General features: G+C 43.0%; 2 protein-coding genes across 6 annotated transcripts; one reads left to right on the plus strand and one right to left on the minus strand.

The window, feature by feature from the left end:
- Positions 1-12,062: 12,062 nt before the first annotated feature.
- On the minus strand, positions 12,063-16,054 carry LOC110260970 (small ribosomal subunit protein uS2B). The gene is given in 8 exon segments (XM_084960349.1): positions 12,063-15,255; positions 15,258-15,373; positions 15,375-15,422; positions 15,424-15,524; positions 15,526-15,587; positions 15,590-15,769; positions 15,840-15,901; positions 15,903-16,054. Coding segments are annotated over 8 exon segments (855 nt in total). The 3' UTR covers positions 12,063-15,121.
- Positions 16,055-33,225: 17,171 nt separating this feature from the next.
- On the plus strand, positions 33,226-106,347 carry MYLK3 (myosin light chain kinase 3). 5 transcript variants are annotated; one of them, XM_084960347.1, is made up of 14 exons: positions 33,252-33,520; positions 38,365-40,159; positions 53,767-53,857; positions 55,668-56,040; positions 65,235-65,689; positions 67,451-67,556; positions 68,071-68,164; positions 68,583-68,692; positions 70,116-70,257; positions 79,499-79,569; positions 97,955-98,083; positions 99,462-99,614; positions 101,479-101,611; positions 103,048-106,347. In XM_084960347.1, the coding sequence occupies exons 2-14, from the start codon at positions 40,073-40,075 to the stop codon at positions 103,105-103,107; spliced, it is 2,004 nt and encodes a 667-aa protein (XP_084816473.1). In that variant the 5' UTR covers positions 33,252-33,520; positions 38,365-40,072; the 3' UTR covers positions 103,108-106,347. The 5 variants fall into 5 exon arrangements, with proteins under 5 accessions (XP_020949903.2, XP_084816473.1, XP_020949902.2 ...); XM_021094243.2 differs by having other exon boundaries at positions 33,297-33,524; XM_021094244.2 differs by lacking the exon at positions 38,365-40,159 and having other exon boundaries at positions 33,226-33,524.
- The last annotated feature ends 6,553 nt before the right edge of the window (positions 106,348-112,900 follow it).

Raw genomic sequence — 112,900 nt, forward strand, 5'->3', positions numbered from 1 at the left:
AATTTCAACAACTTCATTATCAGCTTCAGTCTGCTTCTCTTGCATAACCTCTCCCAGAAGACATTTACATTTTTTCTACTTTATTTAAATGGTAGCCAGCAGAGGGAGCTTAAGAGGTACTCCATCTAGGTAGGATGTAGGGTTTTCCTAAAAATTCCCTTTTCCCTCAATCATACTTACCTCCAGGTACTACTAAAATTACCTTGTATGTATTTTAAAGCCCTAGTAATAAAAGTTTATTCCCAGGAATGTCAATGTGATCATATCTATGAAATATAAGAAAACTTTTCATTTTGAGGGGAAAAAAAGTATTACCTAAAAATGCTCATGAACTTACACAGGCATACCTGGAGATATTGTGGGTTCAGATCTAGATCCCTGCAATAAGGCAAGTGTCAAAATAAAGCAAGTCACAAGAATTTTTTGGTTTCCCAGTGTATATAAATGTTATGTTTATATTATAATTTATTAAATGGATAATAGCATTATGTCTAAAAAAATGTACATACCTTAATTTAAAAATGCTTAATTGCTAAAAAGTGCTAACCATTATCTGAGCCTTCAGCAAGTCATAATCTTTGCTGGTGAAGGGTCTTACCTTAATGTTGATGGATGCTGACTGAGCAGGGTGGTGGTTGCTGAATTTGGGTTGACTGTGGCAAATTTTTTTTTTTTTTCTTTCGTCTGTGTCTGTGACATATGGAAGTTCCTGGGCCAGAGATCAGACCTGTGCTGTAGCAATGAACCAAGCCGCTGCAGTGACAATACTGGATCTCCAGCCTGTTATGCCAACTCTGACTGGCAAATTCTTAAGATAAAACAACAATGAAGTCTTGATGCTTCCTTTCATGAGTGATTTCTCAGCGTGCAATGCTATTTGATACCATTTACTCAGAACTTCTTTGAATGGAGTTTTTTTTTTTTTTTTTTTTTTTGTCCTTTTGAGGCTGCACCTGCAGCATACGGAGGTTCCCAAGCTAAGGGTCTAATTGGAGCTGTAGCCACCAGCCTATGCCACAGAAATGCCAGATCCAAGCCGCGTCTGCGACCTATGCTACAGCTCATGGCAACGATGGATCCTTAACCCACTGAGAGAGGCCAGGGATCAAACCTGCAACCTCATGGTTCCTAGTCAGATTTGTTAACCACTGAGCCACGACAGGAACTCCTTGAATGGTGTTCTTGTTGTGGCGCAGCGGAACCATGAGATCACTAATTGCAGATCACCATAACAAATATAATAAGTACAAGATACTGTGAGAATTACCAAAATGACACAGAGGTACAAAGTGAGCAAATGCTGTAATAAAAATGGCACTGATAGGCGTTCCTGTTCATGGCTCAGTGGTTAACAAAACTGACTAGCATCCACAAGGACGAAGGTTCAGTCCCTGGCCTCGCTCAGTGGGTTAAGGATCTGGTGTTGCTGTAAACTGTGGTGTAGGTCGCAGACGTGGCTTGGGTCCCCATTTGCTTTGGCTGTGGCTCAGATTCGACCCCTAGCGTGGGAACCTCCATATGTCGTGGGTGTGGCCCTAAATAGGCAAAAGACCAAAAAAAAAAAAGCACTGATACCCTTGCTTGATGTAGTATTGGTTGTTATGGCATGACATCTGTGTTTTCTTCCTGAAAGTACTATTAGAAGTCTTTTTTTGAAAAAAAAAAAAAAAAGAAGAAGAAACTGCACTGAATCTACAAACCAAATAGGAGGAGAATCAGCACTTTTTCTGATAGTGACCCTTCCAAAGTGTGAATACAATGAATGTTTCTGTTTACTTATCTTTCAGTAAAGCTTACAACTTTCTCCATAGGGAAAAAAAAAAGAAGTCTTTTTTCTGAGATAAGAATTCCACTGGAAAAATACTTGACTTTCTAAACTCTGGTTTTGATTTTCCAATTCTGACTGTAGAAATGTCTTAGCAATGTATTTAATTTTTACTTTCCTCTCAACCTGCATGTTTGTCCTTTAGATTGGGAGAAATTAAGTTCTTTACATACTTCATACAAAAGTATTAATCAGATTTGATTCTATATGTGAAAATATGCTTAAGAATACTCACTCACACTGCCAAATTTAATGTATTCTTCCCTAAAAATTATGTCTATCATTCTTTGAAATACTTTTAAAATTATTTCCATATTACCTTTTGGTTTTAGTGTGATGCCTTACTTCCTTGAAATTTTACTAGCATTTTCTATCTTTTTAGCATTTTAAAATACATTTTTTTAATAATGAATCTCATTTCAATTTAAAAAATTTTGTGTGTAGCTGGTGGCTTTGTTTTTCTTTTACTAATATGCCTTGTTTTCATCTTTGGATATATATATCTATAGTATATTTTGTATATATGCATGTACATGTTTATATATTTTACTTTTTAAAGTTATTCTTTTGTGCTATTCAAACCACTTACTTTAGCTAATTAGCAGTATTTATTGCTCCAAGATTACAATTATAATAATGACTATCCTAACATTCAAAGCAAACTCTCTGAATGAAAAGTATGAGGCACATAATAGAAGCTCTGGACTGAACTGAAATAATTCTTTTTACCATGGTAAAATATTTTCCTTTTGTATTTTTTTTTTTTTTCTTTTTTGACTGCCCCAGGGCATATGGAGTTTCCAGACCAGGGATCAGATCCAAGCCACAGTTGCAACCTAAGCAGTGGCTGCGGCAATGCTTGGTCCTTAACCCACTGTGCTGGGCCAGGGACTGAACCTGTGTGCTCCCAAGACACTATTATTGTTCCTGTTGCACAGCAGCGGGAACTCCTTTTTGTGCTATTAAGGAATCTATTTTATCCTCATTGTTGAGGGGTCCTCCCCTGCCACTCTATAATATTTTATTAGTTTACAATCTGTGCCCTTTATTTCTTTTCCTTGCCTTATTGCATGTGCAAGGACTTAGTACCATGTTGAAGAAGAATGCTGAAGAAGATGCTTGCCTTGATTCCAATCTGCCCGTGGGGTGGCAGTGGGGGCAGGGCGGGGGGGTGGGGGATATTCAGTCTTATACCATTAAGTATGATGTTAACTGTTGGTTTTTGTTGTAGAATACTCCTTATCAAATTAAGTAAATTCTCATCTATTGCTGTTTGCTGAGAGTTTTTAATGAACAGAATGAATTTTGTTGAACTCATCTGAATTTTGTCAGATGAGTTTTCCACATAAATTGATATTTTTTCCCCTTTAGACTGTTAATATGGTGGATCACATTGATTGATCTTTTGATTGTTGAGCCCTGCATTTCTGACATAAGCCTTAGTTGGTTATGTTTTTTTATTATTTTTATGTATTGATGGGTTTCACTTGCTGATATTTTCTTGAGGATTTTTATTTCTGTGTTCGTTTCATGAAGGATATTGAACAGTAGTATTTTTGTATTGTCTTTATCTGGCTTTGGAATCGGGATACTGGTTTTACATAACGAGTTAGTAAGTATTCCATTGTTTTCTGTTTCATGGAAGAGATTGTGTGGAATTAAAGTTACTCTTTAAATGCTTGTTAGAATTTGCCATTGAAACCCTCAGGGCCTAGAGATTTCTATTTCAAAAGGATTTTTACTATCAATTCAGTTTCTTTAATAGTTCTTGAACAATTCCAATTATCTGTTTCTGTTTGGGGGAGTTTTGGTAGTTTGTGATTTTTAAGGAGTGAGTCCATTTTATCTAAGTTGTTGAATTTATGTGTATAGAATTGTTTATAGTATTCCGTTTCTTTTTTTGTTTTTGTTTTGTTTTGTTTTTGCTTTTTAGGGCCGCACAGGCAGCATATGGAAGTCTCAGGCTAGGGGTTGAATCAGAGCTACAGCTACTGGCCCATGCCAAAGCCATAGGGGTCCAAGCCATGTCTGCAACCTACACCACAGCTCACAGCAATACCGGATCCCCAACCCACTGAGCAAGGCTGGGGATCGAACCTGTATTCTCATACATGCTAGTAGGATTTGTTTCCACTACGCCACATAGAAACTCCTTTTTTTTTTTTAATGTTTTGTGGTCAGTGGTATTCCCCCCATTGTTTTCATGTTAGTAATTTGTGTCTTCTTTCTCTCATGTGTCAATCTTATTAGAAGTTTATTAATTGTATTGCTTTTGTAAAGAATCAGCTTGTGGTTTATTGGTATTTTCTGTTTTCTGTTTTAAGTTTTATTAATTTCTGCTTTTTGTTATTTTTGTTTTCATTTTTTATTTTTTTGGTCTTTTTGCCATTTCTTGGGCTGCTCCCGTGGCATATGGAGGTTCCTAGGCTAGGGGTCTAATCAGAGCTATAGCTGCCGGCCTACACCAGAGCCACAGCAACGCAGGATCTGAGCCACATCTGCGACCTACACCACAGCTCATGGCAACGCTGGATCCTTAACCCACTGAGCAAGGGCAGGGATTGAACTCACAACCTCATGGTTCCTAGTTGGATGCGTTAACCACTGCTCCATGACGGGAACTCCTGCTTTTTGTTATTTATTTCTGCTTGATTTCAGTTTATGTACTTCTCTTTTTTGTTTTCTTATTGTTGATTTAAGACTTTTCTAGCAGAAACATATAATGCTATAAATATGCCTTTAATCTTCATATTTGCTTTATACTCCAAACTTTATTGTGTTGTATTTTCACTTTTGTTCAGTTCAGAGCTATTTCTAATTTTCTTTGGTATTTCTTCTTTAATTTTTAAATGTTTGGAGGCTTTTCCAGTTATTTTTTTGTTACTGATTTTTAGTTTATTTCATTATCATTGGAAAACATATTTTGTATGATTTCAGGTCTTTGAAAATTGTTAATTTATTAGAACCTAAATATGATCAGTCTTTGCTAAATGTTCCATGTACACTTGAAAATAATGTGGATTCTGTTAATATCCACAGTTTTGTATCCTTGCTGATTTTCTATTACTGTTATCTATTACTGAGAGAGTGTTGAAATCTCCCGCTATAATTATGGATCTGTCTATTTCTCCTTTTAGTTCTGTCAGTTTTTGCTTCGTGTATTTTGAAGCTCTGTTGTTATATTGTCTTGGTGAATTGACTCTTTTATCATTAAATAATGCCTGTCTTTATTTTTGGTAATTTTCTTTACTCTGTAGTACTTGGTTTGATATTAATACCTTATAACCCATCTGCTTTGCTTTTTTTTTTTTTTAGTAACTTTTATTGGGGTATAATTGACTTCTTTTATTTAGTGTTTCCATGGTACACCTTTTACTTTTAATTTACCTCTGCAGTTATATTTGAAATGAATTTCTAATAGAGGGCATATAGTGGTTTATGTTTTAATTATTCTGACAGTCTCTGTTTTAATTGGTTTATTTAGACCATTTTTTATTTATATGTTTGGATTTAGATCTACCATTTTATTGTTTTTGTTATGAGTTCTTTCTTCTGTATCCCTTTTCCTGTTCTTTTTTGGATTTCTTGAAGGTTTTTAGTATTATGTTTATTTATTGCATTTTTTAGTAGTTGATATAGAGACTACCCTAAAATATACTTAATAACCTTTTTCAGTTTACTTAAAATCAACATTTTGCTAGTTCAAGTGGAATGTAGAAAACGTATCACCATTTATATCCCTGAGAGTAGCACAGCAGAAGTGTGCTGGGTCCATTTTTATCCCTTTACCCTTACCTCTTTCTGTTGTAGATGTCTTATAAATTGTAAAACTTGCAAGATAATGTTGTATATTTTGCTCATTATGGTACATATTTTTAAGAACTAAAGAGGAGAACAGTATATTTACTAGGATAAAAGAGTCAATTTGTTGGCAATTCTTATAGTTTACCTTCATCTGAGAATGTTGTTTTAATTCATGAAAGATATTTTCACAGGATATAAAATTCTAGGTTGGTAGTTCTTTCAGCACATTAAAAACCACATCACTTCCTTCTGGCCTCCATGGTTTCTGATGAGAATTTCATAATTTTTCATTTATATGAAATGTTACTTTTCTCTGGCTGCTTTCAGGAGTTTTGTCCTTCTATTTATCAATTCGATTGTGATGTGAGTGTGGACTTCTTTGAATTTATCCAAATTGGGATTTGTTGAGTTTGAATATGTCAGTACATATTTTTCACCAAGTGTAAAGTTTTCAACTATGCAACTGTATTTTCTATTCCATCTCCTTTCTGTACTTATTCTTTGGAATTGGAACCCACGGCCTTTTAATTTAAGGAAGAGCATTCTGTCACACAGTGTGTTTTAGAGTTCTTCCCATGTCTCAAACGCTCTCTCTCTCTCTTTTTTTTTCTTTTGGCTGCACCTATGAGATGTGGATCCTGGGCCAGAGACTAATCCTGGAATGCAGTGCCACAGCTGGGTGACAACACTGCTGTACCACAGGGAACTTCCTCAAAAGTTCTTTGAGGAAGAACCGTCATGGCTCAGTGGTAATGAACCTGAGCTAGGGCCTCACTCAGTGGGTTAAAAGTCCAGTGTTGCCATGAGCTGTGGTGTAGGTCACAGATGTGGCTCAGATCCTGCATTGCTGTGGCTGTGGTGTAGGCCAGCAGCTGTAGCTCCAATTTGACCCCTAGCCTGGGAACTTCCATATGCTGCAAGTACAGACCTAAGGGAAAAAGAAAAAAGGTCTTTATTTTGGAACTATATGAAGGTAATGAAAGGTTTTGTGAAGTTAACCAGACTCATCTGCATGGATAAGTATAGCCAAAGGATAACAGCAGATTTATGAACCAATTTCCAATTCTTCCTCAGCAAGGAGTTAATGGTAATTTTTCACTCTTGTAGAAATACTTATTCTGCCTCAGCCTAGAATCTCTATTATGTAACTCAAACCTTTTCATTCTAGAGTGTTTTGTATGTTAAGATACTCATTATTGTAGTTGTGATCTTTGAGCAATGGACAAAATTACTGCTTTCCAATTTGCTTTACAAAATAGTACTTCTGTGATGCTTCGTTTCTAACCTGAGTGCTTAGTGCATCCATTTGGTGGGGGTGTTCCCTATGGCAGTGGTCTTCAATCTGGGAAATGAAAAGGCTTTCTAGGACAATACATAGGTACTGATATAATTTTTTAAACACATACTATACAGACCATAGAGCATAATGAATTAGAGTACATCTTTCAGTTGTTTTTGGTATACTAAGAAAATATGATGAAATATGCAGAACTAAATTTGCTATTTAACCATTTTTAAGTGTATAATTCAGTGGCATTAATTATATTCACAGTGACAATCTTTATCACTATCTATTTTTGAAAATTTTTTATCACTCCAAACAGAAACTATGTAACTATTAGGCAATAACTTCCCATTCTCCCTTTCCCTAGCCCATGGTAAGTCTTAATCTACTTTGTCTCTGTGATTTTTTATTCTAGGTATTTCATATGAGTAAAAAAATACAATATCTGTCCTTTTGACAAAGTACAATATTCTTTTGTGATAAAAATGTTCAACAAATTGGGTATAGAAGGAACAGAGCTCAAAATAGTAAAGGCCATACATGGCAAACCCACAACCAACATTATACTCTGGTGAAAGATGTGAAAGCTTTTCTTTTAAACATAGGAACAAGGGAAGGTTGCCAACTCTCACCATTCCTATTGAATATATTGCTGAAAGTCCTTGTCAAAGTAATCAAGGAAGGAGAAAAAAGGCATCCAAACAAGAAAGGAAGAAGTAAAATTGTCTTTGTTTCCAGATGATATGATCTTACATATAGAAAATCCGAAGGGTGCCACAAAAAAACCCTACTAGAACTAATCATTGAGTCCTGTAAAGGTTCAGGATATGAAATTGATATACAGAAAACAGTGTTTCTATACCTTAACAATAGAGTACCTGAAAAAGAAAATCTCATTCACAGTAACATCAAAAACAATAAAAAATACACTTAGGAATAAATTCAAAGAGGTGAAAGATCTGTACACTGAAAGCTAAGAGACTTTGAGGAAATAAGTTGAGGAAGGCACAAAAAAATGGAAAGATATCTGTGTTCATGTATTGGAAGAATTCATATTTTTAAAGTGTATATAATACCCAAGGCCATCTATTGATTCCATGCAACCAATGGAATTTCAAAATTCCAATGGCATTTAAAAAATTATTTTAATTAATTGATTTATTTATTGCTTTTTAAGGCCACACCTGCAGCATATGGAGATTCTCAAGCTAGGGGTCTAATTAGAGCTACAGCTGCCAGCCTCTGCCACAGCCACAGCAGTGCCAGGTCCAAGCCATGTCTGCAACCTACACCACAGCTCATGGCAAGGCCAGATCCTAAACCCACTGAGCAAGGCCAGGGATTGAACCTGCAACCTCATGGTTTCCCCTGCAGCACGATGGGAACTCCCCAATGGCATTTTTATGGAAATAGAAAAAATATAAAATTTGCGTGGAGTTGCAAAAGACCTTGAACTGCCAAAGCAATGCTGAGAACAAAGTCACCATATTTGCTGACTTCAAACTATATTACAGTGCTATAGTAATCAAAAATGGTGTTTGCCCCAGTGTTCCCCATGCAGAAGTATGAAGTTGAACCCTTTATATCACTCACAAATCTCCTAGAACAAAGCATAGGCTGTAAGGTCCTTGACATCAGTCTTGGTGATGATTTGGATTTGACACCAAAATCAAAGGCAACAAAAGCAAAAATGACTACAACAAACAACTTAGGAGTTTCTGAATAGCAAAGGAAACCATCAACAAAATTAAAGGACAATTTATTGAACAGGAGCAAACATTTGCATATCATCTATTTTATAAGGTGCTAATATCAAAAACATGTGAAGAACTCATACAACTCAATAGCAAAAAAAACCCTAATAAATTCATTTAAAAACGAGCAGAGGAGAGTTCCTTTGTAGCACAGTGGGTTAAGGATCCATCATTTGTTTGGGTTGCTGCTGTGGTGTAGGTTCAGTCCCTGACCTGGGAACTTCTACATGCTACAGGCTTGGCCAAAGAATAATAATAGTAATAATCAGAGGAACTGAATAGAAAGTTTGCCAAAGAAGACATACAGATCGCCAACAGATACCTAAGAATGTGCTAAACATCAGGGAAATGTAAATCAAAACCATAATTAGATACTACCTCACATCAAAAAGAATGGCTGTTATCAAAAAAATTGTGGCAATTGTGTGGATAAAAGGCTATCCTGATGCACTTTTGCTGGGAATGCAAATTGGTATAGCTACTATGGAAAACTGTGGAGATTGCTCAAAAATTAAAAACAAAACTATCATATAATCCAGGAATCCTAATTCTGAGTATGTATCCAAAGAAATTGAAATCAGAATTTTGTAGATGTGTCTGCATTTCCATTTCATTGCAGCATTACTCAGAATAGCTAAGATAAAAAAAAAAAACCCTCAAATTTCCATTAATGGCTAAGTGGATAAAGAAGATATGGTACATATAATCAATGGGATTTATTTTGCCACGAGAAACAAAGAAATCCTGCCACTTGTGACAACATGGAAGGACTTGAGGGCATTAAGATAAGTGAATAAGTCAGATTAAAAATAAATACTCTATATGATCTCATATGAGGAATATTTTAAATAAAATGAACTCGATAAAAAAACAGATTGTTGGTTGCCAGAGATGGGGGATGGAGGGTGGGTGAAATGGGTGAAGGAGATCAAAAGGCAGAAACTTCTAGGGAGCTCCTGTTGTGGCTCAGTGGGTTAAGAACCCGACTAGTATCCATGAGGATACCAGTTCTACTATCCCTTGCTCAGTGGACTAAGGATCCGACGTTGCCTGTGAGTTGTGGTGTAGGTCACATATGTGGCTTGGATCCTGCGTCGCTGTGGCTGTGGCTGTGGCTGTGGCTGTGGCCGGCAGCTACAGCTCCAATTCACCTACTACCTTAGGAACTTCCATATGCTGCATGTGCGGCCCTAAAAAACAAAACAAAGAAACAAAAAAGGCAGAAATTTCTAGTTGTAAAATAAGTCATAGGATGTAATGTACAGCATGTGATTGTACTTTATAATACTATATTGCAGTACTGAAATTTGCCAAGAGAATACATCTTAAAGGTTCTCATCACAAGAAAGGAATGGTAACTGTGTGGAGGTGGGTATTAACTAGACTATGGAGAGATGATCATTTCACAATATTCAAATCATATTTTACACCTAAAATTAATGTCATGTTGGTTGTATCTCAATAGAAAATAAAGAATTAGTACCAATCCTCAACAACTTCACAAAAATAGAAGGGGGAACACATCCTAACTTATTTACAAGGCTAGCATTAAACCCTGATGCTAAAAGTCAGATGAAGACAAAAGAAAAAAATTACAAACTAATATGCCTAAAGCATCAGCAAAATACTAGCAGACTGAATCCAGTAGCACATTGAAAGGATTTTATAACACGATCAAGTGGGATATTTTCCAGGAATTCAAAACTGGTTCAAAATATAGAAATCAATAAATGTAATGTGTCTCATTAATGGAGCAATAGAAAAAAAACCCACATTGTCATTTCTATGCACAAAAGGAATTTGACATAATTCCACACCTTTTCATGATAAAAAATGCATTGAAAACGAGAGCATCCTCAATATGGTGAAGACCATTTATGAAAAAGCCACAGCTGACATACTCAATGGTGAAAGACAAAGTTTTCCCCCTGAGTTCGAGAATGAGATAAGAATTCCCACTTTTACTGCTGCTCTTCAGCATTCTCCTAGCCTGGGAACCTCCATGTGCTTCAGGTGTGGCACTAAAAAGTCAAAAAAAGAAAAGAAACTTTAAAAAATTTCTTTTTTGGAGTTCCCGTCGTGGCGCAGTGGTTAACGAATCCGACTAGGAACCATGAGGTTGTGGGTTCGGTCCCTGCGCTTGCTCAGTGGGTTAAGGATCCGGCGTTGCTGTGGTTCTGGTGTAGGCCAGTGGCTACAGCTCCGATTCGACCCCTAGCCTGGGAACCTCCATATGCCGCGGGAGCGGCCCAAGAAATAGCAAAAAGACAAAAAAAAAAAAATTTCTTTTTTTACCCATTGGTTGTTCAGGAAAATGTTTTTAATTTCCTTGTGTTCATGAATTTCCCAGTTTCCTCTTGTTAATGATTCCTGGTTTCACACCATTGTTGTCAGAGAAGATATTTGGTATGATTTCAATCTTCTCTAATTTGCTAAGGCTTGTTTTCCAGCCTAATTTGTGGTCTGTCCTAGGAAATGTTCCATGTGCATATCAGCAGAGTGCTGATCAGTATTCTGTGGTTGGATAGAATGTACTGTATATGTCTATTAGGTCCATTTGTATAGTGCTCAAATCTGCTGTTTCCTTATTGATTCTCAGGATGATCTATCCTTGTTAAGAGTGTGGTGTTAAAGTCTCCAACCATTACTGTAAGACTAGTTATTTCTCTTTTTTATTTTGCTCTGTTAGTTTTTGCTTTATTCATTCAGGTGCTCCAATTTTGGGAACATAAATACTTGACAACTGTTATGTCTTCTTGATGGTTGACCCCCTTTGTCATTATGTAATGACCTTCTTTGTCTCTTTTTACCATTTTATTTTATTTTATTTTTGCTTCTTAGGGCTGCACCTGCAGCATATGGAGGTTCTCAGGCTAGGGGTCTAATCAGAGCTACAGCTGCCAGCCTACACCACAGACACCACAGCCACAGCAATGCAGGATCAGAGCTGTGTCTGCAAGCCACACCATAGCTCACGGCAATGCCGGATGCTTAACCCACTGAGCGGGGCCAGGGATCAAACCCACAACCTCGTGGTTCTTAGATCCTTTTCCGCTGTGCCGTGACAGGAACTCCTCTTTTTACCGTGTTTTTGGGTTTGTTTGTTTCTTTTTTAGGGACATACCTGTGGCATATGGAAGTTCCCAGACTAGGAGTTGGATTGGAGCTGGAGCTGCTGTCCTTTGCCACAGCCACAGCAATACCAGATTCCAGCCACATCTGCAACATATGCTGCAGCTTGTAGCAATGCCAGATTCTTAACCCACTGAGTGAGACCAGGGATCAAACCCACATCCTCATGGCTACTAATCAAGTACTTAACGTGCTGAGCCACAACAAGAGCTCCTCTTTTTACTTTTTTTTTTTTTTTTTTTTTTTTGTATTTCGAGGGCTGCACCCTTGGCATGTGGAAGTCTCCAGGCTAGGAGTTGAATTGAAGCTGTAGTTGCAGTCTGCCATAGCCACAGCCACAGCAGTGCCAGATCTGAGCTGTGTTTGTGACCTACACTGCAGCTTAAAGCAATGCCAGATCCTTAGCTCACTGAGCAGGGCCAGGAATTGAACCTGGTACTAGTCAGGTTCATTACCACTGCACCATCATGGGCACGCCCCTCTTTTTACCATTTTAAAATTAAAGTCTATTTTGTATAAGTGTAGCTGTCCTTGCTTTAAAAAAAAAATCTTTTTAGCCATTCTGTATCTTTTGATTGAAGGATTTAATCTATTTATGTTTAATTATTGATAAGTAAGGACTTGCTTATGACATTTTGTTAATTGTTTTCTGATTCTTTTATAGATTAATTGTGCCTTATTTGTTATCCTGCTATCTTTTTTGGTGTGTGTTGATGTCTTTTTGCATTGGTATGCTTTGACTTATCATGTTCCTTTGTGCGATTGCTACAAATTTTCCCTTGTGGTTACCATGAGACTTACATAAAACATCTTAGAATTATAGCCTATTTTAAGCTGATAACTTAACTTCAGTAGAATTTCTGAACTTAACACTTTTTTCTCCTCCCTGACATTCTAGGTTATTGCTATTAAATTTACATTTTCTTTTTGGCTGCACCCATGGCATGTGAAATTTCCCGGGCCAGGGATCAAACACATGCCACAGCAGTGACCCAAGAATCTGCAGTAACATCACCCACTGTACCACATGAAAACTCCTAAATTTACATGTTTTTATATTATGTAACTAATAACAGCTTGTTGTAGTTATGGTTTTTTTTTTTTAAGAAATCAGTTTTTAACTTTTAAACTAGAGTTGTAAGTGAATTATGCACCATCATTACCAAACTATAGAACCTAACTTTGACAGTATATTTACCATTAGCAGTGAGTATTACACTACCTTTTAATGGTGTTAATTCATGTCCTTTACTTCTGCTCAGGGGACTCCCTTTAGCAATCTTGTAAGAGTAGGTCTAAAGGTAATGAATTCTCTCATTTTGTTTGTTCAAGAAAGTCTCTATCCTTCCTTCATTTCTGAAGGACAGCTTCAGTGGTTATAGTATTCTTGGTTGATATTTTTTTTTTCTTTGAATATTTTGAATGTGTTGTTCCTTTCTCTCCTGGCCTGAAATATTTCTGTTGAGAAATCTGCCTATATTCTTATGTGGATTCCCCTGTATATAACTTCTCTCTCTTCTCTTGCTGTTTTATTTATTTATTATTATTTTTTTATTTTTTTGTCTTTTTGCCTTTTCTAGGGCTGCTCCTGTGGCATATGGAGGTTCCAAGGCTAGGGGTCTAATTGGAGCTGTAGCTGCCGGCTTACACCACAGCCACAGCAATGTGGGATTTGAGCCGCATCTGTGACCTACACCACAGCTCACGGCATTGCCGGATCCTTAACCCACTGAGCAAGGCCAAGGATTGAACCTGCAACCTCGTGGTTCCTAGTCAGATTTGTTAACCACTGCACCATGACGGGAACTGCTTTACTGTTTTATTTTTTAATTTATTTTGGCTATGCCTGCAAGATGTGAAAGTTCCTAGGCCAGGGATTAAACCTGTGCCACAGCACTGATCCAAGCCACAGTGATGACAATGCCAGATCCTTAACCCACTAAATCACCAGGGACTACTACTCTCACTGTTTTAAAAATTCTTTGTTTGTCTTTGATTTATGAAAATTTAATTATAATGTTGCTGAAACTTGGCCTCTGTTCACCAATACCTGATAGAAATGCAGAGACACAGTTTTGGGTAACATAGAAAACGGTGGCTTTTCTTACTTTGCCAGGCAAAGGAGGCCACAGCAGGCTAATGCCCTCAAGACTATGCCCTCAGGAATTCCCTGGTGGCTTGCCAGGTTAAGGATCTGGTGTTGTCACAGTTGTGGCTCAGGTTGCTGCTGTGTCATGGGTTCAGTACCTGGCCTGGGGACTTTCATATGCCATGGGTGTGGCCAAAAAAATTAAAACAATAAAATAAAATAAAAAGAGAACACATCATTAAAAAAAAAAAAACCTATATCCTCATTTGAGAGAGAATAGGAAGGGGTCTTATAGTTTAAGAATGGAAAATTAGGATGCGGATAAATGTCAGGGTTCTTCACTTCTGGAAATTTAAAAAATTGTCAAAGCTGGTGTCAGATGGTCCCGGGATGGGTTCTGGCAGTCCTTGACTTTTTTGGAATGAAAAGTGCTTCATCAGAGTTCCCGTTGTGGCTGAGCAGGTTAAGAAGCCTACATGTGTTGTGTTCATGAGGATGAGGGTTCAGTCGCTGACTTCACTCAGTGGGTTAAGGATCCAGCATTACTGCAAGCTTCAGCATAGGTCACAGATGCAGCTCATATCTGGTGTTGCCATGGCTGTGGTGTAGGCCAGCAACTGCCGCTCCAGTTCAATCCCCAGCCGGGGAACTTCCATATGCCACAGGTGTGGCATAAAAAGGAAAAAAAAAAAAAAAAAGGAAGAAAAATGCTTCATCAATCAGTTAACATCTTCTGTTTGTTGGTTTTTTAGTTCTGCAGAAGAGCTCAAAGACGTTGTTATTTATATTCCTTGAGGGGGAACCAGGACCTTGCCCCAAGGCTACACTATTATTTCTTTTTCTTTTCTTTTTTGTCTTTTGTCTTTTTAGGGAAGCATCAGCAGCATATGGAGATTCCCAGGCTAGGGGTCTAATCGGGGCCACAGCTGCCGGCCTACACCACAGCCACAGCAATGCCAGATCTGAGCCACATCTGTGACCTACACCACAGCTCATGGCAACACCAGATCCTTAACCCACTGAGTGAGGCCGGGGATCGAACCCACAACCTCATGGTTCCTAGTTGGATTTGTTAGCCACTGAGCCATGACGGGAACTCCAAGCATTCCTCCTTAATTAGAATCTGTACCTTGCTGTTCTTTCAGTTATAATCCAGTGTGATTTTTTTTTTAATTTTAGAAACAGTTTTTCCATCAACCAATTTCCATTTTAAGAGTTTGTCGAAGAACAACTTAAGACCACTCAGTGGTTGTTCTTACCCATTCAGTGGCCCGAGCAGTGGGAGCTTCAGTGGCAGGCTGAGCATTCCAGTCTTCAGTAGGTAACTGCTGGATGGGCACAGAGGGGACCTGCATACCTTCAGACTGGTTGCCACCTTAGGTTGAGTAGGAGTGATCTCAGGACCTGGAGCAGTCCATTCACCCTGAAATTTCTCCTTGGTTACAGCCTTCTCAGCTGCTGCCTGCTCTTCCTTTTTAATCTCCAGGATCTCTGTAGAATTAGAGATCAAGCATGACTTCCCATGGGTGTTCACATGTGAAGAACTTCCCAGGTGAGCATCCATATCCTACTCAGACCCACTGAGCAGGCTCCCTTTTCGTTGCACAGGATGGCAGTGTCCACATAACTCAGAAGAAAGAGGGTCTGCGTCACACAGAGCAATGGTAGGCAGGTTAATGTAAGGGGCTTCCGTGAGAGCTGGTAGTCAGCCCTGGGCTCAGTAACCATCAGAAGTCTTGGCTCCCAGAAGGCTGCCTGGATCTGGTTACTTAAGGTTCCAGGAGTGAAGCGGCCAGCAATAGGAGTGGCTCCAGTGGTAGCAGCAAAGTTCAGCACGGATCACTGGCCAGTATTCCTGGAGGATATGACACTGACATCAGCTGGCTTTTCTTCTTCTTTTTCTTTAGGTTTTTAGTTTTTCTATGATGGACAATTTCTGCTGTCCATCACCAGCTGGGTTTTCAGTGGCAACAATGGCACAAGCCGCCAAAGGAGGTTTCTCCCAGGTTCTTCAGATTTATGATGTAGATTCCATCACTCTTCCTTTTGTTGATGTACTGTGCCATTTGGAAGTCAAGGTCGGTGCCACCTAGGTGGGTTCCTGATACAAGGAACTTGAGGACATCCTCCTCTTTCATTTGCAGGACCTCAAGGGCTCCAGACATTGTGAAGGTTTCCCTTTAAGTTACAGTGGGACTCGGGAACAATGCCATATGGACCCCTGTCTGGGTAGCACGGAAAGGCATAATCCAGTGATTATTATAGTGCTGATAAGAAAGCAATCTTTAACCTTTTGATTACATCTCAGTCCTTAGTAGTGAGACAATGTCCCTGGGTTTTTACCTTCCCAAGTGTTTCTTAGCTTTTATTTTCCCCCTTAAGAGAGGCAGGAAGGCTAGAAGAGGGGAGGAGTTAGATAAATGTTCTTCTCGCTAGGTGAATAAGCCTCTGGAAAAGGTTTTTTTTTTTTTTTTTTTTTTTTTTCTGGAGGGTGTGTCTTTGTTATGGGGAACAATCTAGGTGTATTTCAAGATGGGTTTCTTCCCTTCCCCTGCCAGGGCTCTGAGGGGATTCCCTTGTTTCTTTCTTTTCTTCTCTTTTTTTTCTTTTTTTGTCTTTTTAGGGCTGCACCTGGGGCAGATGGAAGTTCCCAGGCTAGAGGTCGAATTGGAGCTGCTGGTTTACACCAGAGCCACAGCAATACCAGACCCAAATCACATCTGTGACCTACACCATAGCTCACAGCAATGCTGGATCCTTAACCCACTGAGCAAGGCCAGGGATCTAAGCCACGTCCTCATGTATAGTAGTTGGCTTCGTTACTGGTGAGCCACAACGAGAACTCCTCCCTTGTTTCTTAACCATGAGAACCTGGTAGGATTCTTGGAGTACCTATGACAGCGTGCGCCTCTCCCTCTCTGCCAAGACTGTAGCCCCAAGAGTTTTTCACTTTCACACTAGTCTATACAATTTCTAGCATTCACCAGAATTTTTGCATAAGCCTTCCTTTCTGCTTATGGTTTCTGCTACAGGTAAGCAGATGATTACTGATACTTTCTGTATCTGTCCAGACTTCTCCACAACCTCAGTTCTCTCTGGTCCAAGAAAAGTCATTGATTTTTCAGTTCAGTAAGCTCTTTTCTTTTAAAGATGAGAGCGATGATGACTCCCAAGCTCTTTACATGTCAGTGCTGAAACTAGAAGTCTGATCATGGACTTTAATTACATCCACAAAATACCTTTATAACAATACTTAGACTAATATTTGAGCAATGAGAGATTGTGGCTTAGTCAACTTGACAAAGAGAGTACAGCCTACCCCTTGTCAACTTGCTATCCTTACATATCTCCTCAAGCCTTGCTTAATCTCAAATAAAGGCAAAAACAAAGTCATACTTCCACCTAACATGATACAACTGCCCTTCGTATAACTGAAAGCCTACTAACCCTTACCACACAAGCATGCAAGAGAATTTATTTTCTCCTTTGATCCTGTAACTTAAATTCTGTTACGTAAAGTTAACTCTTATGAATACATCTTATTGTAGAGGTGATGAAGGGAATAAGCGTGGTTAGAAAACAGTATCTCTAGGCCTTTATATACCAAGGCAAGTTTCAACTTCATTTAGTGTAGTCAAAACCTATTAGGGAGTTCCCATTGTGGTGCAGTGGTTAATGAGTCCGACTAGGAGCCATGAGGTTGTGGGTTCGATCCCTGCCCTTGCTCAGTGGGTTGACGATCTGGTGTTGCCGTTAGCTGTGGTGTGGGTCGCAGACGCGGCTGGGATCCTGCGTTGCTGTGGCTCTGGCGTAGGCTGGCAGCTACAGCTCCAATTGGACCCCTAGCCTGGGAAACTCCATATGCCGTGGGAGCGGCCCAAGAAATGGCAAAAAGACAAAAAAAAAAAAAAACCAACCCCAAAAACCTATTATATCCCTTTCTAGCCCCATTGGGTTAAAAGATTGCATTCAGAATCTCTGCTTAGTGGGCCCGTATCAATATATTCAGCTTGATCCAACTTTATATTCCTTATACCATGATCCCACAGTCTTAAGATCCATTCCCACACGTGTTCCCTATATTTTACATCTTTATTAATTGGAAAAATCTTTTGGTATAGTGCATCTTTTGTTGTGTGAGTGACATTTTACAATTCACCCTTTGGATTGTGCTGGGGCTTACATCAAATTATAGGTCTAGAAGTAAAGAAGGGTTGGTAGGAGCAGATCCTGAGAAGAGTCAACAGTTCCTTGTGAGACAGCTTCTTCAGGAAAAGAAGCGCTAACCTTAAGCAACAGTGGAAGAGCTGTTTCTATTTGCAGAGAAGACCCAGGAAAATGTCCCCAGGTTCACATCCCATTGTCATTTTCAGGATTCCATTCTTTCCCAATAAATGTCCTTACTTTAACAGGAAACACCCTGTTAGGTTGGCAGTTCAGTTTGTATTGTAATTCAGCCCCTTGCCAGAGGCGCCCCTGGGCTATAGGAGATAAGGCTTTCTTAGGTTTCAGGTCAATGTGAAGGTTGAGCTGTGAATTTGAAGCCCTCAGCACATCCCCCCCCCGCCCCCAGCTTTCTCCAGCAGAGTTAGGACAATCCACCAAACCCACTGCATTCCTTATTTTGAATAAAATATGCTCTTGTAAAGAATACACAGTCACCTAGAATCTCACTTTCTATAGGTATTTGATTAGGAGTATCCAATATTTTGTATATCTCTTGCCACATCATGTCATAAACTGCTAAATCCTCTTTACCATTGGAAATTGAATCATTTGTGCCTTTAATGAGATTAGAGAACCAATTTCAGAAAATCCAGAATCTATTTAAAAAATTAATCCTTAAGATTCTATTCTTCTAGAACTACTTCTGGTACCAAAGTCTTTATTAATCAGGATCTAACCAGATAAACAGAAACAGAAGTAGATATATATAAAAGATTTATTGCAAAGAATTGGCTTACAGGATTGAGGGGGCAGGCTAGGCAAGTCTGAAATCCACAGGAAAGCCCATCATGAAGGACAGGTCGGAACTTGGGCAAAGGATGACGAGTCTATCCACAAGTGGAATTTATTTGGGGAAGCAGTGTGTCTTGCATATGCCTGGAAGTTGCTCAAAAAATAACACCTGTAATTATTACATAAAAGAAGGAAGAGTAGGGGAGCAAAAAACAGGTTTTTAGAGTCATAGAGTTGATCTTTCCACCAGTCTGCCTTCATTATATCTGGTTTTTTTTTTTTTTTTAATTTTTTTGGTCTTTTTGCTATTTCTTGGGCCACTCTCATGGCACATGGAGGTTCCCAGGTTAGGGGTCTAATTGGAGCTGTAGCTGCCAGCCTACGCCAGAGCCACAGCAACGCGGGATCCGAGCCTCGCCTGAGACCCACACCACAGCTCATGGCAACACCGGATCCTTAACCCATTGAGCAAGGGCAGGGATCGAACCCACAACCTCATGGTTCCTAGTCGGATTCATTAACCACTGAGCCATGACGGGAACTCCCCTATCTGGTATTGATATATTCCTTTTTAAGTAGGAAAGAGAACATCTACTATATAAACCTCCTGTCGACTTAAAAAATATGCACAACCTAAAAGCTGAGAATTAAGTTTTATTTGGGGCAAAATAAAGACTATAGCCAGGAGCCAGCATTTCATAAAGCTCTGAAAAACTACTCGGAAGAAGAAGGGGAGAATGTTAGTATAAATGTGATTTGGGTGAAGGTGAGTGCCACATGCAATCAAGCACATAGTTTGCCAGATTTGCTGCTAGATTTCTGAAGATTACTACTGGTCATGAGAAGAAGACGTCAGTCACCCTGAAGGATTTTACTGCTTTTCTAGATACGGAGAGATACAAGAATTGGGCTCATAAAATCTCCTGAAAATATCTATCTGAAGACCTGTTCTGCCAGTTTTCCCAGAGCACAGAGTGCCTCACTCCTGATCTCCACCCTGAGCTCCTTTCAGGGGGTGTTGGGGGTCAGTAGCTGCAGTGGCTCATGATTCAATCTATAAAGAGGCAGATGGCAAGTGCCAGTCTCCAGTTCACGCTCCCAGTTCACTGTTGGGGGGGGCGGTGGCACCAAGGAAAGCTTGGGTTTTAACTAGGATTATCTTCAATTAGATCTTTGGCATGGAGTACACTATACCTTGCTGGGTTCCTTGATAGCCCAGCAGTGTTTAGAATGGTGGTGGACTCGAATTTTGTCCATAAATTTCAGGCACTGATATTAAAGCTTCAATAATGTAGGAGGCAGTTGAGGATTGACTCTTTTCCTCCTTTCTCTGCTCCCCGAGGCAACAGTATGATGATTGGGACAGGCTTGTGAATCCCAATAAGAAAATCAGATCCTCAGAGGGATGGTAAGGTCCTTGCTTGAATATCTTCATTTCTATTTAGACTTCCATCCAAAGGATAATCCCATTTTGGGGGGCATTATCTCTATCAACCGACTTCGGACCTTATTTAATGCACATTTTTCTAAGTCTTCTCTAAATCTACTGTGGACGTAAGTTCTCACATTGTCCCTAGCTCAACTCTCCACATTTTTTGTGGTTGACAGTGAGTGTTCACCTGACTGACCCTCCACTTGGCTGTAACTGACATCTACATTGACCAGGTGACCTGCCACTTGGCTATAATGTGCCTTCCACATATATCTTGTTTTGTAAAGCTTTCTAGACATCACTATTGCAAGAGACTGACTAGCCCACCAACCTCCTTAAGGTTATTCTTATTGACCAGGTGACCTTGAACAAGTTACTTAGCCTTTCCGAACCTCCAAGGTGGACATAAAAATAGCACCTAATTCATACCACTCTTGGAATAGTGTTTCCACTGTTGGAGGATTAAATGAGTTTACATTAACTTTGCCTGAATTGTTTAGGTGCTTATGGGTAGCGGGGTTTGCTGTTGCTACTACTGCTGACTACTGTGGCTTTAAAACTTGCCCTTACTCGTTTCTTCATTGATAGCAGGCCTTTGCCTGCAGAGCACTTTCTCTTTGAACCATCATTTTTTTTCTCAGGAGCCCTAATCCTTTGGCTGCCTGAGTGTACGTTGAAGAGCGGAAAATTCCTGTTGTTTTATTATGCTGAGTAATGTACCTCCCCTATTAGGGGAGGCCTGGGAAGATAGGGGTGCCAACCTGTTCATAACCAAAAGGCCAATAAAAATGTCTTCATAAACAAAGTATTCAACTTCAATAAATCTAAGACATCATCAACTGTAGGGCACACCTTATTTTATGTAATACTAAGAAAAAATAAGCTAATTAACCTTTAGAAATTCAGTTTTATACTTATTTAAAAGTTATTTTGACAGATAGTAGGATGGTAGTTACCAGCAGCTACAAAGTGGGAGCATGAAGGAGATGCCATTAAAGGATTAAATGACTTATGACTAGTAGATAAATAAGTTAGGGAGATCTGATGTACAACTTTGGGATTATAGTCAACAATACTGTGTTACAAACTGCAAAATTGCTAAGACACTAAATATTAACTATTCTCAACACAAAAAAGAAATGATAGGAGTTCCTGTCATGGCTCAGTGGTTAACGAATCCAACTAGGAACCATGAGGTTGCAGGTTCAATCCCTGGCCTTGCTTAGTGGGTTAAGGATCCAGCATTGCCGTGAGCTGTGGTGTAGGTTGCAGACGCAGCTCGGATCCCGAGTTGCTGTGGCTCTGGCATAGGCCGGCAGTGACAGCTCCTATTCGACCCCTAGCCTGGGAACCTCCATATGCCGTGGGAGTGGCCCAAGAAATGGCAAAAAGACAAAAAAAAAAGATAAATGTGAAACGATACAGGTGTTAGTGCTAACTAGCTAGTGTTGTAATCATATGGCAGTATATAAGTGTATCAAACCAACACATCATAACAATTTAAACTATACAATGTAACATGCAACTATATCTCCATAAAAAAGGAAATATGTAGACTTGAACAACTTTTTTAAAAAGTTATTTTGGATTTGTTTAGACATAGAAGCAATGACAATATGAATGGCTTTGGCCAAATTCACTCATGTGCCAGCAGTTGGTAATTATCACAAACTGCTTCCTGGGGGATAGTCAGATATTATTGATTGTGAGATGCACAGGAATTTCAGAGATACTAAAATGTGAAAAATGAAAACATACTCTTTTTAATTTTTTTTTTTTTTAGGGCCACACATGTGGCATATGGAAATTCCGAGGCTTGGTATCAAATTGAAGCTGCAGCTGCTAGCTTAGGCCACAGCCACAGCAACAGGATAATTACATAATACTACTTAAGGTTTGGTGGTAGGGGAAGGCTTCTCTGAGATGGTGACATTTCAGCTGAGACCTGAATGACAAGGAGTGAGGTTTCTTATTCTTTGAATTCATTAAGCTTCTTATATGTGTGGATTTATAGTTTTCATCTAATTCAGAAATTTTTTGGCCATTATTCCTCTCTTCTTTGGAGACTCCAATTATGCATATATTAGGCCTTCTGAAGTCCTGTATCTCACTCTTGTTCTCCTCTTTTCTTTTTTAAAAGTCTTTTTTTCCCTTTGTATTTCTTTCTGTATATTTTCTATTTCTGTGTCTTCAAGTTCACCAGTCTTTTCTTCAGCAATATTTAATCTGCCTTTAATTCTACCTAAGTATCTTGTATAATCTCAGATGTTGTAGTTTTCACTTCTAGAATTTCATTTTGAGACTTTTAAAAATATCTTTCATGTCTCTACTTTCTACTTTTTCTCTAGCTCTCTGGAAACTGAAGCAACCATGGGGTTCACCTCACTTTTTCTCCATCTCTCATATATCACTGTCCTTTATTGCTTGATGTCTAATGTCTTGAGAACTGTTCTTTCATATATTTTGTACAGAGTTTTAGTTGTTTCAGATATTGGGATAAATCCAGTCCTTACTCTACTCTATCTTGGCTGAAAGTAGAAGTGTCTTGCCTCTATTATTTAGCTCGTAATTATTCTCAGATTTTAATATGTACGAAAAGGCCATATATTAGTTTTAACTGGTTGCTATCAATAGAAAACACTTTTGAGTCTAATTGTACATGTTTGCTGATGTGTGTGTGATTAAAGCACATGCCATTGGAGTTCCTGTGGTGGCACAGCAGAAATGAATCTGACTAGGAACCATGACGGTGCAGGTTCGATCCCTGGCCTCGCTCAGTGGGTTAAGGATCTGGCATTGCCGTGAGCTGTGGTGTAGGTTGCAGATGTGGCTTGGATCTGTTGTTGCTGTGGCTGTGGTATAGGCTAGCAGCTGTAGCTCCAATTTGACTCCTAGCCTGGGAACCTCCATATGCCATGGATACAGCCCTAAAAAGCAAAATAAATAAATAAATAAATAGAAAAAAATAAAGCACATGCCATCTCTTTGGTCTCTAAACTAAATTTTGTTCATACTATCAACAACATAACCATCAAAAAGGTCGGATTTTTTTCTTTTAAATAAAAAAATCTCATCTGGAGTTCCCATTGTGGCTCAGCAGGTAAAGAACCTGACACAGTGTCCGTGAGGATGCAGATTCAATCCCTGGCCTTTCTCAGTGGGTTAAGGATCCAGTGTTGCTGCAAGTTGAGGTATAGGTCACAGATGTGGCTTGGATCCCACATTGCTGTGGCTGGTTTATTAGTTCAGCTCTGATTCAACCCCTAGCCCAAGAACTTCAGCTCTGATTCAACCCCTAGCCCAAGAACTTCCATGTGGCCATGAAATTAAAAAAAAAAAAAAAAAAAAAAAAAAAAAAAAAAAAGAAGAAGAAAGAAGAAGGAAGTAAAGAATGGAGGAAGGAAGGGAAAAAAAAACCCTCATTTGTCCCTGCCAGTAGGCAAAATCTTCTTCAGAGCATTTTGGTATTTATTATGCTATTATGCTATTATGGTATTCCTGGGCTGAGTTGCTTGCCAGATATAGTAACCAAATGTCTTTATGGCATTATACATGGCCCAAGGACTTTAGAAACCACATTTTAGTTTTATGTAGGTTTGAGTGGATTTATGTTTTTAAAATCATGGTTAAAATCTGCATAAAATTTACTATTTTACCTTTTCTTTTTGGCTGCCCCTACAACATTTGGACTTTCCTGGGCCAGGGATCGAACCCATGCCACAGCAGCCACCCATGCTGCTGCAGTGATAATGCTGGATACTTAACCTTCTGCTCCACAAGAGAACACCACAATTTACTGCTTTAACCTTTTTTGTTTTTTTTTTTTTTTTGGCTATGCCCACAACATGCAGAAGTTCCCAGGCCAGGGATTTGAACCCATGCTACAGCAATGACCTGAGCCACAGCAGTGACAGCATTGGATCCTTAACCCACTAGAGCACCAAGGAACTTCATTTTAACCATGTTTTAAGTTTATGATTCAGTGATGTAAGGTACATTCACAATAATGTATAATAATCACCACTATTTAAAAAAAATTTTTTTTGTCTTTTTAGGGCCACACCCATGGCATATGTAGGTTCTCAGGCTATGGGTGGAATCAGAGCTATAGCTGCTGGCCTACACCACAACTACAGCAACACAGGATCCAAGCTATGGCTGTGACCTACACCATAGCTCACAGCAACACTGGATACTTAACCCATTGAGCAAGGCCAGGGATTGAACCCGCTTCCTCATGGATACTAGTCAGATTCATTTCTGCTGAGCCCATGATGGGAACTCCTAAAAAATTATTATCATCATCCCATCAAACCATGACTCCTCATCCCCTCCTCCCCCCAGCTCCTGGTAATCTTTATTTTATTTTCCGTCTCTATGAATTTGCCTTGTCTAGGTACCTCATGTAAGTAGAATTATGTAAGTAGCTGGCTTATTTCACTTTGGAATACTTAATACTTAAAGATTCATCCATTTGGTAGCATATATCAAAATTTTATGAAGTGGTATCTCATTGTCCTAATGATTAGATATTTGATTTTCATTTCCCTAATAATTAGATATTAAAGTTTTTCCTGTGCTCACTGTTTGATACTGTAAGCAAAATTATCTGTGGCCAAATATCAATGACATTATAAACATATAGTAAATTAAGCATAAAGGAATGAAAAAAAAATTTTTTCCTGTGCTTACTGGCTATTGTATATTTATCAGATCCTTTGTCCATTTTTGAACTGAGTTGTTTGTTTTGGGGGGCAAGTTACATGCACAAGTCTGTGTTCTTCAGAGATCTTTTTTTTTTTGCATTTTTAGGGCCGCACCTACGGTGTATAGAAGTTTCCAGGCTAGGGGTCAAATCAGAGCTGTAGCTGCTGGCCTACACCACAGCCACAGCAACTCAGGATTCAAGCCACATCTGCGACCTACACCACAGCTCATGCCAACATTGGATCCCTGATCCATGGAGCGAGGCCAGGGATCGAACCCACACCATAATGGATACTAGTCAGATTTGTTTCCACTATGCCACAACAGGAACTCCCTGGGCTTTTTTTAAAAAATATATTCATTTGATATTTTATATCTAACATATCCAGAAAATGCTCCACAGAAAACTTTTTTCATGTTTCTCTGGCAGTGGCGTGACATAATATGGAAGATCTTTCTTTGTAATAGATGAAGCAGACAGTGATTCTAAGTTGCTTCACATGTATCTGGGCTGTTTTCAATGTTCTTCTGTTTCTATATGGCAAACTTCCAGAAAAGAATGGTTGACTAGACCAATGGGATGTGATTTGGGTGTGAGACTCCCAAGGGTCCAGTAATAGACCTGTCAAACTTCACTTTTCTTGGGGTTGGAAAATTTTACCTCTCAGTGAAATACATACAAAACATAAACAAAAACACCTTCACTTTTTGGTATCTGGTTGCTAATTAGACTTGCAAATGAAAAATGCCCCCCCCCTTTTTTTGGTCTTTTTTAGGGCCACATCCACAGCATATGGAGGCTCCCAGACTAGGGGTCAGATCGGGACTGAAGCTGCTGCAACACCAGATCTGAGCTGCCTCTGCAACCTACACCACAGCTCACAGCAATGCCAGATCCTTAAGCCACTGAGTGAGGTCAGGGACCGAACCTGTGTCCTCATGGAGGCTAGTCAGATTCCTTTCCACTGAGCCACAACAGGGGCTCTGAAAAATTCGCTTTCTAAATTTCATGTTATTATTGAGAGAATCTGCTTCTGCTCCAGGACCAGCAGCTCTGACATGTTTGCTTTAATGCCTCTTTTAACCCAAAAGCTACAACCTGAGAGCCATGTAAATTTGGCACCAGAAATATTGATAAATGTGACTTCTGACCTTCATCAGGAAGCTCGGGGTTAAAGTTTTAAGTGTGATATTGAGGCTGTAGAAACATAAAACACATTAAGAAATGTCAAACATGTTAGTAATAAAACAATCAGTTGAACACATTTGAGTACCTTTATTTACGTGTTTTATGGTAGTGCCAACATTTGAGTGCAATTAAAAGAAACAATAAGAGAAACAGTAGAAAAGAACTACCATTTATACAGTACTTACTATGTCCCAGGCACCAAGCCAGATGCTTTCCATGTATGATTGTTTCTGATAATTACAAATCAGGAAAATGAAACTCAAAGAGTTAAGAAAGTTGCTCAGATCACATACTTGGTAAGTGGCAGAGCCTGGATACAAAGCTAGGTCTGACTCCAACAATACAACAGCTTGTTATGGAGGAGAAGCAGGGAAATACATTTCAAATAGATTAATATTATTGTGACTGGCTGAAGGCAGCATAGACATCATCTAGAAAATAGGAGGTTTAAGTCAATAGAAATACTTTTTTTTTTTTGGCTGCACCCGTGGCATTTGGAAGTTCCAAGGCCAGGACTGAACCTGAGCCATAGCAGTGACAACACCAAGTCCTTAACCTCCAGGCCACCAAGGAACTCCCAGAAAGATTTTTTTTTAAAGTGTGGTGGGAATATTACATAAAAGTGCAGACAGCCAAGTGCTCATCTCAACCTTCCTGATTGATGCTGGTATCTTCTCTAAGTGTGTTGCAGTTTTTTCAGGCTTGAATTTTGGACTAAGATGTTTTCTTTATATTTCGACTGGTTTTTATATCAACTATTATGCTCTCCTCATTGGCCTTACCGCCTCTTTCTGAACAAAATGCTGTTTCAAAAGTCTCCTTCCCCCGAGTTCCCATTGTGGCTCAGCTGTAACAAACCCAACTAGTAACTATGAGGATACAGGTTTGATCCCTGGCCTCACTCAGTGGGTTAAGGATCTAGCGTTGCTGTGAGCTGCAGTGTAGGTCACAGAGTCAGCTTGGATCTGGCGTTGCTGTGGCTGTGGTGTAGGCTGGCAGCTACAGCTCTGATTTGATCCCTAATCTGGGAGCTTTTGTATGCTGTGTGTGTGGCGCTGGGGGAAAAAAAAAAAAAAAAAGTCTCCTTTCTTAAGAGTTCTTACCACGCCCCTGTCTGTCACCTCTAAGCCTTGACTGCTTCCCTAAACCTATAATTAACGGATTCTGCTTCTTCATTTGAGGTTTGAAAATCTCCAGTTAACCTACCTTGGCCTACATTACAGTTCTTGGTCCTTGATGACCTTATTTTTGAGACCTCCTCATTTGTAGCCTTTTTTTTTTAACCTCTTTTTCAATTTATGGGAGCTCATGGCCTTTCTCTTTAGGTCAAAGCTTAAAGACAGTCTCTAGACTATCTCTTACTAGACCAATTTTCAACTTTCTAGAATTGGAAAATCAGTTCTTTCAACTTGATGAGAAATCTACTCTAGGATCAGTCAGTCATGACCCGTTGGGTGGGGACCAGAATCCATAGTCCAGACATGGCTGCTGGGAATCTACCTCTATGGACCATGTTAGGGGCATTCCTGGAAAAGGCAGAATGTTTGGGAAAAGTTATGATGTCCATGTAATCAAGATGGAGAAACACGAGCTGAATCCTGGGGAGTAGGGTGCAGTTGTAAGTAGCTGAACAACCAAATCCAAAGAGGGTGGACAGATGTTAGCTCTGAAAACAGGTCACTACGGATGAGCCAATGGCTTCTGCCCTGATTTGAGCATTTCTCAGTGAGGCAGATGAGCTATCCCTAGAATGCTGTTCTCATAGGAACAGAGGCCATGGTCCCGGCTTCCCTGGTGCTGTCAGGCCCTCCTTAAGAAAGTGGTAGTCAGGGAGTCCCTATTGTGGTGCGGTGGAAATGAATCCAACTGGTATCCATGAAGATTCGGGTTCAATTCCTGGCCTCGCTCAGTGGGTTAAGGATCCAGCGTTGCCGTGAGCTGTGGTGTAGGTTGCAGACGAGACTTGGATTCCCCGTTGCTGTGGCTGTGGTGTAGGCTGGCAGCTGTAGCTCCCATTTGACCCCCAGCCTGGGAACTTCCTTTTTATTTTAATTTTTTTGTCTTTTTTAGGGCCACACCTGAGGCATCTGTGACCTACACCACAGCTCACGGCAACGCCTGATTCTTAACCCACTGAGCGAGGCCGGGGATTGACCTCATTGTCCTCATGGATGCGAGTCAGGTTCGTTTCCACTGAGCTACGATGAGAACTCCGTAGCCTGGGAACTTCTGTGTGCTCTGGGCTTGGCCCTTAAAAAAAAAAAAAAAAAAAAAAAGAAAAAACAGAAAAAGAAAGCGGTAGTCATTTGTCATTTTCAACTCCCCTTCCTGAGTATACTACACCCTAGTCTTGATAGGACGGTGAGTCTAGTGGGCTCCCATCAGAACGCCCCTGGGAATGAGTGATGCCCAGATGGGGAAATGGCTGGAGTTTCCTTAGCTCTCCCCTCCTACTCCCAGCCTTTTCCCTCTTCTCTTCTCCTGGGGTTCCATTTAGTGAACATTATACTTTTGAATTTTTATCAGTTCTTTCACATTTTCTCTTTTTATCCTCTGTGTTAGGAGATCTCCTCTATTTTATCTTATGATTCATGAACATTTTATTTCAGCTATCACATTTTCAATCTCTAATTAATTCTGTGATTTTTTTTTTTTTCAAATCAACCTTTTCTTTTTTCTTTTTTCTTTTTTTTTTGTCTTTCTAGGGCAGCACCCTCTGCATATGGAGGTTCCCAGGCTAGGGGTCCAATCGGAGCTGTAGCTGCCGGCCTACACCAGAGCCACAGCAACACAGGATCCAAGCCTCATCTGCAACCTACACCACAGCTCAGGGCAATGCCGGATCCTTAACCCACGGAGCGAGGCCAGGGATCGAACTGGCAACCTCATGGTTCCTAGTCGGATGCACTAACCACTGAGCCATGACGGGAACTTCTGGTTCATTAATTAAAAAAAAAAAAAAAAATGGAGTTCCTGTCATGGTGCAGTGGTTAACGAATCCAACTAGGAACCATGAGGTTGCTGGTTGGATCCCTGGCCTCACTCCGTGGGTTAAGGATCCGGCGCTGCCGTGAGCTGTGGTGTAGGTTGCAGATGAGGCTTGGATCCTGTGTTGCTGTGGCTCTGGTGTAGGCCGGCAGCTACAGCTCTGATTAGACCCCTAGCCTGGAATCTCAATGGGCCGCGGGAGTGGCCCTGGAAATGGCAAAAAGACCAAAAAAAAAAAAAATTTACTGTTTGTTATCCCACAAGTAATATTCCTAGCAAAAGAACAGTGAATTTTTTTTTTTTTTTTTTTTTTTTTTTAGCCACACGCGGAAGTTCTCAGGCCTGGGATCAAACCCAAGCTACAGCAGTGACAATACCTCTAGGCCACCAGGGACTTCCAAAAGAACTGTAAATTAATGTAATGTTTCCATTACAATAAATAAATAATTTTGTATTGTGTAATAAGTGTATAAGTAATATATAAAAATGCAAATACAAAAGCATGTAGAGTATTAAGGGAAATTGACTTTTCCCTTCTTTTTTTATTATGGCCACACCCACAGCATATGGGAGTCTCCAGGCTAGGGACTGAATCTGAGCCGCAGCTGCAAACTACACCGCAGCTGCGGCAACGCAGGATCCGCAGTGACCCAAGCCTCCGCCGTCAGATTCTTAACCCACTGCACCACAACGGGAACTCCTCCCTTTTTTTTCCCCCAACCCAATTCTGCTCTTTTCCCAGGAGGTAACTGCTGTTATTCACTGAGTATATATCCTTGACTATTGCTAATGTATTTATATATCTGTGTCTCTATGTCTGGTTATCAGGCTGTTTATCTTTTTTATTTCAAAGGGATCAAATTTTGTACGTTTTGTGCATTTTAACTCAGCCATGCGCCTTGGGTAGCTTTCACAGCGATAGATGTAGAGCTCTCCCCTACTGGATGACAATGAAGTAGTTTGTAGTTTTTCTTTTTCAAAAAGGCAAAGTCTATTACTTTTCTGTTTCAATGCCCTTTAGCAGGCTTTCCACTCAAACTGAGCAATTCTTGTCATATCTGTCAAGAGTTCCAGTGGATTAAACTGAAAAACCTGATTGGATGAAATATAACAAGTTGAACAGACCATAATATTTGATAAAACTAACACTTCTTTATTAAAATACAATACTAAAGTACAGTACTAAAATGTCTTTATTAAAATTCATGTTATCCTACCCCAGTTAATGGAACAGAATCAAATCACAATTAGTTTGCTCAGAGTTAAAGAGGCAAACCAGCTTGCTTGTCATCTCTCAAACATATTAATACCAAATGCCCAGGTTTAAAACACCCTTTTTTTTTCCTACTTTTTCTTTTTCTTTTTTCTTTTTAGGCCCACATCCACAGCATATGGAGGTTCCCAGGCTAGGAGTCAAATTGGAGCTTTAGCTGCCAACCTACACCACAGCCGCAGCAACACAGGATCCAAGCCATGTCTGCAACCTACACCATAGCTCATGGCAAGGCCGGATCCTTAACCCACTGAGCAAGGCCAGGGATCGAACCCGTGTCTTCATGGATACTAGTTGGGTTTGTTAACCACTGAACTACCACGGGAACTCCATTTTCCAGCTGTTCTTTTCCTACTATCTCCTGCCTATATTTCTTAGTTTATTCACCATGCTCTCAGCTCTTGATTTATTGGCTATTCTTTGTAGGTCTTGAAACTGGAATCAGTTTCACCTCAAGAGAACCATTAGAGTGTTAGTTTCCAGATGAATCTTACTTATAACAATATGTAGGGATACCTATGACAAAAACACACATATTTGAGGACCCAGATGCACACCTGCTCTGGAGAAGGGTCACATTCTTCCCTTTTGAAAAGCAGAAATTCGTCTGCATGGCCACTTTGGACAGGTCATTATATTGTTCCACTCCAAAAGTTTTTGAGAGTTCTCCTATGCTTAGTTAGCACTGACTTTCCTTGGCTCTGTGGCAGCATGACCCCCGACCTCACCCCACCCCCATTTTCACATTTCTTCATCTGTAGAAGCCTGGTGCTCACTAGCCTCCCCTCTGTAAGGTCACACTCTGCTGTTAAGGAAAAAGACGGCAGCTGCCACTCACCGAGGACTAAACTACGTTCAGGCGCTGTGGTGTGTTTCACATTCATTATCTCATTTGATCTTCACAATAATCTCATACATTAGATTTAGAGAGGTTAAGTCACATGGTAAGTGGTAGAGCTGGGCTTCCAACCTCAGTCTGCCTAGCACCAGAGCTTGAACTCTGACCTCTGGGCTCCACATTCGCCACTCAGCCAGTGAACCTTCACGAGTACACGAGAAGCAAAACCTGAGGATACTACCTTTTAGAGGAGTGACTGGGAGGCCAGTGATGCCCACCCCCTCTCCTAAGGAATTCGCATCCTTACCCCTGGAGCCTGTGAATGTCACTGTGCACGGCAAAAAAAAAAAAAAAAAAAAAAAAGAGCTTTGCCAAAAAAAAAAACAAAAAGAGCTTTGCCGGTGTGATTAAGTTAAAGAGCTTGAGATGGGACCATTACCCTGGACCATACAGGTGGGCCCTAAATACAGTCACATATATCATTATAAAAGGGAAGCAGGGGATCTGACGCACGCATGGGAGTTGGAAAGGCAGAGTGATTGTGGAGGCAGAGGCTTCAGTGATCGGCCACAAACCAGGAAATGCCAGCTGCTCCCAGATGCTGGAAAAGGCAAGGAACGCTCTTGCCCCGGAGCCTCCAGAGAAAGCATAGCCCTGGTGACCCCTTGGTTTGGCCCAGTGATACTGGTTTCAGATTTCTGGCCTCCAGAATTGTGGGAGAATAAGTTTCTGTTGGTTTAAGCCACAAGTTTGTGGTAATTTGTTATAGCAATCACAGGAAACCAATACAGTGACTTCGTGACCTCCTTATCTCTAAAATGAGAATATTAATGGTAATACCTAGAATTTAAAAAAAAAAAAAAAAGTGAAGTGCTAGGCAGGGTGCCTGGCACAAGGTAAGTGCTTGGCAGGGCTGTTGTCCTCGCTCACAGGATCTGATGGGAATATGTACGCGGCGCTTTGGGAGCAGGTGGGCAGGAAGGGCAACCAACCCAGCGTCTAGTTCCTGTGATGCACATGACCTTCCAGTAAGGTTAACAGGGACTTATTAGAGGCAAAGAAGTTGAAGCTAATTAAAAATGACAGTAGGAGTTTCCGTCGTGGCTCAGCAGAAACGAATCTGACTACTATCCACGAGGACGCAGGTTCGATCCCTGGCCTTGCCCAGTGGGTTAAGGATCTGGCGTTGCTGTGAGCTGTGGTGTAGGCCGGCAGCTGCAGCTCTGACTTGACCCCTAGCCTGGGAATCTCCATATGCCAAGGGTGTGACTCTAAAAAGGACAAAAAAAAAAAAAAAAAAACCAAAAAACAAAAAACAAAAAAAAGAGTATATGGTATTTACTGACCAAATGGCAGAGAATTCACAAAAATATCTCCGCTCCTAATTTCTAAGTATGACTTTTCAGGTGGTAACTCTGATTACCTGATGGATGTCCCAGCAACTTTCTTCTTCTTCTGGAGGTGGTTCTGAATGGTCATTCTAGGACACATTAATTTGATTCTGAATGGTCATTCCAGGACACATTAATTAATGAACCATAAAAATAAACCCTGCAACTGGAAACGGGACGTGTAAATTCAGCTGCCTGTCAGGAATGTAATCAGTCACCATCACACTCTGTCCAGAGGAAAGAGCAGGCTAGAGTTGGGACTGGACTCGGGGCCTGGGTCCCAGGCATGTAAGGGTTATTTCCTCACCGACATCCAGCCAGAGGGTTTGCCTTTGAGCCGTTCCATTTGTTCACCTGGCTCCTGGAGAGACGTCATTGCCTTCATTATGGGCTGCTCTGAGCTAGTGATGAAGGAGTTAGCAGCGTGGCCTGGAGTGGCTCTCAGCAGACCGGTGCCAGCTGACACATGCCACTTAGGTTTCCAAGGAGCCAAGCTGTACCCACTCACGCAAGGCTGATGCACTTGTGGCTAAATGCGGTGCCGCCAGGGCCCCCGGCCAGATTCAGGGCAGGAAATAGAATGCCACCTCCATCACCCGGGAAACAATGGTCTGAGAGCATGATTTAAGTGGGGGCTAACGACGAAGCTCAAAGGCACAGTCAGCAGAGGAAGGGAGACTAGAAGTTGGCTTGCATGGATTTCGTCTTGGGTTATAACCGTTGACAAGCCACTTAGCTGGCCCCATGTTTAAGTTTATCTGCATATAAGATGGAGGTAACAATATTTACCCATCTCACTGGGGACTTATGAAAACATTTCTGACAGCCCACTCAAGATCCATGGATGGAAGGTGGTATGTAAGTGCAGAGGTTAAACTTACTGTGTGTGTGTGTTTTCAGCAGGTGCATTAGGCTTGAGTAGATTCTCCGGAAAACACATTTAGAGTGTGACCAAAAAGCAAACAGTAATAAAAACTAACAATTTTAAGTGCATGGACTTGTCTTTGTTTTTGTGCAGATTTGGGGGAATTGCATGTGTAATTCAGACTTCAAAACTGTTTTCAAACCTTGCTGTGATTAAGTGGGTACTCAGATCATCTGAGAATGCTGTGGTCATTGATGGTTTCCAAATGTTTGTCAACTTTGCACTAAAAAATCCCCCCAATAATTCTTCCGTATAGTTTATGAGGTGCCTGGAACATTTGTTCCCAGGTTGGAAAGGGGCAAAATCTATTTAAAAAACAAAGCGCAGAGAGGAAGCGTTGCTCTCTCTCCCAGGGCTTTATTATTTCTGGAGAGTCCTGCATCTGTTATATATACATTTGTTCTGTTCATTTAAGGCTGAGCGATTGAACTCAGATCTCCCTATAAGGTTATTAAATGTTGTTTTCTCTCAGCTGGGTTCCTGAGGGAGTCTGTCACTCTGTTCTTGATTAATTAAACGTCTCTCTGGTACATATTGTCTGTCTGGAATAATTCCTGTGGGGCCAGGTGAATGGTACCTATTATAGAGAAATAAACTGGTTTAATAACACAAACAGTACACTTAAAATTAGAATAATTATATAAATGAAATGTAGAAAATAAAGATCATCTGCAATTCTCTCCTACAGAATTAACTGTAGTAACATATGAGTATATTTTATTTATTTTATTATTGATATTTTTGGCTGCAGCATGCAGTGGCTTGATGTGGGTGGGATCTCAGTTCCCAGGCCAGGGATTGAACCTGGGGCCACAGCAGTTAAAGCTCGGATTCCTAAGCACTGGGACACCAGGAACTTCCCCATATATGTATATTTTATTTATTTATTTGTTTATTTATTTATTTATTTTGCTTTTTAGGGCCACACCTGCAGCAAATGGAAGTTCCCAGGCTAGGGGTACAATTGGAGCTGTAGCTCTGCAGCCACAACAACATGGGATCTGAGCCGCAGCTCAAGGCAATGCCTGGTCCTTAACCCACTGAGCAAGGCCAGGGATCAAACCCGAGTCCTCATTGATACTAGTCGGGTTTGTTACCAGTGAGCCATGAAAGGAACTCCCCCCGTATGTGTTTATTGTAGATAAAAGTGGGATGCTAATGTATGTACTTGCCGTTCTGTGACCTGCTTTGGGGGTGAGGTCTTCACCTCCTCAGGGTCTGGCCCACAGTGGGGAGGGGTCCTGCTTCTGTTGTGGGCAGGCCGGGTGGTGGAATGAGGGCCTCAGGACATCAGTCAGCACTTGCAAAAGAAATTTAAAGACTTGTTCTCTCAGATGTCACTCTGCTTCCTTAGCACTCCTGTGTTTTGGCAACAGCACAGATCCCAGAACTGGTAAACACTTGCTGATTTTAGCAGATGATGAGCCAGTGCCCTCCCAGTCCATTTGCCCCCTGCTGGAAGGTCCACCCGTCCCCCCTTCCTCCCCTTTTTTCCTACTAACAGAACTTGATGAAGGCAGGGCTTGCGTGCAGCACAACGCACAGATCTTAGAGCTCACTGAATTGAATACTGCAGACCTGTTTGCACACGGGCATGTTCCAGTGCAGCCAACACCCAGGATATAAAGCATCCCAGAAGTGGTGGAGTTCCTGTCATGGCTCAGCAGTAACAAACCTAACTAGTATCCATGAGGATGAGGGTTCAATTCCTGGCCTGGCTCAGTGGGTTAAGGATCCGTGTTGTGGTGAGCTGTGATGTAAGTTGCAGATGAGGCTCGGATCTGGCGTGGCTGTGGCTGTGGTATAGGCTGGCAGCTGCAGCTCTGATTTGACCCCTAGGCTGGAAACTTCCATATACCATGGGTGCAGCCCTAAAAAGACCAAAAAAAAAAACCAAAAAAAACAAACAAACAAAAAAACAAAAAAACTCAGAAGTGGTTTTGTGTCACTTCTGAGTCTGTCCCCTACACTTATGTAATTATTCCATCCATCCTTAGACACTAGTATTATCATGTTAGTTCCCACCTGGAAACATTCCGCAGGATGACTGTTCCTTTATCTTGCTGCTTCGGGTCTAAATGTCTCTGCTTGTCTTCTGGGGAAGGTCCACTTTCTTAAGGGTCCTGCCTGCTGAATCATTTGGCTTCCACTGATACCTCCCTACCCAAGGCCAGTCTCTGCGCTTGTCACTCCCATCTTCCAGGCCCCATGTGGGGCTTTGTTCACTCTGTACCCCAATTCCAACCACCCTTTCCTTGGCCTCCCCAAATCTCATCCATCAATCAAGGCTCAGCTCAAGCTTGTTTCTTCCAAGAAGTCCTTTTACTGTGCCATTTTTTCCCCAATTTTTTTCTTTCTTTCTTATTTTTGCTTTTTATGGCCGAACCCATGGCATATGGACGTTCCCAGGTTAGGGGTAGAATTGGAGCTACAGCTGCCAGCCTACACCACAGCCACAGCCACAGCCACAGCCACAGCCACACCAGATCTGAGCTGCGTCTGCGACATACACCACAGCTCACGGCAACGCCCAATCCTTAACCCATTGAGCCAGGCCAGGGATCGAATCCGCATCCTCATGGATACTAGTCGGATTTGTTTTCACTGCGCTACGACGGGAATTCCATTGTCCCCAATTTCTTCACCTCCTTCTTACACCCTAAATTAGTTGGCATCAGGTGACTGAGTTTCTGCAAAGACTCGGGGCTGTGGAGGGCTGGCCACCCTGCCACCCTCCTCACGGTTCCCTTGACCATTCACACGCTGCAGCACACGCGTCTCCAAACCCTCCCTTCTTTTCTCACCCATTTGCTCGCATCGTGGGGCTGCCCCAGGTCTGCTGCTCCCCAACCCCAGTCCCTGCTCTGTGTGTCTCTCTCTCTCTCCTCTCTTTCCCTCTCCCCATCTTGGTGCTTTGCTACCCAGCTCACCAAATTCTCTCCTCCAGATCTCAGATCTCTCCTCCATTCCTCAGATCCAATACCCCAAGTTTTGAGACCAGGCTCTCCTCAGAGGGTACAGATAGACCAAGGGGGAGAATTGGAGCAGATGCAGACAAAATTCTTTCTATCATATACAGGAAGGCTGGACACAATGCTCCATCACGTAATTTCGCCCCCATCCTGCCCACATGCTTCACACTCTGTGGTCAGTGATAATCCCACTTTCTCGTTGTTCCAGTGCATTAAGTTTGCTCCTGCCTAGACTTTCTGAGTTTCCCATAACACAAGCAGAGTTCTGAGCTACTAAGTGTCAGCACAATCACGGGGTTTCAATAAGATAGGAAATTCCTGTTGTGGCTCAGCAGTACTGAGCCGACTAGTATCCATGAAGACGTGGGTTCGATCCCTGGCCTCGCTCAGTGGGTTAAGGATCCGGTGTTGCCATGAGCTGTGGAGTAGGTCACAGATGAGGCTCGGATCTGGTATGGCTGTGTCTGTGGTGTAAGCCAGCAGCTACAGCTCTGATTTGACCCTTAGCCTGAGAACTTGCTGGTGCAGTCCTAAAACAAAAACCAAAAACCAAAAAATAAAACGTTGCAGCTAAAGTGCTTAGCATAGAGACTGCCCTGGTCAGACTCAGAAAATGAACTAATATCAAAAGCCTGCAGCCCCTTCCTTCATTCCTGTCAGGCCAGGTGATTTGGGGGACCCAAAGTGATTGTGTGTGTGTGTGCAAGTATTTGTGGTTAGAAACCTCACTTACTGCAGTGAACACAGGCCCTGAGGCCAAGGCCAGCTCTCCACCGACTCTCTCTGGGAGCCTCAGTCTCTTTATGAGTAAAATAAGGATTATTTCCCATTGTGGATCAGCAGGTTAAGAACTCGATATATAGTGTCCACAAGGTTGGGGGTTTGATCCCTGGCCTCGCTCAGTGGGTTAAGGATCCGGTGTTGCTGCAAGCTGCAGCATAGATCGTGGATGTGGCTCGGATCCAATGTGTGGCTGTGACTGTGGCGTAGACCTGCAGCTGCAGCTCCAATTCAACCTCTATCCTGGGAACTTCTTATACTGCAGGTGTATTGGTTAAAAAAAAAAATAGAATCATAATTCATGCGCCTCAGGTAGTTGTGTGAGCACACATCAAAGCACTTTGCAGGCAGAGACACTTTACCAGTGTGAGCTGGTAGGAGGGCGGGCAATACAGTATGTAGGCATGAAACAGGTTGGCTGAGTGCCAACTTGCAAATATAATCGTGTATCTGAATTGGCAGTTGGCAAATTCAGCCCCGAGAGGCAAAGTTAGGTTCTAGACAGGGTGTTTCGGTTAGGAGTTCCCATTGTGGCACAACAGGCTGGGACATGGGTTCAATCCCTGGCCCGGCATAATGGGTTAGGGATCTGGCATTGCCACAGCTGTGGCTTAGGCTGCACCTGCGGTTCAGATCTGTTCCCTGGCCGGGGAAATCCATATGCCTCGGGGCGGACAAAAAAGATGTTTTAGTGAGATCCCTTTCATCTGTAAGCAGATTCAGGTGTCTGGCCGCCTGCATTGATATCCACTGACTTTGGAAAGTGGCTTCATTCCAAGCCTCAGTTTACTTGTCTACAAAATGGGGAGAGCAGTCTCTTCCTTTGAGAATTGCTGTGAGGAAAAAAAGGTAATTTATATAAAGACGTAGCACAGCGCCTGGCCCATGGAAATGCTCGATAAATATTAGTGCTTTTAGAGATTCCTAATAAGTGTTGCTCTGTAAATGTTGAATGAATGAGTAGCTGCTGGTGTGGATTTGGCTCCTGAGGGTGCTTTTTGTTCTTCTCTGGTATTTCCAGGCTGATTCCTTCTGACTGTGCTTGGCAGGGAATAATTTTGACTAGGCATGTGGGAAAGGAAGTGACGACATAGAAAGCCTTCAACCGGGGGTACGAATGCTGACCACAGACAGGAGATCCTGGGAGCAAACCCACCAGCCGCCTGAGAGCTAAAGAAGACTTTCCTGAAGCCCAGGCCAGGATTCCATGCAGCTGTCCTGTCCCTCTCTGCTTCAGAGAGGCCAACTTGACTTTGGTTTTATCCCCAAGCACATTTCCTGGATTCATCCTGGCAGGACCGTGGCTGTCTCTCTGGGTGGCAGAGGAGACAAGCTGTAGACATTTTTTCTATGAAAGAACAGGCAGCCAGTACAGCATCTTGGGGTTCCTGCCCTGTGGCCCCCCTCCTCATCTCCTCAGCCCACTGTCAGAGCTGAGCCTGTGGGCAGAGACCAGCTTCACGAGATACCCGCCCTTCTCAAACCCAGAGAGCAGGGTGGAGTGTTCCAGGGCCACTCAGGGCCACAGTTTGGCTCCCTGGTCTTGTCTCTATCTCTGACCTACTCGTGTGAGCTTCAGAAAGTCCCTTCCCCTCTCTGGGTCTCAGAGACAAAGTGAGAATGGAGAATCACTCTACAAAGTGGCAAGACTGTGTGTTATCAACCTGAGCTGAAATTCCAGCTCCATTATTATCTGGCTGTGTGGACTTGGGTGAGCCGCTTGTGTTCTCTAGATCAATCCCCATCTGTAAAACGGGGATGATAAATAGTCATCTACCCAATAGGGTTGGAGCAAGGTGTACGTAAGACATCTGCAGCTTAAGTGCTTAGCATGGTCATGGTCAGGTTCAGAAAAGCAAGCTAATCTCAAAAGCCCGAAGCTCTTTCTCTGATTCCTGTCTGCCACGCCAGGCGAGGTGGGGCTCCTGGAGGGAAAGGCGTGTGTATCTGCCCGTCTGTCTGTGTGTGTGTCTGTCTCTGCCCATACATGCCAGGGTGTGTGGAGGGCTTGGCCTCCCCCTGGGGAACTCTGGGAAGATCTGTCCAGGGAGTCTCCCTGAGGGCAATAGCGGAGTTGAAGCTTGGCATCTTGTTCTGTAGAAGCCGCAGGTCCTGGCCCTCTCCCTCCCTGCGCCTGTCCCCCGCTTTAGGGGCTCTCATTGTCTTTGCTGCTTCCTAAGTTTTACGTGAAGAGGCAACAGGTGGTCCCTCCCAGCCTGGAGATAAGTCACCAGGTTCCCAGCCAGGATGCAAGCAGTCCCCGTGAAGAAAGCCATCCATTCTGGGGCTCCTCCGGGCTCTGCTCTGTCCCGGAGAGCTGCTTGAAGCTGCAGGGAGTCCCAGCGCATCTGGGCCCCTGCCCTAGGATTCTGGCTTTTGAACTCAAGTCAGCTTTATCCTAGGACTCCCTTTTTCTTTCCTCTCTCCTCGGACCACACGGTGTTTGTTTCACACTGGACACTCCGCTAAGTGATGCAGGAAGTAGGCCCCCGGGGAGGCAGATACCGCCCAGCAAAGCAGATAACCGAGTGAAGCCTTGGATGCCTCTGGGGCCCTGGGCAGGCTCAGAGATAAGTGGAAATGCCAGGCTTATCTTCGGACTGAGTTCTAGAGAAGTCATCCCGGCCGGCTGGCCCACCTCGTTCCTAGGGCTCCACGCAGTCGGGCATCTCCAGGCAGAGTAAACACTGGGTTGGCACAGCCGCAGCAGCAGCAGCAGCAGCAGCAGGATGGGGACTCTGTGCCCCCCTCTGACACTTCGCAGTCCCAGCACCAGAGGCCAGCAGCGGGCGTCGGATTACACCCAGATATTTGCGGTAAGCAGGCTGGGCTGCTTTGAAGTAGGAGCCTGGGATGTGATTGTTAGCATCACGGGACTAAGGGAGTCTCGGTGACAATTGTTCCCCAGATCTGGGTCCTCTTAGACCAAGAAACTCCATCACCAGGAAGCTTTGATTGAAGGGTGCAGCATGGGGATGGTCAGCACGGGGCCTTTCCTGACTAATAATGCAAGATGTGCCGGGCAGACAAGGCAGCCAACCCCGCTGTCCGCATTGAACCCTGTGAGACCTGCTTAGGTCCTCCTTCATCTCTGATTTCCTTTCACACTTAAGCACGGCTTCACGGAGGACGTCTTTGCACTGACCGTGCACGCCAGCCAATGGTGCATGCAGGGGAGGGGGCCAGGCTGGGCCAGGCGGCTGGGGGAGCTGACTTAAGAAGACACCCCCTTCCTCCTGCTCCTCCCACCCCAAAGAGGTGACTGAGTACACTGCCATCCTTGATGGCTGACTGGCTTGGGAGTGGGGTTGGGCATTGGGGGAGGGTGGGTGAATTTCAGTCTCTACCGTTTTCGTGGACGTGTCACAGGCCGGGTGCTGTGCTGAGTGTTTGACTTATACAAATACTCAAACAGCCCCGAGGTTACTGCACTGTTATGAGCCCCCTTTACAAACGAGGAAAGCTGCGTTCAGAGAGGTTAGGTAAACTCCAGGTATGCAGCTGACCCACACGGGTGCTCAGATGGGGAAGAAGGAACGTACACCTTTCCTCAAGACACATGCCCTCCGGGAGTTCCCGTTGTGGCTCAGTGGTTAACGAATCCAACTAGGAACCATGAGGTTGTGGGTTCGATCCCTGGCCTTGCTCAGTGGGCTAAGGATCCGGCGTTGCCATGAGCTGTGGTGTAGGTTGCAGATGCAGCTCGGATCCCACGTTGCTGTGGCTTTGGTGTAGGCCGGTGGCTACAGCTCCGATTCGACCCCTAGCCTGGGAACCTCCATATGCCGGGGGAGCGGCCCTAGAAAAGGCAAAAAAAAGACATATGGCCTCCATCTCTCAGAAAACTGTCAGGCTATTTAATTTTGTTAGAACAAGACCCTGTGCTGCCACACTTGTACTAAATCTACAAACCTGGGACGTCTACCACACAACCGCTGCCCGCAGATGTGGTGCCCTTGAGCTCCGCAAAGCCTGCTTCCCCTCCTGCTCCCCGGCGGCCAGCTCCTGAAGTCTTTGAGCTTCGTCTCCCGGTATTTGCCTCCAATTCTCCCCTCATCAATTTTATTCCCTATCAAAAGACTTCTTCTTCAGATAAATGAAGATTTAACTCTCCCCACTTTCCTTTCCCGACCCTCATAAAACATATCACTGTTTAACTGAATAAAGTATTGATGATGGTATAATATACTACCTATAGTGTAATATTATAATATGTAAATCTTATTCGCTGAAGGTTCAATCTTGTACTTTACTTTCCTTCTTTCCTGTGAGAACTCTGATTTTGGAGTCTGATTCCTTCTGTTCCCCCTTGGCCATCTCCAGCATCGTACCAACGCTGACATTCGAGCACTCAGTGTGCCAAGCTCTGTTCCAGGTGCCCTGCGAGCATTCTCACGTGACCCTCCTGACAACTCCATGAAGTGTGCTTGTTGCTATTATGTTATAGCCCAGGAAATCCAGACTCAGAAAGGTTAAATAAACTGGCCCATGATTCTGCCTAATAACTGGCAGAGGTGAGAGTTAAATCCAGGTAGTCTGATGCCAGGCCCCAGGCTCTGAACATTTTACTACATGTCTTTAATTATATTTTATATACTCTTTTTTTCTCCCCTGAAGTCCTTCCTTTTGGGGACTCTCCGTCCTCCTGCTTCAACTTTGGGCCTAGGGTAAAGATGTTGTTTTCTGGAGCTCTGTTTTGTTTGTTTAATTCCTGCTTTTTCTGGAGTTTTCCTCCAAGCAGCTTCCTTAAAAAAGGTGCACAGGAAACTTTTGCATCTTTTGGTGGCTCAGTGGGTTAAGGATCTGGTGTTGTCCCTGCTGTGGCTCAGGCTACAGCTGTGGAAAGGGTTCAGTCCTTGGCCCTGGAACTTCTGCATGCCATGGGCACAGCCAAAAATACAACCACAATGACAAACAAAGATGTAAACAATTGTTTACAATTGCAGGTCTTAAAACCCTTCATTCTGTCCTCTGACAGTGGCGCAGTGTCTCACAGAATTCCAAGGAGAAATGCTCTCCAGTCTAGAATTTTACAACCAACCTGTCTTGCCACATCCTGGTGTTTTTAGGATAAGTCAGATGTCGTTCTGATTCTAGTTCTTTGGTATGTGATTTTTTTTTTCTTTTAAATTTTAGAGAGCTTTTATAATCTTCTATTTATTCCTCTGATTTAAAATTGCATAGTGTCTGTAGTATTTCTTTGATAAATTCCTTCCCTTTTTCTTTCATTTCTTCCTTGAAACTCCAGTTAATTAGATGTAGGCCCTGCTGGATTAACTGTGTCTCTTCTCTTTCTCTCATAATGTACACATCTTCATATTTCAGTTCTGTTTTCTAGATTATCTTAACCTTGTTTTCTAGTACCGATATCAAATTATTATTATTAATTATTATTATTATTATTATTACTATGCTTTTTAGGGCCACACCTGCAGCATACGGAGGTTCCCAGGCTAGGGGTCCAATTGGAGCTACAGCTGCCGGCCTACACCACAGCCACAGCAACCGCAACACCAGATCAGAGCCTCATCTTCGATCTACACCACAGCTCACGGCAACAACGGATCCTTAACCCACTGAGTGAGGCCAGGGATCAAACCTGCAACCTCATGGTTCCTAGTCAGATTTGTTAACCACTGCGCCATTACGGGAACTCCCGATACTGGATTTTTAAATCTTAACATTGGTATTCATAATTCCAGGCCCTCTCTTTTATTTTATACTTGTTCTTTCCCCCAATGCCCTCTTCTTTTTTAATGGTTGGAAGAGCCTTTCACACTCTTCTGTGGTTACTAATGAGAGCCTTTTTGGAAAATTCCTTCTATTTTTTGCTTTCTTCATTTCCTCCACAATTACATTCCTGTTTATTTGTTTGGGGCTCTCCTTTCCATCTTGGGGGCTTCCTTTGACTACCTAGTGATCATTCCTTTTTGTCTGTGCATATTTCAGAATAAGGCACAAAAACCTGGTGGGTGTTTTTGGCTTTGTTGAGGATCAGATGGGGCACTCCCAAGGGACCCCAAAGCCAGTGCAGAGAAGGTTGTACTGTGGACCATTGAAGCTCTCTGACGTGTAGGGAGGGCGGGGAGGAGGAGGGCCACGGCTTTGGATGGACTCCTCGGCCTTGCATTTCTGTGCCCCTCTTCCTCCACCTGACGTCTCAGGGTCTGTGGCCTCCCTGGGGTTCTTCAGGGAAAGCTGGTTGTCACCAGAAAGGTGAGGGAGGAAACTGAGGGTTCAGTGCATACTGACCCCAGCCTATGGCAAACTGAGGTCAGCCTGTGTTTTATCGGGGGTGGATCAGCGGGACGTCCTCCCCCAGGAAAGGTGAGGTGTCTTGCACTTGCTACTCAGTGTCCATCCAGCTTGGCCACCTCTTCCCTGATCTCTGTTCTCTTGACTTGGTGGGTGGAATGCCTCCTGCATCCTCTGCACAGGCATCATTGCCCTAAAAGTGTCACCCATGGCTCCTGCTGTGTGTGCCCATAAATCAGGGGAGCTGGAGAGAAGCCGTGCATCGGCCCTCAGAGAACCCATGTGCTCATAAACTCACTTCTCCTGTAGGCCAAGAAGTGGAAGGGGTTCAAAGCTAGCCTCCTGGCTGCTCTTTTGCATCAAAGAGGCTTAAGAACCTGTCCTGTTGGCACATTCTGAGTTTTCTCCCAGAGACTCCCAGAGCTTACTTCTGGGAATTGTCAGGGCTTCCTGCTCTGTACTTTTTTTTTTTTTTTTAATTTGATGGCTTCATCTGCAGCATACGGAAGTTCCAAGCCATAGCTGCAACCTATGAATCCAAGCCATAGCTGCAACCTATGCTGCAGCTGCGGCAAGGCCAGATCCCTCAACCACTGCATTGGGCTGGGGATTGAACCTGTTCCCCCACACTAACCCTAGCCACTGTGGTCAGATTCTTAACCCACTGAGCCACAGCGGGAACTCCGTTTGTACTCTTGATTATTCTGGGAAACCCCAGCTGCTGCCTCCTCCTTCCACGATTCTTCCAATGGTCAGCCCAGCCTCCTGCTCCTGTTGGAGCCTCCCTAGTTCATTCCTTCCACACAATTGTTTTGAATACCCATGTGCCAGGCATGTTGGCGCGCCTGGGGATAAGACAAGACAAAGAGGCGCTGTTCTGGCCTCAGGGGATTTTAAGGTGGTTCTGGGAGAGTGGAGGACCAGCAGCCTCGTTTGTAGTAAACCAGCTGCCTTGCAATCACTTGTTGCTTAAGGGAGACCTGGGGCAAATCCTTTGGTAATTTGAACAATTAGGTTTTGATATAAATATGTGTAGGGGACATTTATTTGTGTCCTTTGTGTTCATCTGGACTTTCAAGCTATCTTTCCAGGCTTTATTAATCTAGGACTTGCCTGGATGCAAACTGCTCTGAAGATCTCTGGAGCAGCGGCCATAGGGAAGCAGCCTGTTCCAGCGCTGCGGGGAGCTCGCTCATAGAGATTTCCATCTGTTTCTTTAGACTCGGGGGGGGAACTTCATTTTACAAAGATGATCAGCACCTCCTAAAGGACAGATGCTGTGCTGGGTGTTCGACTTCCAGAAATGTCTCTAGGCGGCCACTTCCCAAGGTTGCATCCAGGGAACTGTAGTTCCACAGGAAAGTATTAAGCAGGAACTGCAGAGTGAGTCAGATTCCCTCGTCAGATGCTGGTTTTCTTTCAGTGGCAGAGGAGGTCCTGCTGAAGTGCACAGGGAAGCCCAAAGAGGAACTGGAGACTGGTGTGTCCCACATTTCTTTTTCCAAGCAGAGTTTGTTTATGTGTTTGAAATCACAGTGAATGTGAGAGATTCGCGCTCCTTTGCTCTGGGCCATTCCGCCGGTGACACCCGGACGGTGCTCCCAGAAGTGGGTCTGGATTCCACCGGGGCTGCTAAGCGCAGTGGTCCCGACAGAGGGTGGGTGGCAAGGGGTCTGTGGCCAAGCCTCACTTGTGTAGATAGCACACTGTGTTTACTGCTCACCTGCAGCTTAAGACAACAACATGACCTTAAAGTCCTTTAGGTGTCACAGTTCCAGGTCAAAATTGATTCTCATCACGCCTTTTATTCAGAAGCAGGAAGTTTAGAGCGTGCTAAGCTTCCTCTCCCCAGGGCTGGCCTTGACCACAGCTGAGCTAGCCTCAGAAGGCCATGTGCTGGGGCCACCTTGGACAGAGTCCCTCCGCTGGCTGTTTCCTCTGAGGGCCCAGATACAGGTGTTATCAGTGGGTTTGGGGCAGCCTCGGGCTCTGTGGTGCCCCTCGGGCCCCATCTTCGTGTCAGCTTGAGCATGTCCTTTTATCTGCTGTCCTTCTTCATTTATTTATTTGGCCCTGCCCATGGCATGTGGAAATTCCAGGGCTAGGGACTGAACCCACATCACAGAAGTGACCTGAGCCGCTACAGGGACAATTTCAATGCTGGATCCTTAACCCGCTTCTGTGCAAGGGAACTTCTGTCTGCTATATTTATGGATGCTTCTATAAAAGTTTCATTTGAACTGAGGATTTCTGAGGCTAGAACATTTGGAAGCCGTACGAAACATGGGCCCCCTTGCTCTCCAGGGCCTTGCTGTGGGCTTCGGTTTGGTTAAGAGACTGGGGGCCTGATACCGGCACCTTGTGGGAGCGGAGGGTCGCTGGCAGATGTTCCCCAGAGGCTTCTGCAAGGAACATGACCTTCGGGATGAGACTTGGCAAGTAGTCTAGGCCGTTGTCCCTCTTTTCTATTTTTAGGTACAGGTGACTAGTGACTGGGGGCCCCGGGTGGGGAGGGACTTGCAAACTCACCCCACAGAAGCCTAACCTCTTTGGGGGCATCAGCACCAACGTTGTGTTTTTATTAATTTGCAGAAGCATCAAATTTCCTATCATGGCCAGAGTCAGAGCTTTGTGGAACGGCCTCACATTTCTTTCTGTTTTGGTCTTGCTTCTCATTGGGAATTAGAAGTGTGTGCGGCGGATGGCACCCCATCTGTTCTTCACTGCTTTGGCCCTCTAAAGGCCTTCCTCTGCCCTGGGACCCCTGGCCCCCTCGTAGAGTCCAGCCTTTAGGACATTACCTAAAGGTTCCCTTTTTTCCTAACCTTTAGTTTCAGCTACACCAACTCCTGCCTGCCCTGGGAGATTCTTAAAATATTTGCCCATCAGCAGCCTCTCAAAGAGGAATGTTAAATGCTGCCATGATGTCAAAGGGGCCCCCCAGGAGAAGGGCCCGGGCCAAGCCCAGCCCGTCACTCATGGCCACAGCGCAGTGGGAGATAAGCGAGACAACGGCTCAGAGAGAGCCTGGTCCTTGGGGCTCCCTGAACAACCCAGGCGATCCTTAGCTAAAGAAACAATGAACTTCCAGCCACCGCTGCCCAAGTGAAAGCCAGAGATCTGTGGCTGCCCCGATTCCTCGCCCTTGACAAGTCTTCATCAGGATGTCAGGAGCCCCCAAGGAGAGTCTAGGGGCCCAGGGGCTCCCGGGGTTGGGCAAGGCCTGCTTAACCACCATGGACAAAAAGCTTAACATGCTGAATGAGAAGGTTGACAAACTCTTACACTTCCAAGAAGATGTCACGGAGAAGCTGCAGTGCGTGTACCAAGGCATGGGCCACCTGGAGCAAGGCCTGCACCGGCTGGAGGCCTCCCGCGTCCTGGGCCCGGCTGGGGCCGAATGTGCTCCCACAGCTGACACGCAGGCTGGGTGGCCAGAGGTCCTGGAGCTGGTGAGGGCTGGGCGACAGGAGGCCGCCCAGCACGGCGCCAGGCTGGAAGCCCTCTTCCGGATGGTGGTGGCCGTGGACAAGGCCATAGCTTTGGTGGGGGCCGTGTTCCAGAACTCGAAGGTGGTGGATTTCATCATGCAAGGGACTGTCCCCTGGAGAAAGGGAAGCCTGGCCGATGGCCCTGCGGAGGTTGGTTCCTGCTTCCCTTCTGGCTGAAGGGAGGCTCCGGGGCCCTGATGGGGAGACTGGCCAGGAAGCTGGTCTTAGGAGGGCTGGAGGGTTGTGGTCCCCTCTCGTGCCTTCTGCGTGGCCAGGTGGTGGGAAAAAGGAAAGATGGAACCTCAAAGGTCATGGACGGCTTTCCAGACAGGGCAGGACAGGTGGATTTTTCCCAGGGAAAGGGAGAGGCTGTGCTCTGGTGAGGACCGTGGGAGCCTGAGCTGTGCAGGGTGGGTAGAATTGGGGGACAGATGAGCTGTTAGAGAGAGGTGGGCAGTTACTCTTCTTTGGCGTCTCAGGGACTTCTCTTTTACACCTGGGGTGGAAGGCAGGTGAGGATGGATCAGGTTACCCTGACAGAGCCTCCCCTTCAGAAACCCAAAGCCCCCTCCCTTCCTGTCCTCAACCTTGTGCTGTGTCCCAGAGTGGGCAGAGTGTGCAGCTGCCTGTGGGGAGATGAGTGTTGACAGTGACGCATGGGGACACAGGCCAGGCAGGAGCCGGAGCCTGGGGGTGGAGTGTGGCATTTCTGGGAGCGGCTGTTCCCAAGCGTTGCATAATCAAACCCACCAGCTAATGGAAGCTTGGCTGCAGTGGGGGTGTTTGTGTGTGAGAGAGAGAGGTGTGTAGAGGCAACACTCTGTTTGGGAACAGCTAAGGGTCAGCCACTTAGCAACACTCAGATGGCCTGGGGCCACCCTTTCAGAGCCCTGCCGTTTCCCCCCAGCCCCTGGCAAGAGAGAGGTTGGGGTCCACGGGATCTGTGCTTAACTCTGCTTCGGCTTCTGAGGCTTTGAGGAATGCGGCTGCAGGATGCCTTCCCTCCCCGTCCCCACCCAGGCCAGAACTCGCTCTGCAGACCCTTTCCCCTCCCTGCCCTGCAGCCTCTTCAGAGCTTGCCCCTCCCACCCAGCTCCCTGCTTTCTCCACCTCCCCTGAGAGCCTGGCCTGCCGGGGAGATGTGACCTTCTGCTCTTGACACTAATAGCCAACCTCAGCTTTTTTTTTTTTTCTCTTTTTGTCTTTTTTTAGGGCCTCTCTGGTGGCATATGGAGGTTCCCAGGCTAGGGGTCTAATTGGAGCTGTAGCCACCGGCCTAGGCCAGAGCCACAGCAATGCCGGATCCTTAACCCACTGAGCGAGGCCAGGGATCGAACCTGCAACATCACGGTTCCTAGTCAGATTCATTTCTGCTGCGCCACGATGGGAACTCTGCCAACCTCAGCTTTAACAAAGAAAATAAATCTAATATATGTGTGTCGTAAAAACTATTCCCTCCCCAGCCCCCAGACCCCTGCTCCCAAGCAACCATAGGAGCCAGGTTCCTTTGAAAACTTCCAGATATGTTTCTTTATCTCCAGGCACATTGGTGTACACATCTTTCTCTTTATTTCGTTTTTACTCAGTGTTATTCACATTGTACTGGTCTTGATTTTTATTTAACCTAGTATATTTGGGGCATTATTTCATATTTATAGCGAGAAATCTTCCTTGTTCTTTTTTTTTTTTTTTTTAGGGCTGCATGTGCAACATATAGAAGTTCCGAGGCTAGGGGCTGAATCAGAGCTACAGCTGCTGGCCACAGCAACTCAGAAGCGGAGCCACCTCTGCGACCTACACCACAATCCCTGGCAATGCTGGATTCTTATCACACTGAATGAGGCCAGGGGTCGTACCTGCATCCTCATGGATACTAATTGGGTTCGTTTCTGCTGCATCACAATGGGAACGCCTATTCTTTTCTTAAAGTTGCGGAGAGCTCTGTTTCTGATGATGTATCTTAATTTTGTTAATCAGGCACATGTTATTTGTTTATATCATTTCTCATTTTTAGCTATTATAAATAATGATGCAGTCACTGTCCATGGAAGTGTGGTTATCTATATAACACACTCATAGAAGTGGCAATGCTAAGCCAAAGGGTTAATTTATATAATAAATAAATCCAGGAGTTCTGGTTGTGGCGCAGTTGTTAACAAATCCGACAGGGAACCATGAGATTTTGGGTTCAATCCCTGGCCTTGTTCAGTGGGTTAAGAATCCGGCATTGCCTCAGCTGTGGTGTAGGTCAAAGACTCAGCTCGGATCCCAAGTTGCTATGGCTCTGGCATAGGCTGGTGGCTATAGCTCCGATTAGACCCCTAGCCTGGGAACTTCCATATGCTGCAGGTTCGGCCCCAGAAAAGACAAAAAGACAAAATAAATAAATAAATGAAAAATAAATCCAAACCAACATTCAAAGAAGTTGTTCTGATTTAGTCTCCTATCAGTAACATGTGAGAATATTTGTCACCTCATTTTTGCTAACAAAGCATCTTATCCAGTTTTTGATTCTTTGCCTGTCTGGTGAATGAAAACATCTTATTATGCTTGTATTTTGGGGGGAGGCGTTGGCCACATCCACTGCATGTGGAAGTTCCTAGGCCAGGGACTGAACCCGTGCCACAGCAGTGACCTGAGCCACAGCAGTGACAATGCGCCATTCTTAACCTGCTCTGCCGGGCTGAAGATTGAACCCATGCCCTGGCAGCTACCCCAGCCACTAATACATTTTAGTATTAAAAATGTCAAACATTGGGAATTCCTGTCCTGGCTCAGTGGAAATGCATATGACTAGCATCCATAAGGACATAGGTTCCATCCCTGGCTTTACTCAGTGGGTTAAGGATCTGGTGTTACTGTGAGCTGTGGTGTAGGTCACAGACACGGCTCAGATCCTGCGTTGCTATGTCTGTGGTGTTGGCTGGCAGCTGCAGCTTGATTCAACCCCAAGCCTGGGAACCACCTTATGCCCTCGAAAGACAGAAAAAAAAAAAAAAAAAGAAAGTCAAACATTTATAAAAATAGAGATTAGTATAATGAAATTCTTGAGCCCATAACTGGAGGCCAATGTTCCCCACCTGCCTCTCTCTTTCCAGATTATTTTGAGGAAAATCTGAGACACTGCATCATTTATTCTGTAAGCATTTCAGTATTTAGATCTTTAAATACTAGTTTAAAACAGTATTTCAATACTGTTATATCTAAAAGGTAAACAGAAAAAACGATGGTAAACAGTAACTTGATATTACCAATTAGTGTTCAAATGTCCATAATTAGCTTATGCCTTCCTGATTTATTAATTTTTATAGCTTGTTTATTTGAGTTAGGAGGCAAATAAGGCAATTGGTTCTATGCCTCTTTTTAATTCATAAAAATTAGAAAAGTTTTTAGTCTGAAATATTTCAAACATAACTGAAAGTAGAACAATTTATCTCATTGTAGTTTTAGTTTGCTCATGACTTTATCTCTCCTATTTCAGCTTTTTGCCTTTTTCTTGATTTGTAAGAACTCCTCATAGATGGGTGAAATTAGCTGTCACACATGTTGCAAATATTTAAAGTGAAGTCATGGAACTTTCTGTTTTCTGAGTTCTTGACCCATTTCTTGCCTGTGATTGATCTGGCACAGGATTGATCTCTCTCCCAGTCTGTGTTTAATACACATGTCAGTAACTCCTGATAGGGCTGTGGATCTAGTCTCCAGTCAGGCTGTCAGCTCCTTCCTTAGCACCCACCCTTGAAGCCTCCGCTTCCCTCTGTGTGCTGGGCAGGGCTGGCCTCATGGGGGGATGTCAGAGACCCGCCCCAGCTCTTCAGCATATTGTCGATGCTGAAAACTGTGCATTGTGGAGACTTTCTGGACACCCTCTTTGTATTTCCTAGGAGAGTATGGGATGTAGCTATTTGTGGAATTCAGTTCAGTTTTAGCACTTGCTGCTCAGGAGGGGGTGCCCAGGGGCACTGCGTTTGGTGGAACAATGAATCAGGTTGTTACTGGCAGCCACGTGCTCTCTCTTGGAGGACAGACTGGGCGCAGCCACAGCCAAGCTGCTCGGAGGGGCTCAGTCCTCCAGATGCCGAGGCGTTTGGGGTCTTTTTTCCTTCTTCTGGATGCTTCCGACAAGGCAGGGACCAAAAGGTTAAGCCCTGAAAAAAAACCCAAAAAAACAAACCAGCGTGTGTGTGTGTGTGTGTGTGCGCGCGCGCGCCTCCCTTCACCAAAGACAGAGGGAAGGAGAGGACAGCGTGAGCCCAGCAAGGTCTGCCAAAGGACAGTCTGTTCAAGTCCCTCTCTACTGGTGGGTGAAACAGGAGGCGGCCGTGCTAATGCTTCCAGTTCCCCCAGCTACGGGGGTGGCAGGACAGAGTCTGTAGAAAGGTCTCTGCAGAGCAGGGATTTGGGTCACACTGATGATGCTGGCGATAATCATGATGACAGCAGCTAGCCTTTACTTATTAAGTGTTCCCATGATGATGTTATTTCTATTAGGGGGGCAAAGCTTGCTGTCCTGGCATCTCAAAAGCATGAGCCGGAAACAGGATTGAGAGAAGTGGGCACAGCAGAGGAAAAAGAGTGGAACTAAGCTAACCTTCGTCCTTAGCGTCAGGGAGACATTCAAGAGAGGTGAGGACTATGGTGCCTGGTTAGAGGGAATTGCTCCAGCTGATTTTTGCCATGTGGGCTTACTGTTGCCAGATCTTCAGATTTTTTTTTTTTCAAAAGGAGCTGAGAACCTAGAATTTTTTTTCTCCTTTCTTTCTTTCTTTCTTTCTTTCTTTCTTTCTTTCTTTCTTTCTTTCTTTCTTTCTTTCTTTCTTCCTTCCTTCCTTCCTTCCTTCCTTCCTTCCTTCCTTCCTTCCTTCCTTCCTTCCTTTCTTTCTTTCTTTCTTTCTTTCTTTCTTTCTTTCTTTCTTTCTTTCTTTCTTTCTTTCTTTCTCTTTCTTTCCTTCTTTCTTTCTTTTTTTAATTTTACTGCCACATCTGTGGCACATGGAAGTTCCCAGGCAAGGGGTCAAATCTGAGCTGCATCTGTGACCTATACTGCAGTTTGTGGCAATGCCAGATCCTCAACCCACTGAGCCAGGCCAGGGGTTGAACCCACGTCCTCGCAGAGGCAACATCAGATTTTTAGCCCACTGAGCCACAACAGGAGCTCCTAGAATTTTTTTCTAATCAGTTTTGTTAAGGTAAAATTTATGTACAATAAATACACATACGTAAACATACACATTTTAAGTTTACAATTAAACAAATATCTCTACGCAAGTAACCTGCACCACGATCGAAATGCAGAACAATTCTATGACCGCAAAAGGGAATTTAGGATTTTAATGTAAATATCTCCTAGATTTAAAATGGTGATAACAAATTTAAAAATTTTAAATGCTATGCCAGCAAAACTTTGAGCTCTTTTTGGACTCTGGGCTCCAAGTTGGGCCTCTGAAGCCAAGGCAGGAGACAGGGCCTTCTGTCTCTGGGCTGAGACTAGACCTGCTTCTGTGACAAGTGCCATGAGGAATCTTAGAGGCTGTACCAGTCCAAGGTTCAGAAGCAGCAAGGGTTAGACCACCTCGAAATATTTACACTTGGAAATACCAGGAGCTCTGGGGGATTTCAGGAGTATGAGCCCATGCACTGGTCTGGTGTGGACCATCCAGTTAAGGAGGAGTAGCTGAGAGCCCCTCTGGGTGGGCTCCGAGTGATCTTGCCCTCTGTCTCAGGCAGGACAAAATCACCAAAGCTACTGGGCACTTACCATAAGCTGGGTGCACTTCTCAGGAAATTCCACAAATTAACTCTCCCAACCCTCCCTCTAGCTCTATGAGTATATAATATTATTCTTCCCATTTCACAGATGAGGAAAGTGAGAAGCAGAAAAGTTAAGCATCTTGGCCAAGTGGTGAAGGTGGCATTTAAACCCAGTCTGGCTCTAGTGTTCTGTACCATAAAGGGTTGACCATGGGGTCCACCCACCCAGCTCCCTGGCAGACATTATTAATCGATAGTGACATTCTCTCTCTTACCTGACTTCAGCATCCTATCTAAGCCAGCACTGTAATGACCATGGCCAATGGATCTAAATTGACACTTGGAGGTTAAATTGATTTTCTAGTTTAGTATTTCGAGACCGTATCTATTTAGATCACGCAGTCAGGGGCTATGTCTGCCTCTAACCTGCCAGACAATGACCCATTAAAAAGGACTTGGTGGAGTTACCGTCCTGGTGCAGTGGTTAACGAATTCGACTAGGAACCATGAGGTTGCAGGTTTGATCCCTGGCCTTGCTCTGTGGGTTAAGGATCTGGTATCGCCGTGAGCTGTGGTGTAGGTCGCAGACGTGCCTCGGATCTGCTGTGGCTGTGGTGTAGGCTGGTGGCTACAGCTCCGCTTTGACCCCTAACCTGGGAACCTCAGTGTGCTGCGGGAGTAGCCCTAGAAAAGGCAAAAAGACAAAAAATAAAATAAAGTAAAAAGGACCTGGTGACCTTGGGAAAGCCTCAGTGTCCTTATCTCTAAAATAACAATGGTAGTTATGTACCTTCTAGTATTACTACGAGACTATGTGAAATAACCTAAGTGCTTCTATCCCAGGTGCATGGCAGGTGCTCAACAAATGCTTGTGGCCTGAATGGTGACATTGATGATGATGATGGTTTTCATGGTTATTCTTTTAGAACAAAGAGCGAGTAGAAGATAAAGGGGCAAAACCAAAGCACACACTGAGCACCAGAGGCGTGCAAGCCGAGCTCAGGGGGCCGTGGGAAGGTGAGTGGAGCCCTGTTTGCTTTATCCCACATGCGCACCTAACAGTTTCAGAATAAAAGCACCACCATCGCTACCACCACCCACGTGACTACTCAAAACCTGTTGCAGCCTCTTCTTTTCCTCTTTTTGTAAAGTTCTTTTTGTCTTTTTGTTCTTTTTTAAAAGTTCTTTTTGTATACCCCACTGTGTATTGCTGTTTTAAAGTCACTTGGGGAGTTCCCGTCGTGGCTCAGTGGTTAATGAATCTGCCTAGGAACCATGAGGTTGCGGGTTTGATCCCTGGCCTCGCTCAGTGGGTTAAGGATCTGGCGTTGCCGTGAGCTGTGGTGTAAGTCGCAGATGCGACTCAGGTCTGGGGTTGCTGTGGCTCTGGTGTAGGCCGGTGGCTACAGCTCTAATTGGACCCCTAGCCTGGGAACCTCCATATGCCGTGGGTGCGACCCTAAAAAGACAAAAAGACAAAAAAAAAAAAAAGATAAAGTCACTTGGAATAGTTTCTTTCTATCGTAAGCTTGGTATCAGTTATGCCACCAAGTTGATACTTAGGTTTATTTCATTTTGCTTTAAATGTTAATGGATTGCTTTTTTAAAGTTTAATTTTCTTTCACAATTTTGCATGACCCTTACATGGTTCCAAAGTCAAACTGACAAAACAAGGTATGTTAAGAGAAGTCCAGCTTCTCTGCATGTTCCCAGCATCCTGTTTGCTCCCCTGCACATGTAACCATTTAGAAAAGTTTTTGTCTTACTTTTCCTTTGAGGTCCAGTCTCTCTCTCTCTCTTTTTTTTTTTTTTTTTTGTCTTTTTTTTTTGCTATTTCTTGGGCCGCTCCTGCGGCACATGGAGGTTCCCAGGCTAGGGGTCTAATTGGAGCTGTAGCCCCCGGCCTACACCAGAGCCACAGCAACGCAGGATCCCAGCCGCATCTGCAACCTACACCACAGCTCAGGGCAATGCCGGATCATTAACCCACTGAGCAAGGGCAGGGACTGAACCTGCCACCTCATGGTTCCTAGTCGGATTCATTAACCACTGCGCCATGACAGGAACTCCTGAGGTCCAGTCTCTTTAGCCCACATTAGAAGTTGGTATATTACAGAGTTCCCATAGTGGCTCAGCGGTAGCAAATCCAACTAGTATCCATGAGGATGCGGGTTCAAATCCTGGCCCCGCTCAGTGGGTTAAGGATCTGGCGTTGCTGTGAGCTGTGATGTAGGCTGATAGCTGTGGCTCCAATTCAGCCTGTAGTCTGGAAACCTCCATGTGCTGTACCTTGAGCTAACCCCCCGACCAACACACACAGACAAAGTGGGTATATTACATGCATGTGCATGCACACACACACACACACACACACATTCTGCCTTCTTAGACAAGCAGAAGCATACCTTACACTCTTGTCCATGTTGCTTTTCTCCTTTAAAGGTACATCCTGAAATCACGCCAGAGCCAACGCACATGGAGATATTCATTTCTCCTTTTTTTCTGGCGGGGCAGCACTCCTTGGGTGATGTCCTGATTTCATCAGCTAGTCTCCTGATGGTCATTTGGGTTGTTTCCAGTCTGCCTGTTATAAACATGGTGCCCTGAACGAACCTTTGCAATTTTTGTTGGCCACGCCCACAATATGCAAAGTGCCTCAGGCCAGTGATCGCAGCTGTGATACAGTTGTAACCTACACCACAGTGTGGCAATGCCAGATCCTTAGCCCACTGCACCACAAGGGAACTTCCTACAAATTCTTTATGGTATCTTTGGGATGGTTTCCTCCAAATGGGAGTGCATTTTTATTCTGCTTATTTTCCTGTAGAGAGCCAGAAGGTGGACCTGCCAGAGGGGACAGTGGAGAGGCGGCCGCCCATCAGTGCTCCAGGGGTAGGATCTGGCCTCTGCACCCAGGCAGAGGCGTCACCAGGGCAGGGAGATGGAGTTCCTGGCCCAGCGCAGGTGCCCTCAGAGGTGGAAGCCCAGGCTCCTGGGGCAGCCAGTGAGAGCCCCGGGACTGGCCTGGAATTGTCTGCAGTGCCCAAAAGGGCCAGTGAAGCCCTCACCAACCAGGAGGCAGGTCAAGGAACATCATCCAGGAGGCCTGATGCTCGGCCCTCAGAGGAGGGCATGAGGCTGACTCCAGCACCACCAGGCCAGGTCAAGGCAGCTCACGGCAGCCGAGAAACACCTCCAAGGTAAGGGGTGCTCCTTCATGCTGGGCAAGAGAAGGAATTAACTGTAGCCCCTTGACTGGTGCATGGCCAAGACACCGGCCACTCTGGTTGAATGCCCACTCTCTGCCTGCCAGCCTCATAAGGAGACAACAGGAGAAGGCCTAGGTCCTGCTTTCAGGAGCTTAGGACCCTGGTTCTTACCTGGTACCCATCAGAATTACTGGAAGAGGAATATTTATTATTTATTTGTTTTTGTCTCTCTTTTTTTTTTTGCCTTTTCTAGGTCCACTCCCATGGCATATGGAGGTTCCCAGGCTAGGGGTCCAATTGGAGCTGTAGCCGCTGGCCTACACCAGAGCCACAGCAACACGGGATCCGAGCCGTGTCTGCAACCCACACCACAGCTCACGGCAACGCCAGATCCTTAACCCACTGAGCAAGGCCAGGGCTCAAACCCTCAACCTCACGGTTCCTAGTCAGATTTGTTAACCACTGCGCCACGACGGGAATTCCTGGAAGAGGAATTTTTAAAATGTTCATGCCCAGAGATTCTGATTTATTGAGTCTGGAGAGAATTTATTTTAATTTTTTAATTTTTTAATTTTTCTGTCACCCCACAGCATATGGAGTTCCTGGGCCAGGGATCAGATCCAAGCTGCAGTTGCAACATATGCAGCAGCTGCAGCTGAATTTTTTTTTTTTTAATCTGCGCAGGTGATTCCCATGTGGACTGAGAAACACCAGTTCTTAGAGCAATAACATTAACTATAATAATAGCTGAAAAATGGGGTTCACTGAACACTCCCCAGGTGCCAATCATTGGCTGAGCATCTCACAGACATCATCTCATTTTATTCTCACAACATCCTCAGGATGCAGGTGTGGTTGGTGCCACCAATTTATTGATGAGGAAACAGGGTCAGTTTGCACAGGGCTACACAGTGAGGGATTCACAGAGTTGCAATCTGAATCCAAGTGTTTGTTTGTTATTGAAGTATAGTTGATTTACAATATTATATTAGCTTCATGTATAGGATACAGTGATTTAGAATTTTTACATTTTATATTCCTTTGAAAGTTATTACACAAAACGACTATACTTCCCTCTGTTAGACAATATATCCTTGCTGCTTATGTATATTATATATAGTAGTTTGTACCTCTTAATCCCTGATCCCTAATCGGCCCTTCCCTCCCTCCCTTTCCCCACTGGTAACCAACTGTTTCTTCTCTGTATCTGTGAGTCTGCTTCTTTTTTGCTATATATGTTCATTTGTATTATTTTTTAGATTCCACATATAAATAATATCATACAGTATTTGTATTTCTCTTTCTGACTTATTTTACTAAGCATAATATTCTCTAGGTGTATCCACACTGCTGAAAATGGCAGAATTTCATTCTTTTTTATGGCTGAGTAGTATTCCATTGTGTTTGTATAACCAGCTCTTTATCCATTCGTCTGTTGATGGACACTTGAGCTGCTTCCATATATTGGCTATTGTAAATAGTACTGCTGTGACCATGGGGGCACATGTGTCTTTTCAAATAATTCCTTTTGTTTTTTCTGGATATGTACCTAAGATTGGAATTGCTGGTAGTTCTATTATTAAATTTTCGAGGAATCTCCATATTGTTTTCCATGGTGGCTGCACCAGTTTACATTCCCACCAACAGTGTATAAGTGTTCCTTTTTCTCCAAATTCTTGCAAACATTTGTTATTTGTAGTCTTTTTGATGACAGCCAGGTGTCAGAAGACCAGTGTGAGGTGATACCTAATTGTTGTTTTGATTTGTAGTTCTCTAATAATTAGCAATATTAAGCATCTTTTAAAATGACTGTTAGCCATGAGTATATCTTTGGAAAAATGTCTATTCAAGTCTTTGTCAATTTTTTCATTGGGTTGGCTTTTTTTTAATATTGAGTTGTGCAAGCTATTTATATATTTTTGGATAGTAACCCCTTGTCAGTCATTTAAATTGTAAATATTTTCTCCCATTCTGTTTGTTGTCTTTTCATCCTGTCAATGGTTTCCTTTGCTGTGAAAAAACTTATAAGTTTAATTAGGTCCCTATATGTTTATTTTTGCTTTTATTTCTCTTGCCTGGGAGACAGGGCCAAAAAAAACATTGCTACGATTTATGTCAAAGACTGTTCGGCTTCTCTTCTAAGAGTGTTATGATTTCCAGTCTTTTTTTTTTTTCCAGCAATATAGGGAAGTTCCTGGACCAGGGATTGAATCTGAGCCACAGCTGTGGCCTATACCATAGCTGCAATTGAACTGGCACTGCCCCAGAGACAAGCCAGATCATTAACCTATTGTGCCACAGCAGGAATTCTGGTTTCCAGTCTTACATTTTATGTCTTTAACTCATTTTTTTTTTTTTAAGGGCCACACCTGCAGCATATGGAGGTTCCCAGGCTAGGGGTCAAATTGGAGATACAGCTTTAGGCTTATGCCACAGCCAAAGCCACGCAGGATTTGAGCCATGTCTGTAACTTACATCACAGCTCACAGCAACACCAGATGCTTAACCCATTGAGTGACGCTAAGGATCGAACCCATAACCATGGTTCCTAGTTGGATTCATTTCCACTGTGCCACGATGAGAACCTTGGTCTTTAACTCATTTTGAGTTTATTTTTTGTATATGATGTGAGGAAGTGTTCTAATCTCATTGTTTTACATGCAGCTGTCCAGTTTTCCCAGTAGCACTTATTGAAGAGACTGTCTTTTCTCCATTGTATGTTCTTGCTTACTTTGTTGTAGATTAATTAACCGTAAATGTGTAGGTTTATTTCTGGGTTCTCCAGTCTGTTCCATTGATCTATGTGTCTCTTTTGGTGCCACCGCTATGCTGTTTTGATTACTGTAGTTTTGTAGTATAGTCTGAAGACTAGGAAGGTGATAACTCTAGTTTTGTTCTTTTTTATCAAGATTGCTTTGGCAATTCAGGGTCTTTTGCTGTTCCATATGAATTTTAAGGTTATTTGTTCTCATTCTATAAAAATGCCATGGATATTTTGATAGGGATTGCATTAAATCTATGGATTGCTTTGGGTAGTATTGCCATTTAAAAAATATTGATTCTTCCAATCCAGGAGCATGGGATATAGTTCCATTTCTTTGTAACATCTTCAGTTTCCTTCATCATTGTTTTGTAGTTTTCGGAGTACAGGTTTTTTACCTCTGTAAAGTTTCTTCCCTGATTGTGTTGCGATATGGTCTCTTTAAAACCATTTAGATGAGAGTTTTTATCATGAATGGATGTTGAATTTTGTCAGATGTTTTAGGTGTTTATTATTGTGATCATGTGATTTTATTTATACTTCCTTTTGTTAGTGTGGTATATCACATCTATTGATATGCAAATATTGAATAATCCTTGGGTCCCTGGAATAAATTCCACTTGATTATGGTATATCATCCTTTTTATACATTGTTTAGTTCAATTTGCTAATATTTTGTTGAGGATTTTTGTATCTACATTCATCAAAGATACTGGTCTGTAATTTGTCTTTTTTTTGTGGTGTCTTTTTTCTGGTTTTGGTATTAGGGTAATGATGATCTCATAGAATGAATTTGGGAGTGTTCTGTTCTTTTCAATTTTTTGGACTAATTTGAGAACTAGTTTGTTCCTTTTTATATATTTTATATATTTTGTGGAATCACCCTGTGAAGCTGTCCAATCCTGGACTTTTGTTTGCTGACAGATTTTGTTTTAAATTACAAATTAGGGAGTTCCTGTTGTGGCTCAGCAGAAATGAATCCAACTAGTGTCTATAAGGATGTGGGTTCGACCCCTGGCCTTACTCAGTGGTTTAAGGATCTCTCATTGCCATGAGCTGTGGCGTAGGTTGTGGATACATCTCAGATGTGGCTTTGCTGTGGCTGTGGCATAGGCCAGCAGCTGCAGCTCTGATTCGACCACTAGCCTGGGAACTTCCATATGCTGTGGGTGCGGCCATAAAAAGCAAAACAAACAAACAAACAAACAAAAACAACGGAAAAAACTAACAACAAAAAACAAGCCAAACTAAATTTCACTGCTAGTAATAGGTTGGTTCAAATTGTCTGTTTCTTCTTCTTTTTTTTTTTAAATTTCTTGCTAAAAAGGGCTGCACCCATGGCATATGGAGGATCCCAGGCTAGAGGTCTAATTGGAGCTACAGCTGCTGTCCTATACCACAGACACAGCAACATCAGATCCAAGCTGCATCTGTGGCTACACCACAGCTCACGGCAATGCCAGATCCTTAACCCCCTGAGTGAGGCCAGGGATTGAACCCACAACCTCATGGTTCCTAGTTGGGCTGGTTTACACTGCACCATGATTTGAACTCTGTGTCTGTTTATTCTTGATTCAGTCTTTGCAGGTGGTATGTTTGTAGAAATTTGTCCATTTCTTCTATGTAGTCCAATTTGTTTGCATGTAACTGTTCAGAGTATTCTCTCTCTCTCTTTGTAGTTTTGTGGTATCAGTTATTATTTATTCTCTTTCATTTCTTAAATTATTTATTTGGGTCATTTCTCTTGGTGGCCTGGCTCAAGGTTTATTAATTTTGTTTATCTTTTATTTGTTTTCTCTCTAATCTTTAATTTTTCCTTCCTCCTGATGACTTTGGGCTTTGTTTGTTCTCCTTTTCCTAATTCCATTAGGTGGTAAGTTAGGTTGCTTATTTGAGATTTTTATTGCTTCTTGAGGAAAGCCTGTATCACTCTAAAGTTCCCTCTTAGAACTGCTTTTGCTGCAGCCCATAGATTTTTCAGTTCTGTGTTCCCATTTTCATTTGCCTCAAGGTATTTATTGATTTCCTTTTTGATTTCTCATTGACTCACTGTTTTTTAGTAGCATGTTGTTTAGTCTCCATGTGTTTGTACTTTTCCCATTTTTCTTCCTGTAATTGGTTTCTAATTTCATACCACTGTGGTCAGAAAAAATGTTTAATATGAGAAGACATTTTTTTCTTCTTCTTCTTCTTCTTCTTTGCTTTTTAGGGATGCACCTGCAGCATATGGAAGTTCCTAGGCTAGGGGTCAAATCAGAGCTGTAGCTGCCATCCTACACCACAGCCACAGCAATGCAAGATCCAAGCTGCACTGTAACCTACACCACAAGTTACAGATCCTTAACTCAGTGAGTGAGGCCAAGGATTGAACCCACATTCTCATGGATTCTAGTCAGGTTCATAAACCTGCTGGGCCACAGTGGGAACTCTAAGAGTACACATTCTTTTCAAGTGCAGATGGAACATTCTCCAGAATAGAGCACATGCTAGGCTGCAAAACAATTCTCAACAAATTTAAAAGACTGGATCTAGGTTTTTGGACTCTAGAATCTGTGCCCCTAGACACTACACCATCCTGCTTCTTCAATTCAGCATTTAATTAAGTCCTAAATACTATATTGGGAGAGAAGTATGGGCACTCAGAGGCGGGAAGTTGGTGTAGGCTGAATTAATCCCAGGGGCTTTCAGAAGGATTATGTTTCCTGGAGATGGGGCTTTATCCCATCACTCAAAACTTGGCCTTATGACCTTCCCTCAGGAGACATGTGCAGGAGAATGAAGAGCCAGAACCTGCTAATTGTCAGCCCCTATTTAGCTTTGAATTCTCCAGCCTTAGGGGCAGCACCTCTTGGCCCTCAAGCAGCCCACTGAAGGGCATTCTGCTTCCCAGGTTTCTTTCAAAGGGGCCTTGTGCCCTTCTGGCCTGCCATGGGTGTCCTGACCTGTAACTGAACCCCCTGGAGCCTGGTACAGGGAGCAGAGCTGGTGTCTGTGTGCTATGGCAGCTGGTGGGGAAGCCCAGATCTTTTGTCTGCCTTTGTTTGGGAAGGAGATGTGAGTTCTGAGGAGACCTAACCAGCTGGAGGGAGGGATTCCTGGCAGGTATCCCTGGATCCGGGCCAGGGCTCTAAATGTGGAAACTGGGGTGGGGTGAACTTTCCATGAACTTGTTAGGGGCCCCAAAAAGATTCTGGGTGAGAGGAAAATGTCTACATGTCAGTTTCAACCCAGAGCTGCCTTTCAGACACACCAGACTAGTCTCAGAAAGTGGGGACATCACTGCCTACCCTTCTTCACCGGGCATATGGGTATATCTTGAGGAAAATAGGTTTGAACTCAAGTATTGGTTCTGACTGATGGTGGCTGTTGGCGCAGAGGATCCTGAGGCCCTTTCTGGACTTGGTGGGATAGAGTGCTGCAATTGATTAGCAATGCCTGCCTTGAGTGTGCTTCACAGGGTGTAGGGAAGCGTTGCACATGCAGAGTGGCATGGGAATGCACTGCAGTGCTTGTGGGTCATCCCACATCCCCAGGTGTGAAGATCAGAGGGGACTCAATGACTAGTGGCCTTCTCAGTCGCCCACTTGACCACCTGGATATTCTTTCAGAAACTGGCTTTCCACAATTCCCTGTGTCCCTCAGTCAAAACGAGGCCTGAGCTGGGCTTGGATGTGCCTCTTCCCATCCTACCCTGTCATCACCAACCCATACACACTCCTGAGGGAGCGTCAGGAATTTTGGTGCCTTTAACCTGAGGCTTGGCTGTGAACGGGCTGCTGAACTAGGTGCATTCAGGAACAGGAACTGCTCTCAGAGGACCTGCAGCAACTCAGAGAGGGAGCCTGAGGCCTCTCTCTGGGGAAAGCCCTCAGTTTTTAAAAAATTGTGGTAAAAAACACATAACATAAAATTTACCATCTTAACCTTTTTTTTTTTTTTTTTTGTCTTTTTGCCTTATCTTGGGCTGCTCCCACGGCATATGGAGATTCCCAGGCTAGAGGTCGAATTGGAGCTGTAGCCACCAGCCTACACCACAGCCACAGCAACGCAGGATCCCTAACCCACTGAGCAAGGGCAGGGATGGAACCTGCAACCTCATGGTTCCTAGCTGGATTCGTTAACCACTGCGCCACGACGGGATCTCCCATCTTAACCATTTTTAACTACAGTCAGTAAGGTTAAGTCCATTGATCTTGTTGTGACGCAGATCTCCAGAATGCCTTCATCTTGCAAATCTGAAACTGTCAAACAACTCCCATTTCCCCCTCCCCCCAGGTCATGGTAACCACCATCCTACTTTCTCTCTTGATGAATTTGACTGCTCTAGGTCCCTCGTATAATTTGTTCATTCATACCTGTGAAATCAGTCTTTCTGTCACTGGTTTATTTCACTTAGCATAATGTCATCAAAGTTCATATACATAATAGCATGAGTCTGAACATCCTTCCTTTATAAGGCTGAATAATATTCCATGTATGTATATGCTACGTTTTGTTAATCCATTCATCCACCAATGGACACTTGGGTTTCTTCCACATTTGGCTGATGAATAATGCTGCTGTGAAAATGGCCATACAAATATCTCTGAGATTCTGCTGTCAATTCTTTTGGATATATTTCCAGAAGTGGGATTGCTGAATCAAATAGTCATTCTCTTTTCACTTTTGAGGAACTGCCATACTGATTTCCAGTTTCTTCATCATTTTAGGCATCACTGTTAAAACTTCCTGTATCTGTGTTTCCCTCCCACCTTTTTTTTTCCCCCATGCCCATGGCATGGGAAAGTTCTTGGGCCAGGGATCAAACCCAAACCACAGCAGTGACAATATTGATTCCTTAACGGCTAGGCCACAAGGAAACTCCCTGTGCCTTCTTTTTTTGGGGTCAACTCTCAGCACACCTGTGAGGTAGTACTGTTCCTGTTTGACAGAAGAGATTGCTGATGCTGGACTTGCCCAAACCCAGCTTCATCCAGTGGAGCAAGGTCCTGGTGGCAGACCACCTGGCTCCCTCCCGAAAGTCAGTCCATGCCAGACGCTAACCCCCTCACCCCTGCCCAAACACACATAGACCCCATAGGGTCTTAGGGATTGTGAGTGGCAGTCAGAATGGGGGAAACTCTGAGAAGGAGGGTCTGAAGCTCCCAAGGTTGGGGTTCTTGCTTCTGAATGTCAGGGCTTAGAGGGCCTTCCTGACCTCCAGCTGGGGTCCCAAACCTCAATGCTGCTTGGTCTGGGAAACAAAAATGGAAGAAGTGGGCCCTGTGGCATTGCCAGGGTGAAGCAGGGCCTGTGGGGAGGCAGAGTTTCCCCAGCTGGGTAAGCATACATGTCCAGCACAGCCAGGACTTTACTCAGGAGAAACGGAAAGTCCAGACTCTAATGAGCAATTCCTGTCATGGAGTTCCTGTCGTGGCGCAATGGTTAACGAATCTGACTAGGAACCATGAGGTTGCAGGTTCGATCCTGGCCTTGCTCAGTGGGTTAAGGATCCGGCGTTGCCGTGAGCTGTGGTGTAGGTTGCAGATGCGGCTCGGATCCCGCATTGCTGTGGCTCTGGCGTAGACCGGCGGCTGCCACCCGATTCAACCCCTAGCCTGGGAACCTCCATATGCCACCGGAGCAGCCCTAGAAAAGGCAAAAAAAGACAAAAAAAAAAAAATAGAATCTGTTTGACCCAGGGCTTCCCAGTGTGATGTTTGACTTGGTTCACCTGTCTCTTCATTTAACGGAAGGGAAACTGAGGCCCAGAGAGGGGAGGGAAAAGCCCAGGTCCCCTGCCTCCAGGCCACAATCCTCCTGGGGCAGAAGCACGGTTCCAGGGGGCCACAGAGGCATCTGTTGCCTACCTCTGTCCAATGTGGGTTGCTTCGGGCCTTCCCTGGATCCAGTGGAATCTTGAGAGCTGATGGCACCATGTGCCACTGAAGCCAGCTTCTCCCCTGGTGTCCTGTCTGGGCAGAGAGGGGCAGGGGTTGGAATCTACTGGTTTATTGTAACAACCCAAGAGACCCTTTTTGCAGATGGGAAAACTGAGGCTAAGAGGCATGGTCAGTGAATGGCAGGATTTGAACCCAGGTCTGTTCTTGTTTTTGTTTTTTGGGTTTTTTTTGGGGGGGGTTCTTTTTGGGGCTGTACCCATGGCATATGGAGGTTCCCAGGCTACGGGTCAAATCTGAGTTGTAGCTGCTGGCCACAGCCACAGCCACAGCAACGCAGTATCTGAGCTGCATCTGCAACCTACACCACAGCTCACGGGAACGCTGGATGCTTAACCCACTGAGTGAAGCCAGGGATCGAACCTGCATCCTCATGGATGCTAGTCAGATTCGTTTGTGCTGAGCCATGACGGGAACTCTTGAACCCAGATCTGTTCTGACTTGAGTCCTTGCTTTTAACCTCAGGGCCATATTTCTCTGTGCAGGATCTCCATCCATGTGCAGGAGACAGATACCCCTGGGGAGCTGCTGGTGACACGAAGGGCCAGCCTCAGAACTACACCTCCTGCAGAGGCTCCAGCAGCTGCCCATCCACGGGAGGACTCACCAGTGCCCAGGCGCTGCCCCCAGGCTCCTGGGACTGAGTCAGAAAAACATATTCTGAAAGGAGCCAGTGAGTTTTCCCCTCTGCAGAGGCAGAGCAGCGATGGGGGAGCAAAGGCCAAGGAGAAGCAGGGGCCTGGGTCCAAGCCCACCATGGCACCGGGCAAGGCCGGGTGGGACAAGGGATCTGATGCCAGGACCCCAGGCCCACAGCAGGGCACAGCCCCGGAAGCAGGAAACCTGGAGCCTGAGAAGGACTGCATAGCTGGGGGCGCGGGCAGAGCTGAGGCAGGAAGAAGAACGCCCCCGGGGGCTGAGGCAGACAGCCTGGTTCTGGGTAAGTGAGGCCACTGCTGTGTGCCCTGTGGGGAGTGAGTTTGGAAGGTTTGCTCCTAGGGGGGCCTTCCTGAACTTCCAGGGATGGGTAAGGTGGGTCTGTGGGCATCTAAGACTCTGAACAGCTTGCCAGCACATCCCAGGGCTGGAGACCAAGGCCCAGAGATGCAGAGGGCCGAGCTCAGGTTGGTTGTAGCCATTGAAGAGGAGGGAACCCATGAGGCTCAACTGGGTGGATTTCTCAAAGCCTACCTGCCTGCCCAATACTATTGGTATCATTCTGGATCGAGGCAGGGAAGGCTTCTGATAAAAAGCAAATCCGGGAATTCCTGTCGTGGCGCAGTGGTTAACGAATCCGACTAGAAACCATGAGGTTGCGGGTTCGGTCCCTGCCCTTGCTCAGTGGGTTAAGGATCCGGCGTTGCCATGAGCTGTGGTGTGGGTCACAGATGCGGCTTGGATCTCGCGCTGCTGTGGCTCTGGCGTAGGCCAGTGGCTACAGCTCCGATTAGACCCCTAGCCTGGGAACCTCCATATGCCAAGGGAGCGGCCCTAAAAAAGACAAAAAAAAAAAAACCAAAAAAAGAAAGAAAAGCAAATCCATTAACTGGTGTGTATCGCTTACTATCATGCATTTGCACCCAGCAAGCTGACTCTCATCTGGGATCAGAGAGGGGCTGCTGACTTTCTGTCCCAGTGGTGGAGGGAGGTGTCCTTGTGCTCCTATGACTCAAAGGGCCTCAACTCCTCCAGCCCTTAGGGTCATACCCATTGGTCCCAGCCTTCATCCCATGTGGCTGCAGGAAGGCCACCCTTTGCTGATTCCCTACCCTGGAATTTCTAGAAGTTCCTGTGGGAGGGCTGAGTGTTCTGTAGCCATCCTGGTACCCCCGCCACTTCCGGGGCCCCCTGTGCTGTGCTCTAACTTCTCTCGTCATGTCCTCTTCCCCTGGTATGACTGGTCCAAATGTGGGCATGAAACCTCCTTAATTCTTGAAACACAGCTGAGAGCAGGCTTTTCTGACCCTGCGGAGGGGGATAAGGCCAAGGCTCACCAGGACTCGCGCTGTGTGCCAAGCCCTGGGCACTTGTGGCTGTCTTCATCCTCACAAGCCTGTGGAGTGGGGATGCCTGAAACACAGGAGAGGCAGAGAGGCTGAGAAACGCACTTGAGGCTGCAGAGTCAGGGCTGAGGGAGCCAGGAACCCATAATCGGGCTCCAGAATGTTGCGTGTCAACCTCGTGGTTACACAGCTGCTCACAACTAAAGGCAGTTACTTTGCAGCAAAAGAAACTTCAGACTAGAGCTCTAGATGTGGAATCCCTGTGACACACCCAGAATCCAGGCTTGCCTAACCTACCTAGGAGCCCAGAAAACAGCACCAAAACCATGCAGATGTTACCCCCTTGTGGTCTAGGGCTTCAGGCTTACCTTCATAGACGCAAAAAAAGACCACAACAAGCATATTCAAATTTTCTACTTTGAGGAGCAGAAAGTTGCTTATAATCCAAACTCAGAGAAAATAGCTGTATTTTCCCTGCTCCGGGTCCATCGTCACAGAGGTAATGGAATTATCCCTGGAATACTCTGGTTTTTCCCTCAACAAGCCCCCTGCAAACTGGCAGAAGCTGGTATGAACCAAGTGGGTCTGGATCGGGGGTGGGGGTGGGGGTGGGGGCATATGGAGAGTCAGGAGGTGGTGGGGAGCTGAGAGGTGGCAGCTGCACAAAGGAGGCTCACAGGCTGCTGTCTTCTGAACAGATGATAGCCCGGCCCCACCAGCCCCCTTCGAGCACCGGGTGGTGAGTGTCAGAGAGAGCCCAACCTCAGCGGGCTACACAGTGTGCCAGCACGAAGTCCTGGGAGGGTAAGCGGGCCTTCTGCCTTGATGGGGGTGATGGGTGCTGCTGGATGGTTCTCGGGAACCTCGGCCTGGAGTGGGATCTCCTGCACAACGTGAGAGGGAGCTCACAAAAGTGGGCAAAGAGATGTCTGCAGGGTGCGGGGGCCCCATACAGTGTGGAAGTGTAGGGTGCAGGGGAGCCCCGCATGGTGTGAGTATGGGACCCCTATGCTGGAGGTGGCAGGAGAGACAACATGGGTGAAGGGTGATGTCCTCTAGGGTGCAGGATGGCCCGGGGGGTGTGGGTGAGGGGGCACCCCTGGAGTGCAGGACAAGTGAAGAAGCTCTTCTCCAGGTTCAGGGAACCCGAGTGCTGTGGGGGGATGACTGTGATCCCTCTGGGGTGCAGGGTAAGCCTCGGGGTGTGTGTGGAGCAGAGAAAGGACCAGAAAGCCCAGGGTCCAGGACGGGGCTGCCGCACCATGTGTGGGGTGAGCCTCTGGGGCTCTGAGCCTGCTGGGTCATCATGTGTCTGCAGGGGCCGGTTTGGCCAGGTGCACAGATGCACGGAGAAGGCCACGGGCCTCTCGCTGGCGGCCAAGATCATCAAAGTGAAGAGCGCCAAGGACCGGGTGAGGTGTCTGCCCCAGGCCCGCGAGTGCCCTGCGCCGAGCTCAGGACTCCTTCACTTCCTCCCGGGCACCCCCTGGGCCCCGCACTGCCCCAGGCCCCTCCCTGCCGAGCAGGAAACGTGGCCACCTTTCCTGCCTCTTTTCCATGACTCCCACACGCCAATCGGCAGGTCGCCTTGCACCCTGGGCAACAGGGTCCTCCTGGACCTCCAGAGTTCCTTCTTGGGCCTCAGGTTTCCTGTCTGTGAAATGGGTGGGTGGGTCCTTTCTGTTATAAGAGACTGATGTGGGTGGTGAGTTGAGGAAAGCTGGCGTGAGAGCAGGGAACAAGGGTGGGCGCATGCGTGTCTCGGGAGGTGCGGCTGGCTTCTCATCCTGACCCATTTCTTGGAAACTCCTCTCCCTCTGGCTCCACAAGGAGGATGTGAAGAATGAGATCAACATCATGAACCAGCTCAGCCACGTGAACCTGATCCAGCTCTATGACGCCTTTGAGAGCAAGAACAGCTTCACCCTGGTCATGGAGTAGTGAGTGCGGGGAGGGGGGTGGGGTGGCAGGCAAAGCTCTCCCTTTCCTGTCCCCTCTCTGTGACACCCAGGGAATGTCATCACCTCCTCTGTGTGACCTCCAACATGGAGCAGGGAGGACAAAGCCATTTATCACAAACCATTGGCTGGTGAACCTGGTTTGACCTGCAGATCCTGGATTGGCCTACGCAATTTTTAGTAATTTTGACTGAGTTGTCAACAGTTTGGAAATTAGGAAATTTCACACTGAAACCTGGGTTTCTGGCTTTTCTTTTCCTTTTTTTTTTTTTCTGTCTTTTTGCCTTTTCCAGGGCCGCTCCCGCGGCATATGGAGGTTCCCAGGCTAGGGGTCAAATTGGAGCTGTAGCCGCCAGCCTACACCACAGCCAGAGCAAAGAAGAATCCAAGCCGCACCTGCTACCTACACCACAGCTCACGGCAATGCCAGATCTTTAACCCACTGAGCAAGGCCAGTGATCGAACCCGCAACCTCATGGTTTCTAATTGGATTCATTAACCACTGTGCCACGATGCGAACTCCTGGCTTTTCTTGAAAATATAAAAGATCTTGGAATGCAGGAGCTGCCTTATCAGCTGGGAAGGGTGTGCTGGAGCGCCTTAGGGCTGAGCTTTGTGCAGGCAGAGCAACCAATCTCCCATTTGCCACAATCCCCACCACTTCCAACTACCCATGATGCTGGGGCCAAGGGCTCAGGGGGCATTTGTTATTGTGCTCCTGTTGCTATTTTCTTTTGGTAGAGCTGAGGAGAGTGAAGCATTTGTCATGTCATTTCTCTATCCAAAGTGAACAAACAAGGAATTCCCACTGTGGCTCAGTGGGTTAAGAACCTGGCAATCAAAATTACTATGCCAGGATGAGGGTTCGATCTCTGGCCTCGCTCAGTGGGTTAAGGATCTGGCATTGCTGTGAGCCGTGGTGTGGGTCACAGACGCGGCTTGGATCCTACGTTGCTGTGGCTGTGGTGTAGGCAGTGGCTATAGCTCCGATTCAACCCCTAGCCTGGGAACCCCCATATGCTGCGAACGTGGCCCTAAAAAGGCAACAACAACAACAACAACAAATTAATAAACAAAATTTTGACTAAGGGCTCTGTGTTCCAAGAAAAATTTTCTCTTACATCTGGTCTGATTTGTCCACTTAGGGTTCTGGCCATGTAGGTACTCATTGGCCTCTGTAGGCCAATGAGTTTTCAGTCTTGGCCTGGAGTGAGATGATCCACCCTGCAGACAAGCCCCAATCTCCCATTTGGCCCATCACTTCCTTTCTCTCACCCACACTCTGACCTGGGAATGGGCCAGAGCAAAGGTCCCCATAAAACACCCGGGAGCGGTGGCACCCTTGGGCTCACCTGGCGGTAGGAGAAGACCCGTCTTCTGAGAGCCTCTCCCTTTGCCCTGGCAGCGTGGATGGCGGTGAGCTCTTTGACCGGATCACAGAAGAGAAGTACCACCTGACTGAGCTGGATGTGATTCTGTTCACCAAGCAGATCTGCGAGGGTGTGCACTACCTCCATCAGCACTACGTCCTGCACTTGGACCTCAAGGTCAGCTCCCTGGGCACGCGCTGGGTGGGCAGCCAGGTCCCTGAGCCTCTGTGGCTCTCTTACCTTTGAGAGCTCTGTCAATAGACAGCCCTGGGCATTTCCTTGCGGTGAGCTGGCTTAAGGATCTGGTACAGTCACTGCAGCGCCTCTGGTCCCTGCTGTGGCTCGAGTTCAGTTCCTGGCCTGGGCACTTCATATGCCACAGGTTTGGCCAAAAAAGCCCAAACCAAACCAAACCAACCAACCAAACAAAAAAACCCAGCCGACCCTGGCTTCCATTCCTGGCTCTGCCATTTCCTAGTACTGGAGGTGAGGTTTTTCTGAGCTTCAGTTCGTCCATCTGTGAAATGTGGAAAATATGTACCTTATTAAGAGTTATTTGAAGATCAAATAACACAATGACTTTTTTCCTTATAAAAATATCTTTAAGATTCGATTAAAAAAAATTAAAATGGAGGAGTTTCCGTTGTGGTACAGCAGAAGTGAATCCAACTAGTATCCAGGAGGATGTGGGTTCGATCCCTGGCCTTGCTCAGTGGGTCAGTGATCCAGCATTGCCGTGAGTTGTGGTGTAGGTCACAGACGAGGCTTAGATCCCATGTTGCTGTGGCTGTGGCATGGGCTGGCAGCTGCAGCTCCAATTTGCCCCTAGCCACAGGTGCAGCCCTAAAAAGCAAAAAAAAAAAAAAAAAAAAAAGAAAGAAAAAAAGGGGGGGAAACGTGTGTGGTAGCAAATATAGACAATATAGAAATGTATAAAATGCACACGTGAAAGTTTTTCCCATCCAGTCTCTGAATTAGCAATTTGCCATGAAAAACAAACAGGTACAAAGGGGCTCATCTTGCATCTTGTTTCTAAACTCACCTTTTTTAGTTAACAGTACATTATAGACCTCTCTTCTCATTTTCTTAAAGGGCTATGATATATTCCATTGAATGAATGCATTATACTTACTTTTGTCCACTTGATAAAAAGTGAGCACAGAGTGGCCATTCTTTTCTTCTTTTTTATACAGAGGTTTGTTTTGGGGATGTCTTTATTCCACTGATAGGAACAATGTCTGCTTTTATGCCAGTATCATACTATTTTGATTAGTACAGCTTTGTAATAGTTTGAAATCAGAAAGTGTGATGCCTCCACTTTTGGTTTTCTTTCTCAGGATTGATTTGGCTTTCAGGGTCTTTTGTGGTTCCATACAAATTTTAGATTGTTTTGTTCTATTTTGTGAAAATTTATATTGGAATTTTGATAATGATTGCCTTAAATCTGTAGATTGCTTTGGGTAGTAAGGACATTTTAATAATATTAATTCTTCCAATCCAAGAGCATGGATTCTCTTTCCATTTATTTATGTCTCCTTTGATTTCTTTCATCATGTCTTATAGTTTTCATTGTATAGATCTTTCACTAACTTGTTAATTTATTCTTAAGTATTTTGTCTTTTTGGATCAATTGTAAATGGGACTATTGATTTCTCTTTAGGGTAGTTTCTTTTTAGTGTATAGAAGTGCAACTGATTTTTGCATATTGCTTTTATATTCTGACAATCTACTGAATTTGTTCATAAATTCTGTTTCGGTGAAGTCTTTTGGGTTTTTAATATATAATGTCATGTCATCTGGAAATAGTGACAGTTTTACTTCTTTCTTTTTTATTTAGCTGCCCTTTATTTCCTTTTCTTGCCTAATTCCTCTGGCTAGGACTTCCAATACTACGTTGAATAAAAATGGCAAGAGTGGGCATTCTTGTTTTGTTCCTGATCTTAGAGGAAAGACTTGCAGGTTTTCACCATTGACTATGTTATCTATGTGCTTGTCATATATGGTATTTATTTATTTATTTATTTAGTCTTTTTGCCTTTACTGGGGCTGCTCCCGCGGCAAGTGGAGATTCCTAGGCTAGGGGTCTAATCAGAGCTGTAGCTGCCGACCTGCACCAGAGCCACAGCAACGTGGGATCTGAGCCTCATCTGCAACCTACACCATAGCTTGCGGCAACACCGGATCCTTAACCCACTGAGGAAGGCCAGGGATCAAATCCTCAACCTCATGGTTCCTAGTCGGATTCGTTAACCACTGCGCCACGACGGGAACTCTAGTCATGTATGGTCTTTACTATGTTAAGGTATTTTCCCTCTAAATGCAGTTTGTTGACAGTTTTTATCATGAAATGGATTTTGAATTTTGTTAAGTGCTTTTTCTGCATGTACTGAGATAATCATATGATTTATATTTTTAATGTGTTAATGTGGTGTTTCACATTGATTGATTCGTATATGTTGAGCCATTTTGCATCCCTATAATAAATACCTTTTGGTCATGGTAATCCTTTTATATATTGTTGAATTTGGTTTGCTAATGTTTTGTCGAGGATTTACAATCTGTATTTATCAAGGACATTGGCCTCTAATTTTCTTTTCTTGTAATAGCTTTGTCTAGTTTTCGTATCAGTGTAATGCTGACCTTAAGACATGACTTTGGAAGTGTTCCCTCCTCTTCTATTTTGTGGGAAGAGTTTGAGGATTGGTACTAATTTTTCTTTATTATTATTATTATTATTATTATTATTATTGTCTTTTTAGGGCCACACCCATGGCATATGGAGGTTCCCAGGCTAAGGGTCTAATCAGAGCTGTAGCTGCTGGCCTATGCCAGAGTCACAGCGATTCAGGATCCGAGCTGTGGCAACACCAGATCCTTAACCCACTGAGCGAGGCCAGGGATTGAACCTGCAACCTCATGGTTCCTAGTCAGATTCGTTAGCCACTGAGCCACGACGGGAACTCCTAATTTTTCTTAAAATGATTGGCAAAATTCACCAGTGAAGCCATTTGGTCCTGGACTTTTGTTTATTGGGAGATTTTTGATCACTAGTAATTGGTCAGTACAGATTTTGTATTTCTTCATAATTTAGTCTTGGCATGTTGTATGTTTCTAGAATTTATTATTTTCTTCTAGGTTGTCCAATTTGTTGGCATATAATTTTTCACAATAATCTCTTTTGGTTCTTTGTGTTGGAGTAGTATCAGTTGTAACATCTCTTTCGTTTCTAATTTTACTTTTACTCTCTCTCTTTTGGTGAATCTAGCTAAAGTTTTTTCTATTTCTATTTTGTTCATCTTTAAAATTTTTCCCCAGTTTTATTGAGATGTAATTGACATATAACATCGTACTTGTTTAAGGTAAACAACGCAATTGTTGATGTATGTATACATGGCAAAGTACCACAAGTTTAGTTAGTATATATATCACCTCGTGTAGTTACAATTTCTTTTTCTTGTGATGAGAACTTTCAAGATCTTTCTTAGCAACTTTAATGTATATAATAAGTATAATATTCTTAACTATAGTCACCACCCTGTTCATTACATCCTCAGAACTTAATTATTTTATAATACAAAGTTTATACCCTTTGACCACCTTCACCCATTTCCCCAACCCCTTCACCTCTGACAACCACTAATTTGTTCTCTGTTTATATAAGTTGTGGGTTTTTTTTTTTAAAAGAGTCTACTTATAACTGAGATCATATAGTAAGTGTCTTTCTCTGTCTGACTTATCTCACTTAGTATAATGTCCTCGAGGTCCATCCATGTTGTCACAAATGGCAAAATACTCCCCAACAAGATTTGTATATTCAATGCAATCCTACCAAAATCACAGCTGGCTTCTTTTCAGAAATTAATGATATGATGCTAAAATTCAGACAGAAATTCAAGGGACCCAGAATAGCAAAAACAATCTTGAAAAAGAAGAATGAAGTTGGAAGACTCACATTTCAAAACTTACTACTAAGCTGCAGAAATCAAAATTTAGTGATGTAAGGATAGACTATTTATGATAGAGAGTCCAGAAATAAACCTTTATATTTGTGGTCAATTAGTTTTGAAAACAGTGCCATGACAATTCAATGAGAGAAAGAATAGATCTTTTCAACGAATGGTTCTGGGACACCATCTTAATATCCTCATGAAAATTGAACCCCTACTCATTTTATAAAAAAAATCAACTCAAAATGGATCATAGGCCTAAATATAAGAGTTAAAACTTAAAAATTCCTAGAGGAAAACATAAGAGTAAGTTATATATGTCTCAAAGGCACAATGTAGTAAAGTTGGTGAATTGGACTTCACCAAAATTAAAAACCTTTATGTTTCAAAGGACACCATCATGAAAATGAAATGACAGCCCACAGAATGGGAGAACTTTTTTTTTTTTTTTTTTTTTTGTCTTTTTGCCATTTCTTGGGCCATTCCCACGGCATATGGAGGTTCCCAGGCTAGGGGTCCAATCGGAGCTGAGCTGCCAGCCTACGCCAGAGCCACAGCAACGCAGGATCTGAGCCACATCTGCGACCTACACCACAGCTCACGGCAACGCCGGATCCTTAACCCGTTGAGCAAGGCCAGGGATCGAACCCTCAACCTCATGGTTCCTAGTCGGATTCGTTAACCACTGCGCCACGACGGGAACTCTGGGAGAACATATTTTTAAATCATATACCTCTTAAAGGACTTGTGTCTAGAATATATAAAGAACTTTAACAACTCAGTAAGAAAGACAGTTTAAAAATTGGCAAAGGATTTGAGTAGATGTTTATCTAATAAGGATATAAAAATGAGCAACAAGCACATGAAAAGATTCTCAACAACATTAGTCAATTACATCACACCCATTAGACTAAAATAAAAATATTACAATGAAATAAAAATTAAAGATTAAATTTTAATTAAAGATTAAAGTAAATAAAAATGGCAGACAAACATTGGCTAGGATTTGGAGAAGTTGGAACTATCATACATTGTTGATGGGATTGCATCCACTTTAGAAAACAACTTAGCGGTTCCTGTAATATGACACGTAAGAGTTAACATATGACCCAGCAATTTCACTTCTAAATATATACTCAAGAATTGAAAACATAAATCAACACAAAAAACTCATACACAAATGTCCTTAGCAGCATTATGCATAATAGTCAAAAAGTAGAAACAATACAGATGTTCACTAACTGATGACTAGATAAGCAAAATGTGGTAGATATATCCATACAATAGAATGGATTAATTCCGTTTACTATTTAGCCTTTAAAAGGAATGAAGTATTTATATATGCAGAAACCTTGAAAACATTATGCCGAGTGGAAGAAGTCAGATGCAAAAGGTCACATATGTATGATTCCATTTACGTGGAATGCCCAAAATAGGCAAATCTACAGATGCAGAAAAAACATTAGTGGTTGCAGGAGTTGTGGGTGAGGGGGCAATGGAGAGTGACTGCAGATGAGTAGGGTTTTTTTGAAGGGTGAAAATGTTCTAAAATTATTAGTGGTGAACTATCTGCTGAAAACCACTGAATTCTACACTTTAAAATGGTGAATTTTCTGATCTCATCATCAATATTTATGTTTATTATTTATGTTTCAATAATGCTTTTCTAAAAATGAATCTTACCTATTTATTTTTACTTTTTTAATGTGGCTATTAGAAAAGTTTTATTTTATTTTTTTATCTTTTTCTAGGGCCACACCCGAGGCATGTGGAGGTTCCCAGGCTAGGGGTCTAATCGGAGCTGTAGCCGCTGGTCTACACTACAGCCACAACAACGTGGGGTCCAAGCCACGTCTGCAACCTACGCCACAGCTCATGGCAACGCTGGATCCTTAACACACTGAGCAAGGTCAGGGATTGAACCCACAACCTCATAGCTCCTAGTCGGCTTCGTTAGCCACTGAGCCACGACAGGAACTCCTGTTTCTGTTTTATAAATAAGTTCATTTGTATCATTTTTTTTTAGATTCCACATAAAAGTGACATCATATATTTGTCTTTCTCTTTCTGACTTACTTAGTATGATAGTTTCTAGGTCTATCCATGTTGCTGCAAATAGCATTACTTCATTCTTTTTATGGTTGAGTAATATTCCATTTTATGTATATGTATATCTTCTTAATCCATTCCTCTGTTGATAGAATTTAAGTTGCTTCCATACCTTGGTTATTGTAAATAGTGCTGCAATGAACATTGGGGTGCATGTATCTTTTTGACATACAGAAGGTTTTTTATTTTTTGGGTTTTTTTGGGGGTGGGGGGGCTGCTCCCAGGCCAGGGATTAGTTCCGAGCTGTGGTAGCGACCACAGCTGCAGCTGTGGCAACACTGGATCCTAAACCTACTGTGCCAGTTAGGGGATCAAACCTGCGTCCTAGTGCTCCCAAAACACCGCCAATCCCATTGTGGCACAGCAGGAACTCCTGCATGTATATTTTTCAATTATGGTTTTCTCTGGATATATGCCCAGGAGTGGAATTGCTGGATCATATGGTAGTTCTATATTTAGTTTTTTGAGGAAGCTTCATAGTGTTTCCCATAATGGTTGCACTAATTTATATTCTCACCAAAGTATAGGAGGGTTCCCTTTTCTCCACACACTCTCCAGCGTTTATTGTTTGCAGAATTCTGATGATAGCCATTCTGATTACTGTGAAGTGATGCCTTGTTGTAGTTTTGATTTGCGTTTCTCTAGTAGCGATGTTGAGCATATTTTTATGTCCTTTTTGGTCATCTGTATGTCTTCTTTGGAGAAATATCTATTTATGTCTTCTGCCCATTTTTTGGTTGGGTTCTTTGTTTTTTTGATATTGAGTTACATGAAGTGTTTGTATGTTTTGGAGATTAACCCCTTGTCTGTCACTTCATTTGCAAATATTTTCTCCTATTCTGTGGGTTGTCTTTTTGTTTTATTTATGGTTTCCTTTGCTGTGCAAAAGCTTTTGCATTTAATTAGGTCCCATTTGTTTATTTTTGTTTTGATTTCCATTATTCTAGGAGGTAGATCTGAGAAGTTATCGCTGTGGTTTATGTCAGAGAGTGTTTTCCTCTGAGAATTTTATTATAGTATCTGGTCTTATATTTAGGTCTTTAATCCATCTCGAGTTTGTGTATGATGTTATAGAGTGTTCTAATTTCCTTATTTTACATGTAGTTGTCCAATTTTCCCAGACCACCTTTTTTTTTTTTTTCCTGTCATTTTGTCTTTTAGGGCCACACCAGTGGCATATGGAGGTTCCCAGGCTAGGGGTCAAATAGGAGCCGTAGCTGCTGGTCTATGCCAGAGCCACAGCAACTCGGGATCTGAGCTGCGTTTGCAACCTACACCACAGCTCATGGCAATGCCAGATCCTTAACCCACTGAGTGAGGCCAGGGATCGAACCCGCATCTTCATGGATGCTAGTCTGGTTCATTAACCACTGAGCCACGACAGGAACTCCTCCCAGCACCACTTATTGAAGAGACTTTTCTCCATTGTATATTCCTGCTTCCTTTGTTGTAGATTAGTTGACTATAGGTGCCTGGGTTTAATTCTGGGCTTTCTATTTTATTCCATTGATCTATATTTCTGTTTTTGTGCCAGTACCATACTGTTTTGATGACTGTGGCTTTGTAATATGGTTTGAGGTCAAGGAGCCTGATTCCTCTAGCTCCATTTTCTTTCTCAGGATTACTTTGGCTATTTGGGGGTCTTTGTATTTCCATACGAATTTAAAAAATATTGTTCTATTTCTGTGAAAAATCTCTAATTTAATAGAGATTGGATTGAATCTGTAGATTTCTTTGTGTAGTATAGTCATTTTGGCAATATTGAATCTTCCAATCCAAGAGTATGGTGTCCTCTTCTATTTCTTTCATCAACACCTTATAGTTTCAGAGTGCAGGACTTTTGCCTTCTTAGGTAGGTTTATTTCCAGATATTTTATTCTTTTTGATGTGATGGTCAGTGGGATGGTTTCCTTATTTTCTCTTTCTGATCTTTCACTGTTAGTGTATAGAAATTCAAGAGATTTCTGTATTAATTTAGAATCCTACAACTTTACCAAATTCATTGATGCGCTCTAACAGTTTTCTTGTAGTGTTTTCTATGTATAGTACCATGTTGTCTGCAAATAGTAACAGTTTTCCAACTTCTTTTTCAATTTGGATTCCTTTTATTTCTTTTTATTCTCTTCTAGAAACTTCTTCTTTGGCTAGGACTTCCAAAACTATGTTGAATAGTTGAATAACGTTGGCGAGAGTGGACATCCTTGCTTGTTCCCAATCTTAGAGGAAATGCTTTCAGCTTTTCACCATTGAGTATGATGTTGTGGTGGGTTTGTTGTATGTGGCCTTTACTATGTTGAAGTAGGTTTCCTCTATCCCCATTTCCTGGAGGGTTTTTATAAATGGGTGTTGAATTTTGTCAAAAGCTTTTCCTGCATCTATTGAAATGGTCATATGGGTTTTGTTTTTCAATTTGTTAATGTTGCGTAAGTTGTAAAATTTTTAATGCAACATTACGTCATTTGATCCTCACACCCACCCAAGAGGAAGGCAGGAAGAGGTGATTCTTCCCATTTTACAGATGGAGGCATTGAGATTTCAGGCATAGGAAAATAGTCATTTAAGCCTACAGATGCCCCTAATGGACCTCTGGATCTCAGGCACTGGCCTTGGGTTTCCAAGTCCTTTGTACCATAAGCCCTCCATCTGCCCTCAGCCCCTACCCCCACCCAACCAAATTGGTTTGGCACAAGCAACAAGAATCATTCCAATCTCCCAGGTCCTCTGAGCTGATTTGAAAGACTTAAGAGAAGTGAGTCAAGACTAACACCTCTATCCCATGGGTCACAACTGTTACCACAAAATAGCAGGTTGATATTTAGCAGCTCTGATCTCCTTGACCAAAGTACTGAGGGTTAGGTCCCACCACTGAGATTCTGACATAATTGGTCAGGGTTGGGGTCTGGGAACTGGGACTTTTGAGGGCTCCCCTGATATCTAGTATGCATCCAGGGTTTGGAACCATCACCCCAAGCCAAGAGTCTCAAACAAGTGGCTTGTAGACCAAATCTGTATCCCAGATGTGTCATGTTTGACTTCCACCCATCATGAATGCACATTTAAATTGGATTTAATTGTCAATATTTAAAAGCATGGAATTTTTACTTAAACCTGGATTTCTGGCTTCTCCTGAGGACTGAGGAAGACAGGTGACTGGGCCTGCATTGCTATGTGGTGGGTAGCAGTTGGTGCTGAGCAGTGGCTGTCCATTGATACAGGGCAGGAGCGCTCCAGTTCCCCATGACCACCACACCTGGAGGGCTTTCTCTTGGAGGCTGGGAAACAGGCCTACTGACAAATAACCATGGGAGCTCAGACCTTCTTAGCTAGTAATTGAGCTAAACAACCTTCTTTTTCTTTCCTAGCCGGAGAACATACTGTGTGTCAATCAGACAGGTCACCAAATTAAGATCATTGACTTCGGGCTGGCCAGAAGGTAAGGGAGACATGTTTTGGCACTTTGACAGAACTCTTTGGGGCCTCTTGGTGGCTCTCTCGGGCATGGTTACCCACAGCTTAGTCAATTTTTGAGTTTTGGGACTGACATGAGGACGCTCTCTCACTGAAAGGCTGGTGGCCTTCACCAAGACCGGGTCAACTGGCCTCGTTACTATGGCACAGGGTGGCTTTGTGCTGCAGGCTCTGCTTCTCCTTAAAGGGCTGTAGGATTCATGATTCTTCGAACCACTGGTATGAGCAGAGAGAAGAGTGATGGTTAAAGGAGGGAGGCAGGGGACTGGGCATCTCATTCTATTCATTTCCCAGGCCTCCTGGGGCCAGGATGTACTGAGCTCTGTGATGCATCCATCATTAACCCGTCCCCCATAAAATGACTAGGTTAAATATCTGATGGTCTTTTTCCACAAAGAAGAAGTGCGTATGTGACAGTCTAGGGTTCCATAGGTTTGGGGTTTGGGGTGCTCAGGACTGGGTTAGATCTTGGTAAAATTGTGACCTAAGGCAGTGCCTACTGATATGGGCAGTTAGGAAGTTTAAATGAAATAATACATCAACAGTGCAGACGCATCCTATGAGCATTTCAGTGCCTAAAGTAAACATAATACATAGTTTTTAAAACATCCTTAAGTCCCTGAAAATGCCTAAAGCCTAGTGAAGTATAGATATTTCTACTGTTGGATCCTGTCCTGCCTCACGTGTGCTGACTACCACGCCCCTGCAGGACTCTTGCCCGAAGTGTGCGTACCCACTGGTGTGGGTGCTGAGCAGTGGCTGCAGCAGGCCCTTGGCACTGGGGAGGGCAGCCACAGTCTAGAAAGATGGCAGTAAATATCTGCCCATCCTCCGGGGTTCTTCCAGAATTCTATTTCTGGAAGAACCAAGAACGTTTCTCTGAGAATCGCATATTTTCTAGGTAGGCTTTCACACCGTAACTGAATCTGCACATCTTGAAATTTTCTTACGCTGATGGTCTTTTTCCACAAAGAAGTTGTTATTGTTATTTTTTTTTTCATTTTTTAAAAGTTTTATTAAAGTGTAGCTTATTTACAATGTTGTGATAGTTTCTGCTGTCTAACAAAGTGATTTAGTTGTACATTTACCCACATCCACTCTTTTTCAGATTCTTTTCCCATCTAGATGTTCACAGAATATTGGGTAGAGTTCCTGTGCTATATAGCAGGTTCCCATCAGCCAATCATTCCGTATGCCACAGTGTGCATATGTAATCCCAACCCCAGTACCTGCCTCCACCCCACATGTCCCCTTCAGTAACTGTAAGTTTGTTTTCTTTTTTGCTCCTTTTAGGGCCACACCCATGGCACATGGAGGTTCCCAGGCTTGAGGTCAAATCAGAGCTGTAGCTGCCAGCCTATGCCACAGCCATAGCAATGTGGGATCCAAGTTGCATCTGTGACCTGCAACACAGCTCACAGCAATGCCGAGTCCTTAACCCATTGAGCAGGGCTAGGGATTGAACCTGAGTCCTCATGGATCCTAGTTGGGTTTGTTACCACTGAGCCACAACAGGAACCTTCCCCCTAAGTTTGTTTTGAAAGTCTGCCTCTGTTTCTGTTCTTCAAATGAGTTTATTTGTATCCTTTTTTAAGATTCCACCTATAAGTGATATCATATGTTATTGTCACTTTATGAGCCTTGCAGCGTCTTTCACTTCACCCACAAGGGGAAGAAAGAAGAACTTTATCCCCATGGCAGCGGCTTGCCTCTGGTGTCAGCACCTGCTCCCAGAGGTGGCATTTAAAACCACAATGGAGGAGTTCTGCCCGTGGCTCAGTGGTTAAGGAACCCGACTAGTATCCATGAAGATGTGAGTTTGATCCCTGTCCTTGCTCAGTGAGTTAAAGATCTGGCATTGCTGTGAGCTATGGTGTAGGTGGCTCAGATCCCACGTTGCTGTGGCTGTGGTGTAGGCCAGCAGCTACAGCTCTAATTCAACCCCTAGCCTCAGAAACTCCATATACCATGGGTATAACCCTAAAAACATCAAAAAGACAAAACAAACAAACAAAAAACCCCAAACCACATGGTGGTCTTCTTAGGTCATTTCTCCACTGGTTGACGTGGTAAATATTACTCTTTGCAGGTGTGAAAGGTGCCTTTTCAGTGTCCCACAGGACAGATGGGAGGCCAAGTATGGTGTCACTAGAGTAATGACAAAGGGAAGTTCATATCATCCTGCTGTGCTTTCAGGATCCCCTTTACCCAGTGTATTTATTTCCTAAACAACACCACATCCCCCAACCCAAATGCTTAAAAACCACATTCAATCCAGGATGCAAAAGCATTGCTTAATATTTTTCCAAATAATAAATATATAAAATTAGGATGCACTCTATTCGCTTACATGACTTATACACTAGGGCCGTGTTTCTCAACCTATTTTTCATGCCACTGCCTGCACCGAAGAGCCTTTTTAACCATTTCTTTCCTAATCATCAGGCCCCCTCCTCAAAAAATGTCCTGTGGGAGTTCCTGTCGTGGTGCAGTGGTTAACGAATCCAACTAGGAACCATGAGGTTGTGGGTTCGATCCCTGGCCTTGCTCAGTGGGTTGATGATCCGGTGTTGCTGTGAGCTGTGGTGTAGGTTGCAGACGTGGCTCAGATCCGGCGTTGCTGTGGCTCTGGCGTAGGCCGGTGGCTACAGCTCCGATTGGACCCCTAGCCTGGGAACCTGCCGTGGGAGCGGCCCAAGAAATAGCAAAAAAGACAAAAAAAAAAAAAAAAAAGTCCTGTGTATCTGTTTATGTACTTGGCCCTTTGGAGAGTCACAGGCCATTGCAATAGCTAAGAACTTTTTGCCCTCCCCGCAAGAGCCAATATTCCCTCACTGTGGGACAGTATTCTCTCCACTGAGAATGTACACACTAGCGTATGCAGGGCCCTCCCCGAGGTCGGAGGACCAATTGTCAAACGAGGATTTACAGTGACATGTCATGAACTCAGAGCAAGAACTGCCTGAGGCTCCTGGAATCTGGGAAATCTTTTTTTGAGCTGCCAGAAGAGATGAATGGACAGGGTTTTGTTGCCCGCAGGCAGTACCATGCTGGTAAATATTTAACAACGGGGTTCAGCTAGGGTGTGAGAGGAGGTGAGGGGGATTGTAACCTTTGCTAACCTTGGCTGATTTTAAGCTACAACATGAAGTCACTGAATGCAGATTTGGGAGGAGATGGAATTGGCTTTTGTGCACCCAGGAGAACCAGCTCTGTCACAGCTCTGCAGCGAGGGGGCACTGGAAGGTCAGTGTGAGTTACAGGCTGAGAATAGGATGTGCTGCCTGTGAGCAGACTGGCCTGGGGGAGGAAGATACAGTAGAAGATGAGGGACAATGGGGAGTCCTGATTAGGGTGGCTCAGGGGTTGAAATGTTATTCTACAGGCTGTTAAGTCTCAGCTAGTGGAGAGGTGAAAATATCTGTAGGCCAATTTACCAAAAATAAGTCAAGTATCTTGGGAGTTCCCGTTGTGGCTCAGTGGTAATGAACCTGACTAGTATCCATGAGGACACGGGTTCAAGCCCTGGCCTCACTCAGTGGGTTAAAGGATCTGGTGTTGCCGTGAGCTGTCGGGGGTCACAGGCGCATCTTGGATTCCCTGGTTGCTGTGACTGTGGTGTAGGCCAGCACTACAGCTCTGATTTGACCTCTAGCCTGGGAATTTCCATATGCCACAGGTGCAGCCCTAAAAAGACAAAAATAAATAAATAAATAAATAAATAAATAAATAAATAAATAAAAGACTATTACTCAGCCATAAAAAGAATGAAATAATGCCATTTGCAGCAACGTGGACCCAGAGATTATCATACTAAATGAAGTAAGTCAGAGAAAGACAAATATCATAGGAAATCAGTAATATGTGGAATCTAATAAAAATGGTACAAAAGAATTTATTCACAAAACAGGAACAGACTCAAAGATTTCAAAACCAAACTTAGGGTTACCAAAGGGGAAACGCTGAGGGGCGGGCTAAATTAGGAGGTTGGGATTAACACATATACACTACTGTACATTAAATAGGTAAGTAACAAGGACCTACTGCATGGCACAGGGAAATCTACTCAGTCCTGTGTAATAACCTAGATAGGAAAAGAATCTGAAAAGGAATGGATACATGTACCTGTATAACTGATTCACTTTGCTGTTACCTGAAACTAACACAACATTGTAAGTCAACTATACTCCAATAAAATTAAAAAAAAAAATGTATTCCCCCAACTGTCAGACAAACTTGCTAATCTGGTCAAGGGCATTAGTACCAACGATTTTGCCAGTGGGACCAGAGGTAGAGGTCAAGTTCAAGAAAAAAAAGATTTTTCATTAAAAAATGTTATTAAAGTGTAGTTGATAAGTTCAAGAAAAGTAACACAGGGGGCCACATTCAAGAGAAAGCTGCACATGAAAAACTGCTGGGCACTGGAGAAGGGCAGGTGTCAGAAAGCATGGTACTCAGGAAACTGTACTGGGTGGAGCTGGGCTGACGGATTCTCAGGATCCAGACTTGAGATAAAAGGAAAATGTCAAAAAACAAAACAAAACAAAAAAAAACCATCCTCAGAAGTCTGGCAGACTTCTCCCCGAACAAAAGGATCATTTGGCAAATTTGGCCTGCTTCCTGGGAAGTGTGTCCTTCTCAGAGAAAAGACCTGTCAAGGAATGTGCAGGCTGAGAGGGTGTATTTTACGCTCCAGAGTAACTGAATGTAGAGAGGGAGGAAATGAATTTTCCTCACAACACAAACACTAGAAAGTACGGTTGTACTTCTGGGTGGGACTATGAGAAAGTGCTGAGATTGTCAGTGAAGACATGGCCTCCAGTCCAGTAGGGGCCATACACATCCTCAGAGGCTCTGACATCCAGCGAGAGGGACTAGTGTTACCCAAGGCTAAATGGTGAGAGTGGGTCTAAGTAGGGACATGACAGGAGGTTGAGGAGGGAGACAGGATGGGAAATATCCTGTTGAAGCTTGGTCTCCAGAATGTTGGGTTCAGGGATGGGCCTCCTGACTCTAGTTTTAAGATTGGAATCCAAGACCACGTCATCTGATGCTTTGGCAGGGCTAAGAGGTGCCTACCCCACACTCGATGAGACTGCAGCCTCCTTGTGACCTTATGATCACAGAGGGCCTTCCACTAGGAGTCTTGAGAAGGGGTCTTGGTGGATATTTAGACGTAGCTTTGGGGAGGATAGATCTGTTAACTATTGTTCACAGTGCTGTTGTAATAACAAATCACCCCCAAATGCAGTGATTCTTAAACTTTTTTCTTTATTATAGTTGATGTACATTGTTCTGGATGTTTTGCTGTACAGCAAAGTGACCTAGTCATACATCTATACACACTCTCTTTTTCATATTATCTCTCATCATGTTCTGTCACAAGTGATTGGACATAATTCCTGTGCCATACAGCAGGGCCTCATCCTCTATCCATTCTAAATGTTAACAGTTTGCATATGCTAACCCCGAACTCCTAGTCTATCCTACTCTCCTACCTCCCCCTTGGCAACCACAAGTCTGTTCTCCATGTCTGTGAGTCTGCTTCTGCTCTGTAGATAGGTTCATCTGTGCCATGCTTTGGACTCCGCATATAAGTGATGTCATGTGGTATCTCTGCCTTTTTCTGCCTTACATCACTTAGTATGAGAATCTCTAGTTCTATCCATGTTGCTGGAAAGGTCATTATTTTATTCTTTCTTATGGCTGAGTAGTATTCCATGATGTATATGTACATCTTCTTAATCCATTCATCTGTTGATGGACATTTAGGTTGTTTCCATGCCTTGGCTATTGTGAATAGTGCTCTTATGAACATAGAAGTGCGTGTATCTTTTTCAAGGAAAGTTTTGTGCAGACATATGCCCAGGAGTGGTATTCCTGGATCATATGGTAGTTCTGTATTTACTTTTCTAAGTAACCTTCATACTGTTTTCCACAGGGGTTGTACCTAGTCGCATTCCCACCAACAGTGCGGGAGGGTTCCCTTTGTTCCACACCCTCTCCAGCATTTGTTATTTGCAGCCTTATTAATGATAGCTATTCTGACCAGTGTGACATGGGACCTCTTTACAGTTCTGATTTGCATTTCTCTAATGATTAGCGATGTTGAATATTTTTTCATGTGCCTATTGGCCATCCATATGTCTTCTTTGGAGAAATGTCTATTTAGGTCTTCTGACCATTTTTCAATTAGGTTGTTTGTGTTTTGGCTGTTGAGTTGTATAACTTATTCATATATTTTGGAGATTAAGCCTTTGTTGGTTGTATCATTTGCAACTATTTCCTCCATAAGTTGTCTTTTCATTTTTTTTTATGGTTTCCTTTGCTGTGCAAAACCTTGTAAGTATGATTAGTCCCATTGGTTTATTTTTGTTTTTATTTCTATTGCCTTGGGCAACTAACCTAAGAAAACATTTGTACAGTTGATGTCAGAGAATGTTTTGACTATGTTCTAGGAGTTTTATGGTGTCTTGTTTTATGTTTAAGTCTTTAAGACATTTTGAGTTTACTTTTGTGCATGGTGTGAGGGTGTTTTCTAGTTTCATTGATTGACATACAGCTGTCCAGTTTTCCCAGTACCACTTGCTGAAGATACTTTTTTTTCATATTTTATATATTTGTCTCCTTTGTCGAGATTAATTGACTGTAGAGGTCTGGGTTTATTTCTGAACTTTCCATTCAATTTCATTGGTCTGCATGTCTGTTTTTGTACCAGTACCACACTGTCTTGATGACTATAGCTTTGTAATATTGTCTGAAGTCTGGGGGAGTTATACTTCTTGCTTTATTTTTTTCCCCTCAGGATTGCTTTGGCAATTCTTGGTCTTTTATGGTTCTGTATAAATTTTTGGATTGTTTGTTCTCTTTCTTTGAAAAATGTCATAGGTAATCTGATAGGGATCACATTAAATCTGTAGATTGCTTTGGGAAGAATGGCCATTTTAACAATATTAATTCTTCCAATCCAGGAACGTGGGATATCTTTCCATTTCTTTGAATCCTCCTTACTTTCCTTGATTAATGTTTTATAGTTCTCAGCATATAAGTCTTTGACCTCCTTGGTCAAACTTATTTCTAGATATTTAATTTTTTGGGTGTGATTTTAAAAGTTTTGTTTTTTTTTTTTTGCCATTTCTTGGGCTGCTCTCATGGCATATGGAGGTTCCCAGGCTAGGGGTCTAATTGGAGCTGTAGCCACTGGCCTACGCCAGAGACACAGCAACGTGGGATCTGAGCCACATCTGTGACCTACACCACAGCTCACAGCAATGCCGGATCCTTAACCCACTGAGCAAGGCCAGCGATCTAACCCACAACCTCATGGTTCCTAGTCAGATTTGTTAACCACTGTGCCATGATGGGACCGCCTTAAAAGGTATTTTTTAATGTTCCTTTTCTAATAGTTTATCATTGTATACAGAAATGAAACCAATTTCAGAATGTTAATCTTGTATCCTGCTACTTTGCTGAATTCATTGATCAATTCAAGTAGTTGTTGTGCAGAATCCTTAGGGTTTTCTACATATAGTATCATATATTCTGCATATAGTATCATATATTCTGCATATAGTGACAATCTTACCTCTCATCTTTCAATTTGGATACCTTCAATGTCTTTTGTTTGATTACTGGGGCTAGGACTTCCAATACTATGTTGAATAAAAGTGGTGAGATTGGGAGTTCCCGTCGTGGCGCAGTGGTTAACGAATCCAACTAGGAACCATGAGGTTGCGGGTTCGGTCCCTGGCCTTGCTCAGTGGGTTAACGATCCGGTGTTGCCATGAGCTGTGGTGTAGGTTGCAGATGCGGCTCGGATCCCGCGTTGCTGTGGCTCTGGTGTAGGCCGGTGGCTACAGCTCCGATTCAACCCCTAGCCTGGGAACCTCCATATGCCGCGGGAGCGGCCCAAGAAATAGCAACAACAACAACAACAACAACAACAACAAAAAAAAAAGACAAAAGACAAAAAAAAAAAAAAAAGTGGTGAGATTGGACATCCTTGTCTTGTTCCAGATTTTAGCAGGAAGGCTTTCAGTTTTTCTTCATTGTGTATTATATTGGCTTTGGGCTTGTCAAAAATGGCTTTTATTATGATAAGATATATTCCCTCTATACCCACTTTGGTAGGATTTTTTATCATGAATGGATGTTGGATTTTTTCAAATGCTTTTTCTGAATTTATTGAGATGATCATGTAGTTTTTGACTTTTCTTTTGTTAAAGTGGTGTATTACATTGATTGATTTGTGTATGTTGAACCATCCCTATGAACTTGGGATGAATCCCACTTGGTCATGGTATATGATCTTTTTTACATGTTTTTGTATTTGGTTGGCCAATTTTTTTTTTCTTTTTTAGGGCTGCACCCATGGCATATGGAGGTTCCCAGGCTAGGGGTTGAATTGGAGCCACAGCTGCCTGCCCACACCATAGCCGCAGCAACGTGGGATCTGAACCCCATCTGCAACCTACACCACAGCTCATGGCAAAGCCAGATCCATTGAGCAAGGCCAGGGATCGAACCTGCAGCCTCACCATTACTAGTCAGATTCATTTCCTCTGTGCCACAACAGGAGCTCCCTGGTTGGCTAAAATTTTGTTGAGAATTTTTGTGTCTATATTCATTAAAGATATTGGCCTATAAAAATTTTTCTTTTTTAGTAGTGTCTGTGTCTGGGTTTGGTATTTGGGTAATGGTGGCTTCATAGAATGTCTTTGGGAGTGTTCATTCTTCCTCACTCTTTTCTAAAAGTTTAAGAGGAATTGGTATAAGTTCTTCTCTCTCTGTTTGGCAGAATCCACATGTGAAGCCATCTGGTCCTGGACTTTTGTTTGTAGGGAGTATTTTAATTACACATTCAATTTCATTTCTAGTTATGGGTCTGTTTAGATGATCTGTTTCTTCTTGATTCAGTTTTGGCAGGCTGTAAGTTTCTAGAAAATTGTCCATTCTTTTAGGTTGCCAAATTTGTTGGCATATAATTGTTCATATTATCTCTTAATTTTTTTTTTGTATTTCTGCAGTATCTGTTGAGATTTCTCCTTTTTCATTTCTTTTTTTTTTTTTTTTTGTCATACCCATGGCATTTGGAGGTTCCCAGGCTAGGGGTCTAATCGGAGCTGTGGTCGCTGACCTACACCAGAGCCATAGCAACCCAGGATCCGAGCCATGTCTCATGGCAATGCCAGATCCTTAATCCCTGAGCAAGCCCAGGGATTGAACCCACAACCCAATCATTCCTAGTTGGATTCGTTTATCACTGGGCCAGGACAGGAACTCCTCTTTTTTCATTTCTTATTTTGCTTATTGGATTCTCTCTCTCTTGTTCTTGGGGAGTCTGACCAGAGCTTTGTCAAATTTGTTTACCCTTTCAAAGAACTAGCTCTTGGTTTTATTGATTTTTTTTTCTGTGTGTTTTTTTGTTGTTGTTGTTGTTGTTGTTATTGTTGTTGTTGTTGTTGCTATTTCTTGGGCCGCTCCCCGCGGCATATGCAGGTTCCCAGGCTAGGGGTTGAATCGGAGCTGTAGCCACCGGCCTACGCCAGAGCCACGGCAACGCGGGATCCGAGCCGCATCTGCAACCTACACCACAGCTCACGGCAATGCCGGATCGTTAACCCACTGAGCAAGGCCAGGGACCGAACCCGCAACCTCATGGTTCCTAGTCGGATTCGTTACCAACTGCGCCACGACGGGAACTCCAGTGTGTGTTTTTTTTTTAATCTGTATTTCATTGATTTCCTCTTTGATCGTTATGATTTCCTTCTTTCTGTTAACTTTAGATTTTGTTTGTTCTTCTTTTTCTAATCCTTTTAGGTGATAGGTTAATTTTTGACTTGGGATTTTTCTTCTTTTATTAAGGAAGGCCTATATTGCTGTGAACTTTCCTCTAAGAACTGTTTTTGTGGCATTGCATAGATTTTGAATAGTTGTGTTTTCATTGTTGTTTGTCTAGAGTTTTTTTTTTTTTTGGTCTTTTTAGGGATGCACCCATGGCATATGGAGGTTCCCAGGCTAGGGTCTAATCAGAGCTGTAACTGCCTGCCTATGCCACAGCCACAGCAATGCCGGATCCAAGCTGCATCTGTAACTTACACCACAGCTCATGGCAATGCCAGATCCTTGACCCACTGAGCAAGGCCAGGGATCAAACACACAACCTCATGGTTCCTAGTTGGATTCGTTTCTGCTGCACCATGAGGGGAACTCTTTGAGGTATTTTTAAATTTCCCTTTTGATGTCTCCATTGACCCACTGTTTTTTTTTAGTAGCATGTTCTTTAATCCACATAGTCAGTTTTTTCACATTTTCCCCCTGTGGTTGATTTCTATTTTCATGGCATTGTGGTCAGAGAAGATGCTTAAAGTAATCTCTATACTCTTAAATTTGTTGAGGTTAGTCTTGTGCTCCAGAGTCAATCCTAGTCAATCCTGGTCAATCCTAGAGAATGTTCCATGTGTGCTTGAAAAGAGTGTATATTCTGATTTTTTGGATTTAATATCCTGAAAATATCAATTAAGTCTAACTGTTCTATTGTGTCATTTAAGATCTCTGTTGCCTTATTGATTTTCTGTCCAAAAGTTCTGTCCACTGAGGTGAATGGGGTGTTAAAGTCTTCTACTATTATTGTATTCCCATTTACATTTAAATGACAGGAAAGTGGGAGTTGCAATACTCGTATCCATCCATCCCCTCACTTTCTTTTTTTTTATTTTATTTTTTTTTAATTTTCCCACTGTACAGCAAGGGGATCAAGTTATCCTTACATGTATACATTACAATTACATTTTTTCCCCTACCCTTTGTTCTGTTGCAACATGAGTATCTAGACAAAGTTCTCAATGCTATTCAGCAGGATCTCTTTGTACATCTATTCTAAGTTGTGTCTGATAAGCCCAAGCTCCCATCCCTCCCACTCCCTCCCCCTCCCATCAGGCAGCCACAAGTCTCTTCTCCAAGTCCATGATTTTCTTTTCTGAGGAGATGTTCATTTGTGCTGGATATTAGAGTCCAGTTATAAGTGATATCATACGGTATTTGTCTTTGTCTTTCTGGCTCATTTCACTTAGTATGAGATTCTCTAGTTCCATCCATGTTGATGCAAATGGCATTATGTCATTCTTTTTTATGGCTGAGTAGTGTTCCATTGTGTATGTATACCACATCTTCCGAATCCAATCATCTGTCGATGGACATTTGGGTTGTTTCCATGTCCTGGCTATTGTGAATAGGGCTGCAATGAACATGCGGGTGCACGTGTCTCTTTTAAGTAGAGTTTTGTCCGGATAGATGCCCAAGAGTGGGATTGTGGGGTCATATGGAAGTTCTATGTATAGATTTCTAAGGTATCTCCAAACTGTTCTCCATAGTGGCTGTACCAGTTTACATTCCCACCAACAGTGCAGGAGGGTTCCCTTTTCTCCACAGCCCCTCCAGCACTTGTTATTTGTGGACTTATTAATGATGGCCATTCTGACTGGTGCCTCACTTTCAATTTATATATCCTTTGCCCTAAGGTAAGTCTCTGGTATGCAGCATATTGTAGGCTCCTTTTTTTTTTTTTTTAAATCCAGTCTGCCACTCTAGGTCTTTTAATTGGAGCAGTCAACCCATTGACATTTAAGATAATGATTGATAAATATGTATTTAATGCCATTTTAAACCTTCTTTTCCAGTTGATTCTTTATTTCTCCTTTGTTCCTTTCTTTTTTTGGTTGGAAAATTTCCTTTTATTTTATGCTTGTGTCCTCTTCTTTTTAGTTTTTGTGAGTGTATTGTTTGGATTGCCCTGTTTTTCAAGTATGTTAGCCCCTTCCTAAGATAAGAATCTTATCTTATTATTTGCTATTTTAGTCTAATAGTCACATTGGCTCAAATATATTCTTTTAAAAAAAGGAGTACAGATTTTCTTACTTTCCTTCCCCAATTTTATGATTTTGATGTCCTTTTTTATTTTTAATTTTGTTTATTTATTTTGCTTTTTAGGGCCGCACCTGTGCCATATGGAACTTCCCTGGCTAGGGGTCGAATCAGAGCTATGGCTGGCCTACACCACAGCCACAGCAATGCCTGATCTGCACCACGTCTGTGACTTATACCACAGCTCACAGCAAAACAGGATCCTTAACCTGCTGAGTGGAGCCAGAGATTGAACCTGCATCTTCATGGATACTAATCAGGTTTGTTTCCACTGAACCACAATGGGAACTCCCTGATGTCCTTTTTTACATCTTCATGATTATCCTTTTGCTGTTCCTTGTGTTTATCATTGCTTTTACAAATAGGTTTTCTTTTTTTTATCTGTATACTGGCTTATTTAAATGACTACTTTCCAGTTGTGATTTCCTCCACCCTATATCTTGTTACTTCTTTCCTATTTAGAGGAGAACTTTTGGTATTTTTTTAAGAATGGATTTAATATTGCTGTATTCTTTTAGTTTTTGTTCGTTGGAGAAATTATTTATTTCTCCTATTTTAAATGATAATTCTGATGGGCAGAGTATTCTAGACTGCAAAATTTTCCATTTTACAACTTTGAATCTATTTTGCCACTCTCCTCTGAGCTGTAATGTTTCTGTAGAGAAATCAGCTGATAGTCTTATGGGGGTTCCCTTATAACTGATTCTTTATTTTTCTCTTGCTGCCTTTAGAATCCTCTCCTTTTATTTTTTGCCATTTTTATTACAATATGTCTTGAAATGGGTCTGTTTGGGTTCAATTGTTTGGGGCCCTCCATGATGCCTATATCTTAATATCTGTTTCCTTTAGATTCAGAATGTTTTCAGCCATCATTTCTTCAAATACATTTTCAATCCCCTTTTCTTTTTCTTCTCCTTTTGGAATCCCTATTATGTGTATCTTGGCCCTCTTTCTATTATCCCATAGATCTCTTATATTGCTTTAATGTTTTTTCATTTGGTTTTCTGTCTGCTGTCCTGACTGGATGATTTCCATCATTTTATCCTCAAGTCACTTATTCATTCCTCTGCATTATTCATTCTGCTCTTCAGTGCCTTTAACTCACCTTGTGACTCTGCCCATGAAACTTTGAATTTTTCTTGGTTCCTCCTTATATTTTCTAGTTCCTTTCTAAAGTAATCTGTATAACTGTTCTTATCCACTCTAAATTCCTTCATATTTGCTCTTAATTCCTTCAGAATTTTCACTATATCCTTTTTGAATTCAGTGTCTGTTAGCCTGCAGAGGTCTGTTTCATTGTTTTCTCCTTCAGGGGAATTCTCCTGTTCTTTTAACTGGGAATGTTCCTGTGCTTCTTCATTTTGCTTATATTTTTCTTATTCCGTGAGTTTAGGGAAGACAATTACCTTGATCTTGGAGGGTTCTTTATATATGCTTTATATGCGAGAGCACTCCTAGGTAGTTTGGAAGGGATTTTGTTGTTGTTGTTCTTGTTGTGGGGGCTACTTTTGTTGGATGCTTGCTGTCTCTTTCCTCTGTGTGTGCAGGCTGTTATCCCCTTGATAGGGGGTGTGCTGGTATAAAGCCTTCACTTGCTTCCAGGAAGATGGAGGCAATGGATAGGGCTTGTAGCCAGTGGTGAGGACCTATGGGGCAGTAGTGCAGGCTTCTCCTGGTTGCAGGGCCCTGGAAAGTGGCAGAGACCCTCAGGGAGGTGTAGGTGGTACGTGGAGCCTTTGGCAGTGGCAACAGCAGGGCATGTGCATTCCCAGGGGAGTGAAGTCAATGAGTGGCACTCAGTTGAAGTGCCCTCCTCTGTGCCAACCCCTGAGGTGCCTGGGGCTGTAGGTGGTACCTGTTCACAGACCCCTAGCAGGGGTGGGCCACACCCACCTCTGGAGTCCAAGATGCCTGGTATAGTTTGTCTTCACTGCCCATATCCCACACAAGAGGCACCCTGCCACCTGAGAGCCCACAGTTGTGCAGAGAAAGATATTCCTATGGTGGTCCCACCCCTCCTCCTTTTGCCCTCTGAAACAATGGCACCATCTTTCTTCTGCAGGCCCAAGCCTCCTCTGACTCACTCCCTTGGCTGTGGTACCTTGCTCCCCTAGCCAGGCTGTCACCACACAGCCAACCCTAGTCCTCTCCTCAGAACTAGGTCCCCCTGTGGGACTTTGGCCTCCCAGGGTATGGGTTCCTTTTCTCTTTCACGGCTCCCTCTTAGGAGTGCCAGTACCATCTCAATTCTTTTTTTCATTCTTCTTTCTCTCTCTCTTTTTTTTTTCTTTTGTTCTACCCAGTTATGTGGAGTTTTTTGCCGTTTTTGGAGGTCTAAGGTCTTCCTTCAGCATTCAGTAAATGTTCTGTGCCAATCATTCTACATGTAGATTTTTTTTAATGTGTTTGTGGGAGAACATGAGCACCACATCTTATTCCTCCACCATCTTGATCCCGTCCCCCAAATAGAGAGATTTTAAACAATAATCATTTATTCTCCCCCACACATTTTTTTTTTTTGGTCATGTCTGTGGGATGAAGAAGTTCTGGGGCCAGGGATGGCACCATTGCAGCAACGTGCACCACAGCAGTGATGATGTTGGATCCTTAACCTGTTGAGCCACCAGGGAACTCCTCCTCCACACATTTTTGAGTCAGCTGGACCCAACTTATTTAGCCCATGATAAGGAGTCTTGTAAGCCAGTTATTAAATATGGCTATTTTTATTTTTTTTTTATTTTTTTTTTTATTTTTTATTTTTTTATTTTTTTTTTTTAATTTTATTTTCCCACTGTACAGCAAGGGGGTCAGGTTATCCTTACATGTATACATTACAATTACAGTTTTTCCCCCACCATTTCTTCTGTTGCAACATGAGTATCTAGACATAGTTCTCAATATGGCTATTTTTAAAAATTAAATTGTGTAAGCTTACAATTAAAGAAACTATATTAAAATCACAGATACTACATTTTTGAAACTTATCACTTCCTAATTATTTTACTACATTTTACTATTATTTATGATGATGAGGTTATTTATGCCTATTGTTAACCTGTATAATGGAAAGACTATAGAATAGTACGCTATTGCCAAGCTCTTCCCAACTCTTCATCCAGTGACATCGTGATGGTACTTTGAATTCAGTCATGGTGAAATCAGTATTTACACCACAGACATTGGCAAATGCTACAAATCCAGACTTTTACAAAAATTATACAGCATTATCAGCTGGTTGTTAAACTTTTACCCACACACCACTGGTTGGGAGTCACCGATCTAGGCTGAGTTGAGCTGGGCTTGGATCCAACAGGCCAGTCAGTGAGCACAGGTCTGCTCCAGGTGTCTCTCATCCTTTTCTCATGGTGATGGCAGAGGAGCAAGAGGGCATGCTTTTACAGCCTAGCTTGGAATTGGCCCACTCTCACTTCCACCAACATTCCACTGGCCAATGCAACCCACATGGCCAAGCCTAGCATCCATGGGATGGGGCAACATACACCATCTCTGGTGGGAGGAACTGCAAAATCCCATGAAGCGGGATGTGGATGGGGGACAGATGAAGCAGTGGAAACAAGAATGCTTCCTGGGAAAGTAGCATCCAGGGACCGAGAGCCTGGGCCTTCTCTCCTTAAGGGGAAGGCTGTCCTTTAGTTTGGCTCTCTGGTTCTGAGGTTTGGGTCAAGTGCAGGTGCAGGGGAGGAGCAGACTGCCAGAGGAAGACTCTCTTTCTCCTCGCCTCCTTGTTTTCCAGCCACAACTTGACCACCAAGGTGATCTGTGTTGCTCTTTCATCAGAAGGGTGTAGGCTATGTTGGCTCAAGGTCTGCATTTGCCTGGATCTTGGCAAATCTGGAAGAAAGGAGACTGTATTTTGAAAACTCATTGCCCTGATTTAAAGGAATCAGGGCATATTGGCATATTTGTTTTATTCTTCTCTATTTCTCAGTTGCCTCATCTGTAAAATGGGGACAATAATCTTACCTATTTCATAGGGCTGTTGGTGAGAATGAAAAGTTTATATAGGTTAAACTTCTAGCATGTTATCTGAAAAATAGGAAGTGCCGTTAAGTTTTTTGTTTTTGTGTTTTTGTTTTTACTAACACTTCATTTTTTAAGAGCTATTTTCAGTGCATGTCAAAACTGCAGAGAAGGAACAGAGAGTTCCCATTTATCCCCCATCCTCACACATGCAAAGCCTCCCCCGTTGTCAACAAGCCCTACACTGACGCATCACAATCACCCAAAGGGCATATTTTACATTAAGGTTCACTCTTGGTGTTGTACATTCTATGGGTTGGGACAAATGTATGATGACATGTATTCAACATTATAGTGTCATACAGAGCATCTTCACTGCCCTAAACATCCTGTTTCTTAACCCCTCTTCCCTTACCCCTGGCAACCCACCAATCTTTTTACTGTCTCCATAGTTTTGCCTTTTCCAGAATGTCATATATTTGGAATCATACAGCCTGTAGCCTTTTCAGACTGGCTCCTTTTGCTTAGTAATATGCTTTTAAGGTACTTCCATATCTTTTCATGGCTTGAGAGTTCATTTCTTTGTAATGTTGAATACTATTCCATTGTCTGGATGAACCATACTTTATTTACCCACTCACCCATTAAAGGACATCTTTATTGCTGCCCACAAAATTTTAGCTAGAGATTTTCTTCCTTTTCAAGAATGATTCTAAAAGCCAGCTTTTGCCAACCCCTTCCCCGTTCAGCCATCAACTCTCTTCTTAGCCTTCCTTAAATGTCGTGTCCAGAATGCTTTGGCTGGTTCTTTTGCTTTTTGGAATTGTATAAAATACACATAACAAAATTTATCATGGTAGCATTTTTTAAGATTAGTTCAGTAGTGTTGACATAGTTCACGGTGTTGTGCAATCAATCTCTAGAGCTCTTTTTTACCTAGAAAAACTGAAACTCTACCCATTAAACAACTACCCCTCATTTTCTCCTGCCTCCAGCCCCTGGAAACCATCATCCTACTTTCTGTCTCTGAACTGACTACTCTGGGAACCTCGTATAAGTGGAATCATACAGTATTTTTCTTTTTATGACTGGCTTATTTCGATTATTGTAATATCCTCAAGGTTCATCTCTATTGTAGCTTGTGTCAGAATTTCTTTTCTTTTTACAGCTAAATTGTGTTCCATTGTATGTATATATCACATTTTGTTTATCCATTCATCTGTTGATAGACACTTGTGTTGCTTCCACTGTTTGGCTATTGTGAATAATGTTGCTATGAACATGGGGGTATAAATATCTTTTCAAGATGCCTCCTTCAATTCTTTTGGATAGATACCCAGATGTAGGATTGCTGGATCATATGGTAGTTCTTAAAAAAAATTTTTTTTTATGGCTGCACCTGCAGCCTATGAAAGTTCCTGGGCCAGGGGTTGAATCAGAGTGACGGCCGAGGCCTATGCCACAGCCATGGCCACACTGGATCTGAGCCGCATCTGCAACCTATGCTGCAGCTTGTAGCATTCTGGATCCTTAACCCACTGAGTGAGGCCAGGGGTCAAACCCGCATCCTTATGGAGACTACTCAGGGTCCTTAACCCCTGAGCTACAATGGGAACTCCCTTTTTAAAAATTTTTTGAAGAACTACCATACTGTTTTCCATAGCAGCTGCACCATTTTACATTCCCACCAACATCCTAACCAACACTTGCTCTTTTCTATTTCTTTCTGATGGTGAGAGACGGTATCTTATTGCAGGTTTTTTTTTTTTTTTTTTTTTGGTCTTTTTGCCATTTCTTGGGCCGCTTCTGCGGCATATGGAGATTCCCAGGCTAGGGGTCTAATCGGAGCTGTAGCCACCGGCCTACGCCAGAGCCACAGCAATGTGGGATCCGAGCCATGTCTGCAACCTACACCACAGCTCATGGCAATGCCAGATCCTTAACCCACTGAGCAAGGCCAGGGATCAAACCCGCAACCTCATGGTTCCTAGTTGGATTCGTTAACCACTGAGCCACGATGGGAACTCCTTATTGCAGCTTTGATTTTTATTTCCCTGATAATCGTCGATGTGGAGCATTTTGCCTCTTACCGTCTTCCCTTTAGCCATATCGCACAACAGAGCAGTCCTCCACCTACAGCTTCTACTCAGTTTGTGCGCATTCCTGTGGCTGCAGGACAAATGAGATAGATCCATCTTCCCTCCTTTTCAGATTGTAATGCCCGGGGGAGGAGAAGGACTGTGGTTTTCTTATTCTCCCCAGTGATTTAGGGAAGTCTGCATCTAGGGCCTGGGGGTGTGCTGATTTCCCAGTGAACCACACGTGGTGGGAAGTGAGGTCCAGACCAGAAAGGGTAGGAGGTGCTTCGCTCCCCCCAGGAATTAGCCTGGCATCCACATCTTCCCCCAGAGCTCTCAGCCCTCATCCTCTGGGCCTCTCCTTTCCAGGTACAAGCCTCGGGAGAAGCTGAAAGTGAACTTCGGTACGCCGGAGTTCCTGGCCCCTGAAGTCGTCAATTACGAGTTTGTCTCATTCCCCACAGACATGTGGAGTGTGGGAGTCATCACCTACATGCTGTGAGTGCCCTGGGGCTGGCTCCCCACTGGAGATGGGGACCATTTGTCTTTGTTTGGGTACCCTTACAGGCAGCAAAATTTGAGTGTGTGTTTATTGGGGAGGTGTTCCAAGAAACATCCATCAAGGAGTCGGGAAGTGAAATGGGGAAGGAAGGCGACTAGTAAAGTGTGTGTCGTGGAGCCGGTAATTATCACTGGAGTTTAATTCTTGGGGAACCTGTGACCCCCTGTAGGGCAGCCGCTCAGAGCTCTTGCAGCTGAGGGGCGATGGAGCTGAGGTATTGATACACTGACTGTAATCAGGTGTTGCTAGTGGGCTGGTCCCAGGGGAATTAATTCCCTGAAACATCTGGGTGGATAAATCAGCTTCCACTGGAGAGAAAGCCCTCCAGCCCCGATGCATGGGTGCTGTGGTGCAGGTGGGGTGCACGGAAGCAGGAAGGAGAGGGGCGGGCAGGGCAGGGTACAGCTGCTGGGCTTCTAACCTGGTCTCTCCCGCCCTGCGTGCCCTGTGTGCTGTGGGCTGAGGAAGCAGAGTTAGGATGCGCTGAGAGGCGATCCATGCACAGACTAAATGTCTTCCTCTCTTTCTCTGACTGTGGATGCTCAGCTCGTTCCTCAGAGGCCCGACAAAATCAAGCTTTGCTCCCAGTCTTATCATTATGGCTTAACTGGTTCCCTGCACTTTGCGTCCTGCACCAGGTGGGGCAAGACGGTGGCCCAAAGGCCAGCCAGAGAGGTTGTCCTGTCTCTCCACCCTCTCCTAAAGGATCCTAATAAAACCAGGTTTCCTTTAGCCTCTGAGGCCTGGATAGTCCCAGAGACATGCCAAGCTGTTTTTAAATTAAGCCCAATGTACCTGATAAGTGAACATATTGGGTTGGATCCCAATTCACTCTCTCTCTCTTTCTTTTTTTTTTTTTTTTTTTTTTTTTTGGTCTTTTTGCCTTTTCTTGAGCCGCTCCCGCTGCATGAGGAGGTTCCCAGGCTAGGGGTCTACAGCCACAGCAATGCCGGATCTGAGCCGCATCTGCGACCTACACCACAGCTCACGGCAACGCTGGATCCTTAACCCACTGAGCAAGGCCAGGGATTGAATCCGAAACCTCCTGGTTCCTAGTCGGATTCGTTAACCACTGCGCCACGACGGGAACTCCGGGGATGTCTTCTAATACTTGTCCAGCCTTCGATTTTTCAGTCCTGCCACTTGCTCCCTTTGTCAACTGTCTCCTGCAGAGAAACAATGGGGCTGCTTTTCTTTCCAACCCTCTTGGTTCTGATTAGTCCTCTTTGACCTCGTAAGACTCTCTTCTGTCTTGGTGATGTGTGTTGGCAGGTGTGGCTCCCATGTGCTGACAGTCCTTTCTCTCCTCCGTAGACTCAGTGGTTTGTCCCCATTTCTAGGGGAAACAGATGCAGAGACCATGAATTTCATTGTGAACTGTAACTGGGATTTTGATGCTGACACCTTTGAAGGACTGTCGGAAGAGGCCAAGGACTTTGTCTCCCGGTTGCTGATCAAAGAGAAGAGGTAACCTTTATTGCTTGTCACCTGCGATCCACTCTGAGTTTGACCACCCGTCTGGGGGCTGTGAAGGTCAGGCTGCTGCTGGGCGGGGCTGCTGAAGCTAATGGTCCTTCCTTCCTGCAGACTGATTCTGCCTGGGATATCTTAGTTTGCTACTTCTTGGGGGTGGGGGGAGATAGGGAAAGGAACAAAGGACATCAATTAATAAAAAAAAAAAACAATAACCAACCAGGGGAGAGCCCATTGTGGCTCATAAGAAACCAATCCGACTAGTATCCTTGAGGATTCGGGTTCGATCCCTGGCCTCACGCAGTGGGTTAAAGGATCTGATGTTGCTGTGAGCTGTGGTGTAGGCTGGCAGCTACAGCTCTGATTCGCTCCCTAGCCTGGGAACTTCCATATGCCACGGGTAAGGCCCTTAAAAACAAGACAAAACAAAATGAAAAACTAGGAGCATAAAATGTAGGCAGTTTTAGAAAGGACCATATTTACAAATAAGGCTTATTTCCAAGCTATCACATTTTTTTTTTTTTTTTTTTTTTTTTTTTTTTTTTTACTGTACTCTCAGCCTGCAGAAGTTCCCAGTCCAAGAATCAAACCTGAACTACAACAGTTCCCATTGTGGCTCAGTGGGTTAAGAACCCGGCACAGTGTCTGTGAGGATGTGGATCTAATCCCCAGCCTCAGTCAGTGGGTTAAGGATCCAGCATTGCTACAAGCTGCATTGTAGGTTGCAGATGTAGCTTGGATCTGGCATTGCCATGGCGGTGGCATAGACCTACAGCCGCAGATCTGATTTGACCCCTAGCCTGGGAACTTCCATATGCCACAAGTGCACCCGTAAAAAGAAAAAGCCAGAAACCTGAACCACAGCAGTAACCCAAGCCACAGAAATGACAATGCTGAGTCTTTAGCCACTAGGCCACCAGGGAACTCTCCCATCACATTTAATAGGCTAATGTTGAAAAAAAGTTGAGATATGCAGCTGTTATTCTGCAGAATAAAAGACAGAAAACGTATTTCTTGCCAATGAAGATCTGCTTGATTTTCAGCAGCTGCATTAACGGTATGGATTGGACTGTGAGTTTTCTAATATTAGACATATGGGAATAACTACAAGTAGTGGCGCCTGAGAATCTGAGCTCTGAGACAGCTCATGGTTCCCTGGCTTTCACTGTGAAAAATTATGTGAGAGGGAAAATATTTCTAATTCAGATGAACAAGTTGGCAGTACTCTCTGGGAGGAGAGATGGGCTTCATTCAAGGCTCATAGTCTTTTACTAGTTTTTGTTTGTTTGTTTTTTGTTTTTATGCTGCGCACCTGCAGCATATGGAAGTTCCCAGGCTAGGGGTCAAGTCAGAGTTGCAGCTGCTGGCCTGCGCCACAGCCACAGCAACAGGGGATCCAAGCGGGGTCTGTGACCTACAGCACAGCTCACAGCAGCAGGGATCCTTAACCCACTGAACAAGGCCAAGAACCGAACCTGCATTCTCATGGATACTAGTTGGATTCGCTACTGCTGAGCCACAATGGGAGCTCCCTCTTTTACTTCTTCGGAGCAATTATGGGCTCAGCTGGCCCCCCTGCTGTCCTGTCTCAATCCCCCAGCACTCTCCAGGAGGTGGTGATGAATCACTGGGATTCAGCCCCTCTCTAGGGGGCAGGAAACATTCTGCTGATGACTTTCTTGCACTGTTCAGGATGGGATTTTAGATGGGAAAAGGTCTTTTTTTTAGCACATGACATGAATCTGCCTAAATGATTCATCTATTCCACCGACTGGGCTACCTACCCAATTGAACAAATTTGGGGACAACTAGAAAAGGAACCCCAACTAAAAATCTCAACGGCTGTTTGATTTCACAGCTGCAGAATGAGTGCCACCCAGTGCCTGAAACATGAGTGGTTGAATAATTTACCTGCCAAAGCTTCAAAATCAAAAGTTCGTCTCAAATCCCAACTATTGCTGCAGAAATACATGGCTCAGAGGAAATGGAAGGTATCTGTTTTTCTGTAAAGGCAGCGTTTGTCTTCTTAAAATGTCCTTTGAAACAAGTGTACTAAGTTTTTACTTACATTTTGATTCTAAATAGATTATTTAGGGGAAGCAAATCTCTTAGGTCAAAACCTCTTTCCTTGGAGTTCTTGTTGTGGCTCAGCTGTAATGAACCTGACTAGTATCCATGAGGATTCGGGTTTGATCCCTGGCCTTGCTCAGTGGGTGAAGGATCCGGTGTTGCCATGAGCTGTGGTGTAGGTTGCAGACACGGCTCAGATCCTGTGTTGCTGTGGCTGTGCCATAGGCCAGCAGCTGTAGCTCTGATTTGACCCCTAGCCTGGGAACCTCCATATGCCTCTGGTGCAGCCCTAAAACAAAATGAAACAAAAAAACTTGTGATTAAAAAATGCCACAGACCAAAAATGACTGGCATAAAAGTAGCATTTAATTCAAACTTATATGGACACTTGAAGAGACAGAATGAAATTTGAGCCCATGTTTTCAAGGACCACAGCAGTCAAGTGCTTAGAACAAATTGCCTGTTGTTTGAGGCTGATTCCTCCACATTTTGGAAATAGGGGCCTAGGAAAGCCCTATTCGATTTTAAAAGCTTTATAATTTTGTTCACAACACAATTATTTGGTAACCATGGACATAAAGTGTATCTTAAACACAATTGTCCTGCAGACAAGTGGCTTTCCAGCATTGACTCAGATCCTCGATTAAAAAAACCTGAAGTGCTTTTACCCAGAGAACCAGTACACAAGCATGTGCATATACACACACATGTGGAAACAGAAATACTGTGACATTTGCTCCGCAAAGTGTGATGCACTCTGATCTTTTCTTTTCTATGATATTTGGTTTCATTAAAAAAAAAAATGTTGGTCATTACCCACCAATTTGATTTTGGGACCCACTAGAGGACTGCAAAACACAATCTGAAAAGCACTGCACTAGGGTGCTCCATTTTTCACAAGAAAAGGGCAGGAGAACTTATTTTCTCACTTCATGCTTGCTCCAAACATGTCCCTGAAAGTCATATGATGACTGTTCTACTATAATTTTCTAGAATCTTCTTTTCCCCTTTAGCTTATCCATTTTTTCTTTTTTTGTCTTTTGTCTTTTTAGGACTGCACCCTAGGCATATGGAGGTTCCCAGGCTAGGAGTCTAATCGGAGCTACAGCTGCCGGCCTACACCACAGCTCACAGCAACACCAGATCCTAACCCACTGAGCAGGGCCAGGGATCGAACCCACAACTTCATGGTTCCCAGTCAGATTCGTTTCTGCTGCACCACAACGGGAACTCCTAGCTTATCAATTTTAAACAAACTCAGTTGACTAAGCTTGCTTAAGTCCTTTTATTGTTTCTTCTTGAAGAAATTTGTCTAAAAATATGCTTTTTACCCCTTTCTTTCTCTCCTTACTTTAAGAAACACTTCTATGTGGTGACTGCTGCCAACAGGTTAAGAAAATTTCCAACTTGTCCCTAATCCTCAACTCTGCTGCTCCCATGGGCCCAGAAATTATTGAGACTGGTGATGAAGTTATGGCTGAAGATTTTTAATAATCTGATCTTTCGCTAATAATCATTGACTCCACTTGTTTTGTTAAAAAAAAAAAAGGTTATGGCTGTTTTCTTCCTTGTGGATAAGAAGTGGCTGTAAAGAAAGTGACCTAAGAACTTTTTTCTGCCTTAAAATATCATTAAGTTGAAATGCTGTGATTGCTTTTCAAATATAACTACTTTTGGAGATAAGTATAGGTATGCTTTAGGTAGGTAGGAAAGCTTCTACTTTGCATATGTTCATTTAAATCTAAGCTTAGTCTGATTAAAGCACCCAGTGGACTATCACACAGGGCATGTTATTCAGTGTAACCTTCTCCAGTGAAAAGAATTCCTAGCATTTTGATTTGCTCAAGTGTGAGCTGATATTTTATACTACATGTGTTGCTCTAATATGAAGCAATTGTGGATATTGTGGATTTAGGGCAATGATCTTCAAACTTGTTTTAACTTGTGCTTTTTTTCTTTCTTTTTTTTTTTTTTTTTTTTTTTTTTTTTTTTTTTTTTTTTTTTTTTTTGCTTTTTAGGGCTGCACCTGCACCATTTGGAAGTTCCTGGGCTAGGGGTCATATCGGAGCTGCAGCTGATGGCCTACACCACAGCCATAGCAATGCGGGATCCAAGCCATGTCTGCAGCCTACACCTTAGCTTGTGGTAAATCCGGATCCCTAACCCACTGAGTGAGGCCAGGGATCGAACCTGCATCCTCATGGATACTAGTTGGATTTGTTACAGCTGAGCCACAATGGGAACTCCTTTCTTTCTTTCTTTTTTTTTTTTTAACTGTGCCCCCTTTTGAGAATCAAAACATGCATCTTTTAATATTCTTTGGAATTTCAAAGTATAATGACTATCATGGCTAAATCAGAGCACATCAGAGCCTTTTAAATCTTTTGTACATCCCTTGACTCTCTCCTAATTCTGCCCTGTCCTGACACTGGCAGTCTCCCTCCTGATCTCCCTTCCTCAGTTATGAACCTGTGGTCTAGTAAGTCTGGAAACCGATAGGCAATATGTGGAAGAGAGCTAAGAATGTCATGATGTTCATCTTTGGGAGAGAAACACAGAAATGGTGCATGATGAGAAAATAAATGAAACCCGCTCTCCTATTACTTTATCAGGGTCATGTGTACCCATTTCAACGTGGGCACTTAACTAAGTCAGGAGTTGATTACCAAGGAGTGCCGTATTATTCAAAAGTAAACAACCCTTTGAATTTCCTCACTCCTAATCTTTTTGTGCTTATTCCCATGACCTTCTCAGGTCAGCCTTTGAGGTACGTTTAGTTTTTAATTAGCCATGGAAAGTTTCACAGCCTTTCAGGATTTTTTTTCCCGTAATAAGGCCTTTTTTTTTTTTTTTTTTTTTTTTTTTTTTTTTTTTTTTTGTAGAGGACGTGGGTGTGGGGAGGGAGGCAGAAGATGGTGAGATTAATCCTGCTGCATTTCTTCAGTCATATGTTTCTCTGGAAAGCTAACCCTTGCTGGGAATCTAAGATTTTCAGTGCCAGCACCTCTCGGCCTGCTCCAAGCTGGCCAGCTAATGGATGAACATCAGAAGAGACAGCTGCTACAGACCTCCCATTCATGGCACAGTGATTTACAGTGATTCAGTAAAATGCTTTATTTTTAAGGTGTTTGGAGGGCAGCCTCCAGAAGAAGCTTGAGAAGATATCTGCAGTCCTGTCTGTAAGATGGTGATTCTTCCCCTCTGTGGCACATTCTTGGGGAATGCCATGAATTTTCTTCCCAGAAAAATGTACAGTTAGTTGCCCTGGTCTGGAGCACCACTGCCTAACAGAACTATGAGCCATATATATAATTTAAAAATTTCTGACAGCTCCTCTAAAAAAAAGGGCTGGTAATTGATTTAACATAATCTATAAAAATCTATTTAAGTATATAATCAGTATGAACATTATTGATAAGGTATTTAATATTCTTTTTTCATATTAAGTCTTCAAAATTTGGTGTGTATTCCACACTTAAAATACATGTCAGTTTAGAGTCTAAGGTTTCATCAGACATATTTAATTTTATTTAGAGTTCATAAAATTTACTGTGGAGAAATATACTCCCATACTCAAATCATCCCAAGCATCTTAAATGTTTTATAATAATCGTTTTTACATTTTCATATTAAAACATGAAATAAAATTAGGAATTCAGTTCTGCAGCTGCTTTAGCTACATTTTAAGTGCTTAATAGGCATATGTGTTTAGAGGCTTCTATATAGAACAGGGCAAATTCAGAGAAAATCCTATATCTGTCCAATTTGAATTTTTCCCCTGCATCCTGTTATTCTCTAACTAGAGAAACAACTTTCTCCCAAGTCCCTTGGAGAGATTGTTTAGGCCAGGCCCATATAAGTGATAGGTACCGCAGAAGTTAACTTCCCTTATTTAAAATTTGAGGGAGCTTTTGGGAAGCTTTAATTTTCTGGATATTTTTAGTTCTCTACTTTGCTAGTGTGCACTTAGCACAAAACATTTTTAGATTGCAACTTTGCTAGCATCAACTATTTTTAATGGGACTTTTTAATTTGAATGAACAGTCATTGAAAACTTCTGGGCAGAGAAATTCTAAAAGGTAGTCAGGACTCACTTTTTTCACCTATCAGATTTGGTGAAGATGTGAGAAAAATAGAATTCTTCACTTTTTATGAACATGTATCCAAATAAAAGTCATGCCCACATGTTCCCTGAGCAATTCCATTTCTAGAAATTTATTCCTCAGCAATACTTGAACAAGTGGGCTGAGATGTATGCAGAATGATGTTTACTGCAGCAAAATGCCCAGTGAAAACAACCTGCACATACTTTATCAGTATGGGTCTCCATCCATGTAGGGGAATACCTTGCAGCTATTAAAGACAGATCTTGATGTACCGATTTTCACTATGAAAAAAGTTATAAAAAACATATATATGGTATCAGGCTTATTTTCTAGATGTGCAAGAAACTTAACAGTGGGATGTGGAAAGTGGGTGATAAGAGGGAATTCCACTTTCCACTTTATAACTTTCTGAATCATTTGCATTTTTTAACAATGAGCATGTATTGCTTTTATAATTAAAAATTAGCAACCCATTGTCAAGTGTGGACCTTATTTTGACCCTGATTCTAATAAATAAACAATAAAAAGATATTTTAGAGATAGCTAAGAAATTCAATTCTAAATTATGTGTTTGGTAATAGAGTGTCTATTAATTTTATGAAGCATGATAATGGTAATATGGTTGTAATGTGTGTTAAATGACTTCAGGAAAAGGGGATATACAGTTAAGCAAGTGTGGCAAACTCTTAACTGTTGGGCCTAGGTTGTCAGTATTGGGTTTCATTATACTGTCCTCTAAGTAAAGAGATATATACATTTGAAAATTTTCAAGATAAAACATTTTTCAATTAGTTAAATAAACCAAGAGGTATTGTTAAAGAAATGAGTTACAAAAAGTCTTTATAATAGTACTGAAATATGTGGACATTAAGTAGTAAGCTTCCATCACTGGGAGTATCAATATGTTGGAAAATTACAGAAAGGATTCCCACACTAGGGGGGCATTTGGACATGATTCCTTTAAGGCAATTCTCCTACCTCACAACGAATTTAACAAATACCCAAGTACCTAATACTTTCCAGAAAATCAAAATAATTACCATCACTTGTTTTTTGTTGTTGTTGTTTTGTTTTTTTTCTTTTTAGGGCTGCACTTGAGGCATATGGAGTTTCCAAGGCTAGAGGTTGAATCGAAGCTCCAGCTGCCCACCTATGCCACAGCAATGCAGGATCCCACAGTAACTCAGGATCTGAGATGTGTCTGTGACCTACACCACAGCTCATAGCAATTCCAGATACTTAACCCACTGAGTGAGGCCAAGAATTGAACCTGCATCCTCATGGATCCTATTTAGGTTCCTTAACCACTGAGCCACAAAGGGAACTCCACCATCACTTGCTTTTAAGACATAATAGAAAACAAAGTCACAAATAGCACTTATATTTATGCTCATGAAATCAACAGTGAAAAGGCAATCTTAGGAATGGAAGAAAATATTTGCAATCTTTTAATACAAAGAACAACTCAACAACAAAATACAACTAGATTAAAAAATGGGCAAAGGGCTTACCAAACAAGATGACAGAGGAGTAAGATATGGCAATCACCTTCTCCCACAAACACATTTAAAAAAAAACTATATGTAGAATGACTTACACAGAACATCTACTGAACACTGGCAGAAGGCCTTAGACCTCCAAAAACAGAAAGAAACCCTCCATGTAACTGGGTAGAAAAAAGGAATAAGAGCAAAAGAAAAGAAAAAAAAAAAAAGGAACCAGGACAGGACCCCTCCTGAGAGGGAGCTGTGTAAGAGGAAAGGAATCCATACTCTAGGAGGCCACCTAACTGATCAGCTGGAATACAGGGGGAACCTCAAAGCCTTGGAGAAAAGCACAGCAGCAAGACTGAGGAGGGCAAAGCAGAAAGTGTTATGAACAGACCATTGGTACCACCACCTGGGACAGAACAGCCTGAGACCCTCAGGTGGGGACTGGATACTGAGACTCAGGCTTTGCAGAATAAGAAAAATAAAAGCAAAATGAAGCACAAGAACAAACCACTTCCAGTTAAAAGAACAGGAGAATTTCCCTGAAGGAGCAAACAATGAAACAGACCTCTGCAGGCTAACAGACATTGGGTTCAAAAATGAGGGAAAATACTGAAGGAATTAAGAGCAGATATCAACAGTAAAGTGGGTTACTTTAGAAAGGAACTAGAAAGTATAAGGAGGAGCCAAGTAAAATTAGAAACTTCATTTGTAGGGATGAAAGCTGGGTTCATCTGCATTGAAAAGAAGAATGAATAATGCAGAGGAACAAATACATGACTTGGAAGATAGAATAATGCAAATCACTCAAATCAGGACAGCAGACAGAAAACCAAATGAAAAAACATGAAATCAATATAAGAGATTTATGGGATAATATAAAGTGGGCCAATCTACATATAATAGGATTTCATAAGGAGAAAAAAAAAAGAAAAGGGGATTGAAAATATATTTGAAGAAATGATGGCTGAAAACTTTCCAGATCTAAAGGAAACAGATATAAAGACATAGGGAACCCAGAGGGCCCTAAGCAAATTGAACCCTAACAGGCCTACACCAAGATATATTGTAATAACAATGGCAGAAGATAAAGATAAGGAGAGGATTCTAAAGGCAGCAAAAGAAAAACAGAGTCAATTATAAGGGAACCCCCATAAGGATTTCAGCTGATTTATCTACAGAAATAGCCAGGGATTTCTGTTGTTGTTCAGCAGGTTAAGAACCTGACTAGTAACCAGGAAGATGTGGGTTCAATCCCTGGCCTCATTCAGTGGGGTAAGGATCTGGCATTGCCACAAGCTGTAACTCCAATTTGACCCCTAGCCTGGGAAATTCTACATGCCACAGGTGCAGCCCTAAAAAAAAAAAGAGAGAGAGAGAGAGAGAGAAAGAAAGAAACACTACAGGCTAGAAGAAAGTGGAAGGATATATTTGACATTCTAAAAAGGAAAAATTTGCAGCCTAGAATACTCTACCCAGAAAGATTATCATTTAAAATGAAGGAGAATAAAGAATTTCTCAAACAAAAACTAAAAGAATACAGTAATACTAAACCCATACTAAAATACTGAGACGTCTCCTCTAAGAAGTAAAGAAGTAAGAAGATATAGGATGGAGGAAATCACAACTGGAAAGTAATCACTTAAATAAGTCAGAAAGCAGATCAAAAAGAAAAAAAGCTATTTGTGGAAGTGATGATAAACACAAGGAACAGCAAAAGGATAAATATGAAGGTATTAAAAAAAGACATCAAGGAGTTCCCATTGTGGCCCAGTGGTTAATGAATCTGACTAGGAACCATGAGGTTGCAGGTTTGATCCCTGGCCTTGTTCCGTGGGTTAAGGATCTGGCATTGCCGTGAGCTGTGGTGTAGGTTGCAGACGCGGCTCAGATCCCATGTTGCTGTGGCTCTGGCGTAGGCTGGCGGCTACAGCTCTGATTCGACCCCTAGCCTGGGAACCTTCATATGCCATGGGAGTGGCCCTAGAAAAGGCAAAAAGACCAAAAAAAAAAAAAAAAAAAGCTTTAAAAAAAGACATCAATATATAAAATGCAGGGAAAAAGAGTGTAAGAAAAATCTATACTCTTTTTTTAAGAATGTGTTTGAGCTCTATGACCATCAGGCTAAAGAAAGCAGATAGAAGAATGTGTTAGCATACTTGAAAAACAGAGCAACCACAAATCAAAACCAAACAATACATTCACAAAAACTAAAAGGAAGAGGACACAAGCATAAAAAAAAAATCATCCAACCAAAAAAAGGAACATAGGAGAAACATAGAATCAACTGAAAAACAATGTTTAAAATTCAATAAATACATATTTATCAATAATTACCTCAAATGTCAATGGGCTGACTGCCTCAGTCAAAAGACCTAGAGTGGCAGACTGGATAAAAAGAAAAGAACCTCCAATATATTGCCCACAAGAGACTTGCCTGAGGGCAACGGACACATATAAATTGAAAGTGAGGGAATGGAAAAAGATATTTCATGTAAATGGAAATGTCAGGAAAGTGGGAGTTGCAATACTCATATAAGACAAAATAGACTTTAAAACAAGGACACTATTTAATGACAAAAGGATCAATTCAAGAAGAGGATATCAGTAATTCCCAGTCATGGCACAGTGGAAACAAATCTGACTAGGAACCATGAGGTTGCAGGTTCAATCCCTGGCCTCACTCAGTGTGTTAAGGATCTGGCATTGCTGTGAACTGTGGTGTAGGTCTCAGATGAGGCTTGGATCCTGCGTTGTTGTGGCTGTGGTGTAGGCTAGCAGCTGTAGCTCTGATTCAACCCCTGGTCTGGGAACCTCCATATGCTGTGGGTTCGGCCCTTAAAAAAAAAAAAGAGAGAATATTAAACTGTCAATATATATGCAACTAATATAGGTATACCCAAATACATAAAACAAATACTAACAGACACAAAAGGAGAAATTGATGGGAATGCAATAATAGTATAAGACTTTTAACACCCCACTCACATGAATGCCAGATTCTTTGCACAGAAAATCAATAAGGCAACAGAGATCTTAAATGACACAATAGAACACTTAGACTTAATTGATATTTTCAGGATATTACATCCAAAAAAAACCAGAATATACATTCTTTTCAAGCACACATGGAACATTCTCTAGGATTGACAACATACTGGGGCACAAAACTAACCTCAACAAATTTAAGAATATAGAAATTATTTCAAGCATCTTTTCTGTCCACTATGTCAGTAAAATAGAAATCACAGGGGAAAAAATGTGAAAAATCTGACTACAGGAGACTAAACGACATGCTACTAAAAAAAAACAGTGGGTCAATGGGGAAATCAAAATGGAAATTAGAAACTACCTTGAGACAAATGACAATGAAAACACAACCATTCAAAATCTATGGGATGCTGCAAAGGCAGTTCATTACAATACAGGCCTTCCTCAAACAAGAATAAAACTGCCAAATCAACAACTTAACTTACCACCTAAAGGAATGAGAAAAAGAAGAACAAACAAAACCTAAAGTCAGCAGAAGGAAGGAAATCATAAAGATCAGAGAGGAAATAATAAAACAGAGATTTAAAAAAACCATAGAGGAGTTCCTGTTGTGGCTCAGTTGTAATGAACCTGACTAGTATCCGTGAAGATGTGGGTTCAATCCCTGGCTTTGCTCAGTGGGTTAAGGATCTGGCGTTGATGTGAACTGTGGTGTAGGTCACAGACATGGCTCAGATCCTGCATTGCTGTGGCTGTGGCCGTGGCCAACATCCATAGCTCCAATTTGCCCCTAGCCCAGGAATTCCATATTGGACAGGTGTGGCCCTAAAAAGCAAAGCAAAACAAAACAAAACAAAATAGAAAAAATCAGTAAAACCAAGAGCTGGTTCTTGAAAGGGTAAATAAAATCGAAAAACCTCTGGCCAGTCTTACCAAGAAAAAGAGAATATAAAACCAAATAAACAAAATAAGAACTGTAAAAGGAGAAATCTCAATGGATACTACAGAAATACAAAAAAACATAAGAGATTACTATGAATAATAACATGCCAACAAGTTTGACAAGCTAAAAGAAATGGACAACTGAATCAAAACTGAATCAAAAAGAAATGGAAAATCTGAACAGAGTGATCCCCAGGAGAAAAACAGTCCCTACAAACAAAAATCCAGGGCCAGATGGCTTCACAGGCAAATTCTATCAAACATAACAAAGAAAAATTTCTACCCATCCTTCTTATACTTTTCAAAAGATTGAAGAAGAAGGAGCACTCCCAAAGATATTCTACAAAGCCACCATCATCCTAATACAAAAGCCAGACAAAGAACCCCCCGGAAAAGAAAGTTATAGGCCAATATCTTTGATGAATGTGGACCCCAAATTTCTCAACAAGATTTAGCCAACCAAATCCAACAACAAACAAAAAGAATCATACACCATGACCAAGAGGGATTAATCCCAAGTTCACAAGGAAGGTTCAACATACACAAATCAATGTAATATATCACTTTAACAAAAGAATAGTCAAAAACCACATGATCGGTTCAATAAATTCAGAAAAATCATGTGAAAAAAATCCAACATCCATTCATGATAAAAACTCTTACCAAAGTGGGTATAGAGGGAACATATCTTATCATGATAAAAGCCATTTATGACAAACCCACAGCAAATATAATACTCAATGGAGAAAACTTAAAGTCTTTCCACTAAAATCTGGAACAAGACAAGGATGCCCACGAGCACTTTTATTAAACATAATATTGGAAGACCTAGCCACAGCAATTGGACAAACAAAAGAAATAAAAGTTATCCAAATTGGAAGAGAAGAGGTAAAATTGTCACTTTATGCAGATGATATGATACTATATATAGAAAACCCTAAGGATTCTGGACAAAAACTACTCAAAGTGATCAATGAATTCAGCAAAGTAGCAGGATACAAGATTAACTTCAGAAGTCAGTTGTATTTCTGTTTACTAACAATAAAATATTACAAAATGAATATAAAAATACCTTTTAAAATCATACCCTGCAAAATTAAATACCTAGGAATACACCTGACCAAGGAGGTGAAAGACATATTCTGAGAACTATAGAACATTAATCAAGAAAATTAAAGAGGATTCAAAGAAATGGAAAAATATCCCATGCTCCTGGATTGAAGAATACTGTTAAAATGGCTATACTACCCAAAGCAATCTACAGATTTAATGTGATCCCTATCAGATTACTCTTGACATTTTTCATGGAATGAGAACAAATAATCCAAAAATCTATATGGAACCATAAAACACCAAGAATTGCCAAAGAAATCCTGAGGAAAAAAACAAAGCAGGAGATATAACTCTCCCAGACATCAGACAATATTACAAAGCTACAGTAGGGAGTTCCCGTCATGGCTCAGTGGCTAATGAATCCGACTAGGAACCATGAAGTTTCGGGTTCGATCCTTGCTCAGTGGGTTAAGGATCTGGCATTGCCATGAGCTGTGGTGTAGGTTGCAGATGCGGCTCGGATCCCGAGTTGCTGTGGCTCTGGTGTAGGCCAGTGGCTACAGCTCCAATTTGACCCCTAGCCTGGGAACCTCCATTTGCCGCAGGAGCAGCCCAAGAAAATGGCAAA

This window comes from Sus scrofa, chromosome 6 (assembly GCF_054392235.1).
Source record: "Sus scrofa isolate SSC_HxYL_T2T_F1_AM1 chromosome 6, Sscrofa_HxYL_maternal_Yorkshire_Landrace_v2.0, whole genome shotgun sequence".
In the NCBI taxonomy this organism is placed as follows: domain Eukaryota; kingdom Metazoa; phylum Chordata; class Mammalia; order Artiodactyla; family Suidae; genus Sus; species Sus scrofa.

Coding starts and splice junctions, on each gene's coding strand:
- MYLK3 (XM_021094242.2), top strand. CDS start 46,763: ATGTCAGGAGCCCCCAAGGAGAGTCTAGGGGCCCAGGGGCTCCCGGGG. Junction 67,557..68,070: donor CAGCACGAAGTCCTGGGAGG/GTAAGCGGGCCT, acceptor ATGTGTCTGCAG/GGGCCGGTTTGGCCAGGTGC. Junction 99,615..101,478: donor TTGCTGATCAAAGAGAAGAG/GTAACCTTTATT, acceptor TTGATTTCACAG/CTGCAGAATGAGTGCCACCC.